Source organism: Macrotis lagotis, chromosome 1 (genome assembly GCF_037893015.1).
Source record: "Macrotis lagotis isolate mMagLag1 chromosome 1, bilby.v1.9.chrom.fasta, whole genome shotgun sequence".
Classification (NCBI taxonomy): domain Eukaryota; kingdom Metazoa; phylum Chordata; class Mammalia; order Peramelemorphia; family Peramelidae; genus Macrotis; species Macrotis lagotis.
In genome coordinates, this window is record NC_133658.1 from 701,615,037 (window position 1) to 701,759,215 (window position 144,179).

The following is a 144,179-nucleotide window of genomic DNA, read 5'->3' on the forward strand; positions in this document are numbered from 1 at the left end:
TCCCTTTTATCAATGGAAAAACTGAGACTCAGAGTGGTTCAACATATTACATATGGTTGTAGAACTATTAAATATCATAGGCATGATTCAGACCCAATTCTCCCTAAACTCTGAGTTCAGTACTTTCTTCATCATCTTAACTTGCTTCTTGAAGAACCTGTGTACTAACTAAGCTGCAAAGATTTTGTCTTTCATAACGTAAGTATAACTAGGACTGAGAGATCAGTGAAAGGTCTTGATGTTTGTGGAAGGTGATTTTGCCACAGTCAACAAACTGGGATCAGTATGCTGGCAATTGTTTAATACCCAGCTCTCAGGGAAGATTGGGGGGGTGCAAAATGAACTCATAATGCACTTTTAAATTTAATCTCAGTTATTAGTATTTTCTCCGTTACTTTCTTAAGTCTAGAGAGTCAACAAAGCTATAAATCAAATACTGATATATATATATTTATATATATATATTCCTTTATATATTATATATATAAATATATGTATGTATATATATGTGTATATATATATATATATATATATATATATATATATATATATATATATAGTGTTTCTTAATTTCCATAGGGAGAATACTCACACTGGAAATTTTTATGTAAATAGTATTTTATTTTTTTCAATTACATGTAAAGACAATTCTCAATATCCATTTTTATAAAATTTTGAGTTTCAATTTTTTCTCCTTCCTGAAGAGAGTAAGCAATTTGATATAGGTTATACATGTGTAATCATGTAAAACATTTTTTCACATGGGTCATAGTGTGAAAGAAGAAACAGAACGAAAGAAAAAATTATGAAAAAAGTAAAGTGAAAATAATATGCTTCAATCTGTATTCAGATTTCATCAATCCTTTCTCTGGATGTGGGTAGCATTTTCCATTATAAGTTTTTTGGAATTGTCTTGGATCACTGTTTTGCTGAGAAGAGTTAAATCATTCTTAGTGTAATTGTACAATATTGATGTTTCTGTGTACAGTGTTCTCCTGGTACTCATTTCACTCAGCATCAGTTCATGTAAATCATTCCAGGTTTTTCTGAAATCCACCTGCTCATCATTTCTTGTAGCACAACAATATTCTATCACATTCATAACCAATGCTACTTGTTCAGCCAGTCCCCAATTGATGGTATCCCCTCAATTTCCAGTTCTTTGCCACCCCAAAAAAAGGGCTTCTATAAATGTTTTTGTACATGTAGTTCCTTTTTGTTTTTTTAAAAAGTGATCTTTTGGGGATACAAGTAGTGGTATTAATAGATTGAAAGGTATGCATACCTTGAATACCCTTTGAGTATATTTCCAAATTGTTCTCCAGAATGCTTGGATCTGTTTATAGCTCCATCAACAATGCATTAATGTCCGAATTTTCCCACATCTTATCCAACATTTATCATTTTCCAATTCTGTCATATTAGCCATGCTGATAGGTGTAAGGTGATACCTTAAAGTTGTTTTAATTTGCATTTCTCTAATCAATAGTCATACTGAAATTTTAATAATCAGTTTGTGTCAGCTGGTTCAAGCTGGTTCAAGCTGGCTCCTGGTTGGGAGATTTGGGATTAATTCTAAGCTTTTTGATCCTCAGTTCTTTAAAACTAGAGAAATATTCTGCGTTAATATTTTATGAAGAAATCTTTCCATTGTTTTCAATATTCATTCATAATGAAAATCCGACCAATAGAAAAAATGTTTTAAAGTTTCAGGAATGATATCAAGGTCTGAATATGACCTGAATGAGAAAGGCAGCCTGCAGTAGAGAATAATAAAGGAAAAATCATAGAACAACCTCAGAGAGTAATTTCAAAATAATGCTCTGGGACTAGGAGAGCTCTAATGCTACCACTGACAATTCCCATAGATTTTCTGTCTTCACCTCCTCCAACATTACTGTCACTGTACACCTGAATTCACTAGGACAAATACTCTGGATTCTCCACCTGCTTACATGAAGAACAAATTTTAATCCTCCAAGGAAAGAAATAGTGGAGCAGAAAGTCATCCAACTCTAGCAGTTATCTCAGGCACTTGAGACTTTAAAAATGATTTCCAAAAATTACCACACCCACATTTTGGGTCTTCAAGTAAAAAAGAAAATACACAAATATAGGCATCTTATGGGTCAGTTAAACTGGGTTTGGAAACAGGAAAACTCATCTTCCTGAGTTCCGATATAGCCTCAGATATTTAGTAGCTGTCTGACCTGGGACAAAACAATTAACCCTATTTACCTCCCTTCCACATTTGCAAAATAGCAAAACATTCCAATATCTCTGACAAGAAAATCCTCCCAATAGCTATTATTAAGTACTTGCTCAGTAGAGGATACCATACCTAATATGGAGTAGACCAGAAACCTGATGTAGGAAACAGCTCTGAGGAGTATGGTGTAGGTAAATGAAAGAAAGAGCTAACTTTAGTCATCAGGAATTGAACTATAGTGAGGTACAGGTCCAGAGAACCCAAGTGAATTATCTACTAAGCAGAGATACGACCCACAGGAGAAAGTATGAAGAAACAGAGAATCAAAACATCCTCAGGGACTTGCACTGCCAGAAGTGTGAGTTTCTTTGGCTGTATGTTTACTATGTGTACACATTTCTACAAGGGAACTCTGTACTCTCTCCTGGTTATGGGGAGAATATTTTCTTATTATTGTTTTACAGTACTATTTCAGTAAAATCTGCTTTGAGATGTGTGTCAGCATGGCGACTTTTAAAGGTTAGTACACCATGAGGGTCTCCTGAGTTAACATTTTGAAGCTTCAGACCCATAGATTGTGCTACACATGAGGATAATTTTCCCTCTGGAAACAACCAATGAGTTGGACATGGTAATCTACCACAGATGACATGCGCATAGTAAGACTAACTCTGCATCTCTGTGAGTTCTACTTATATGAATTGCATTAGCTTTGGGGGCTACCAGATCTTTCTCCTTCAAATTCAATATTTTTCCTACAGCATCATACTAACTCACACAGAACCAGATTAGCCCTATGGGTTTAATGAGAAAAAGTCTAATCATTCTTCCAATCAATAGGTCATCAATTACATAAATACTGCAATCCTATCTATCACTCTATGTCTTCTCTTTTCAAGACTAAACTTCCCTAATTCCTTTATATGATCCTTTACATAGCTTGTAGCCCTTTACCATTCCAGTGACCTTCCTCTCAACACTCCTGTTCAGTCCAGTTTGTCAATGCCCCTTCCTAAAAAGTAGCATTCAGAGGTGAAGACAATATTCCAAAAATGGTCTGCCTAGAATACAATACAAAAAATATTTATTATGTGCCAGACACTGTGCTAAGTAATTGGAGATAAAATTAATTAAAAATAAAACAGTCCCTGGGGACAGACTACAGAAAAAAGGAAGTAAGAAAGCAAGGGAGAGGACCTGGTGCAGGGATATCCTGTTTGGTAGAATTGAAGCTAGACAGAGTAGCAGATACAGTGTAAAGTAGAAATATAACTGCCTTAATTTTGGATATTATTTTTCTCAATTTGTCTTAAGAGTTCATTAACTTTTTGAGGAGCTGATATATTTCATCATCGACTCAGTTATTTTAAAGCATACTGAAATTTCCAGGTCATTTTAAGGCACACCCCTTCCCTTATCTCATACTAGTGAAGTAAATGTTTTTTAAAGGCACATGCAAAATTTTAGTTGTTTTAAATAGGTGGTTAATAAATGTTTAATGATTTACCTGGATCTTAGTAAATTTGTCCCAGTGTTCTAGACTGTTGAAATCTAATTGGAATCCAAGTATGTCTTACAACATATTATCTATTCTTCCTAGTTTTTGAATAATCTGCCAATTTGATAAGCATGCTATTTATGACTTGTCACCAATAAAATGAAGCACATCATCCCAGTACTCATCACTAGAGAATTTTCTCTGTTATCACTGACCTATTAGTGATTACATGTCAACCAGTTCCCAATCCACCTAACTATAATCTAACCATATATATATATATATATATATATATATATATATATATATATATATATATACATGTATAATATTCTTTTGCTGAAATAGAAAGAAACAAAGAAACAAAGAAAGAAATGAAGAAACAAAGAAACAAAGAAAAGGGAGGGAGGAAGGAAGGAAGGAAGGAAGGAAGGAAGGAAGGAAGGAAGGAAGGAAGGAAGGAAGGAAGGAGAAAGAATGAGATTAGTCTGGCATGATTTGTTCTTAATGAAGTTTTATTAACTTTTAGTGATCATTACTTCTTTTTCTGTATCATACACAATCCCTTTGCTAAAAACTTTAAAATTCTACTAGGAAACAATAAGTTCTCTGGCTTATAGAATTAAGAATATATTTACTTTTTTCCATTCCAGTAATAGCACTCCTTTTCTCTACAATACCATTGATAGTTGCTAAACAACTGTGCCCATCACTTCCTTTAAGTATCCCAAATGTAGTTTACCTGGGCTAGCTAAACTAGTTTGTATACCAGACAGAAACTCCTTCAAGGCTCTGCTATGCAAAGGCTTTTTTTTGTGGGGGGGGGAGCTATCAGACATTGAGTTTTGCTGGCATATCTTTTTGAAAATGAAGTGTCCCCTCAACATCATAAAAGGGAGAATTGGAATAGGACTTTAGATAATGGATACACTTTCTACCTTTGTAAAATTTGGGGGAAATATTTTATTTTGCTTTCTCTTTCCTATGTCTCCTTTTGTTGTCCCCATTCATGATATACTATGATTTACATTCCCCTCCAGAAATAAATATTGAGTAGCTGAAAATATGATTTGTTTATGTGTAGTTATTAAAGTGATAGACATCCAAATTAAAATAATACAAGAAAGGAAATGATAACTATGGAGTAATAAAAACAAGCCAATCCAAGTTGTTGAAATATGGAAAAGAACAGGAAAAAAAGCTCATCATCATTCAAGAAAAGAAAACAACAGGTTAAATAAGAATTCTTTATCCCCTAGCTCATAGACAATCCATAATGTGAATAATCAGTATATCAATAGTTTAATTATATAGTCAATTCTATTTTATCCAAATTAACCAAGAAAAAACAAAAGGAATAAAGCAAAAGCATGAATAATTCTCAAACTATTTCATTTATTTAGTATATATATTTTGAATTTTAACATATGTTGCCCTTTAATGGTGGTGGGGTTTTTTTAAATTGCATAGGCTGATAGGATTCAGAATGGGAAGCTTTAATAGAAACAAATTCAATACATTCATTGTTCAGATAAGAAAACTGAAACCTAGAGAGATTACCTGATTTACCATTGACTTTCTCATCATCTTCTTAGTTGATTCTGTTGTCAGGCTTCTTAATTATCTTTTATTATCTCACAGCCAACTTCTTTCCTATGAGACTGCCACCACCATCACGGTGTAAGTCTTCATTGCTTCATGCTTGAACTCATTTCTCCACATCTCAAGTCCTTCCTTGATCCAATTTGTTATCCATTCAGCTGCAAAGTGATTTCCCACAAGTCTGACCATGCCAAACCTTACTCAACAAACTCCTGTAGTTCTTTGTTACTTCCAGGATCAAATATAAAATTCTGTTTGGCATCCAAAACCTTTCATAACCTGTTCCCCTTACCCCTTCATTGCTAGTGTTTTCATACTTTGTACTCTTCTTCTAGTCATATTGACCTTGCTGTTCCAAGAGCAAGACATGCTATTTCCCAGCTTGGGACATTTTCTCTGTTATCCATACCTGGAATGCTCTCCCTCCTTATTTCTATCTCTTATCTGATTTGCCTTTTTACTCTGTGGGATTATGTCCTTATTATCCTACACATAGCTTGTTTGTATGTTCTTACATAGTTGTCTTCCCTATTAGACTGTGAGCTCTCTGAAGGCAGGATTATCTTTGCATTTCTTTGTATATCTAATGTTTAGCATATAAATACTTAATACATATTTATTGATTGACATGTTTAAAACCTGTCTTCATAATAATTTTATTATTCTACAAACTCTATTGCATTACTTTTTTAAGATAGAAGTAGTTAATATAAATTTCCTCAGGAGAGATTATACAAACCAAAATAAGAATGAATATGAATATCCAAATGCAGACCAAATCATAGAAGTAAAATTTGGGAGCTGGAAGTAAGGTTAGAGATAATTTAATATAACCCTAACTTTACAGATGAGAAACCTAAGATCTAAAGAGCTTAGATGATTCCAGGTCACAAAATTAATTTATGGCAGAACCAGTATAAGAACCCAGGTTTTTGATTCTTAGTCCATTCTGATTACCTAATGAACACCTTAACTAATAAAAATCAATAAATTAGAATGTTGCAGGTGTTTCTGCAGTGCTGATCATTTCTATGGAGATCTCAAAGAGTCCTTAAAAGTTTCCACCAAAATAATAGAATTTTGGAGACCCAATACAATAGGCTAGAAGCCCCATGGCAGAGAAAGATTTGTTTGATGATATATGGGACTGACCGCTTTACTGTTTCAACTTCCTGCCCTGTGATTTTGTATTTTCTGATCTCCATACAGGGAACTGTAATGATGAGCAGCTGCTATTAGAGTCAGACTTACAGACTGAAATGGGTGTGGGTGACAGATGAATGGGAAAATCATGTGTCAGAACGTCTTAGCTTGAGACTATTGGAGACCAGAATGTAAAAACTACCCAGATTTGGGTAACAAGTAAGAAATGAAGCACAAGGAGGATGGGGCCCAGAATCTAACGAATGGCTGCAATTTGAGAACTTGTCAGTATGTGACCAAAGAGGAGAAGATTATTTTTTCACACCATTCTTCCTCTGATTTTTCCTCATATTGTGATCTGGAGTTAAAGACAGCCTCATATTTTCCCCTATTTGTTTTCTAGAATTTGTTGACCTAACTTTTTCATGCATTTCCTGCTATCCTCATAGAACTGACAGGATAAATGCAAGGAAGTGTTGGGAGATAGCTGGAGCGCAGTGGCTCAGTGAATAAAACAACTTTCCCCCCTTCTGTTTGAGTTATGCTGGATAAAACATTTATCCAGTCAATTAACATTTGTTAATCACCTAGTACATGTTAGGGATTGTACTGAGCACCAAAGATACAAAGAAAAGGAAAAAAAAAACAAAAACAAATAACACCTGTTTTCAAGGAACTTACAGACTAATAGGTAAAACAAAATGCAACCGTGTTTAAACAATAGAGAGGAGGGCTAAATTGCAAATAGTCTCAGAGGGAAGACATAAAGATCCAGTTTGAGAAAGACTCCTTTTTTTAAAAAATGCATTTATTTATTTATTTATTTAGCTTCATCCATGTGCATATGTATATTTTTAAGTTACAAAGTTTCCTTCCACCCTCCCTTCCCACCCCCTTCCTGTCAGTGGCAAACAGTTGGATTAGCTTTGTACATACATATTTTGCATAAAATATTTACATATTAGTCATTTTTGGTATGAGGAATTAGGATTAAGCGAAAGAGATACAGAAGAGATATTTTTTATAAAGTATTCATCAGATAGATTCTGAGGGGTTGGTTTTTCTTTTTTGTTTTGTTTTGTTTTGTCTTTCTTCTTTTGCATGGGGATAAGCCAGTCTAATACAGTTGTCCTAGCTCTCTGAACTGAGAGTTGCTGCTTCCATCAAGGCTGTTCATCTCACAGTGTTCTTGTTGATGTGAACATTGCTCTCATGGTTCTGCTCCCTTTGCTCAGCATCAGATCCTGTAAGTCATTCTATGCTTCTCTAGAGTCTGACTGTTTATGGTTTCTTATAGAACAATTATATTCCATAGTATTTATATACCATAACTTGTTTATCCATTTTCCAATTGATGGGCATCCCCTCAATTTCCATTCTTTGAGACTACAAAAAAAAGCTACTATGAATATTTTGGAACATGTAGGACTTTCCCCCATTTTTTATAATTTCTAGAATTGGAATTTCTGGGTCAAAGGGTATGAACAGTTTTATTGCTCTTTGGAAAGAGTTCCATATTGCTCTCCAGGATGGTTAGATCTAAGAAAGACTTCTTGTAAAATGTGGGACTTTAGCTGAGACTTGAAGAAAATCAAGGAAACTATGCAATGGTGATGAGAAAGGGTTGAAGAATTCCAGGTTTCAAGGACAGTCAATGAAAGTGTCCAGAGTCGAGAAATGAGCTCCTGTGTGAGGAATCCCAAGGAGGCTAGTGACCTAGTATGACTGAGCTAGATGGAGAGGAGTGGCTTAGGGAAAAGGGGAGAGAAGGTAGAGTTCAGATGTGGGACTTGAAAGCTATTGATTTCATATTTGATATTTTTAGCAACATTGCATATTATCCCCAGCTAAATTCCAAACCCATTTACCATGTGGTGAAACTATTCAATGCCACTCCTTAAAACCACATCAGTATGCCAGTAGGATAGGCTAGATGGTTTCAGATTGATTGCTTTTAGTTGGCCAAAGAGGATATGGAAATATATGATAGACTAACATATATTCAAAGATGACTTGGGTGGATAGTTATTGAACTGGTAGTTCAAAAAGATCCCACAACCCAACTATTGAAGTTTCTCACTGGATAATTAATACAATGACTTACTCTCCCTCTATAGTCTTCAGGAGACACACAGAAGTTGGTTTGTATTGCTTATACTAAGGCTGTGCCCTAGATGTCCTTTATAAGAAGTATGAGGTATCACAATAAGCACATTTCAGCTAATAGAGATTCATTTTTGAATTATATTATTTTCCTCTGAAAGAATGATTCAGAATTGAAATAATCTGTAGTTGAATTTTTAGAATTATGTCCTCTTTTCAATAAAATATTTCAATGGTCTCCCAATTATTCTACATCTACCATATTCATTCTTACCTCTACCTTTGCTCATGTTGCAGTTACTGCTGGAATTGTTCTCCTTTCTCTCCTCTTCATCATTCAGGCTTATGCAAGAGCCAGCCATATGAAGAATTCATCGTATACTTGGAAGAGAGGGGGAATATAGGAAGGGAATAAGTATCTAATGTCAACTATGTTCTTAGCAATTTTTACAAATATTATTTCATTGGTTCCCACTTTACAGTTGAGGAAACTGAGGCAAAGATCAAGTGACTTGCCCAAAGTCACTCTGCTAGCAAGTATCTGAGGCTGAATCTAAACTTAAGATGTTATAATCTGTATACATAATTATATATTTAATTATACATTATTTTTTATCTTTTTTAAATGTTGCATATATCTTAGTTTTTAGGACTTCAATTTGATTACAGGTTCCTTGAGGACAATGGTCATTCTTTATACTTTGTTAATATCCTATATAAGATAGGAGTATTATTCCCCATGCCTGTTAGTCTATTTATTTTTTCCCTAAAAGTTATTAAAACCTTCCTTAAGGTTGGCTTAGGGCTAAGGACTTAGTCCTTAACGTCACTCCTTCCTCTCCTCAATTCAAAGGAGCTCCTGGCACCTGGTCTTGCAAATACTTGACTGGTAAATCATGATGTAAGCTTTACTCATCTGAATCAACTCAAGATGTTATCTCAATTGCCTATCCTTATTGCATATCAAATCTCTGCTATGGTTATATAATTTCCTTTTATTAACTTGAATTACCTATGAATGTCTCATTTTTCCCCCAATATCAAATCTATTCTATCAGAGGTCTGGCCTGAGTGAGGTCCAGACCACAATACCATGGCATAATGCTGGACATATAGAAGGTATTCAATAAATACCTGATTGCTTTTGAAAAGCCCAAATGGAATGGTGAATTAAGATTATCTTAGGTTGAAAAAATACAAACTACTATTATGTATTAAATCTCTTAAATGATGGAAATTAAGTCAGCCAACATGCAAAAATCTTCCTTAAAACTTCAATTATTTTTCCAAAACACTTTTCTCAGAATCATGTTTTGCCATGAAAGCCTTTTGATTGTCATAACCATTACAACTCGTGTAATTCAAAGTCATCTAGGGAGCTAAAAGTAGGAGGTATGTGATAAGTATCTGTTGCATAAAAGAAAGGAATATGTGAATTGTCATAAAGGATGGATGTTTTTATACATTACAATTTTTTAAAGACAAATTTTTAATTGATTTAATTATATATGTTTATGCCCACTGCAGCCTATAAATATGAGAATTACTCCATAAAGGATCAGATAAATAAAATTCAGAACTGGACAAAAGTTCATTATGGACTCCAGTAGATTTGTCCCTAGATTCTTCTCATTTGTTAGAGTAGGTGAATTAAAAAGTCACTCATTGAGTATATAATATTGACCAAAGCATTTCAGTGTACATTATGATGAACATCTTTTATAAATATTAAATCCAAAGTTTTAGACCATGCTGATTAAATTCAATTGGCTTCCAGAAAATTTATAACAGAGTACCAAATCACTAATTGCATTTAAAATATTCAAGAGTGGTCTTTTGAGTGAAAGTGGCTCCAAAAATATCATTCATAAAAATATGAAGTCTTCTGATAAGTGCAAGAATGGTTCTGCATCCTAATCTTGGATTTCCAGGTTCTTCCTGTGACCTGGACAACACAATGCTCTAGTTAATCTTCAATAAGCATACTAAAAACATGACTAATGAGAAGATATGCTTTGTAAGACTTCACATGCATAACTGATATCATATTGCTTGCCTTCTCAAAGGACAGGGAAGGGATGAACAGGAGAAAGAGAACTAGGAATTCATTTTTTTAAAAAAAATAAAGTTAAATTTTATGTGTAATTGGGAAATATAGAACAGAATAAAATTTTAATAAAATAAAAATCAAAAATGCCACAATGATATCAAAATCTGATGTTTTGACCTTGTCACCCATTATTTAACTTTATGGGTGGGTTAAGACAAAGTTCCCTTGACTTCAATTTGCAAAACCTTCACCAGACCTGCCTATACTACCATATTATTTCACACTATTTTAAACTCACTATCTGACCAGTTCTATCCTATCAAACTTTCTTGAGCAGATGTCTTTTTTTAATCTATTCACCCTAAGGTCCTTATGTTCTTCCAGAAGTCTCTCATACCTCTTACTTGCCTGGTCCAATTTACAAAGCTTTTCCCTTGATTTCATGAAGCAGCTACTTATTATCAGAAGTTTTTGTTACTCATATCAGGAGATATACCAGGGGACTTCATTAAAAAAATAGAAAAAGAAACAATTCCTCTTTTTACAAGATTGATGAAATATGCAACTGGCTCTACAATGACACATTTACATTAGCTCTGTCTCTCTCAGATCATTTCCTCTATGTGGGAAGATATTAGGACATATTCTAGCCCTGGAAAATTGCCTAGTGCCCCACCTAATAGTTAGAAACTCTAGTCCAGGGAGTTCTAAAAAGTCCCTGAGTACATATCCCCTCTTTGCTGCACCTACTGTGTAAAGTGTAGATACTGGCACAGAAAAAAAAAAACTAAGACTTAAATAGGATACGTATTTCATGAACAAATTTAAATGACTTTGTTCTTTCTTTGAATGCTAAGGGACAAGTTAGGAAAAATTTTTGAGTGCCAGAGAATTTTATAGTTGGAATTAGAGGTGATAGTGAACCACTGGGATTTATTACATAGGGGACTGTCATGGTCAGATCTGGACTTTAGGATCAATTTGATAAGTGAGTGGAGAATATATTGGAGTAAGGAAAGAAGAAAGTCAAGGAAACTACTGCAAAAAAAAAAAACCCAGATATCAGGTGACGAGGGCCTCCATCAGTGCCATGGCAGTGTCAGAGGAAAAAAGGAGGAATATATGAGAGATGTTATGAAAGTAAAGTCAATAGGACTTGGGAATAGATTGTATATGGTGTGTGTGTGTGTGTGCTGTGTGAGAAAGAGTGATAAATCAAAGATGACACCTAGGTTGTGAGTCTGTATGACTGAGAGGATACTAGCACCCTTGATATGTAATAATAATGAAGTTCAGAAGTAGGGAAGATTTGGAAGGAGGAGGATATTGAGATTAATTTTGGAAATGTTTAAGATGTTTATAAGATATTTAGTTGAAGATGTCCAATAGATACTTGGAAAAGAAAGTCTGAAGTTTAGGAGAGATGTTAGAAGTTGATAAGTAGATTTGAGAACTATTGGAACAGAAATCATTATTGAATCACAACAGCTGATGAAATCACCAAAAGAAACCACATAGAGGAGAAAGGGGAGAGGGACCAGAAAAGAGTCCTGATGTATGGAGATATAACAAAGACCACCCTGTAAAAGTCCGACAGTTTAGAGGTGATCGAAGATAGAAAGATTTCAGAGAAACTTAGAATGAAAGGATCATCATAGAGAAGATGGTGATTAGCAGCGTCAAATTTTTAGATCAGAGTATGAAAACAGAGAAAAAAATTAGATTTGGGAAATATGAAATCATCTGAAACTGGTAGGAATAGTTTTAGTTAAATAATGACCACAGAATCTAGACTGTAAAGAGTTAAGAGAATAAAGGAACTGAGGATTGTGATAAATAGCATTGATGGGTACAAAAGGTACAAATGTAAATCTGGAAATCCATTTTGGGAAACTATATCATAGTCACAATGTGGACTCAGATTTGAGAGATCTTGACATCACTCCTGCCTCCATGATCAATTGGTTGTTTATTGTCCTTGATTCTTGAAGAGTACCAAATGTCATCATTATGCTGGGATCAAGATACAGTGTGTCCCACCATGGCTGATTAGATCAGTATGAGTTTGGAAGATTCTTTCACAGATCAGACACAAATAGTCCTTATAAACATTTGGAGTGGATTTCATTCTAAATTTGCACATCTCATGTTTCTTTAGCTACTGTAAGCTGCTTTACTCATAGAACACACCATCTCCCAATTGATTCCAAAGTTCTTCAAGAGACCTTGAGAGTGTCCTTGTATCACTTCTTCTGACCTCCATGTGAGCACTTTTATTTTGTATGAGTTCTCCATAAAAGTCTTTTAAGCACAAATACTTTTAACATTCCAAAGATGTGGTCAGCCCATTGGAACTATGCTCTTAGCAGTAGAATTTGGAAGCCTATAATTCAGCTTAAGAAATGACCTCAATGTTTAGTACCTTATCTTGCCAGGTGATCTTCAGAATCTACCTAAAACAATTCAAATGCAAATGATTCCGTTTCCTGGCATATACAGTCCAGATTTCATAGGCAGACAATAATGAGGTCAGCACAGTGACTCTGCAGACCTTCAATTTAATACCATTTCTCTCCCACACTTTCCTTAGGAGTCTTTCAAACACTAAGCTAGTTCTATCAATATGTGTACTTCCAAAAGGAGTACATCCCCATGTACATCCCTGGAAAGTGTGATATATATATATATATATATATATATATATATATATATATATATATATATATATATATATATATATATATATATATATAACTACAGTAATTGAACTTATCCTCAGGATTCAATAATTCTCTATTTCTTATAATCAATGGTTCCATGTATGGATGGTGTGGTGCTTCCTGTTGGAGAAACGGTTTTCTTGGGGTTAATTGTCAGACCAAAATTAGTACAAGTGGAAGAAAAGAGATCCTTATTTTGTTGCATCTCAGAGTCAGAGGATATATTGAATAAACACTCATCTTTGAATAAAAAGTCACTCAATAACTCTCCCTCCATTTTAATGTTGGCTTGAACCTTTTCAAGTTAATAAATTTGTCATCAGTGCAGTAGATGACCTTGATGCCATTTTTGTCCTTATTGAAGGCATCCTAAAAATCATGGGAGCTAGCACAGACATGCTTAACTCCACTGGTAAGCAGAATAGTTTTGGGATGCAGTGAAAAATGCAAAGACCAAGGAGTCAGAAAACCTGGATTCTAGTTTTTGTTTTATCACTTGCTATTTTCTTCTATACATAATAAGAATAATATTTATTTTATCTAATTAATATAATTATGAGGGATAACAAATGAGGATGCATTTGAAATTTGCAAAAAAAATCATAATCAATTTAGGGCATTCCTATGTGAACAAACCTTTTGAATTTAGAAAGTTCTTTTGTTTTTGTTAAAATAGGGTAAGTTGTATAGTTGCCCTTGGTAACCAGGAGAGAGGTGGTACAGTTCTTGCTTTGGAATCAGGAAGACTGAAATTCAAATACAATCTCAGTTGCATAATATTTGTGTGACCCTCAGCAAAATTGCTTAATCACTGTTTGCTTCAGTTTCTTTAATTGTAAAATGTGCATAATAATAGTAACTACCTCTCAGGATTTTTGCAAGGATCAAATGATTATCCATAAAATCCTTTACTCAGTGTTAGACAATAATAGTTGCTTTATAAATGCTTTTTCTCTCCCTTCCAGATTCTGTGTGTCTGACCAATTTAAGGAAGTATTTAAGTGCCTACTGTATTAAAGATACTATGGGAAGTCTTTCAAAATGATGTGATTGATGGTGATGGTTTGTCCTTCATTATCAAAGATCATAATGTTGAGTGGGGAGGGGGGGAGGAGTGCTGTGCTAAGTCACCAAACTCACTTTTTCCTCCAGAGTTATCTGGAACCAGTGGTCAGATATGAATCAGGATGACTGGAGATGTCCGTGAATGTGAGGTAAAGTCACCCAACTAGTAACTATTAAGTATCTGAGGCTAGATTTGAAGCTAAAAAACACTTAAAACAAACATACATAGAATCAAAGAATTTTAGAACTCTCGCTTTTCTCTTTTTTGGTGATAGCACATGCACTCATGTCTTCAGCTATTATATTTGGATAATGTCACCCAAATCCAGTCCTGATCTCTCCCCTGAGATTCAGTCTAGCATTCTCAAATATTTGATAAATAGCAAAACCTGGATTTCCCATTGGCTCTTCAAATTAAATATTTGCCAAACTTATCTCATCATCTTCTCAATCTGACCCTCCTTCTAATTGTTTCTATATTGAATGATAGCACTGGCATCCTTTCATTCAAGTAGGATTGAAACCACTTCAATTTTTATATCTCACTTACACTGTACTCTTGCCTTAAATCTAGTGTCAAGTCTCATCAGTCCTACTTTGCAATACCTCTTATATCTTTCCCTTTCTTTTCACTTCCACTTGGCTGCAGGGCCCTTCACAGATAGTGTCTAGATTATCTTTTCCATATTATTTCACATTTAGCTCCTCCAAATATGTATAAATTTTGTCAGGATTGTTTCTACCCTCTCCCTAACCTCACACACAAACATATGCTATCTCCAACATACACAGAGGCACCTGGATGAAGAAAAGTTGCCACTTCTGCATCACTTTCACTTTGGTTTTAATACTGTTTCAATGAAACCTTGTGCAAATTTGTATGACCTTCTATGGTTGCCCCAGAGGAAGATGTGTGCTAAGAGGAAACAAATATAAGCTCTAAGAACTAGACTACCTCAAGTCTCTTCATACTCCATTCCATCTTTCAATCAATCAGTTATTTTTCTAAAGCTCAGATCTGATGTCACCCCACCCACACTAATCCTTTAAACTTGAGTGATTTCCTATTACCTACTAGAGCAAATATAAAATCTGCTCTGTTTGGCATTCAAAACTCTTAACAGCACCCTTCTTTTCAGTATTTCTTACTCATTACTTTTAGACATGTACTCTTTAAGTGACACTGGCCTCTTTGCTATTCTACAAAAAAGACGCTCAATCTCTGGACAGCAGACATTTTTCTCTGCCTGTCTTTTCCTCCTCCAATGAATACTAACCACTTTGGCTTCCTTTAAGTCTCAACAAAAACCCCATCTTCTTCAGGAAATTTTCCTAATACCTCTTCCATAGCCTTCTCTCTAAGAATTATTTCCTTTTTATCCTATATATATAAATTGCTTAGTATATTTGTTTGCAGGGTATCTCTCCCATTAGACTGTAAGCTCCTTGAGGGCTGGCACTGTCTTTTGCCTCTTTTGGTATTTCAGCACTTAAAACAGGGATACATAGTAGGTGCTTAATAAATGTTTATTAATTCCTTGACTCAAAGGAAGATGCTGTTTGAAAAGGAGGTACACTTGCTTAGGACTAGGGAAAAGTGATCTTGCTCTTATTTTGACAGCAATAAAAATTGTAAACTAACTCTTATAACCATGAATGAGGTTGTAGTTCATCTCTTGAGGATAGACCCACTGATTGTTTTTTTTTCCCCTTTTGATCAAACATTGGGTCAAAGCTTTTACTAGGGAAAACTAGGTTTCATAATAAGAAACAAAAACAAAAGTTTGTGCCAAGGAAAAGACTTGTTGAATAAGTTCAAACTAAGTAATGGATACAAGGTTCATTTGAATGAAAACAGAATGGAATATTGCAACAAGAAGTCTCATTTTGTCCTTTGAAAGCTATGTTTCTTCAATATTTCTTTGAAATGATTTCTTTCCAAATAAACAGAGCTGTGATTGTCAAGGTCAGAAGGTGGCTAGAGAATGGAAGGATGCCACGGTTTTCTGAACAAAACATGGTCTAGTAAAGTACTAATGCCACCAGGCCTATTCCAGATTCCCAGAGAAGTGTGAAAATAACCTAGAAATATTTTTCCTCATGATGTGATTCAGTGTATTTAGCTTTTTCCTTTTCCATTCTTCTTTTGAAATAAAATAAAATATCCTACTTTTTGGTATTAAGTATATCATTAAAAAAGAAAAATTGCTGTCAGAATCATTATCCAATTTAAAATATGATAATAAAACCTTCATAAATTTATTTACTTTGTGTTACTTATAAATCAATATTTAAAGACTGTCCAAAATTGATCATAAAAAACCAAAACTTGAAACCAATCCTTTGCTGTTTTCAATATTACCTGGATGAAAACTGAGCATACTTCTCATATACTTATATATTTAAATTAACTATTTTACTTTAATTGATGAGTAAAAATATTGGATAATCATTGCTAATGATATGTTCCCATTGGAAACATATTCATTAACATTTCAGATTTATGAGCATGTCTATGTGCTTGCTATTCCCTCATTCTTGCTACAAGATTGGCCCACTTACTTTCCAGGCCTTCATTTTCATGACATACATTTGACTTTTTAAAAATATTATTGGTGGGGTGTTTCCCCAAATTACATTGTGTTACTTTGTATATAAAGATAATATGGCATGGGGTTGGAACTGTTCTTAGAGACAGGATAACTTGGGTTTAAGTACTATATCCATCATCTATTGACAATATCACTTTGAACAAGTCACTTAACTTCTAATACTCTAGGCCAGTGGTTCTCAAAACGCAGCTTAAGGATTGATGACTTGTTCTGAAGATCCACCAATTAAAAACTATTTTCTCAATAATGCTAAAATATTTCCATTTCTAATGTGGTAAATGGCAATGAATATGACTCACAAAAATGAAAGCTCTTTGTTGGGGAGTTGCTCAGTATTTTTAAGAGCATATAAAGGGGTTCTAAGACTAAAAAATTTGAGAATCAAAATAAGGGTTCATGCCCAGGAACTTTTTAAAAGCAAATCCTGATCAATGTATTTTAATAAAATTTGTTTCTTTTATCATCTTATGTATTTTACTTTATATATATTTAAACACATTATTCTGAGAAAGGGTCAATAACATTATCAGACTTATCACCAACATTTAGCAGAGTGACTAGAATTCAAGTCCTCCATAAATGTTTGTTGGCTTGACCAAACTGTCAAAGGAATCTATGATACAAAAAAAAAAAGTTAAGAATCCCTGCTCTAAGACTCTGAATTGCAGAGAAAGTGCTGACTTTTATTTGTGGAAGAAATTTTCTCATGTGGGAATCCTCTCTTCCAAAGATATCAAAGACGCAGTCAATATTCCCACATTTTATATATATTTACACAGGTATGTTTTTCCCATTATTTATGCTCATTGAAGGTTAGGGTTCTTTACTTTTAATCTTTCCATTCCCAGTGTCTAGTAACCAGTATATACTAAATAAATGCTTAATGAGTAATTAAGTCCTTTCCTTATCAAAAGATGATAGATGTAGAGTTTGAAGGATCATAACTTCATATGGATCTGAAAGGACATTGGAGATGACCTAATCCAACTCCATCATTTTAGTGACTTGCCCAGAGTTGCACAAATAGTAACTAGCTAAGTGAGGAATTAAAATTAAGTCTCTAGATTCAGAATGCAGTGGTTTTTCCACTATACAACACTTAAGATGATCAGAAAGTCATTAAAAAAAGAAGTCATCCTTTGACTTTCATCCATTAAGAAAGTATGGGGGCAACCAGGTGGTGTAGTGGATAGAACACCAGCCCTGGAGTCAAGAGGACCTGAGTTCAAATCCAACCTCAGACACTTAATAATTACCTAGTTGTGTGACCTTGGGCAAGTCATTTAACTCTATTGCCTTGTTAAAAACTAAAAAAAAAAATATATATATATATATATATATATATATATATATATATATATATATATATAATAATGTATGGGATACATTATGTTGGAGAAATATTTAAGATGGTTTTGAGCCCTAGTGAATCAAAGTCAAAATGAAACAGGTTCTAAAACTCACCACATATTCCTCAATAGGGATGTAGAATCAAGAAAACTGGAGTTCAAATCTTTTCTTGGATACTTACTACCTAGGTGACTCTGGGCAAGGTATTCACCTTTCTCAGCCTCCTCATCTGTAAAATCAGTATAATAATTGCACCTATCAATCAGGGTTGCTGTGAGACTGAAATAAGAAGACATATATAAAGTGCTTTGCATATCTTAACATGCTACATAAAAATTATTATTCTCATTGTGATGATAATGATGATGATGATGACTTATTTCTAAGAACATGTAGTCTATTGTAGAATACCATCTGTGAATTCTATCCTGTTCCCTTCTTATATTTTCATGAAGAAAATCATCAGTATACCATTCTCAGAAAGATCTTAGAAACATGAGAAAATAGAAATATGGGTCAGTAGTTACTGCTGTTTTCTCTGTCCCCTTTCTTTAGCAATAATTCTTTGATCCTTCACTCTGTGATCTCAGTGATGAGGGCACTCCCTCCAACAGGGCAGATCATACCTCATTCACACCTTCTCATCTTGTGCAGCTGTTGTCCAGGTCCCCTAGAAATTCAACAGGACATTCACCAAACATGCTGGGGCCTTCCTCTGAATCTCTGGATTTGTGTGGATACCAGTAGAGTGCACAGGCTCTCAGAACATGACCAATCTCCCTTATTTTCTGGTAGTATGTGTCTCAACAAATATCTCTAATACCACTTCTCTTGCAGAGTTCTTTGCTCATAATAGGTTGTAGTATCCATCTTGCAACATCTCCTACCTCCAGTACCCCCATCAGCATTTAGGCTGCCTGGAACGCAAATTCTTCAAAGATGGATGGTGGTCTACAACCCACAATCATACAACATCATTAGGAGAATATTACTGTTTTTAAAATAAGCATTTGTTTTAAGAGAAGACTTGGGGTCATTAGAAACACTAAAAAAAAAAAATAATAATTCTGCTTTCTCTCCTCCTGTTATTATATTTGGGGTTCAATTTTGCCCAGATATGTTTATATTTATTTTAAAAATATACGTATATATATATATATATATATATACACAAAATCATGTACTATGTATTACATGCTAAAATATTACAATATAATATCAATATTATATTATATATATATGCATTTTCTATTGACTTTCATCAGTGTCATATTATAAACTAGATAATAGAACTTATCTGATTTCACTTATTTTCTATATATGCAAATAATAAAGTTAAATTCTTTTTGTGAATCTCATTAGGAAGTTCTGTAATGTATCTCATTTAGGAAGCTGTTCGATGTTTCAGGGCTGGATGAAATCAGTGCAATTTCATTTGCAAACAGGAGTATTTGAAGGACTTTGCTTTCTAAAATACAGTGGATAGAGAATAAATCCTAAAGTCAGGAAGGCAAGCTCAAATTTGGTTTCAGACACTAACTAGCTGTGCAACTGAGAACCTCCCTCAGCCTTGATTTTGCTATCTACTAAGGAAAATAATAGAACCTACCTCACAAGATTGTTATAAGGAATTGAATCAGATCACATTTGTAAAGTATTTAGTTCAGTGCCTGGTCCATAATAGGTATTTGATAAATGCTTGTTCTCCTTCATTTGAAGTATCCTCTGGGCATTCTCTCCAACACTGGTAGTGTATACACTCACTGTTTTATATCTCATATATAAAAGGTAATCAAAGTGCTCTGTTATTACGCCTTTTGAGGAATCTTAATTCCTGTTTGGGAGAAATCATTTTTGGGAGGAAACTTTAAAGTCAGTATTTATTGTACTCAATCAAATTTTTCTAAGTCAGCTGGTAAGCATAATTATGCACTGTCATTTTCAATGTTCAGTCCACTTTGTCACTTTAAAATATATATCTTTCTTTGCTTGGGTATTAATATTTTTAAGCATTTTAAGTTCGGATCTTTTGTGTATGCTATTTTAATCATCATTTATGTTCTTTTCTTGGTTTCGTTTATTTTTCTTTGCTATCAGTTCATACAAATCTTCCCATGTTTATCTGAATTCTGCATGTTCATTATTTTTATTACAAAACAATGCACTATGAGTAATAGAAATCAATGTGGTTAATGCTTGAAACAAGGTTATGCTTGTTGTGTGAGTTGATGGATTGTGAGAGAGATAAACTAGACTAGGTTGTAGGTTGAAGAGCTGATACTTTACTTAAACTTCCATTATTATTTTAGAGAACTAGTATACATTGTATGATGGTGTTTTTTCATCTTTTCTTCTTGCTTTAATTTTGTTATGAGTTTCTTATTTTGTCATGATGACAGACTTAGGGGAATTCTGCTAAGAACCATCTTCATCCTCTGTCTTACAGACCAAGTGTTTCCCTACTCTGTTTCCCTACATAATCAATAATCACTATAGTGAAAGGTGCTGTCTAACTTGATTATGACTGAGAAAACCTGTCCCTTTTGTGTTTTCTTGGATTTATCTTCTGACAGTTGACTAGGTCTTGCTCCTGTTGTCTCTGATACTTGATGCCCTTTATAATGGTCTTGAAATTTCCTTATCTCTGGTTCCTTGTGACTGCCATCTGACAAAATTTTACCCTCTCTGCTACTGGCTGCCACCTCTGAAGCTCCTTGTGATGTTGATTTGCAATGCACCTGCTGTTTTCTGGCTTCTTAATTGCTATCTTCTGTGACCGTTACCCACTGCTTGTCACCCAACTTCATAGTTGCTGTCTACCAAAGCTTTGCCTTGCCAATACCAACCAGTTAAATTCCCACTGCTGCTTTTGGTTAAGTGTCATCTTCAAGTATGGTTATTTGGGTTGCATGCCTTAGGATTAATCAACTCATTATCAATCGCTCATATAATTTCCCTCACAATGCCATAACTAAAGCACAAAAGGGACTCTCAGTCCCCCATGAGCTTTTCCCCCACCCTTTAAATTCCTTTTGACTGACTTTCAAGATTTCTGAATGTATCATTTGTTGTCTAATTATGAAAAACTGTATCCGCTGGTCTCATGTAATTATAACAAACACCTATATTTAAGGCAATAGAGGATGCCAAATGTGTCTCAAAGTTGCATGACCTAAATGACTAATTATGAGTTCAGAAAGATTCTCAAAGAGCTTTGCTATATGTACCTTTCCTAATAAATGTATTTCCAAATTTCAAGGTCAGACTAAAAGTGAAAAATTAATGATAAACTGCATCCAAAGTTACAAAGTGAAATTATATCTATTTCTGTACTCACACACATATTTGCACACATAGAACTAGGAAAAAAGAGACTAGTATTATAGACATTGAATTTAAGATTGGAGTACAATGGAAAAATTTGTAGAAAGTAGGAGAAGAATATTCAACAAGGACATCTCATTCAGTTTCTCTTGGCTTTTAGTGCTCTGTAGACCTAGAAGCCCTATCAAAGAACAGATCCTTTAGTCTTCAATAATTTTTCAGGAAAACAATTCAGCCCACAAGGTAGGGCTACTTTGATGAATGCTCCTACAGCCTCATATCATATTCTGCCAAATTGTTCTGTGGCAAAAATGCATTATTATTTTCTATGTACAAATATGATTGTTGAGGAGAAAAAGATCAGCATATCCTCAAGAGGTATATTAGGGGCAAATTGATCCTGGCACCTTTCTTCATCATTTTTGGGCTCGAGATACTATGTTATATTCCTCAATACATTACACATAATGGATTAGATTATGTATAAAAGAAACAGCAGTAAATGACCATAGTAATCTACCATTTGACAAACCCAAAAACATTAACTTCTAGGATGAGATTTTACTATTTGACAAAAAAAAGTGCTGGGAAAAGTAGAAAACAGTATGGCAAAAACTAGGCATAGACTCACATCTCATACCCTACTCCAAAATAAGATCAAAATAGGTACAGGATTTAGACATAAAGAGTGATACCATGATACCATAAACCAATTAAGAATCAAGAAACACTCTTTCTGTCAGATCTATGGAGAGAGAATAAATTTATAACCAAATAAAGAGATAGAGAACATTATAATTTGTAAAATTCATGATTTTGACTATATTGAAGCAAAAAGTTTTGCGCTGATAACACCAATGCAACCAAGATTAGAAGGAAAACAGAAAACTGGGAAATAATTTTCACAGCTAGTATTTCTGATAAAGGTCTAATTTTAAAATATATAGGGAATTGAATCAAATTTATAAGATTACAAGTCATTCCCCAATTGATAGATAGTCAATGATATGAGCAGGTAGTTTTCAGATGAAGAAGTTAAAACTATATATAGTTATATGAAAAATGCTCCAAATCATTAATGATTAGAGAAATGCAAATTAAAGCAGCTATGAGGTACTACCTCACATCTCTAAGATTGGCTAAAATGGCAAATAAGGAAAATGATCAGTATTGGAAAGGATGGGAAAATTGAGACATGAATGCACTATTGGTAGAGTTGTGAACTGATCTAGCCATTCTGGAACTATACTCAAATAGCAATAGAACTGATCATACCCTTTGACCAGCAATACCAATACTAGGCCTATATCCAAAACAAATCATGAACAATGGGAGAAGTCTCACATGTCAAAAAAATATTTATAGCACTCTTTTTTGTAAAGGCAAAGAATTGTAAATTGAGAAAATTTCCATCAATTGGGGGATGACTGAATAAATTATGGTATTTGAATGCTATAGAGGACTATGAGAAACCATGAGTGATTAGTCTTTACAGAAGCATGGAAGGAATTATATGAACTGATGCTGATGCAAAGGAAGTAGAACCAAGAGAACATTGTTACGCATTACTAGCAACATTGTGAGTTGATCAGCTATGATGGATGTGACTCCTCTCAGAAGTTCAGAGATGAATGACCTTGCTGGGAGACCTTTTATGGACAATGCCATCCACATCCAGAAGTTAAAAAAAACCACCACAGAATCTGAATGTATTATGTTCCTTTTTTGAAAATTTATGTTTTTCTTCCTATTTCATGGTGTTCTTTCTTTCCTCTTAGTCCTAATTCCTCTTACACAAAATGACTACTATAATAATAATGTTTGTCCTTCATTTTCAAAGACCATGACATCAGGGAGGTGATGCCATGACAAGCTCATGAATTGAATGTTTTGAGTGAGGGAAGAGGCTGTGCTAAGTCACTTTCTCCTTCAGAATCTTCTGGGTCCAGTGGACAGATATGAATCAGGATGACTGGAAATGACTGTGGATGTGAGATAATCAGGTTAAGTGACTTGCCTAAAGTCACACAGCTAGTAAGTGGCAAGTGTCTGAGGCTGGATTCAAACTTCCATGCTCCTGATTCCAAGGCCAGGGTTCAATCCACTGCACCACCTAACTGCCAATATGTAAATATGTTAACCACAAAAGTACATGCACAACTTTTACTGTTTGTCTTTGTTTTATGGTTTTCTGTGACCAAAGAATTCATCAGTCATTGGCCAATCCATTGGATAAGAGCTTCTCTTTGCTAATGTATACTGTTCCCTGAATGAAGACACAATCTGGGGTCAGAATAGTACTTGAAGGCTTCAGAAGTTTGGTCTAAAAGAGCAAACAGTTAGGAATAAAAGGAAACTGAATCAAAGATGTTAATTTGTAAAGGTGTCAAATCAAGGAAATCTGGAAATCTTCCCCATTTATTTTACTAATTCATTGTGTTTGTATTTTCTAAAGCATTTCTAAGACTTACTCAGGGTAAGAGATTCAGTAAAGTGTCTGGTCCAGGACATGAGCCAATGTCCTTTGACCAGAAAACTAATGAACTCATGATTATCTACAACATTGTCTTTCTTGGAATGAAATTGTATTTGGGTATTCATCTAAAATCAAGAGCAAGAACTATCTGCAATGAGGATGAAAACTGAAAAAACAATCCAGTAATATCAGGGATGAAGTTAGAATATTATCACCATTATTATTCAGTTTTATATTAGAAATGCTAACTGTAGCAATAAGAAAAAAGAAATGAAAGATAACAAAATTATTACTCTTTGCAGATGATATGATGGTATGCTTAAAGAATCCTAGAAAGGCTACTAAAAACTAAGTGAAAAAAATTAACAACTTTAGCAAATTTACAGTATATAAATAAGTTCCAAAATATTGCCAGCATTTCTATATATTACTAACAAAACCCAAGAAGAAAAAATAGAAAGAGAAATTCCATTTAAAATAACTGTAAATAATATGAATACTTTGGAGTCTATTTGCCAAGACACATACTGGAACTCCATGAACACATTTACAAAACATTCTTCACATAAGTAGAGATATAAATAATTAGAGAAATTAATTGCCCATGATAGGACAAGCCACTATGATAAAAATAACAATACTCCCTAAATTAATTTACTTCTTCAGTGCTAAACCAAACTTCCAAATTATAGAGCTAAAAAAGTAATAAAATTCATCTGGAGAAAGAAAAGGCCAAGACTATCCAAGGAAACAATGAAAAAAATGTTAAAGAAGGGGGCTTAAGAGAACCAGATCATTGGGGTGGCTAGGTGGGGCAGTGGATAAAGGACGGCCCCGGAGTCAGGAGTACCTGGATTCAAATCCAATCTCAGACACTTAATAATTACCTAGCTATGTGTCCTTGGGCAAGGCACTTAATCCCATTTGCCTTGCAAAAACCTAAAAAAAAAAAGAGACAGAGAGAGAACCAGATCACAAACTATATTTCAAAATGGTAATCAACAAAGCAATATAGTACTGGATTAAAAAATAGAGTGATTGATCAATAGAATAGATTAGGTACACCATATGGAAGCAAATGCGCATAGTTAACTAGTGTTTATTAAATTCAAAGACCTCAGCTATTGAGGCAAGAACTCACAATCTCACACAAAATTTTATGAAAACAGGAAAGAAGTCTGGCAGAATCTAGACATAGACTAGAATCTCACTCCATACACCATAATTAGTTCAAGATGAGTACAAGATTTAGACATAAAGGATGATAGCATAAGAAAATTAAAGGAGAAAATACAAAATTACCTATCAGATCTATAGCTAAGGTAAGAAAAGACAAAGGATCACTGGAGATAAATGGATACATTTGATTGTATAAAATTAAAAATGTTTTGCACAGTTAATATAACTAAACTTAGATAAAGAAAAAGCAGGAAACGGTGGCGGGGGGGTAAATGTTTGTAGTAAGTTTCTCTAATAAAGGTCTCATTCCAAAAATATTTAATGAACTAAACCAAATATATATATATATATATATATATATATATATATATATATATATATATATATATGTGTGTGTGTGTGTGTGTGTGTGTGTGTGTGTGTGTGTATGTGTGTGTGTGTGATTCTCCAATTGATAAATGATTAAAAGGATTTTTCTCAAGAAATCAAAGATATAATAGTCATATGAAAAGATACTCTTAATCATTAATAATTGGAGAAATGCAAATTAAAACAACAGAAATTCCACCTCAAATCTATCATATTGGCTAAGATGACTGAAAAAGAAAAATTACAAATGATGGAGGGGATATGGAAAAACAGATATAGTAATGCACTGTTGGTAGAACTCTAAACTAGTCCAACCATTCTAGAGAACCATTTGGAATTTTAAAACTTTGCATACTCTTAGACCCAGTAAAATACCACCAGTAGGTCTATTTCCTAAAGAGGTATTTAAAAAAAAAATGAAGGGTGGCTAGGTGGCGTAGTGGATAAAGCACCAGCCTTGGAGTCAGGAGTACCTGGGTTCAAATCCGGTCTCAGACACTTAATAATTACCTAGCTGTGTGGCCTTGGGCAAGCCACTTAACCCCATTTGCCTTGCAAAAACCTAAAAAAAAAAAGGAAAAGGATCCAGATGTACAAAAGCATTTATAGCAACTCCTCTTGTAGTGACTAAGATTTGGAAACTGAGGGGATGGTTATCAATTAGGGAATGACTGAAAATGGTATATGATTGTGATGGAAAGCTGTTTTAGCTAAGAAATAACAAAGGAGATGATTTCAGAAAAACCTGAGAAAACTACTATGAACTAATTCAAATGAAGTACATCTATCTATCTATCTCTAATATATATATATATATATATATATATATATAAAGTAACAGCAATATTGTAAAGATAACTGTGAAATTTTAGTAACTGATCAAAACAATGATCTGCCACAATTCTAAAGGGCTCATGATGTTAAATACTATGCAACTCTCCCCTCAAATTCTGTCAAAAATTCTTATTCTTTTTTATTTTTATTTTTAATTTTTTTCACTGACAATTTGGTTTATTTATCTTATATTATTACAATAATTTTGTGGTGAGAGTAAACATAAACCTCCCCTTCCCCCAAAAAAGATAGAAAAACCTCAAGATTGGTGAGAAAGAGAAAAAACAGTGTACTTCAGTCTGTGCTCAGATTCCAGTGGCTCTGTCTTTGGGATACGTTGCCTTCTTTATCATAAGTCCACCAGAGAAGTTGCTTCAATATCTTTTCCCACAGATGCTATTACTAGCTGTATTTCTTTTTGCTCTATTCCTCTCCACTCTCATTTTATTCCATTCTCTCTCTCCTTTCACCCTGTCAAATACCCTCTCCTATGATCTTCCCTCTCTTCTCTCACCTACCCCCCCATCCCCCTATTCCCCTTTATCCCATGCCTTTCTTCTCGTTTTTCTCTAGGAAAAGATAGATTTCCTCACCCTATTGTGTATGTTATTTCCTCTCTGAGCCATTTCATTTTTTTTAGGTTTTTGCAAGGCAAATGTGGTTAAGTGGCTTGCCCAAGGCCACACAGCTAGGTAATTATTAAGTGTCTGAGACTGGATTTGAACCCAGGTACTCCTGATTCCAAGACTGGTGCTTTATCCACTACGCCACCTAGCCACCCCTATCTGAGCCATTTCTGATGAGAATGAAGGCTCACTCATTCCCCCTCACCTTCCTCTGTTCCACTCCACTGCAAAAGCTTTATCTTGACTCTTTTATGTGAAATATCTTAGCCCCTTCTTCCTCTCCTTTCTCTTCCTCCCATTCCCTTCCTTTATCACCCATTGACTCCATCTTTAAAGCATCCTATATCATTATATTCAGCTCCCTTCTGTGCCTTGTCTCTATATGCTCCTTCCAAATGCTCTTATAAATGAGAAGGTTCATATGAGTTAACATTATCTTCTTCCCATTTAGGAATACACACAATTCAATATCATTAAGTTCCTCATAATTAGTCCTCATCCACCTCTCTATACTTCACCTGAGTCTTGTACTTGGAGATCAAAATTTCTGTTCAGCTCTGGTTGTTTCAATAGGAAAGTTTGAAAGTCCCCTGTTTCATTGAAAGTCTATCTTTTACCCTGAAAGAGGATGTTCAGTTTTGGTGATTTTAGTTGATTGTCAGTTGTAATCCAAGCTCCTTTGCTTTCCAGAATATCACATTCCAAGCCCTACAAACCCTTAATGTAGACACTGCCAAATCCTGTGTAATCCTGATTAAAGAGCCATAGAATTGTTTGTTTCTGATAGCTGTTAGTATTTTCTCTTTGTCTTGGGAGTTTTGGAATTTGACTATAATATTCCTGGGTGTTTCTTTTGGGACCTCTTTCAGGAGGTGATCAATGAATTCCCTCAATTTCTATTTTACTCTCTGCTTCTAGGATCTCAGGGCAATTTTGTTGTATTGTTTCTGGAAAAATGAAGTCTAGGCTCTTTTCCTGGTCATGACTTTCAAGTATCCCAATAATTTTTTTTAAATTATCTCTTTTGGAACTGTCTTGAGGTCAGTTATTTTTCCAAAGAGATATTTCACATTTTCTTCTAATTTTTGGTTCTTTTGGAATTAGTTTATTATAAGTTTTTTTGAGCTCTTCTATTGCCTGAGTCCATTTTCTATTTCTCTTGGAGGCTTTGGATACAGAAGCTTCAACTCTGTCATCTTCTGAGTGTGTATTTTGGTCCTACATGGGACCAAAGTAATTTTCTGTTGCCAAAATTTTCTTTTTCTGTTGTTTGTTCATTTCCTCCGCTTCTGACTGATTTACCACACTTCCAAGGCTTTTGAGGGGTTTGGGGACACCCCATCAGGGACCTTAATTCCTCCAAGTTCTTATGAGAGACTATGATTGCTCTCTTGCCTGTGCTCTGGTATGTGGATGACCATAGGCCCTCCCCTATGCCCTGGAGCTATGAGGAAGGTTCCCTGCTTAGCTCTGGTAATTTGGGGGCCCAAACTGCAACCTGGATCTGAGTGTAGGCAAACCACAAAGTCCTGCTCCAGGGAGACCAGAGAGACTCTGCAGTCTCCCCCAAACCCCTTACTGCCTGTGGGTATGGAGCTCTGAAAGTTCTGGGTAGCTCTGCCAATCGCTGCAGGTTCTCACCACAGGGTTGCTCTGAGATTGGCACGCTGTGATCACTGTGGTATGGCAGAATTCTCTCACCACCCCTTCAAGCTGTCTCAAGTGATTCCTGGGCCAAGAGGTCTAGAAACCACCCCCTCTGCAATGGACCCAGGTGCTCCACGGGCTGTTCCTAGAAGGCTGGAGCTGGTTTGCCCCTGCCCTCTGTGCTGAGCTGCAGCTGGGCTGTGGCTCTTTCCAACCCCCAGTCCCGGTGAAACAGACCTTTCCTGCAAATCTTCTAAACTGCCTTGGATGGGGAAATTGTATCAATCTTTCTGTGGGTTCTGCCCCTCTAAATTTTGATGGCTTTTGAAGTTTTGGGGGAATGAGTTTCTGGGAATTCCTGCCTTTGCACTGCCATCTTGGCTATCTTTAGGTAATGGAAACCATCTTAGCAAATGATCTTCAAAAGGTCTTGTTCTTAACTTATAATGTTTAGAGATGCATGTCATGGTCCAGAATTGGGGATAATTAGATTTTATTCCTCTGCTGTAAAGCTATGTTGTTCTGTTACTTTTGCAAATTACTTGACCTCTCTGGGCCTTGATTTCTTCATCTATAAAATGAGATGAACAGACAAGACCAGTGGTGTCAAATTCAAATAGAAATGAAGATTACTAAACTGTATATTAGGATCCCTACAGACTGTAAATTGACTTAGAAAACCCACATGTTAACATAATCTATGTTCTATTGTGTTTTATTTATTTTATTAAATATTTCCCAATTACATTTTAATCTGGTTCAATTTGTACTAGGTAGTGTTGTTGGTTACATAATACCTATAATGCCTATACTTGACTCCTCTGGACAAGATTATTGCTAAAATTCCTTATAATCTATATTTAGTATTGTCATTAGTACTTAAATCATATTACATTGAGTAACAATAATGTAAAGAATTGCTTCCATCTAGGTGGACATATATTTTAATATAGAATTTTTGAAGACAAAAATCCTGTTAGACCAGGAGGAAAAGACTCTTTAAAGATAGAATTTTCAGTTACCAAATAGAATGACAGAAATATTTTTGGACAGGTATTCTTAAGGAGACATAGAGACATATCATATAGGCTTATGGCATCTTTTAGAAAGATATTCTTGGAACTAATTTCACAATTATTTATATTCCTTTTATGGCAACTCCCCTCTCCCATAAATTACATCCTCTACCCTAACATTTACAAAGTTTTTACTCTGTGGAAGATGTGTAGCACATTTTTCTTTCCATTCTCCAACTTTCTTAAATCCATTCCCAAAAAATGGCAACAGAAAAGATAGATAAATGTAGTTTTTTCCCACCTACTTTTTCCTCTTCCAAACAATTTATCCCAAGTCACTTCACATAGAGCTGATATAACAATAGGTTATCAATTAAAAGTCACTGGGTAGAGAAATAAATAAAGACAACCAGGGTTATGTCCATAGTACTGAAAGCACTTATTTCCTTCAGCATCATACAACCACAGATTTAAATAGCCAAAATAATTTATCTAAATTTTAAATTATCCAATGACAGAATGGTAGAATGAGGTGAGAATTTCAACTACTTCTCCCTAATTCCATCTCAACTTCCAATATTTTCCTTATATCAGCTTCCTCTATACACCCATACCCACAGATATGAATATGCTTCTTAACCTTGTCCCAGCTGTGATGTGTGATACTCACTCCCAGCAAAAAAAAAAAAAGTTCCTTTTACAACTGTCACCAGGGTATCTTTTATCAAAACCCAAATGGGAGATTATATTTTCCTCAGGTAGAAAAAGAATTGGGGTGGTAGTTTAATCTTTTCCCATTATTATTATTAGAAGTCATGATATTTTACAATTTATAGTACTACTTACCTACTTACTAAGAATAGATTTTTAATTAGAGTCTTTCTTATGGGATGATGAGGTCCCAGGTTTTTATATGAATGATCATCCATTACTTCTGCCTGCTAACCACATGGAAAGAGCTTTTCTGGTTCACTATATTAGTAGAATTGTGGATAAAAATCATGTGCATTAGATATAGGAACAAAAAGACCTACAGGATTTTGCTAATTAGCACATACACACCTATCCTGACACTAAGAAAACAACTGAAAGTAACAGTATTTCTCACTCTATCCAAAGAACATAATACTTCAAGGGCTCACAGTTAGGGAGGAACCAGACTTGTTGACAGCTGGAAATGCTTGTGAACGTCATTCCTATATTCTTTCTCCTACTAAGATAGCTTCTTTTCTTTTCTTTTCTTTTTTTTTTGACACTCAAATGTCAACAAGTTTGATTCTGTGTAAATAGGTTACCTACACATCAGTCAGTGACAGGAAGTCTCAAAATGCTGTGGAAACATCCAAAAGTTAGAATGGTGTTTTTAAATGTTCTTTCTCAAAAAAAAAAAACCAACCTCATTTATTCATTATTTATTCACTTATAAGTCATTTCCCTACCTGACAAAAATGTAGCAAGGATTTGTGAAATGTCTAGCAATTACTTTTATCTTGGTGACAGTTTATAAAAATGCTGAAGACTCCATATAAAACTGCCCTTTGGATTCATGATATGGAACTAACTTATAAGTGAGAACAACATATAACCACACCTTTTTTCTGGTGCTTCAGTATCTAAATCCTTTTGGATAAAGCAACTCAATAGCAACTTGTGCTATAGTAAGTTTCCAGTATATGAAGTAGCAATTATCCTCCTAGAAAGGAATTCTATTCTAGATATATAGAAAAGCACTAAGGTTTAAGTAATTCAGTGGAAATAGTGCTTTCTAGTTGTGGAAACAGAACCTGAGATCAAGTCCTAGTCCTGTTATATAATATCTCTGTACACCACAGGCATGGCATTTAAACTTTTCGAGTCTCAATTTCTTCAGTTATATATTGAAAATATTAGATTAAATGGTCTCTATGGTCCATGCTAGCTTTAAATAATTTTTAAATTCCTTTATTGATCTGTCTTTTCAATAATTTTCTAAAATAGAGTGAAACCAAAGTTTCCTGAGGTCTGTTCCAGAGCTATGGTATTACAATGATATTTTCTTCCCCTTCCATGGTATTATCCATAGAAAAAGTAATGAAGTTGTATATTGTACATAGAACTGGAAAAGTCACCAGGAAGGAAGAGCCATGATATTGGTATGGTTTAGGAGGATTTAGCTTTACAGAAATCTGAAAAATGGCAAACATTCTCACAATATTTTCTAAATGAAGCCTTTCTTTCTGAATTCACCTTGCCATATTTACTTTTCTCCAACTATTGTCTTTCTATATAGCTTATCTATGTATTCAATAGATTTGGGTATCGTGTTAGAGGTTTATTAACATTTCCTGATTACTTATAAAATTTCTTCTTGTCTGTTGAAAGATATTTCAGCTTATAGTACAATGTCCATCTATAACTACCCAGTCTTAAATTTGTAGGGTCTAGCTGGTAGAATGAATATCCAAGGTTAGTTGGAAATATTTTGTTAACTAAAATAGTGAATATTTGATTGTCAGAATTATAATCATAAAGAAATATGTCTTAGTTATAAATGTAAAATCTATATCAGATTGTTTTCTTTTGGGGGCAGGGGGAGGGAAGAGAGGGAGGGAGAAAATTGTAAAACTCAAAGCCTTGCAAAAAAAGATTGCCAAAGCAATTGTTGGAAATATAAATAAAATATTTAATAAATTTATAAATAATTTAATAAATATACAAGAATAATTTTTAAAAAGAAATATATCTATCCACTGCTATTAAGTCATATAAAAATTTTGGATCCAAAATAACATTTCAGATCTGAGAAGTCTGCTCCAACAAGGAGCCCAAATAGTTTTGCTTTACCTTAAAGTCATTTACATTTACAAAAAAGGCAGAAAGGGCACGTCATTGTGAAATGGCTCTCCATTGATAAGGCAACAAAATCTCTGGTTTTCTCAAAAAAAAAACTCCACCAGATACAAATTTATATAGATGTAGATACAGATATAGATAGATAGATAGAGATAGAGTGGAAATAGAGATAGAGATAGAGATAGAGATAGAGATAGAGATAGAGATAGAGATAGAGATAGAGATAGAGATAGATAGAGATAGAGATAGAGATAGAGATAGAGATAGATATATGGATAGATATATATTCATTTCAATCCAGCAAATATTAATCAGTAATACTCAGCTTATTATCTGGCAGGGAGATAAGATAGATAGACAGGCATACAAAGATTAACAGAGAAGAGGGAGAATAGGGAAGGAAATAAGAATTTATTCTATATTTTATATATATACTATATTTTATATATATTTATATATATTTTATATTTTATAGATATATGGAATATATATTTATATTTATTCTATATTTTATATAGTCTATATTTATGTATATATTTATATACATTCTATATTTTATATTCTATATTCTATATTTACTATGTGCTAAGCTCTTTCTGTTTGTTTTTACAAGGCAGTAGGGTTAAGTGACTTGCTCAAGGTCACAAAGTTAGATAATTGTTAAGTATCTGCATTTGAACTCAGGCCCTCCTGATCCCAGGGCCAGTGCTCTCTCCACTGTACCATGTAGCTGCCCCCTAAGCTCTTTTAACAAATACGTCATATCTAATTTTATCCTCTAGTAACTCTGTAAATTTGGTGTTATTTTCCCCATTTTACAGTTGCCAAAACTGAGACAAAGAGGTTATCTTACTTGCCCAAGGTCACACAGATAGTAAGTATCTAAGGCACACATTTGAATTCAGGTCTTCCTGATTCCACACTCAACACTCCATTAACTGAATCATCAGTTGCCTCTAGTTAGAAATATGTTAGGTAGACTATGTATAAATTCATATATAAATATTTATTAATATAATGTATTTATACATATATGTAAATAACATAATATATTTGTGGTGAATCTATACATATATTATTTGTCTTTACTCATATTTATATAATACTTTTAGATTTGTATATTTCCTTAATCAGAACAATTCAGGAAAATAGGAAGACCAAATATTATTACCACCACCATCTCATTCCCCCTTAACAATTGAGGAAAGACTCTGAGAAGTTAGGTGATTTACCCATGATTGCACAACTAGTAAATGTCTAAAATGTGCTTCAAATCCAGGTACCCAGAACCTAAGTACAAAGTTCTACTTATTAAAGTATGCTGCCTTTCAAAAGAGAAAATAAACTAATCACATTTTGTATTTTATAAATCCTTTGCAATAGTTTGCTTTTGGATCAGTTTTGTGCATAGAAAGTTTTTAAAGTTCCTAGAAGGAACTTTATTTATAAACATTCCTGCTTTTCACACACCTTATCCTCCCAGTCTCTGAAATTCCCACCATTAGAGATATATTTCTTTAAAATTGTGTATTCAAGAATCTTTTAAAATGTAACTGTCCCAGGAGATCTCATTAAATATTCAGCTGCCATTCAAGCCCCACTATAATCCAAGAGCTATTAGAAGGGTCGAGGAGATGTGTCAAGGGGCATGAAAAGAAGAAATGGACACAAATTTCTGGCTCCCGAATTTCTCCTACTGGAGTTACTACAAACTTCTGATTCTTTTTTTAAAAAGATTTTCTTTATTTAAGGCAATAGGATTAAGTGTTTTGCCCAAGGTCACACAGCTAGGCAATTAGTATCTGAGGTGACATTTGAACTCAGGTCCTCCTGACTCCAGCCCAAAATAGCAAACTTCTGATTCTGCGGTAAATGGATGATGTGCTCAAATCTGGAAAGAATCCATTCTCCTTTAAAACATGAACAACTTCCCCAGTTCTCTTTTATAGGGGTTTCATACAATCTATCACTTTCATGTGACTGATAAAAAAATACATTTTTCTAAATATTACAACCTTGATAAAATACTGAAATTTCAGAATGCTAAATGTTTTTCCTAAGATAATACACAGAAAGTAAAGCAAGTACTAGAAGAAATCTAGTTTTAAGACTCTCAATACCCAATTCCTTTCATTATCTTTGTCACTACTCTTGGCAAATATTAACCAAGGTTTGGACATTCAATATCATATACAGTATCATTCCAAACCTTCCAAATGCCCTGAAATCTTTGGTTTCTCACCTACTTACTTATCTTTCAGTTGGATCCTTCTATCACAGAGTAAGGGAAGAATTTACAATTACAATAAAAGCCACAGATTTTTAACACATAATAATTAATACAGATTTTTACCAATTTAGAATAAGTGATGATTTGATCTAGACTAAAATTTATTCTTTTATCATCTGTGAGCAAAGAGTTTATTGAGTTTATGAGCAAAGTATTAAAGATTCCAGTGTTCATCATTAGCCTAAACTGTAACAACCTGATCATGTTCTACTCTGACCATCTTCTTGTAATACCTGCAAACATGTCCCCCTTTACCCTTCCTATCCCAGGAATAATAACCACATTGCTACTACCATCATTTCTGGAAAAAGATATGTGTGGTGGGAGCATTATCCTAGTCAAACCCCATTCTCACCCCAGTGTGAGTTAGGCTGGTCTTTCCTTAAAGGATACTGGAAACCATCCCTGGGACTTGATTGGTTCAAGATATTAAAGGTTGAAACCATTGACATCAGATCCTGGTCACCTTAGTATAAACTTTCCATGAGGAGTTCCAACTATCCTTTCTAAGACCTGACTGCTGAATGATCATGACCAGTTTTGCTCAGCTGAATCAATCTGAGATGGTCTTAATACCTACCCTGTGAAATATACTTCTATTATGACTAAAAAAATCTCCTTTGGTTATCTGTTGAATAATCTCCAAAGCATCTCATTTTGATCCATTATCAAACTTTAACTACATGACCTGAATTAGTCCCAGGTCAAGATAGAGAACTCATTTTCCTAATGGTCCATGCTCCATCCCTCTGACTTCACAAAACAAAACATCCTTCTTAGTCACTATTCTGCTATTAGTATGTAAACTTCTTGATGTCAGGTATGTGACATATTGTAAAAACTTGTTTTCCCCTTTATTCAATAATTTTTTAATACAACATTCCTAAAAAAACACTTGTTAAAGCAAGTCCTAGAAGTCTATTTTTACATTAAAACTATTAATTTGAGTACCGTGTTCTTCAAAGAAATGAATTGTCTCTAGAAAAAAGTATGTGTCTGAGTGTGTGTAGAAAGATATATATATAGAATTAAAATATTTTCCCCATGATTAAACAAAATTAATGACTTTTATTTCTGTAATTAGTGCAGATAGTCAAACTAGATAATGTACTTCAATACCCCACCCCACTGAAGATTTAATAGTTACCTATATTTATCTGTATCTAGTTTATTAAATCAAATCTCCTCATACATGCCAAGAATTGTTTCGTAGGCCTAAACCTCATACCTCTAAGGAGGGCAGTTCAGACACCATCCTTTCTTCTTCTTCTGGCCCATTCATTTAGTCCTGTCCCACAACTGTATTGTTGCCTACTTCAGATTTTATTACAACAAAATTTGAAGTCCAAGAGTTCTCTGGTCACCCCGATCTTTCACATGTCATTATGAATGGCATCTATGTCCCCCTCTCATTTGATTCTACTATGAATTATTCTCAAATGTATAATTTTGCTAGCTCAGCTTTCCAAGGGTTGATTGAAAGTGTCTTCTAATGTATATTGTAGGCAGTCGAGTCACACTTCAATTTCAACTCAGGTTTTACAGTTTAATACCTATCTATAATCTAAATAAACAGAGTGCTTCTAGGCATAGGTTCATTTGAGACATGATCTCTCCTAAGGATTTAAAAATTAAAATGCCAATATGGAGGAATAGTAATGTCTTTCAATTTAAAATGCTTTAAAAAAATCCAAGTCATAATCACGTTTCTTTTCTGTGCAGTACAATTTTTGAATAACTGAGAGGATCGTTTTTGAACTATATTTAACAAGTAGCTTGTTTCAGCTCAGATATTAGCTTGATTTACCATCTGCAGAATTACCAATAACATGATGCATTTATTACCCGTAAAAGCTATTAGCAGGTCATTTTGTTCAGTTCATCATATGTGTCTTGAGACACAATCTGGCGTCTAACAGATTTTCATACATTGATGTCGCAGAGAATCAGACTGTTCTTTAATTGATTGTTTCTTGCTAGACTCCTTTTGATTAAAACAGGTTGTGCTATTTGCTTTTAGTCCTACATTTCTCTACTTCAAGTCAGGACCAGAAAAGGCAGAAATTATTCGCTTTTCTCTGTATTTGGCTAACTCAGTGTGACCATATTAATAATTCTGCTCCAATCAGGGATTTTTTAAATGGTTCCAGTTATTCTAAGCCCTATCCTCCCTGTTCAATTAATTCAATCCACACAAAGCCTTAAAAGCTAATCTTTTTCACACCAAGCTGTTGGATGTTATGCCTCAAATGCAGTCTGTAGACAAGGAGTAAAGAGAAAGAAGGCCTCCCCAGGAGCATCCTTCCAACCCCCCTCAAAAGGTGCCCATGTTCTGGAAGACAGGACAGAATCATGGTATTCATTTTAAACATACATATTTAGACCCTCTTAGAAAGGCAACTCCTTCAGATTTTTTTTAAATTCAAGAGCATTATTAGAAATCTTAAATCCAAGAATTTAAGCCAAAAGGTTGAGTAACCTATCTCTAACCAGACATAATAGCATAGATAGATAGATAATGATGATAGATAGATAGATAGATATAGATAGATAGATAGATAGATAGATAGATAGATAGATAGGTAGATAGATAGAAAAAATGGTATGTATTCCTATCACTTAGGACTGTGTGGCATATATACATATGTTTATGTGTGCATGTATGTATATACATAAGTCATTGTTGAGTTGTTTTAGTTGTCTCTGACTCTTCAGGACCCCATTTGGAGTTTTCTTGGCAAAAAATGTTTGCGTGGTTTGCAATTTCCTTTTCCAGATCATTGTACAGCTGAAGAAAATGAGGTAAGTTGAAATGTGTGTATATATATATATATATATATATATATATATATATATATATATATATATGCAAACATATATATTCATATGGACATATGTGTATGTTTGAGAGAGAGGAAAAAAGAGAGAGAGATAGACATACACACACACACACACACACAGAGAGAGAGAGAGAGAGAGAGAGAGAGAGAGAGAGAGAGAAAACCAATGATATTACAGGGTAGTGTCATCTTATGCATAATTGATTGTAAGTGAGGTAGTATTACACAAAGTCCTCAGCCTCACTTTCTCTTCCTGGGTCCAGTGAAGTCCACTGGCAGGACAAGATGCCTGCCCAGGATGTAATGGATGTTCCTGGAATCTTCGATATCTGACTAAGCTCAAAGAGCTTGTTCTAGTCTACTCATTCTGCCAAGGAAAGTCTTCAAATGCTTAGGGTAGACTTCCTTCTAATTCACCGATGAATTTGAGGTCTATTGACTATCCTCAACATGGTTTAGCCCATCTGCCAAGATAGTTTACTGGGGTATAGCCATTATGCCATACTACAGCTTCTTGGAGACACAGATAAGAGAGAGATGGACAAAACAGGTACACAAAGGTGAATAAGCAACCCTAAAAAGGCTTAGGGAAACCCTCACAGCAGAGGGCTAGATCTCCTGAATGCTCTATATAATTCATATATAGATTATAGCTATAGATGAAGACACTTATAAAGATTTACTGTCTACTGTGTATACACAGACACAACTCACAAAGACATACCCTACGTATATACTTTGCACATATTGTTTCATTTTAAGTAGCTGACTTTGGCATCATTAATCCCATTTTATAGAAGAAACTAAGGTTGAAAGAAGTTAAAAAAAAAAGATCTCTTCATGGTCTCCTAACTCTTATGGGTAAGAGGCCAGATTTGAACTTACTTGAAAATAACTATTACCTACATTACTTAGCTTCCTGCTGCCATGCATGACTATGCCACGGAGGGACGAAAGGGTTAGCACTTATGTCTCAGAAGTCTTTTCAACCCTTTCCTCACATATGTCAAATGCAATAAAATAAAAATGACTACAATTAAATCCATTTGATCAGAGTAAGCAATAGTTAGGGAGCACAAAACAAAGGACTGATTCAGCCCTCAAAAGGCTTTTGTTGCCTGATTCTAGAAACATGTAAAACTTTTGATCATATGGCTGACACTGTAAGAGATTATTCACCCTTCCCCTAGGCCTCTGTCCATCAGCAATAAAAAAGATCATCAATAGCTCCCCTGTATTCCATCTCAGTTTTCTTCCTTCACTGTTGAGATACTTAATCACCCCCAATTACTGTGAGTAGTTGTTTCTGCCAGGTGAAGCTTATGGCCACAAACACCTATCTGGTTCAGGAGCAACTGCTTTATATCGAAATAGTCTGATAAAAATCACAACAAATCAAATAACTTTATTAGGAAAGGGAAATTACTTCTGTCCTAGTTTGAAAAACCATGGACATCTCATCTTGTCCATCATTGTATGAAATACATACCATTTAAAATTATTTGGGGATAGCTAGGAATAAATATATAAAACACTTCTTACTTTATCATCTTATCATGAATAAGCTCTTGGAAATTTTAATCATATTTAGATAAATTGTGTGATTACATGTGCATTTCTGAGGAACACATAATGCCTTAAAGCTGAAATGCATTCTTCATGGCCAATGATCAAAAAAAAGATATAAGGGAGGTCTTGAGAAATTATTTTTGTTCTAAAATTTATTTAAAACCAAGTTCTGCAGATCACTTCAAATATTGCTCTAAGTTCTAAAATATAATCTCTGGGTAGATATTTAGTGCAAATTGAAAAAAAGCTTAAATGGCTTAAAAATAGCTTCGAAGCATTAGGTAGACACATGAGGCAGTTATCATGTTTAAATGATGTGAGTTTAATGGTCTTCTCATACATTAACACTACACTCTGATAGTGAAAAACGCCTTCATCTCATTCTAGAAATATATAAAAATAAGCATTTAAATTTAGTAAACCTTGGGATTTATTTAGAGTTTCCTTATATATGTAATATGTTTGAAATTCAATGAGGTGAATTTATGATGTACCAGGGTTCATTAGCCACAGAGGAACCTTTCAAATATATGATAAAAAAAAAAGCAAGCACCCTGGGCAAATAACTTGCCATGTATGAGTTCTTCCATTCATGATATATTCTAATATACGCTGGTATAGAGGAAAAAAAACAATATTTTCTATCTTATGGAATACTCTTAGGAATTAAGGTCAACAAATGCCAGTTTTTAGGTGTATTACTCCAGTAAAATTCTGGAGAACAAATTTAAAGTGACTCCTATCCATACTAACATGTCTATGTCAAAAGCTGTTGGAATCACTAAAAATAATGTACCATTATTTGCTTTGGACCACAGAATAAGTCATAATTTTAAATGATTCCATTATGGGGGAGTAATATTGTGAGCTAGTTTGCTTCTGGCAAGAGTTGCATGAAATGGTTTGTATTTAATACAAATGTGGGCAGCTAACTGAGTGAATTTAAAGAGAAAAAAAGTTGTTTCTCTTGAAAATATGAACTTTTTCTAAGAATCCCTTTGGGAAAGAGAAAAAAAGAAATGCAATGTGCTTTGAGGTTCTTTTCAGTGTTATCTGGTCCAATCTGACCTGCAAAGTTATAAAACCTTGAGTTTTCATTCATGGACTCTGGGTCATTCATTCATATTGAAAAAAAGATGCAAACTATTTTAAAGTAGGAGATGAATGTCCAAATTGTTTTCTGACATTTCCTCATCAAGTTTATCTAAATATTATATGGGAAGTGATTCACCACAATTTGAGATCAATTTAGTGGTTTCATCCCAATGATGAAATAATGTGGTATCCTATGAATTGCTTTCATTTCTAAACAATTCTTTTCTTTAGTATTGATGTTTAGTTTCCCAATGATGCTGGATAAAACATGAGGATTTAATTCAATTAAATTCAATTAAATTCGCATTAATGAACATTTATCAAATAGGTAGGCTACTTCAGAGTCTACTTACTAATTACAGGCAGGCTTCAGAGTAGATTATCATTTTGTCACATAAAAATATTCTTTTAAGGTTACAGAACATCCTCCATACAGCAAACTGTGAGATATATATATATATACATATATATACATATTATATATATTTCTGAAAGATGAAAATTGATATTTAAAGAGGTTAAATTATAGGACACGAGATTTTGAGGGCTGCACATAATTCTTTTTTTCTTTTTTTTTTTTTTTTTGTTTCTGCAGCATCAGAATTAATAAGGCACCGAACACACACTGGGTGTCTAATAATGTATTTGCATTTGCATGGGTGGCTAGGTGGTGCAGTGGACAGAGCACCAGTCCTGGAGTCAGGAGCACCTGAGTTCAAATCCAGCCTCAGACACTTAGTAATTACCTAGCTGTGTGGCCTTGGGCAAGCCACTTAACCCCATTGCCTAGCAAAAACTAAAAAAGAAATGTATTTGCTGAATTTTATTTTATGTCATCTACAACTGAACTTTAGTCCATGTTAGTTGGGTTTCTTGATTATCAAAATTTAAAGATCACAAAGACAACAATGGATTTGTTCATAATATTGAGAAGTTCATGACCAAGAAATTAAAAAAAGAATAAAGGATGACTTCAATTTAAAATTACTTTCTCTTTTTTTTTTGCATTAGCTCCTTCCTAATTTTGACCCCTACACATGACATGATATTATCTGAGGCTCATGTTTAGAATTAGTCTTGGAATGGAAAGGTTTAACTTTAACTCCATTTCCTTTACGATTCTGAATCTTTTTTGTTTCTTTATCTTTTCTATCTATTCTACAATATTTGTCTCAGGTTTGAGCCTATCCCTTTCCCATGTTTTTGCTCTCCTTTGACTGAGTCTTTTGAAAGATTTTTTTAAAAAAGAAAACAGTTCCTATTAGAAACTTATAACTCTCACCCTTGAACTCCTTACTCTATTAGTCCTCATTCTTTCTCTTTTCCATCTCTGACTAAATCAGATCTTCTTTTCTATCTCTCCACTTCCAAAATATTGACTACTTAACCTTTTATTTACTAACATTTTCATATAACTTTCTTTATATAAAGGAGCTTAATTGGATAGAAAACCTTAGACTCTGTGGTCTGATTCCTTTTGGATGTCCTCTTGTTGGGCTACATGGAGTGGCTGGTATTTCTAGTTTAGTAGAGTTCTTTCATGAGAAGATAGTATTAGTAGATAAACAGTGAATTTGGCAGTCTAATTATTTTGCCAAGATGTGATTTTACTCTATTCTCCCTCACTTTTGTCCTTGTTTTTAATTTTATTCTGTTCATCCCTCCTACTTCAATCCTTCTTTGCCTTCAAGGCATGCCCCTCATACCCAATAGAAATCTTACCTTGATCTGTCATCAACTTGTTATACATTTGACAGAACCTAAATTCTAACTATGTCATTTCCTTATGATACAATGTTATCCCAATAACACCCTGCCCATTTGATAGATGGATACAGAACTTTTCCTAATTGATATTAGGAAAACTGAAAACCAGTGGCAGAACTAGAAATTCTAAAATTCTTATTTTCTTCCCATGATCTCTAGACCACTGTGTACTGTACCAGAAATATGAATGTATATATTGCTGAAAAAAATACTTCAAATTACTAACATTTATTTTAGCAAATCTGTTCATCATTGGAAGCTAGTTAGGATAACCTAAGCAATTATGCTAGTTTCCTGTGACTTTGAAGAAAAAAAGTTTTGTTGTGTTAATTAAGTATTGAAGGAGAATGTGGATTGCTGGTGATTTTCCGGTGGAAGTAGCTGTTCTTGTGGTCACCATCAGCGCAGCATTAATTGCTAGATAGCAAAGGAGATTAATATTTTGAACATTTTAAGTGTTTTTGCATAAATGTTAGCAATAAGCAAGCCATTTTATGTCTTATTGGTTTGCATTTTTAATATTATTGGTTTGCTAGCCTTCCCATAAAGGGAAGATTGCAACAAAACTGAAATAGTGTTCCAACCTTGCTGGTTATGTGCAGACTGACCCTGTATACCCCCTTTTGGGAACACTCAAAGACAGTGCTGCTGTGAAAAACATAATAAAGTGTGTGAGAGGGTATAATTTATTTTTAATTTTCTTACATTTTTGAATTTAGTGCTTATGAGAAGCTAACAGTATGATGAAGGCCTCAAAGGAATAAACATCATGAAAGTGCTGTTCATTTTATATTTTAGAATGTTAAGTTTGAGTTCCTTTTAAAGAGCTGATTGTTGAACAGAGAAAATTATAATCAACTTTGATATGGTCATTTTTACCCTAGTTAAATCTAATAAATATAAAAGTGTGATAGAGGCAACATTATCAACAAGAATTGATAAAATAATAGACTCTAGGTCAGAAAGACTTTGTTTCAAATTTCCCCTGTTACTCACAAATCCTGCACAAAATGAATAATTACTATGTCCCCTAGGTAATTCTCAAAGATTTATCTACTAAGTCACTGACAGATTGAACTCTATATTGATAGAAGAGATTTTCATACCTGGAGTTTTCTGTACTGACCTAATCATGGGTCCTTTGAGTATTTCTATATTAAATATGATATTTATTTTTATGATATGGGGGGGATTGGGAAAGAGCTAAATTTGGATCTGGATTCAGATCCTACTTCTAACATTAGTTTTCTGACCAAAGACAAGATCTCTAAGGCTGAAGTTATCTACAAATTATTTTCTACCTCAATAGAGGATATTACTACAAATTAATACAAATATCTTACTACAAAATTTCAAGTCTTTCACTATAGGCATAGCAAATTAATCAAATGTGCTGCTAGTTTGACTCTCAAAGGGCACACACAATTAGAATGTTCAAAGATTTGAAGTGGGTAAAGGCCCACTGAGGGCAGAGGTAGTTTGTTATTATTAAAAAGTAAGAACTCAAGATATATTGACTTACAGATGACAAACCAAAGAAGGGACTTTGGCAACCATTAAGTCTAAGCTCCTATTTAACAGATTTGGAAATGAGGGTAGAAAAGGTTAGGTGACTTGACAGGTTTAGGATGAATAAGTTAATAATTCTGAATATGAACATTTCTATATATTGAATCAAATTTCATAAAACTTCAATGGTTTATCCATCATTATTTAATAATCAACAAGCATTTATTAAGGATATATTATGACCAGCAGTGTTTAATTTTGAGGAGAAAAAATGTTTTTAATAAACATAGGAATAAAAATGTTATCAATTTTCTGCTTTCCTTCTGATCTTGGCTATATTTGTTCAATTTGTTCAATTTTTTTTAATCTCATATAATTGAAATGATCCATTTTGTACCTGACTTTGCTCTGTATCCCTTGTTTGTTCATAAATTGTTCACCTAAAATTCTTTTATAGTTAATCATAAGAATATGAGTTGTTCCCCAGTTGATAAATGGACAAGGATATGAAAAGGCATTGTTTTCAATGAAGAGCTTAAAATAATTTATAAGCATATGAAAAAAATGCTCTAAATCATTATTGGCTAGAGATATACAAATTGAAATAATTTTGAAATACCATTTTTTACCTATCAGATTGGCCAAAATTACAAAAAAGGGAGAGTGACAAGTATTAAGGGAAATGTGGGAAAACTGGTACACTAATCCATTGTTGGTGGAATTGTGAACAGATCCAACCATTCTGGAGAGCAAGCAATCTGGAATTATACCTAAAGTGTTATTAAACTACTTATACCCTTTGACCCAGTAATACCACTACATAGTTTAATTCCAAAGTTGGTTTGGGGAAAAAGAAAAAGAAGCTATATGTTTCAAAATGTTTGTAACAATTCTCTTTATGGTGGCAAAGAACTAGAAATTGAAGGGATTTCTATTAATTAAGGAATGGACGTATAAGTTGTAGTATATGATTGTGATGGAATACTAGTCTGCTATAAGAAATGATGAGATCAATGATTTTAGAAAAACATGAAAAGATTTATCCTAATAATGAAGAGAGAAATGTGTAGAACCAATAGAACATTGTATACAATTGTAAAAGCAAAATTGTTTTAAGAATAACTTTGAGAGAAGAGGTTATTTTGACCATTTTAAATACTAAATTAACTATGAAGGGAAAATGAAGAAAGATATCTGCATCCAGATAAGAAACTGAAAAATATAAATATGTGTAGAATAATTATATATATACACACATATATTTAATTCACATATACATATATGCATACATGTGTGTACATACACACACACACACATATATATAAATATTTGGGTCTAATTGTAGCTATTTCTATGGTGGGAAAAATAAAAACAGGAAAAAAATATTACATAATTTTTCAAGGAATAGCAAGTTGTATACAGTTGATTTGAAGTTTCACGTACTATCATCTTTTTATTGTGCTGTGCTATAGAGTTGCTTGTTTTATTCCATGAATTAAAAATAAAATTTGTGATGTGAAGCAATTTTTATTTTGTGCTTAATGTATGGAAATTAGCCAGTCAACCAAAAATGAAACTTGCTATCCTTGCTGTAGAGGGAGAACAATTGATGAGTTGTTGAGAGATTCTCATGTTGTGGATTCCCACCTTGACTTGCAGGTTAAATCTGAGTGGGAGTACAAAAGATGCTTTTGTGCCCCTTACAGTGAGGGTAATTCCCAGAGAGTAGCAGGCTGTATTATGTGCATTTGCTGGAAATATATATCAAGAACCCTAAAGAGAAAGTCTTCTGCTCTGTTCGCTGACAAATTAATTTCTTGGTGTTCCACTAAATGCTGATCAGGACCAAAGTCCTCTACTCTTTGGGAACCCAGGGAAACCTTTATTTAAAAAAAAGATTTCTTATAGTACCAAGCTAATACAGTTTATGTAGGGTTTTGGATTAAGAGGATCTGATTTTGAATTTTGTCACTGATTTTTACTGTATAATCTGGGACAAGTTATATAAGCTTTGGGTCTTAATTTTTTTCATTGACAAAATCAAATTATTGGATTAAATAACTTCTGAGGTCTCTTCCTTAGAAAGTGGAAATGGGATAGTTGTTTAAATAAACCAAAAATGAATAATTAGGGAATCAAAGCAACAAGCAAAACTTTTACAAAGATGTGTACAAAAGATAGAAACAAGAATAGATAAAAGAGATTAGCTACAAATATGTGGCATATTCCTGGAAAAGTGTCAGAAGTATAATACCAAACCATTACAACTGCTTTGTACAATTTCAGAAAGTTCCCCAGAAAAGGTTGACAATCAATGATGCTAAATGCAAGTGATTCCAAATATTTTTATTTGTATATTTTATCTTTCACAAGGAAAGTCTCCTAAATTAACATAAGAAACTAAAGATCTTGAAGAGAACAGAAAAAGAGAAGGTTAGGATAGTTATAGATCAGAGTTACTAAAAAGACTGTTTATAATCAACATTATTTAACCAGAGTAATGAATCTATGCATGTCTCACCAAGGGGAAAAGTGGTCTAGATCTCAAGTGAGTTTATCATAAATTCATGGAAGGAAGAAGGATATTGGTGACTTAGTAAAATGTGCATTTTTTTCCCAGTTCTCAGATTATACCAGTTCCTTGATAATCTTCTCATCAAAACAACCAAATCAATAAATTGTCAAATACCAGGATTCCTTAGGGATATAGAAGGACAATTGTTTTGTAGAAGTATGGTTTTATGGTCTAAAGCAAGTATGTTTAATTGGATTCCTCCCTCTTATTTAAGAGGCAAAAAGATACAAATGATAAGGTCCAAATGAAACATAAAAATTCAAAGGGAGTACTGTTCAGTAAAGGATGAGGGTTCCAGGCAGATAAAGAGAGGAGAATATTTAAAGGCCATCTGACCAAATGAAATTTTATTTGTAAACTTCTTAACACAGAAACTGACACACTTGGTGCTAAATAAAATTATTACTGTTGTGGTTGCAAAAATGGAGCACCTCTAAAAAAAGATTTATATTACTAAAATTACAAAAGTTAACAATGTGCTGAAGTTATTAAAAGTGAAAGACAAAAAAGCTGTTTTTTTAAAAGTTATATTGGCAAAAAAACAAAAATGAAGCTAAAAGAAGAAATAGAAAGGATAAGAATAATAGATTGCAGTGAAAAAATTTTCTTTAACTTTTTTTTTGCTTGTCGTTTTGCTAAGAAGGATGATCTTACATCTTTCCTTGGAAGGGAACAAAACAAAAGCAAAAGTCTAATAAGTTAATGGCTGAAAGAAGTAGGTAGATAGTAAAAGATCACCTATTGCCCTAGATGAGTGCAATTCGCCTGGGCAAAATCAACTAAATCAGAGATTAAGAAAGAACTGGCTCATAGGAATGGTGAGTCATAATTCTCCAAGACAAGTGAACAAGAATTTATTAACTATTTGCTATGTATTAATCATCATTTTAAATATTGAAAATATAAATACACAGAGAGAGGAGAGAGAGAGAGAGAGAGAGAGAGAGAGAGAGAGAGAAACCTTGGAAATATGGGAGATATCATTTAATCATCTATAGTTTGTTTGGTTTTCATTGTCCTCTTCTGAGAAAGAAACATTTAGGTCTCCTATAATAATTGTTTTATTTTGCCATTTTGCAAGTTAGTTTTTTTTTCCTTTTCTAAATTTGAATACTATGCCTTTGGAAATACCAGGAGCATTCAAAAAGAAAATATGTGGTGAAAGATGGGGTCCCTACTATGGGCTTAGTCTGGAAAAATTGTATGCATTTGTAATATCCTTATTTGAGAAGGATGTGCTAAAATGGTGAGTTTTCTGTCCCCCACCCCCAAAAAAATGAATGAGTTCTTAGGATCACTTAGGACCCAGTATAGTAGGCTCAATTTAAAGGCAGAGAAAGGATCATTTTTCAATTGGAAGATAATTATAAATAGGACAAAACAAAAAGTTAGACTGCCTGATTTGAGGCCAAGGGTAAATTCTATCATGCCCTACTGTTTACGTACATAATTTCTCTCATTAAATGATATTACTAAAATTGAAGCAAGACAGAGAAAAGGGTATTATCACAAGACAATAACTGACCCCATGCAGTTCCTAAAAAAGAATAAAAAAGAAAAAAAATGAAGGATGTAACCACCATTTCAGCAAATAAAATTTAGAGTAGACTGAAAGTGAGTAAGAATCCAGAAAACAATACAAAGGAAATTTTTTTAAAGAAAAGGACACAATAAAGAAAATTACTAAAAATTGTAGTTGGAAGAGGGAATCCAGGGTCAAGAGAATTTCAAATTCTTCCCTTATTTGAATAAGGAGAGAGAATAAAAGGATACTTAAATAAAAGAAAAAGAAATTAATAAAATGATAATTTTAAGAGTAAATATGTTAAATACCTGTGTAAAATGAAGGGTTGAAACAGAATAGATAAGAAAACAACAGTCAGCAATGTGTTTTGTAAAAAAAAAAAATCCAACTGGGATAATACATTATGATCAAGTAGGATTTATCCCAGAAATGCAGGGTTGGTTCCATATTAGGAAAACTGTTAATATAATTAATTATATCAATAACAAACCTATAAGAAATCATATGATTATATCAATAGATGCAGAAAAAGCTTTTGACAAAATACAACACCCATTCCTACTAAAAACACTAGAGAATGTAGGAATAAATGGACTGTTCATTAGAATAACAAGCAGTATCTATCTAAAACCACCAACAAGCATTATATTCAATGGGGAGAGGCTAAAGGCACTCTGAACAAGATCAGGGGTGAAACAAGGATGCCTATCATCACCACTACTATTCAATATTGTATTAGAAATGTTAGCTTCAGCAATAAGAGAAGGAAAAAAAATTGAAGGAATTAGAATTGGTAAGGAAGAGACAAAACTCTCACTCTTTTCAGATGACATGATGGTACACCTAGAGAATCCCCCAAAAAATCATCTTAAAAACTACTGAAAACAATGAGCAACTTTAGCAAAGTTGCGGGATATAAAATAAACCCTCATAAATCCTCAACTTTTCTATATATGACTACCAAGATACAGCAGGAAGAGCTAGAAAGAGAAATCCCATTCAAAGTACCTTCAGACAGTATAAAATACCTGGGAGTCTGTTTGTCAAATCAGAATCAGTAACTTTTTTGAAAACAATTACAAAATACTTCTCACACAAATTAAATCAGATTCAAATAACTGGGCAAACATCAACTGCTCATGGATAGGTAGAGCTAATACAATAAAAAATGACAATTCTACCAAAACTAAACTACCTGTTTAGTGCCCTGCCAATCAAAATTCAAAAAAAATTACTTTAACGAGTTAGAAAAAGTTTTAAGTAAATTCATATGGAGAAATACAGTCAAGAATTTCCAGGGATTCAATGAAAAAAAGTCCAAAAGAAGGTGGCTTAACCCTACCAGATCTAAAATTATATTATAAAGTATAAGTCATCAAAACTGTCTGGTATTGGCTAAAAAAATAGAGTGGTGGACCAGTGGAATAGACTAGGTGCAACAGCAGTAAATGATTATAGTAATCTTTTGTCTGATAAACCCAAAGAGTTCAGCTATTGGGATAAAAACTCTTTCTTTGATAAAAACTGCTGGGAAAATTGGAAGTTAGTATGGAAGAAACTTAGATTAGGCCAACACCTCACACCCTATACCAAGATTCTTATCTTATCCAAATGGATAAAGGATTTAGACATAAAAAAAATATTATAAGCAAACTAGAAGATCAAGGAGTAGTTTACCTATCATATCTATGGAAAGGGAAGCAGTTTATGACCAAGGAAGAGATGGAGAACATCACTAAAAACAAACTAGATGATTCTGATTACATGAAATTAAAAAGCTTTTGCACAAAGTCACTGTAATCAAGATCAAAAGAAATGTAGTACACTGGGAAACAATCTTTACAACTAGTATTTCTGACAAAGGACTCATTTCTAAAATATACAGAGAACTGAGTCAAATTTTTTTTTAAAAACAAGCTATTCCCCAATTGACAGATGGTCAAAGGATATGCAAAGGCAATTTACAGATGAGGAAATCAAAGCAATCCATAGTCATATGAAAAATTGCCCTAATCATTACTTATTAGAGAAATGCAAATTAAAGCATCTCTAAGGTACCAGCTCACACCTCTCAGACTGGCCAATATGAACAGAAAGGACAATGATCAATGTTGGAAGGGATGTGAGAAATCTGGGACACTAATACATTGTTAGTGGAGCTGTCAACTCATCCAACTTTTTGGAGAGAAATTTGGAACGATGCCCAAAGGGCAAAAAAAATTTGCATACCCTTTGATCCAGCATACTACTCTTTGGTCTATACCCTGAAGAGATGATGAAAAAGGATAAAAACATCATTTGTACAAAAAATATTCATAGCAGCCGTGTTTGTGGTGGCAAAGAATTGGAAATCAAGTAAATGTCCTTCAGTTGGGGAATGGCTTAGCAAACTGTGGTATATGTATGTCATGGAACACTATTGTTCAATTAGAAACCAGGAAGGATGCAAAATCAGGGAAGCCTGGAGAGATTTGCATGAACTGATGCTGAGTGAGATGAGCAGAACCAGAAAAACATTGTACACCCTAACAGCAACATGGGGATGATGATCAACCTTGATGGACTTGCTCATTCCACCAGTGCAACAATCAGGGACAATTTGGGGCTATCTGAGATGGAGAATACAATCTGTATCCAGAGAAAGAATTGTGGAATTTGAACAAAGACCAAGGACTATTACCTTTAATTTATGGGAAAAAAATCTGATATCTTATTTTGTAATCTTGCTGCCTCTTATACTTTATTTTTCTTCCTTAAGGATGTGATTTCTCTCTCATCATATTTAGTTTGGATCAATGTATACCATGGAAACAATGTAAAGACTGGCAAATTGCCTTCTGTGGGGGGTAGGGGAGGGAAGCAAGATTAGGGGGAAAAATTTTAAAACTCAAAATAAATAAAATCTTTTAAAGGAAACAAAAGAAATTAAAATCTATGAAAGAAAAAAATCCAAAAAGTTAAAATACATACAAAATGAAAATTAGAGACTGGATTAAAATTTACTATATATCAGATGGATTTTTAAAAGCAGGAGTTTCAATCATTTTATCATGTGAAGTAAAATTAAAAATTTATCATATTAAGAGATGAACAGGGAAACTATATTTTATAGGGTTCATGAGCGATTAAGTCATCATCAATACTAAATTGACACACAAAATGACATCATTGAAATTTTTAAAAGGGGGGGAACCTAACTAAATTATGAAATTACATACTAATCCAATAATAATGGGAGATTTTAATGTTCCTTTTTCAGAGGAGGACAAATCCAACAGAAAGACTGAAAATATTTATATGAGCCTGAACAAAATATTAGTTTAGAGATGAGATTTAAAGCATCTTTTAAATGGGAACATGAAAGAATGTTTTTACAGCATTATATGGTGTCTCTACTAAAATAGTATTTGTTCAAGAATATCCAAATACTCTAACCAAAGCAAAAAAGGAGAAATACTAAGCTTATCTTTTATGAAGAACAATATAATTAAAATACTAAACACCAGGAACACCAATACATGATACAGTTCTAATTGGAGGCTTTAAAATTATGTTCTAAATAATGAATGGAAATCAAGGAAGAATCATATTAACCATTAGTAACTATTTGAAAAAGAATGATAAAGATGAAATTACATATCAAAATTTCTAGGATGGTACTAAGAAAATTCTCAGAGTAAAAACATCTCTGAGAAGGCACATCAACAAATTGTAAAGCACTCTCTCTCTAGAGTACCCCAATCAATTTGCACTTACAGGTTATATCTCCAAAGAATTACTATCCCAGTTTCAAAGTACATTTAGTTACATATTCCTCAAATAGTTTTCAATAGAATTGAAAAATATTAACAAGCATCAAAAATATAGTCAAATCACTAATAACAAGAGAAATGCACATTGAAACAGCTTTGATATTTCATCTCACACAGCAAAATGGTAAGGATGATAAAAGAAGAAAATGAATAGTTGTAAGTTAGAGGGACTATAGGAATAGCAATGCACTATGTGAAATTATTCCACCATTTGGGTAAATAATTTGGAATTGTACTAAGAAGGGTCTTGTTTGCTGTGGTTCATGGGTTCATGAAGAATTGGGTACAACTGAGTGACTGTATAATGATATGAGAGGTAGCATATTATATTAAAGCACTAAACTTACAGTCAGAAGACCTGAGCTCTGACTACCTGTATGATTCTGGTTGTCACAAAGTCTTTTACCTTAGTTGCTTCATCTCCAAAATTAAGGGTTAGACTTCCAATTATGAATTTCTAATACCATGAGCCTACTATAATGTAAATGAATACGAAGAACACAATGGACCATGGGAAGACTGATGAACTGATGCAAACCAGAACCAAGAAACAATGTGCACAATTACTAAATTACTACAACAATGCAAATCATAACAGCTCAAAATGCTGTGTAAATATAATAACCAAATTTGACTTAAAAAGGGATATAAGAATTAATATCCCAGGGGGCGGCTAGGTGGTGTAGTGGGCAAAGCACCGGCCTTGGAGTCAGGAGTACCTGGGTTCAAATCCGGTCTCAGACACTTAATAATTACCTAGCTATGTGGCCTTGGGCAAGCCACTTAACCTCATTTGCGTTGCAAAAACCTAAAAAAAAAGAATTAATATCCCATTCTTTACAAGGAGAAGATTGAGTCGTGCAAAGTCTTTAGAATCAGATACATGTATGAGCACGCATACATGTATGCATATTTTTTCCTTTTTTGATACACGGGGTGGCTTTTTCAGAGGTAGGAAGGATATAGACATATAGGAAAATGAAATAGAAATATAAAGTAGAAAAATGGAGTAATCTAAAAATAAAAAATATTTTTAAATACTTCTATAGATATATAGATACACTTTTAAAAGATAATGGAATAATAGAGATACACTTCAAGATTGGAGATTTTTTTTAAAGGAATAGAGTATCATCTGCAAATTATAAGTCAAAGATTTTTCTTTTACTTTGATTCCTTGAACAATTTCAAAATACAGTATTATGTAGATGATCAGTGAACATCTAGAATACATAGTAAACATTAACAAATGTTGTAATATATATGATATAGCTATCATATCCTCTAATTATTTGCTTTAGGATCAATATTATTTTCTCTCTTAGATCCTTATATAGCAACATAGCAAAAACCATCATTTATTAATTTAAAACTATTGTTTTTTTAATAATTATTTCTCAATATTCTACCCTGTCATGATCATTTGAAATCTTGGTCCTGTCATTCATCCCAAAAAATCAGTTTGCTTCTTCAGCAACAGATGGTGTCATATTGGATATCTTTTGATAGGGTTACTTATTTGGTAGACCAAGGAAATCTTGTAGATGAATTTTTCATTGATTTTAGTATAGTATCTGATGTAGCTTCATGCAGTCCTTGAGGAAAACATGGAGGGACATGACCATACGATAATAGATGGTTTCAGATATGGTTGAATACCCAGGCCCAAAACAAATTCATTAATGTTTAAATGTCATTTTGTAAAAAAGGACTTCAGTGAAGTGGTTGCCAGAAATATGACTGACTCTGATGGTTAAAAATTTTTATTTGATAAAAACATAAATTACATGCTCTATAAATTAATAGATTGCACAAAAGTGGGACTTATAGGTATCATTCTGAATGATAGGATCAAGATTTCAAAGATCATGACAGGGTAGAGCATTGAGAAATAACTAATAAAGAAAGCAATAGTATTAAATTAATAGATGACTGCTGGGTTCAAAAAATAAACTTCACAAGTACAAGATAAAGGGGGAATCCATGAAAACAAATAAGATTGAGGAAAAGGGGGGGGGCAGCTAGGTGGCGCAGTGGATAGAGCACCCACCCTGGAGTCAGGAGTACCTGAGTTCAAATACAGCCTCAGAGACTTAATAATTACCTAGCTGTGTGGCCTTAGGCAAGCCACTTAGCCCCATTTGCCTTGCAAAAACCTAAAAAAGAAAAAAATTTAAAAAAAAAGATTGAGAGGAAGGCTTTTCCATATTGCCATATAGGGATCTAAGAGAGGAAATGGTGGTATTTATCCTAAAGAAAAGAATTAGAGGGGATATGATAGCTGTCTCATACATGTTAATAATAATAGTACTAATATTTATTTAGTACTTTCTAGGTGCCATCAATATTAAATGATTCACAATTATCATTTTATTTGATCCTCACACAAACCCTGTGAAGAAGGTGCTGTTTTTAATCTCTATTTTGCACATGAGGAAACTGAGACAAACAGAGGTTAAGTGACTTGACCAGGTCACACTGTGGAAGTATCTGAGACCAGACCTGAACTCAGAGAGCTTCCTGACTCCAGGTTTGTTCTTCTATTTACTATAGCATCTAGCTATTTATTTGAAAGACTATCATGCAAAAGGGGTATAGAACTTGTTCTAACTCCAAAGTGTGGTGTTATCCTTTTTGCTTGAAGAGAGCCAAAATGACAGAGACAGAAAGACAGAGACAGAGACAGAGACAAAGACAGAGACAGAGACAGAGCACACATATGAGTTTCAAAAAAATGTAATTAATTACCTCAGAAGGTACTGGTTTCTTCCTTACTGATGACCTTCAGGCAAAAGTAACTACTTGATGCATATTCAGGTGTGGACCAGACTAGATGGCTGCTGAGATTCCTTACGACTGCAAGATTTTAGGATGCTGTGTCTTATACAGAATATAAAAGGGATATCCTGTCAAAAAACAAATACCCTGAAATTATCCTACTTGTACATGGCATTGCACTAATTGCAATAAGCCCTGGAGTACTCCATGAAATCCTTGTCAATAAAGTCACATCAATGAAATCCATAGTCATTCAAAAGAGATTAGTTTAACTGTCCACAGTATGAAAAGGTGAATGAAAAGTGCATACTGCCCCAAGTTATGCTTATGTAGTGGAGAAGGCAACTGTTTAGTCCATTGGCATACAGATCTGGTAGGGGCAACAATGACATGGCATAGTGGATCTACTGTGGGATCTGGAGTCAGGAAGACTCATCTTCCAAAATTCAAATCTGACCTCAGGTACTTATTAGTTGTGTGATTCTAGGCAAGTCCCTTAACCTAGTTTGCCTTAGTTTCCTTCTCTGTAAAATGAGTTTCTCTGCCAAGAAAATCCCACATGAGATTATGAAAAAACAGACACAACTGAAAATTACTAATCTTGAATGGATACTGCAGATTGACAATGAGACTTGCTTAGAATTGAATAAGATTAGGGAACCAGACTGGCTTTCATTTGAGAAACCATGTTATCCTTTCAATGATTCAAGTTGCTCACTATCTTGAAAATCTTTTTAATGCTCAGTTTCCTATGAATCATGGAACACCATGATATCAAAATTATCTAAATTATCAAGTGAAAGGCAATAGAATGTCCCATAATGGTATACTTAGACTATAGTTATTTAATATTGGATTCTATATGGAAAAATGACAAAAGACATCAAGGGAATGTATTAACAGAAAAGGAGTTAAATAGGTTGCAGAGTCAAAAAGACAGAACTGCAAAAGATTATAGAGGTCATCTTTCCTGAACAAAGATCTTCTTTACAATATACTCCAAACTTGGTCATACCACTTTGCGGAAAGACCTCTAGAGAGAGAAATCACTTTCTTCCAAGGCATTCCATTCTAGTTTGGGACAGTTTAAATTGTTAGGATGGTTTTACCTTGTATCAAGCCTAAAGCTGTCTCTTGTTAATTCCTCCTCTTCTTCATTGATCCTAGTTGCGCCCCCTAGGGTCAAGTAGAATTCAATTCAATTTAACAAATATATATTATTCTGAGACACAAAGAGAAAGTTACCCAGGAACAACAGCTCTCAGAGCTCTACTCATCCATGGGCAAACCTCATTTGGCTCATTCTTTTTTACCTTTTTCCAAGAAAATCATATTGATAATAAGTTAACGGCCAAGTCAGAATACCAATTCTGGCTCTGATATTCTCTATTCTTATATACTACTTGCAAGGCAAGCCTGGTTCAGAATAGGAAAGAAATGAGAGTAGTCCTCCAGAGTACATGGCCTATAACTCCTCTTTGCTTGTACAATAGGTCAGATGCATTATACTCATTTATTAACGCAACAACAGTTAAGAACCACTTCCATTTTCCTTCAAATTCCCTATCTCCAGAGATCTCCAGAGTGAAACAGATGCCTCCTAGAGGGGCAGAGGCACCCTGACAGAGAATATACTTTCAACTGTAAAGGTCTCTTCTTGATAGCTACAGTGGAGTTTTGCTGTTCAGTTTTCTTCTCTAGGGCCAACAATTTCCTATAAATAAGTCTGTATGATCTGTCTCAGAGTTTCCCTATCCAGTAGTATGGGGATCTTATCACTAAATTTTCCTTCCTCCCCTTTTCTCTCAGGGCAGAGTGGTGTTAAGAGCTACTTTGATAATTCCATCTATTCTTTGTACTTTCTGATATCTGCCAAGAGGGATAAACTCACGACTCCTATACCTTCTTCTCTTTCTATGGTCTATTGACCTAGAGTAAAGGAATAGATTTAAAGGTCTTATCTTTAGGGACTTTTCCTTAACCCCAACCTTTCACAGCCAGGGAGAGAAGTCAGTCTTCTTTCACCTCAGACTCTTCTGGGTGTTTAATGCCTTTTAAAATTTTTTTCCTCAGGTGATCTTAAAATTAAATTCCTGCTTCTATAGTGCACTTGAGGGAGAAGACAGGTGACATACCCACCCTGTGAACAAACCCCAGGAAAATATATTGTTCCATTCTCCAGGCATGGTTCCTGGCTCGTTTCTTTAAGCCTTATCCTAATTCTTTCCTGTTTCCTATAAGGTTCCCTTCTGCTTAATATTCACCAGTAGTATTAGACCAGATAATAATAATCCCTTGTACTTAAATCAAGGTCTTCCACTCTCTCCAGACCATCACCAAAAATCCCACTTCTTATTAGATCAGTCCACGAGGTGAAGACAATTCTGAAAGAGGCAGTGAGAAGAATATCTTTGCACATTTCCCTCATTATAATCAACATAAATGCAAATCATGTCTTCATTCATTTAATGTCATGGTCTTCTTCGATTATGAAAGACAACAATCAATCACAGGTAACATTGATAGGTGACAATTGGTAACAGTACAGAAAATCCATTCATTTGCCAGCTGACATTAAGCTTTGTGGGTTTGTCTTTAGGCAATCTGCATTCCTTTGTTCCTTGGCTCAATCTCTCTCCTGATCTTCAAGTCAGTTTTCAACTGGACAATGATATCTATCAGGTCATCTGGAAAAAGTGCCCTTCCTAGCAGTCCTAGACTACTACAATTAATCCCCTCTTAAAGATTCATATTGCCCATGACATAAACTTTTCTGTTTTTCTTTTCTTTATACAGTTCAAAAGTCATTAAAGTTTCTAAAATTGATAGACACTAATCTTACAGTAGTACTTAAGCATCTTCAGGCTAAGAAATCATTTCTGTGATGGAACTACACTGGATGTATGAACACGTACAAAGCATTAGTTAAAACATGACTGCATAAGTAATAAAAGAAACCATAAGTAAATATTGTGATTGACTTAATTGGTTAATGAAGAAACAAATACAATGAAAATCCTAGAGAATAAAATCTCCTTTAGTTGAAGGGATTTATGAAAATCAATCTTCATTTTTAAAATCACTTCACACTTTTAGAACTTTTCTAAACACAATGCTGACAAACTCCATTAATTTTGGATAATTTTGATACTATCAAATTTTAGAAATTAAATCTTAAGATGGAAAATGTATTGTGTGACAAGTATTACTCAATCCGTGGTAATTTTTATCTGAAGCAATCTGTGTAAATGAATTTCTTTTCTACTGTGAAACAATACAATTATTTTGCAAAACAATACAAAAACAAAAAACAATACAAATATTTTGCAAAATCAAGAAAATCCTGATCAAAAAAAGATTAACACTACCTTAAAACTGTTTTCTTCTAGTAAAGTCATATATGTATGTATCCATGTATAAACATGAGCTAAATAATCTCCTTCTCTGACACATATCTAATATTAATAAAACATCATCAAATTTTCTGCATGAGTGACCACATATTGCAAAGAACTTTGCTTTTGAACAATGGTAGGTCTTCTTCTGAGGAACTGTCTAATGCAAAGTCCCCCCCCCCCCACCTTTGATGATTCAGAGATAATCTTTGTATAGAAATCTGAGGTTAGCAAAGCACCTTACATATTATCTCATTTGATCATTTGTTAGGTAAGTGCTATTATTATGTTCATTTTACACATGAGGAAACAGAGACTCAGAGAGCTTAAATGACTTGAAGAAGACCACACAAGTTGAAATCTGGGTCAGAATTCATATTCAGGTTTCTCTTACTCCAAGTATAGCACTCTACCCACCAGGCTATATTGCATTAACATTAATCTGAGAAAAACCAATGTGGGTGGAAAAAGAAGGCAGGCTTACATGACAAATACTAGTGGAAGTATCATGGCTTTCTATATGGAGCAGTTATGTTGTATGACATGCCAAACAATAACTATCTTCCCAAACAGTTCCTGCAACTGTTCACTTGGCTCATGTTTTGTCTTCAGGAGAGACCCTCAAACTGCCAGGATCCTCTGATCTCTCATAGATACAATTCCAAGAGCAAAGGACGAACATTTAAGGCATTGCTACTAAGGAAGCAACTATCACTGATCTCATGAATGAATGGATGGATGAGCAAATGAATGAAAGCATTTATTAAATAATTTCTATAGATCAAGCAGTGTTTTCATCTTACAGATTCAGCATTGCCAAAACCCTTTATTGTTCTCTGTGTGCAAGACTTCATTCAGCTCAGCTCTAATCAGAGATCACCTAAGACTTCTCAAGGTTCAGACACAGCAAGAGGAAACACAGTGAAAGCTACCCAAGAACAACAACCCTGAATAACTGTAACATTCTACTATAAAGAGGCCTCTTTATCTCCCTCTCTCATCTCATTTCTCTCTTCTCTTTGTAGCTCCTCGACCTCCTACAGAGAAGTGTCTTAGATATGCACATTGTCAACAAGAAAACCAGTCTAGCATCATCCTAGAGATTCTATTTCTCCTTGCTTTTTTCTAATGATAACAAGCCTAAAAATTAAAGAGAAAAGTGATTGCCCATAGCTGCTGCTTGCCCACCCCATTGCTCAGTTGCACTTGATTCCTTAATGTGATAATATTCAGTTTATTGATATATAGACATCTGAGTCCATTCACATTGTGAAACAACTTTCCAGCAGTTTCTACTGTGAATTACAATGGGCTTTGTTCATTGTTATTCTTTCTGTCATAATTGTTAATCTCCATAGTATCTGGTTCAACCATTTCATCAGGGCATTTCTCTTCTTCCCCTCCTATTTTTAGTTTAAATCTTTTTTAATCAGATCAAGAAGTCTCCAGTGAAATATATTCTTTGTCGTGTATGTGAAATGCATACTATCTTTAGTCAGAAACACTTCTTAAAACACTACCCTGAAAACTAATGTATGTTCTCTGATATCTATTATGTTATCAAAATTTTCACTTTACACAGAATTAATTTTCCTTCCAAAACTTAACACTTCAATTAGATGAAGAAATTAAAATAATACCATGACCCTCCCCACCCCCAAGCCCTTCCATTTCTACCCAGGATTTCAAAATTGATAGAGGTGCTCTCCAGGTATCTTCCAGAGCATCATTTGTCTAAATTAGTGGAAATTATTAATAGTGGTCTTGATAGCATAAAATTTTACAAACATCCATCTCTATACCCCTTAGAAGGAAATCAATAACCCTGCTAAAGAGCCTTTATTTTAGGCAGCAGTACTCCTTTGGAGCATCCAGTCCTATTTTTTGGTCATGTTCTTTCACTAACGAATCTCTTTGTACTTATTTTGATTTCACCCTGTCATATCAGACTGTTTTTCTTGCTTTATAAAATCATTGATTTAGAACCTGAAGAGATCTTAGACTATCCAATCTAATTCATCATATTACACTTGAGGAAAATGAGTCTGAAAGAAGTTATGCGATTTTCCAGAGGCCCATTTGAACTCATATATTACTTAATCTGAGTCCAGTGATTTATTTATTTATTCATTGTACTAGTTACATCCATGGTTCATACGTGAATTATTCTTTTTCTCTATACAAAGAACTCTTGAGACAGTTCCTTCAGTTAACTCTCCCCTCTATTTGGAGGGCTAGAGAGAGGAAAAAGAAATTCCTTCAAAGGGTTCTAAACTTCATGTAAGTTAATTTTCCATCAGTGATTCTGTTTGATGTTCATCCCAATGAACATCAAGTCTTTCCCAGGATAAAGTGGTCTCATTAGAAATATCATCACCATGCAGATTGACTCAACTTTTGAAACTCAATATCTTATCAAATTTACCACTTCATTCTTCCACCTTATAACCAATTTCCTCAGGTAAGAAGACCTCAACTATTAGTGTCTTGAACCTTCCATCTCCTGCTAGGTACAAATTATCTCTTGAGGAAAGACTATTAGGGTTCAGGTTGGGCATCTTCCAAGAGTCCCAAACTATTTCTATCTGCACCAACACAAGGAATCTTCTTCCTTCTACTATTAGTCCAATATTGGATATGAAGAACCTCCAGGAGAAAGAAAAGAAAAACTCTTCTTCAGTTCTAGACCTCTCATTTGCTTCTGCACTGTCCTTTGAGACCATTCTCACACATGGTCATCCCCTTTACATCCCAGTGACTACGAATTCATATAGATCATCATTCAAACACTCTCTTTCACCTTCTTCCTCATTCCCATCCCCTTCAATCTGCCCACTCCAAAATTTCATGATAACTCTACCCAACCCTTCTACTATATGATCTAGAGTTCCAGTTCCTCAGACAATAAATTTCTTTTCATCTTGAAATTCTTCCTCTTTCATTCCTCTTATCTACTAACTCTTCCTGAAATCTGGTTCCCTTCTCTCCCCTACCGTCATAGCCATCTTGGACATGCTTTCTAGTACTGACTGAACCTTCACTCCTTCTTTGCTCACTAGAAAAGGCAAGGGAGTTGGAAAATCCCTTTCTTCCCATTGCAACTTTTATCTCTCTTCCCCGATCACTCAATAAAATTTCTTCATTTGAGGTTCAGTCACTCATATCTACCACCCAATCAAAATCCTGGTAACTGTTGTCCATGGATCCCCTAAGCACTTCCCTTCCTTTCTCAGTGAGTTCAATTCTTGACTCACAATTTTTCTCTCCTACCCAGTCTTTGCCCTCACACTAGGATACTTCAATATACATACTAATTCTACTTCAAATATTCTAACCACTCAGTTCCTCAATCTACTCACTTCCCCTGAGATATCCCTCCACACCATCTCAGTCACATCCTTTATCTTACCAAAACCCACAAATGTACTACCTTGATGTTCAAGAATTCTAAAATTCCTTTATCTATTATTTATTGACTTCTCACTATCCCTCTCCTTTCTTTTACATAACCTTATTCTTCATATTTGCTGTAATCGTCAGTCCCTTGACTCCTTAATCTCTTTCAAATGATCTCCCCTACACTAGCCACTTTCTCCTTTTCTCCTAATCTTAATTTCTTAGGAACCAATTCAAATCTACATTGTCCTTCCCTTTATTATATCATCAATTATAACAATCAAAACCTCAGTCTTAGATCATTCCACCATTTGTCATTTTCAAGCCTATACATATGCTGCTGAACAAAAATGAAGAAAATCATACAACCATCCTACCTGGGACCTCTACAAATTTATGATTTATAACATCAATTGATCCCTCACTGTTGCTGTACCTACCCTATCAAGTCATTATGATACTCACTGCTGTGACTCTTTCAAACATTTTCATTCCTTCTCAAACCTCCCATTCACCTCAAACTCTCAGTTGAAAACTCTGCCTCATCTTTTATAAAAAAAAATTGAGGTTACTAATCATGAACTCCCTTTTCTCCCCTCTTCTTCATCTCCTATTATATAGATTCTGCTATTTTCTCCTCCTTTATTCTTGTTTCACATGGGCCTTAATCTTACATGGTGGGCTCCTCTACATGTTCAAGTGATTCCATTCAGTCCCTTATTTTCCAATATATTATCTCTTTTTTCATCCCTTCTTTCACTTATTTTTCACTCTCCCTAACTCCTGGTTCATTTCTTCTTGCTTACAAATATACTCATCTCTCCCCTATTTGAAAAAAAAAATACAAAAACAAAAAACTTCAATCCTTCTTCTTTGCTATCATCCCATGTCTTCTTCACTCTTTAGTTAAATTCCTTTAAAAGGTAATCTATAGTGTTTGTACTTTCTTTCCTCTCATTCTCTTCTTAACTACTCACCATCTGACTTCTAATCTTACCATTCAACCAAACAACTCTCTCCAAAGTTACTAATGATGTCTTAGTTGCTAAATCCAATGACCCTTTTTCAATCTCTATTCTCCTTGACCTCTCTGGACCCCTTGACACTGTTGATCACTCTTTCCTCCTTGATACTGTCTTCTCTCTAGGTTTTAAGGACATTGTTCATTACATTGTTCCAAGAGCACAAAAAGTGATCAATGGGTAGAAGTTATAGCAAAACAAATTTGAGGTCACTGACTTTTTAATAGTCTGGTTGCAGATCTGAAGAATTTCTGTTCTGAATTATCAAAACAAATTATCAAAACGAATCAAATTAAATCAACAAACATGCATTAAGCACCTACTATGTGCCGGACGAGGTGCTAGGTAGATGCAAAGACAAAAATGGAACCTGCCCTCAAGGAACTCATAACCTAATTGAGGAGACAACATGCAAACAACTATGTTCATACAAGAAAAATATAGGATAAATTGGACATAATTTCAGAAGAAATGAATTAATATAAAAAGAGGAATAAGAAAGAACTTCTTCCAGGAGTCAGACTAAAACTAAGGGAAGACAAACAAGTCAGGAGACAGAAATGATTAAGGTATATCATTGGATCATAAAATCATGGAGTACATGAAGGGCAGCAAAGTGTGAAGACTGGAAAGAAAGCAGTGTCAATGTCAGATTATAAAAAAAACTCTTAAAAGTCAAAAATGGAATTGTATATCCTATCCTGGAGGTAATAGGGAGCTACTAGAGTTTACTGAATTAAGGATAAGGAGGGTAGTGTGACATGATCAGACCTGAGCTGAAGAAAGGTTACTTTTAAAATTGAATTGAACCCTGATTAGAGTGGGATGAGAATTGAGGCAGGAAAATCAATCAGAAAGGCACTGCAAAGTTCAAAGCTGATGAGAACCTGCATCAAGGGAGTGGCAGAGTCAGAGGAGAGAATAGAAATGCTATGAAGGTAGAATAAAAATATGGGGAGTAAGAGAAAAAAAAGAGGGAGAGTCAAAGATATTTCAATTTTGAATCTGGATGACAGAGGATTGGTGTCATTCATGATAGAAATAGGAAAATAAGGAAGGCTGGGGGAGAGTTTTGGAAAAATAGCATAACATGTTGATTTAAAATGTCTGAAGGACTGTCAATGGACAGTCAGAAATATGATATTAAAGAAAGGAGAGATGTTAGGACTGTTGAAATAGATCTGAGAATCATATGCATAGATATAATAATTGACTATTTGATCTGATGGAATCATCTAGAGAAATAATATAGAAGGAGAAGAAAAGAGGATTCAGGACAGAGTCAGGGAAATTCATAGTTAATAATAATCTGAATGAAGGTTCAGTAAAGAGGATTGAGAAGAAATAGTCAGACAGGTAAAATAAGAACCAGAGGGTGTTAGGAAAAACCTAGACCAAAACAAGTATGAAGAAGACATGACCAATGTTGTCAAAGGTTCCAGAAACATCATTTAAGATGAGGCCTAAGAAAAGGTCATTAGACTTGGCAATTAAGCAATAACTAGAGAGCAGTTTCAATAATGTAATCTAAAGTCATACTGCAGAGAACTGGGAAGAGAGAATAAAGAAAATGGAGGCAGTGATGTAAAGAACCTTCTTTAAAAGTTTAGTCATGAAATGGAGGAAAAGTTATAAGATGATGGTTAACAAGGATGGATGAAGTGAATAATTTTTGATGAGGGGAGAGATATGGGCATGTTTGTAGGCAATCAGAAAGCAGTTAGAAGACTGATGATCAATGAAAGAGAAGGGATGAGAAAGAGGAAAAATCTTCTGGAAAAAAATGGGATGGATTGTTTTCATTTTTACATGTAGAAGTGTTTGCCATAGCAAAAAAGAGTCATTTCTTCATGGTGGTGATTAATAAGGAATATCAATGATGATATATTAGAAATGCACCATAATGGAAAAAATAGGGGGCCCAGAAGAACCAGTTCTCAAATTATATTTCAAAATGGTAAGTATCAAAACAATTTAATACTGGATAAGAAATAAAATGGTTGATTAATGGCAAAGATTATAGAACATAATATACAGAAGCAACTGAACACAGTAGCTTAATTTTTGATAAGTTAAAAGATCCCAGATACTGGGTTTAGAATACACTATTTGACAAAAACTACTAGGGAAAAAATAGAAAATTGTCTAGCACAAACTAGACAAAGAATATACTTTATACCACAATAAACTCAAAATGAGTACTGAACTTAGACATAAAGAATGATATTGTAAACAAATTATGAGAGCCTGGAAGAAACTACTTCCAGATTCATAGATAACAGAAGAATTTGTGAACAAACAAGAACTAGAGAGGTTCAAAGAAAGCAAAATGAATAATTTGATTACATAAAATTTTTAAAGGTTTTGCATAAATTATTAATAATTAGAAAAATGCAAATTAAAATAAATTTAAATACCATCTCAAACCTGTCAGATTGGTTAAGATGACAGAAAAAGAAAATGACAAATGCTAAAGGTAATGTGGGAAAATAAGTACATGAATAATTGGTGGAACTGTGATCTAGTACAACTACTCTGGAGAACAAGTTCTAGCTTGGCCCAAAGGGTAATGAAACTGCATTTCCTTTGATCTAGCAATACCCTTACTAGGTCTATTATCCCAAATTTATCAAAGAAAAAGTAAAAAGGACCTGCATGTACAAAAATATTTATAGTCACTCTTTTTATGATAGAAAAATAAAGGAAACTGAGGGGATTTCCCCATTAAATGGAGCATAACTGAACAAGTGATATAAGATTTTGATGGAATACTATTGTACTATAAAAAAATAATGAAGGGGATAGTTTCAGAAAAAAAAACATGAGAAGACTAATAGGAACTGAAGAGAAATGATGTAAGCAGCAGAAGAGCACCAGTCTAAAGAGTAATAGCAATATTGTAAATGAACAGCTGTGAAATCAATACCACAACTCCCAAGGATTCATGATGTTAAATGCTATTTTGAAGCAAATGTGTTTCTTTAATTTTTATCTGAATATATGTGTGTGTTATATGTGTGTATGCAAAATTTAAAAATCAAAAGAAGCAAAACAATCATCTCATTTTTCACAACTCAAAAAACTACTTTATAATTTAGTCAATAGAAAGACATGGGTTCAAATACTATCCCTGACAAATACTAATTGTGAACTCTCTTCTTTGAGGATATTTACAGTTTGTTCATCTGTAAATTGCTACCCTCACAGAATTGTTGAAAAGTTAATTTAGAGGTTAGCTAGGTGGTGCAGTGGATAGAGTACAGGCCTTGGAGTCAGGAGAACCTGAGCTCAAATCTGGCCTCAGACACTTAATAATTACCTAGCTGTGTGACCCTGGGTAAGCCACTTAACCCCATTGTCTTGCAAAAAAACCCAAAAAACCTGAAAACAAACTCATATAAGATAAGGCATCTAAAGATAAAATGCTACCTATATATATTCAACTAAGTTGAATAAAAGATATTATACAAGAGATATTATACCACAAAAGGAAATGAGGAACTCTTAAACTAAGAGTAAGAAAGAACAAATAGAGAGTCAGTGTTCCACACTGGTACTCAAATAGTATGATGACTATAGGAAAGATTCTAGCAAATTGAGTGGCAGCCCATGGAAGATTCATGAGAAAACAAAAATATAGCAGCTAAGTGGTTCAGTGGATAAGAGTACTGGGTCTGAAGACAAGAAGACTCATCTTCCCTGAGTTAAAATCTGGTCTTAGACACTTACTAGCTGTGTGAACCTAGGCATGTTACTTTAATCTTGCTTGCCTCAGCTCCTTATTTGTAAAAATGAGCAAACCACTCCAGTATCCTTGCCCCCCCCCAAAAAAAGAGTTGGACGTGTTTGAAACAACTAAACATCTATAATAGACCTATAAAAAAGCTATATGATCATAGATTTGAAATTGGAAAGGACCTTAGGAGGGCATTAAATACAGCGCCCTCATTTTACAGATGAAGAAATTGAGACCTAAATTATCTATGTCCCTAAATAGGGACATAAAAATGGCTGAGGAGTGATTAAACTCCATTTATTCCCAAATACAAGAATAGAATCCCATTTATTATGCCAATGCATCAGATGGATACTAGTACATTGAGTTTACATTTCACATAGATGAGGTCATAGATTCTTTGAAGTATATAGGAAATAATTTTCCAATAATTAGTGCCACCCAACAATGAAAATACACAGTGACAGAGTGATTTTTCAACATTCATACTGTTCAAACAAAGAATGGAGCACCTTTCTTTAAAATATTGCAAAATACCTGACAGGAGAATTTGAACTAAATGATTGCAGAAATACTTTCCAATTCTTAAGATTCTATGAATCTCTGAATTTACAAAACTGCACAAACAGGCATCAAACACCCCCAATTCTGAGCTGCAAATTTCCTTTAATTCCTCTACTTTGGTACATTAAAATTTTCTGAAAATGATTTAAATGAAACTTTTCAGGAACCTGCATATTTTTCTTTTTTTTACAATGTTTATTGGTATTTTTTTCATAACAACAATTCCTGTAAAATACCACCTCCAAAAACAAACTATCTCTTATAAGAAAAAAAATAGTCAAGTGAAAAGTAACTGGAACAGCTAGATGGTACAGGAGACCTAGAGTCAACTCTGCTAGATTCAGAGACAGGAAGACACCCCTTTCTGAAGTTGCAAACACTTACTGTGTGATTCCCGAAAATGTCACTTAACTCTATTTGCCTCAGTTTCTTCATCTATAACATGAACCAAACAAGGAAATGGTAAACCTCTCCAATATCTTTGCCAAGAAAACTGCAAATGAGGTCACAAAAATGTCAGATACAAGGGAAAACAACTAGCAAGTATATACAATGTATGCAACTTTCTATCAAGTAGAGAGGGGAGAAATATATTTCATTTTCTGCATTTCTATGTGTTCAACAAGTAAGTTTTACTGATCTTTTCATATATGTTGCTCCAGTCATTATTTACATTCTCTTAATTCAACATATTTCATTTATTATTATTATTATTATTTTATTTTATTTTTCCAATTACACACACCACTGGTTTTCACCAGTCATCCTTTTGTAAGCTTTTGAGTTCCACATTTTTCTACCATACTCACTTTCCTCCCTAAGAGAGGGAGCAATCTGATACAGGTTGTACATTCATAATTGTGGCTAACATATTTACATATTAGTCATCTTCTGAAAGAAGAATTAGAACTAAAGGGGGGAAAATGAGAAAGAGAGAAAAAGCATAAAAGAAGTTTTTAAAAGTGAACATAGTATGTTTTGTAATGCATTCAAACTTCATGGATGTGGGGGTTGGTTTCATTTCTTACAAATCTTTCCATTTTTCCTGAATTATTCATATTTATTTTTAATTACTATATAATAATATTTGACTATATTTACACATGTAACAATGGGCATCCATGAATTGAAAAATTTCTCTAAGATTATTTTCTTTTAGGAATTCTCTTACTTGCCTTTGACTTCTTTCTGATTTCTATTACTTCATAGGGTTATTAATTAAAAGTTGGAAGAAATCTTAAAAGCCATTCCATTTAATTTCTCATTTTATAGATGAAGAAAATTCTACCATGTTTTTTTTTCTCAGGTTTTAAACTTTTGGCTACTAGGCTTTTTTTGGTTTGGCAGATGCAAAAGATTAACATTAAAAATGGTCATATGTTTTATTATAAAGACCATTTTTAGTATTTCATATTTTACTTTCTTACCATGAATGATCATTGCTTTATTTGTTTAGACAACATAGACCCTAAAGGAAGATGGGAATACTTGTGTTAGAATTAATGGCTTTAAGGTTTGTTCAAAATGTCAGATAGGAGGGAAGTAACAGAAACCAAGAACCCAGGTGAAAAGAGTATTAAAGGTGAGGAAGAAAATTGATGAGCTTTGATATTTTCATTCTTATGTTTCACAAGTCATTAAGAGTCAGATTTAAATTTTGACAGCAACTGTTTTCACTCATCACTATGTGACATCAAGCAAGTGGCTTAATCACTCAAACCTATATTTTTCTAACGTGGAAATTCAGTAAAGGGGAAAGAGTGAGAACAATATTATCAAGCATTATCTGGGTGATTATTTATTGTTATGCATTCCAAACCTAGGTGGCACACTAGACATAGTGTTAGACTAGGAGTCAGGAGACCCAAGTTCAAATCCTGTCTCAGACACTTAATATTCTAGATAATACTAGGTAATTCTAGATTTTATTCTAAGTAGCTTGATCATTCAACCTTTCTCTTCTCTTGTAAAATGAGTAAGAATGCACAGCCTTTAAAGGTCATTTCCAGTTTTAAAATTATAAGCTTATGAAATTTTTATAAATCCTATCTCATAATAATTTCACATCAAAGAAATGACTGGGAGGAAAATCTGGGTGTTTCTAAAAGTACTTCATTTCACATTGTCAGGTTGCTTGGCTATTTGTCAGAGGATATGTTGAAACATTATATCTTATATCAGAACTGTCTTTGAGAATGATTGTTTGCTTTGAGGTCTTGTGGCAGTAATTCTAAAATCTCCAGAGGTGAGATTATTTACAGAATTCTGGGCCTTGTTAAAACCAACAGTCATTCAGAGTAAATTTTTGTGTACACTGCTAGAATCGGCTATTGAATTTAAAGTAAATCAACATGTCAGGTAATATAATTTGTGATGAAGAATTAAGTTATAATGAGAGCTTTTACCATTGAAAATTTATATCTGAAAACCACAGGCAAGAAAAAATTCCTTATCATCCTACAAAGGTTCAACTCATCTCCTATTTCAATGCATCTGTGATCACCATCATTTTCATCATCTTTACCTTCCTAGCAGGTTTAATGAAGAAGAACATTTATGGAATTTTTTTTTACAACTTTGTGTATAAATTGGAAGTTTTATTTATCTCATTGGTACCAGCAAAAAGGTTAATATTATATAGGAAAAAACAATTTTACTATTCTAATCAAGGACCCAGCAAATAAAATTTGTTAAAGTGGAGAGAAGAGGTACTAGACTAATTACCAAACTGAAGGTCTATAGAGCTATTATGCTGACTTCTTTGCTGTATACCTATGAAACCTCGACAGTCTACCAGAGTGATGTTTGAAAACTGAATCACTTCCATTTAAATTGTCTTAGGAAGATTCTGAAGATCTCCTGGAAGGAGAAGATGCTAGACACTGAAGTCCTTTTCAAGCTAAACTGCCAAACTCTCACACATTATTACAGAGAGTGCAACTACAGTGATCCAGGCATGTTGTTAGAATGCCAGATGTAAGCTTGCAATAAAAGACTATTTGAAGGAGAACTCACATAGGACAAGTCCTCACAAGGAGGTTGGAAGAAGTGATACAGGGACATCCTAAAGGACATCCTAAGACCTGGCACAGGACCTCCCAGTGTGACATACATAAGTTTAGAGTAAACACCTCAGGTGTCCACATGGACTATTTGTGCCCAACATATGGCAGAGCAGTCCAAGTTCCTGTTGGTCTGATCAATCACAGTTGGACACTGTAATTCATTTCAAATTTAATGTCATTTTGGTCTTCTTCGATAACTAAAGGGCAAGAACCAATCAACAAATCAACAACTATATGTTTTTAATTGGGGATCATTTTCATGCCAGATACTCATCACTATGACCACAGTAATAAGTGGAAGTCTATGAATGTGTAAGATAGATAATTCTCATAGGTTCATATAACATTCAAAATGAGGAAAAATGACCACCTGTCAGAAAATGTTTTACAAGTAATCTCAATTGAATGACCTCCTTGGTTCTTTCCATTCCAAGATTAGAGCCTTTCTAGTAAAACTAGGTCAGGACAACAAAGTCTTTGTTCTAGGGTAACAAAATTTAAAAGAATCAAAATTTTAAAGTAACAATGCTAAAAAAGTTATGTGATTTGAAATCATTATTTACATTCTTTACGATTAGATCAGATCAAATTATATAAAAATTATTTAGTTTTTACAATTTTCCAGATCTTAAGCTAAGTGTTGGGAATAGAAAAAAACAAAAAGAATGACTTTGCCATCTTTCAATGAGGATAGATTCTAATGAAGGAAGACTATGCAAAAAAAAAAGGAATGTAATATGAAAGTGGAAAAGTAGTCTGAAGTAGAGTGAGCTGTTTTCATTGTTATTGCTGTTTAGACATTCCAGACTTGTTTGTTTAATTTTGGCAAAGATACTGGAGAGGTTTGTCATTTATTTGTGCAGCTCATTTAAGAGGTGAGAAATTGAGGGAAGCAAGGTTAAGTGATTGGCCCAGGGTCACACAACTAGTAAGTCTCTGAGGCAAGATTTGAATACATGAAAATAAGTTTTCCTAATTCTAGTCCTGGAACTCTATCCATTGGGCCACCTAACAGCCCTATAGCATGGATAGTTCCTCAGATATTCTGGGGAGAAACTCACTCATCAGAGAAGGAGATTTCAGGTTGAAGATATATTTAGAATATCAGGAGCTAAGTGATACTAGGTAGAAAAGTAGCAAAAGCACTCAGTTAAGCTCTCCAAACATCTCCTCTGAGAATGTTTATTTAAATGTAAAATAATGCCTCAAATTATATTCTGGAGTGGCAAAATAAAAATAAAAACTCAGAGTGAAGCATTCTTTCATCCAAGAAAGGTCATTTAGGTCATAAAGAAAGATCTGTGACATAGCTTCTGAATTTGCATGAATGAAACCAGTAATGGGACTTGGTAATGGTGATAGAGGCAACAGTAGTTTCAATATCTTTCAAGTCAAAGACAATAAGGGGACTTGGCAACTAGTCTTTGCAGAATGATTTAGAATTCAACAATATGTTGTTAATAAGAGACATACTTGAAACAGAAACAAGTATACAGAGATAAAATAAGAGCTGGAGCAGAATTTTTTTGTGCAAAAGTTGAAATAAAAAGTCAGAAGTACCAATTATCCTCTCAAACCACAGGAAAAACAGGAAAAATAGACCTCATTAAAAGAATAAACAGGAAACTTCATCTTGTTAAAAAAAAAAAGAACCATAGGGGGCAGCTAGGTGGCGCAGTGGATAGAGCACCAACCCTGGAGTCAGGAGGACCTGAGTTCAAGTCCAACCTCAGACACTGATTAATTACTTAGCTCTGTGACCTTGGGCAAGTCACTTAACTCCATTGCCATAAATAGATAAATAAAGTTTTTAAAAAGGAATCATAGACTATGAAAAAAACTTGTTAACTATATAATCAAATGGCTTAGCAGTTAAATTCTTAAAGAAAATACAAAATAAATTAGTCAAGGAAATTGATAGTAAAACTATAATAATGGAGAACCTCAAACTTCCTCTATCAGAACTAGATAAATCTAAACATAAAATAAATAAGAAGTCAAGAAAATAAATAGAATCTTAGAAAAGCTAGATTTAGTAGACTTCTAGAAAAAAATTAAATGCAAATAGAAAGGAATATACATTTATTCTTAGTTTTAAATGAACTGGGTACGTGAATAGTAAAAATAAAACTAAGAATTCCAAATTACCAAAACGGAAATCCTGAAAATCCAACAGGAAATTAATAAAATTGAAAATTAAAAAAAGCAAAGTATATATATATATTTTTTTTAAATAAAACTAGGAACTACATTTATAAAAATAAACATGGCTTAATTTGATTTTAAAAAGGAGCAAAACATAGAACAATGAGTCAAAAATGAAAAGAGTACATCTACAACCAAAAAAGATGAAATTAAAGAAATGATTAGCAATTATTTTACCCAATCATATGCCAGTAAAATTAATAATCTATGCTAAATGAGTGGATATTTATGAAAATATAAACTGCTCAAAATAGCAGAAAAGAAAGTAAAATACTTAACTCTTTTTTAGGAAAAGAATTTTATCATTGAGACATCTGAGATAAATTCTACTATACACTTACAATTAATATATAAATATATAAATAATACATAAACTATTTGAAAAAATAGGCAAAGAAAGAATTCTACCAAATTTGCTTTATGACACAAATGTTGTTTTTATACCTAAACAGGCAGAAAAAATAAAGAAAGAAAACTATAGATTAATTTCCATATTGAATATTGACATAAAAACAAAATAAAATGCTATCAAAGAGATTACAGCAATATATCACAAAGAACATACACTATGACCAGGTGGAATTTAGACCAGAAATGTTCAGTATTAGGAAAACTATCAGTATCATTAATCCTATGAATAACAGATGCAACAAAAATCCTATGAGTATCTCAATAGATGCAGAAAAAACTTCTGGCAAAATATAATACTTTTTTTCTATTAAAAACTCTTGAAGGAGTGGCTAGGTGGTGCAATGGATAGAGCACCGGCCCTGGAATCAGAAGTACCTGAGTTCAAATCCAACCTCAGATGCTTAATAATTGCCTAGCTGTGTGCCCTTAGGCAAGCCACTTAACCCCATTGCCTTATAAAAAATGAAAAATAAATAAAATAAAAATAAAAACACTTGAAAGCAGAGTAATTAAAAATAATAAGTAGCATCTACTTAAAACCAAAATCAAGCATAATCTGTAGAGAAGATAAACTTGAAGTCTTCCTAATAAAATCAGAAGTGAAGCAGTTTTAATTGCTTATCATGCCATTATTATTTAATATTGAACTAGAAATGCTAGCTATAGCAATGAGAGAAGAAAAAGAAATTGAAGGAATAAAATTAGGCAATGAAGAAAAATAACTCGTTCCTTACAGAAAGTATGATGTTAGAGAACTTAAGAGAATCAACTAAAAATGTTGAAAAAAACCAACAACTTCAATAAAGTTGAGGGATATAAAAAAATTCACATAATTCATCAAAATTCTATGATACTACCAGCAAAACTCAGGAGCAAGAGCTAGAAAGAGAAATTCAGTTTAATATAATGATAAATGATTTGAGGTACTTACAAGTCTATCTGCCAAAACAAACTAAGGAATTATATGAACACAATTACAAAACACTTTTCATAGAAATAGACAATTTGAAGTTATATGTGCAATCATTTTTTGTACTATGCTTTGGAACTGCTTGTTTTATTCCATAAACTAAAAATAAAAAAAAAATTTTAAAGAGAAATAAAGACAGATATAAATAATTGGGAAAAATATTAAGTTATCATGGGTAGACCAACCCAATATGACAAAAATGATGATTTTATCTATTAATTTACTCAGTACAGTATTAATCCAACTGTCAAAGAATTACTTTATAGGGTTTGAAAAAAAATTCATCTGGAAGAACAAAAGGTCAAGAGTATCAAGGATATTCAATTGAATAATCAATGGAAAAATATAAAGAAGAGTAGCCTATCAGTACCAAATTTCAAACTATATTATAAAGCAATAATCATCAAAACAATCTGCTACTTGATAAGAAATATAATGGTAGATCAGTAGAATTATTTATGCACATAATATACAGTTGTAAGTGATCATAGTAACCTAACATTTGGTAAACTCAAAGATCCATGCTTTGGGGGTAAGAAATCAACATTTGAAAAATATTGCTAGAGAAAAAATAGTCAATAGTTTGGTAGAATCTAGGCACAGATCAATATCTCACACATCATATCAAGATAAAGTCAAAATGGAAAAATGATTTAGACATAAAAAGTGAAATCAAAAGTAAGTTAAGAGAGCTTGGAAAAAGGTACTCTGATCTATGGATTAGGAAAAAGTTTATGACCAAATGAGATAGAGATCAGCCCAAGCTATAAAATGGATTTTGCTTTTTGATTACATGAAATTTAAAAGCTCTTGCACAAATAAAACCAATGCAGCCTAAATAAGAAGAGAACAGGAAATTGAGAAACAAAATTATAGCAAATTTCTCTGAGTCTTTTTTCTCAAATCTATAGGAAACAGATAAATATTTAAAAATAAGAGCCATTTGTCAGTTGATAAATGATCAAATGATGTGAACAGTCAGTTTTCAGAAAAAATCTAAGCTATCAATAGTCACATAACAATGCTGTAAATTCCTACTAATTAGCAATATGCAAATTAAAACAATGCATAGAATGTGTCTCATATTTATCAAGTTAAATGTTTTCTTCCCTAAAGTTAGCCAACCATAGTTGGGTTTTTCAGTTTGTTTGTTTTTTCAAACCAGAAAAGGATAATGACAAATGCTAGAGGGGATATAGAAAAATTGGGACACTAAGGCATTGTTGAAAGAATTGTTAGCTAGCCAAACCATTTTGGTGAGTAATTTAGAACTATGCCCAAACTGAGCATACCCTTGATCCAGCAATACAATGATTACATTTGCATCTCAAAGATATCAAAGATAAGGGGAAAAGACCTATTTATGTGAAAATATTTTAGCAGCTCTTTTTTGTAGTACCAATGGATTGAAAATTGAGAGGATGCCCATCAATTGGTAATGTCTATACAAGTTGTATTATAAGCATATGATGAAATAATGTTATGCTATAAAAAATATGATAAGCAAGATGGTTCCAGAAAACCTAGGAAGACTAATATGAACTAATGCAAAATGAGGAAAACATTGTATATAGTTACAGAAATATTCTAAGGATAATCATAAAAGATTTAGCTACTCTCTTCAAGACAATGACCCAAGAAAAGACCCATGATGAAAAATGCTTTCTACCACCAGAAACAGTACTTTGAAAGCAGATTGAATCATATATTTTTAAAACTATATTTTTAGGAGTCAGCTAGATGGCACAGTGGATAGAACACTATCCCTAGAGTCAGGAAGAACTGAGCTCAAATCCAGTCTGATGCTTGATATTAACTAACTGTGTGATCTTGGGAAGTCACCCTCATTGCCTTGCAAAAAAAAAGCTACTATTTTTATTATTTTATATTTATTTTTTCTTTTATACCATGGCTGATATGAAAATGTTTTGAATGTTATAAATGATAGCAAATTGTTTGCCTTCTCTAGTTGGGGGGAGAATTGGACAAGAGAGAATTTTGAAATCAAAATTTTTTTAAAGATCTCTGTTAATTTTTTACATGTGATTGGAAATATTTAATGGAAAAGAGTAATTAGAAAGAAAAAAATTTAAAATAGGAAGCTATCTACTCTGGTGATTTCTTCCTAGATAAGCTTAGTCTCATCTTTTTTTCCCCATCTATGTGACAGTTTTTCCTGAAGCAGCTTAATGTATTCTGAAATCATCCTCTGAAACAAATGGTATCCAAGAAACTCTCATTTCCTTCCACAGAACCTGTCTCAGAATCTTCACCCTGGTAGGAAGATGTCTGAGATACTGCCCTCCTGCTCAACTGAATTTGTCTTATTATATTTACATCAGGAATTGCAGTTTATTTGAAATAGCATTTTGACCTAGATTGCTAGTTAGATTCCTGAGATGATTGAAACTAACTACTAAAGGACAACTGAAGATAATGAAAAACCTTCAAAGATACCTGATAAGTAATGAATCTGGAGTAATAATTGGGTTAGACTCTTACTTCTGTCACTCCATGTGACTTCAAATAGTTCACTTCAACTCTAAGGACTTCAGTTTCCTCATATGCAAATAAGAAGGTTAGATTAGTTGACCCTCTAGGATCCTTCTAAATCTAAAATGATGCTACCATACTAATATGATTCATGTCACCTGAAGACTAATGAAAAAACAAACAAACTGAAAAACCCAACTATGGTTGGCTAACTTTAGGGAAGAAAACATTTAAGGGAGGCATTGTAACCACCATCAAATAATTGACAAGATATCATGTGGCAGAAATTCAGATGAACTAGGAAAAAGGACTTGAAATATAAGGATGAACACTGCAGATAGAGAAATACAGAGTGCTCCCAAAGTCATGCTGTTTTATGCTTTATTAGCTCAATATAAAAGAAACTTTAGAAATAAACTGAACTTTTTCAATAGGTAGTGCTTGCCCTAAGTCTGATTTTATAATTTTCTATGACTATTATTGCCATATAAAATCATCTTTACATTGCTTTGTTTTGTTTTTAAATCACCTACATGCAGAAGTTGAATCTTGGCTATCAGCAATGCTTTAACTTAGTGACTGATATGTGATCATATGTAGATCATATGTGAAAATAAGCATAGGAAGGAAGTTTCTTGATATGTTATAGCTTGTTTGCCCAAAGGACACAAAGGTTATTTATAAGTAGATTCATAATTTGGGGGGAAATAAAACAAAAGGATTCACTGGGCTTGCAGTTTTTCCTTCCATGAACAAATCTTTGGAGGTTACTGAATGAAAGCTGTTTGTAGCTCTTGAGGGCAAAAATGCATCCTAAAGCACCATCCTGTAATAAAGCTTCTGTACTTACAAATACAGGTGCAGCCACCTTTTTAAAATGATTTTTATTAATGAATTTAGAAGAGGAGAAAGCTGTAAGAGTTTAATTTATTTTTGGAGTAATGGTTTGTATAGTAATTATGGAAAGGGAACCACATGTCACATGGAATTAGCAAATGCAGTTGGAAGAATTTATCTGAGGTTTCAGTATGTCCGCAATCTTTTAATTTTCAAAGTAAATGGAGCATCAGTAAAATATGTAAAGGAATTCTCATTTGAATAATCAATAATTGTCATTTTAAGAAACCATAAAATACATATTTTTTTAGATTTTTTTATTTTGAAGAGAATAATATTCTAATTTATAAATCAATTCATTTTTCAGTTTGTGAATAATGATTCACTTGTTCAGAGTGTGGTAATACAGAAGCTTTTTAAAAATTATAAAACCTAAACTTATACTGAAATTGCTGCGTGAGACAAGTCTTCCTATTTGGTGTTAGAGGACTCACATAATTGAGGAAAAGTATAACTGTAGATCAAAACTATAAAGATCAAGTTTCTACACTAATCCCATCCTATGATCCCCCCCCCCACCTTGACATTGGGTTGAGTAGACTTGCCTTGAAATAACTAAAGGTTGTCTATAAGTAACCCAGCAATTGAATGTTGTCATCATCAGGTCATCCAGTTTGGTTAGTCCACATCTTGATCAGTTTGCCTTTGGGAACATCTGGATTCAATTCAATTGAATTCAGTAAGTCTAAAGGGACAGACTCTACAAAACCAAAATAATGTAAAGCTATGCTCTAGTACCCTTATGCCACCTCATCATTGACTCAGATGCCTAAGTCATGTGATTAAGCTTCTAATTCTAGCCACTAGATGGCCGGAATGCTCTTGGAAAAGTTAGACATCTCAGGAAGAGGCGTTTCAAATATTTTCTAATCAACATTAAGAAGCAGCAGTTGGCAAACTAACTCTTTTCCTTTTACTCTTTGGAAAATCTTATATCTGGTTGCCTATCTCTAGTCATAGTCTACTGACCACTGCCTGATTTCATCATTAGTACTTGTCAAAATTTAACTTGCATTGCCTTTGGTCTTTGCTCTTATCATGCCCAATCTATGTTTCTCTATGCCAGGAAAATTGTCAGTGCCAGGAAAATTGTCACAAGCTGGTCCTTCCAGCCATAACTCCCCTTCAGGCAATTTAGTTGTTAATACCTTTCTCTTATTACCTTCTTATTGGATGAAGACAGGTAATATCACCCTCTCTCATTCAGCACTACAAGTCTCTCACGTTATATATCAGATTCAATTCATGTTAAGTAAAGCATACATATTTTCAGGTACAATAGAGAAAACATATAGAAAACAAAAGTTTAATAATGCCCTCAATACATTAGGGTCCTAGAAAGGTCTGCCACAAGTGCACTGTAACTTGGTTATAGGATATTGAATATTACTTGTCTCAGAGTATCGTTGGAACCAATCTCTTCAGACTGAATTTATCTATGTTATTCTAGCAGTCCTGGTTCCAAAACATTCCCAGTGGATTGATAGTATTTTGTTTCTTGGTCTCAGTTTATAAAGAGAGATTTCTATTCATCTTGCCAAGATGCCAAGGGGAAAGAGTACTCCCTTAACTCTCATCATATCTTTCTTCTATTTAAAAAACCTTTACTTCAAACATAAATAGCAACATCAAATACCACAAAATACCACAAATACCACAAAATACCTGCTTCCTGTGACAACTTACACAAAACTGAGATCAATTATTTTTTAAAATTAATTATCTCAGAGATGTTTTGGAGGCATAATTTTTAGAATCAAGAGTTTTTTTTAAATAACTTTAGTGTTATTTAGTTATTGTTCAGTCATATCCAACTCTTCATAATTCCTATTAATACTGGAGAGATTTCCCATTTCCTTTTCCAGCTCATTTTACAGATGAGGAAATTGAAGCAAACAGTGTTAAGTGACTTTCCCAAAGTAACACAACAAATAAGTATCTGAGGTCAGATTTGTACTTAGGTCTTCCTGAGTTCAAGTCTGTTGTACTATCTACTAGCTGCCCCATTAATTACTAAAATGGTAGCTTATAGTTTTGCTATTTTGTTTTATATAGACCCTACTTCCTTATATTTTTATGTTAGATTTCAGATGAATTGAGTTTATGTAAGTAACAGATACTTTTAAGACTAGAGAGCACTTGCAGAATTTATTTGCCCTTTCAGTCCCTCCCTACTCCAGAGAATACTAGAGTTGGAAAGAACTATAGAGGTTATGTATTCCAACCTTTTATTTGAAATAATAATTTGTTCTATGGAATGCTAGACAAGTGGTTATCTAACCTCTGTTTGAAATCTTAAATGATGAGAAGCTCACTAACTTATATTTCATTTCATTTGGGGGCATCTTTAATTATTAAAACATTCTTCCATTTACCAAGCTAAAATGTTTCCTTGTAATATCTACCTATCAGTCCTAGCTCTGCCCTCTAGAACTACAAGTATTAACCTACCTTCAACATAAAAGTCTTCCAAATATTTTAAATAGTTATCATACCTACCCAATATTATATATTTTCTAGGATAAATATCCATAGCTCTTTCAGCTATTCTTCCTGTATTATTTCTAGTACCCATGATATACAAGATTCAGGATGTTGATGTCCTTTAAAGGAGCCTCCCGGAACAGAACACAACCTTCCAGATGGCTGATGAGCACAAAGTGCATCAAGACAATTATCTCCCTTGATCTGGGCACTTGTATTAATGCAACCTGAGATTGCATCAGCACTTTTTGGCAGCTACATCACACTGCTTGCAATCAAATAAAACCAATGAACTACTTAAAGCTGGTCTCTCCTATTCTACATCTCTAAAACTGACTTTTCTTAACCTGGGTTCAGTTTTACATATTCCTTTGAAATTTCATCTTGTTAGTTGTAACCTGTTAGTACACTTTTTAGTCTTAATTCTGAAATCCAGAAGATCCACTGCCCCTTCCAACTTAGGTCAATTCCAGTAATATCCTTTATGCATTCATTCAAATCTTTTTATAAAAATGTCAAAGAGGACAGTTAAATAAAGAGCTTTACAATGCTTGATACCTCTCTCCCACTTGATATTGCCCCATATTTTTTCTGACTTGACACAAAAAATTTCATAAGAAACTTTTGTCAGATACCTTACTGAATTCAAGATAAATTGCATATATGGAAACCTCCTGATTTAATAATCTAATAACCCTGTCAAAGGAGGGAAATTATATTATTTTTACGTTCAGTATAGACTTTTAAAATAGAAAATGGTGATCTGTAAAAGTCAACATGAGTTCATCAATAACAAATCATTCATTTAATAATTTTTACCAGACAAAGAAGTCATATTGGTATACAAGAAACCTTTTCCAGATTGATAAGTAATAGTTTTAAGTTCATAAGAAAAGGAGATTTGACAGGATTAAAAAAAACTATTCTAGTTCAAAACAAACCCCACTGCTAAGACATGTTTCTCAAGGTTATAAGAATGATAATCAGGTTGCAATTATCTTTTATGTATATAGCATCTTTCAAGAAACTCAAAGTCCTTTTCCCACATAATTATGATTTCTGACTGATAGGCAGATCAGAGTTATTCAAATCCATATATAAATGGTTCACTCCATTGTTTTCATGGTAGAATTCTACTTAACCCTATTCTCTGATGTCATGAAAGTAATGACACTTTCTCCCTTCACAGATACCTCAATTATTCTATGGTATGGAGCAAAATGGCAAAATTAACTATAAAAATTTTAAGTATCAATCTTTCCTGGAACAGAGTAATTCAGCTTTCTATAGCTGTATTTGGAAAAAAAAAATGGAAAGAAGGTAAATTTGGTCTCCACTCACTGCCCTCCTGTTTCGCTGTCTTCTCCATTCAGTTTTTGGTCATCTATATCAAAGGATCCAGTGCCTACATGGGACTGGGCCCTTTCCTATAATTTCAGAAAGTAATCTCATAATTAATTTGAATTAAGCTGTCACTAAATATTCCTAGGTAGTTTTATTTTTACAAGATAGGGTCCAATAATAACAAATGAATAACTCTCTAATTGTAAAATTTTTAAGTACTATGTACCCTAAAGGAAAATACATTTGAACTAAGAGGGTGTTATAAGACCATCTCTGCTATGATCCCTAAACTACTACTCCCAATATATTTCTCCATGAATTTAAAATCATGTATTACAACCCTTTATACATAGGTAAAATGATTCTTTCCTTAAACTAAATGTGACTCTGTGATGTTTCCTCTTTCCTTTAGGCTCAGAGAATAATCATTCTCAGATATGGAAGACAAAACTGAGCTGATTTGCTAGTTTATTAATAACAACATTCCTAGGAGATAGGAAGAAAGAGATATTTTTATGTCTTTTATGTGTAGAAGAAATCTTTTAACTGAGGCTAAATTAATTGTTTGAATACAGTTATACAAAAATCTCTCCTAGCATTCCAATTGGGCTTGATTCCCAGTTTAGTCCTGTGTATCATTGTTGCAACTGACTAGTCAAATAGGATAAGGAAGCTTATTTCTGTGGGTAATAAAGGAAAGATTTCATAATTCAGATTATAAAGAATTATGCTTATTAAAATAAGCAGAATATAATTAGTACATTTTATGTTCTCATTTTGCTAAGGAATGAAGGGAGAAATCATTACTTACAAAATTCCTATTATAGAACTCAGCCCTGAAATGTTGTATTTCCTTGAACAACTTAGCAGAAGCTGGGTAAAACTCAATTATTTTCTGCCTTCAGAAGAATGGACAGATAAAGATTTTTTTTTTACTTTTTACTGTCATCCTCGGGGAAATAAACATATACTGTAGGCGAGGTTATATTAGGAAGGCAGTAGTTTTAATAGTAACTTATCCTTGTGATTGTACCTATCTCCACAAATAAGTTATGGATTTAACTTAAGTTGAAACTAAGTCAAAGGTTTTCCTTGTTTACCTGGAGCTAGAGATGACCTCATCTCTCTATTATCATGACTCTCCACTTGGACTCTAACCCTAAACCTTAACTTGTTGTTCTTTCCTTAAACAAACATAAGAGCTCAAACTAATTCCATTCTTCTATGCAACTGATAGCATAGGAGTACTAATTAATCAATAGTGCATATCATAGAATATTATAGTTAATACACACCAAAAAAATTATCTTGGGTTTTTTAATTCAGAGCATTAGTAGAGGTTAGGATACTTTCAAATTGTTATGCCTGCATTAGTTGGCCTATAATAAAGCAATAATAGGATACTAAGTAAAAGTCCCTATCAAGAAATATGTAAAACACATAATGTGGTGTTGACCATGACTGCTCCTCTCAAAATTATAAGTTCTCTCTCTTTTAGAAGACTAGTATCTGAAACTGTTCTCAAGTACCTTGAAGGAATATATGTATATATCTACATAAATACATTCCTACATGCACATATGTATATGTTTATGTAGATATATGCATATGATATATGGGATATCTATCTATTTCTAATATAGATATATATCACATATTTTTTCTTAAACTTTCATAATGAAGTCAAACCTTGCCTAACATAGAACAGTGACTAATATGAAATGAGAAATTCAATAAAGGCTGGTGGAATTTCCTTTAGTAAGATTCACCAGAGTTATGTGCTTATAAATAGTTCAAGCAAAGTTTGAATCAGAAACTATATAGATATGTAAGTTCTGGGTATATGTGTGTGTACATACCCACTCATGTACACACATCCAGGTAAAATGAGCAGACTTGGCAGACAAAATGTGAACTTTCTAAAAATTTCATTTTTCATTCATCTCTTCTGCAAACATTTATTGAATGGCCAGTATTAGTTCTTCCATGTAAGAGCTATGGGACCAGAGGGAAGTCTCCTAACCTCTCAGTTACAGGAGTTCCTCTTTCTATGAACTCAGAATAAAAATATTTTCAATAACCTACCTATCTGAGATGGTTATAAGTAAACCTTGCAAAGAATTCTGTAATCCACAAACCACTATGTAAATCTTAGTTCATTTTGTTTGTTTGTTTTTAATATCATTGGAGAGGCAGCTTACTGTACTGAACAAAGTCAGGAAGATTTGGGATTCAAATCCTGTCTCTGATACATATTGGCTGTAACTGTAGGCAGTCACTTGATCTCTTATTGTCCCTAAGCAAATCTAAGACTACAAATATCAGAAAATATATTGATCTCTATTGATCAAGGAAGCTTCTTCACTGGAAGTTCTCTATAACAAAGAAATCATGGGTCTGGATTCCATCCTTTCTTTATTTCTAACTTTCCTTTCTCACTCTGAAACTTCTTTCAGTTTCCCAAAGCTTTTTCACTCCAGAACATCCCTCTACCATGCCAGCCCCTTCTCCCACTGGTGAGTTACTTTTGTCAGAAGTGTTCTGGATCCAGCTTCTACCAATTCCCTAGAGCAGAACATTATATTTTGAGTGTGAACATTTATATCTAGCAGATTGACAAATGCTACAAAACAGACTTGATTTATTTATTTTTTTGACTGTTAGAACTCAAGGAAGTTGGGGAAGCTAAGTGGTATAGTGGATAGAGCACTGGAGTCAGGAAAATCTGAGTTCAAATCCACTTACACATTTAATACACTTTATGCACAAATATACTTAATAATTGCCCAGCTATGACCTTGGACAAGTCACTTAATCCCATTGCCTTAAATAAATAAAACAAAAATAAAACCCAAGAAAATAAAAAAGAAAATGTTTTTAGGGTGCTGTGACACACACACATATGTGCATATGTATGTATGTGTTCTCACGCATATATATTATATACACACACACACACACACACACACACACACACACACACACACACAGAAACTCACAGAACTGATTGCTAAATAGTTAACAGCACATCTTTGTCCCAGGGTCTCCATTTTGAGGATGGAAACAGGCCAGTCATGTTTTATTCTTCTTCTTCTGGCAATGTTTCTGATTCTCTAGACTTGACACCATGTCCCAAAGTGGGCACCTTGACTTTAAGTCCCTTATATTCTCTTCCCCCATTAGAATCTAAGTTCCTTGGATGAGACTGCCTTTCCTTTGACTCCTTTTTTACATTCCAACATATAACACAGGGTCTAACACAGACAGATTAAGTATCTAATAAATGTCTGTTTCCTTGCTGGGTTTTTTTTTTGCCATTTCCATAATTAAAAAAACAAAATACTATCCATTAAGAACAAATAGATTGAAGGCACAGAATATTTCTTATTCACCCCTTTATAAGCCTTACCAATATTAGTATGGTAGTGGTAGTGACAGTGGCAATAATAGTGTTAGTAGTGGTTTTTGATACAATAATGAGCACTTTTAAGAATGGAGTGAAATTCACATATGGTAGGTATATGGTTAGATTGATCAGTGAGTATTATTATTATCCCCAAAGTGACAGATGGAAAAACTTGGGGTATGGAAGGCAGTGACATTTGCTGAAAGATGTTGTTAAAGTAACCTTACGGAGAGTGGTCTCAAATTCTACCTGATAATCTTTCAACCTTACTCTCTTTGTGGTTAAGTTTGGTGAGGCAAATAAATGATCCTCAGAGGGTAGTAAGTATTACACAAATGAAGTGCTTTACAATTTGCAAAGTGCTGTTTTACAACAGTCCTTTATATCTAGTATGCATACATTCTGATTAGTTTCAACAAAAGGGTATTTGTAACTTTTCCCAAGTAGAGTACAAAGACAGAGATAGTTCTCAAGAAAGACCAATGTTCCCAAAAGTTGTAACAGTCGATGGTATCTAGCAAGTTGAAGTATCTTTGAGTATAAAATAATTTGTTTATGCTCATGAGGAGTACAACCAAAGATAACCAAATTTCCATAAAATAAAATTCCTTGTCTTTGAAGGATGAAGGCAACTTTGCCAATTACTTTATTTGCCTCTAGGGGGAGAACATTCCCTACCTCCCTTCTTTCTCAAAGCAACCTCAGCCTTCACTCTCCCTAGTCCCCATTCTCTACCTCACCTTTTCAGATCCTGTTTCCTGGAACATTCTTTTATCATTATCCCCCCCCCCCCTTCATCCTAGATCCCTTCTTCTCATTTTCTTTCCATCTTCTAATCCTCACTAAAACCAAGCTTTCTCCCGAAAGCTTACACTTTTGTGTTTTTGAAGCTTTTACAAGGTTGTCTTCTTGTTTTCCTCATATCACCTAGCATACAGGATCAGGAGAACTTGACAAATTTCTTGCCATCCTTTGTCATTTTCAGATAATTCCTCTGTCATCATCATCATCAAATAACTATCTCTCTTCTTTTATAGTTCAGCTCATTCAAAGGTCAGTTCCAGGCATTCATAGACAATCCCAGTCCCCTTCAACTATCTAGAACCCCTAGCTCCTCAAACTCTTTAAATGTCATGATCATAGAATGCTATCACAAATCACAGATTTAGAGCTAGAGGGATACTATCAAATGCAACCTCTGATTTTTTAGATAAGAAAACTGAGGCACACAAAAAAGTAAAGTAGTTGGCCTATGAAAACACAGTATCTGAGATAAGATTTGAACCTAAGTCTTTCTGACTCCAAGGTCACTAGACATACATTATTGACATGTTAACCTCAAACATGCACAGGAAAAGTAAGCATACTTATACCCAAGTTCACCTGAATTTGCCCCATATACTGTTTCCACAATTCTCATGATTAATGTAATATCTAATACAACCTGCTGAAAATAACTGCAATCTATGATCAACCTGTAGAAAGTAGAAATAGCAGAGAAATTCCCTGAAGAACTTAACCAATAGATACTTACTACACAATAATTTCAATGTGAAAGTAAGCATGGAAAAATGGTTAAAAAACAGAATTGAATAATGTTATTTGTAATCAAGAAACTAAAGGAAAAAGTCCTAAAAGATTATTTAAAAGTCCCAGGCCTATATATCTTTTAAAAAATTTCAGGCAAAAAAAAAAAGCCACAATATTTGTAACAAACTCCAGATGACATTTTTCAAAAATTGAAATCAACACTCTTTTAACAAAATACAACTGGTTAAAATGAGGCAGTGCAGAATCATTGGTTTCTACCCAGGCAGATCATTGACAGGCAAAAGAAAGTAAATACCAAATTAGATAAAGATAATGAATAATAATTCCAGTCACAGAAGATGAGATTTGAATTTAGATATCCAAATCCAGTGAGCTCTCTTAATGGGAACAAATATATTTAGCCTTTCATAGGGTAACAAAATCTAGAAAAATAAAAGTGAAATATATGTAACAAAATAGAAAAGGCATACCATCAGATGGTCCATTGAAAGCTCAGAAGAGTTCAGAAGTAACAGAAGAACAAAATAAGGAAAAATGTCTCCATTTCATACTGTTTATGCAGTGTTTATAGTAACAAGATTATGTGATTACTTTTTTAACCAATAAAGGGAGGTTAACAGCTAAATGAACTAGATACAGTTGTCTATGTTAACTACATTCTATTCTGAAAAGAAAAGTTAATCATAACTCACAACTGAATCTTTAAAATGCTTCTCAGACACATTAGGGTTTTACTCATCAGCTTGTCTCAGCAACATAGAATGATTCAGTATTAGGAAAAGGTTCTGTTAAGGTCTTGTTTTTTTAAGCACTCAAGTGTTTATTAAGCCAAACTACTCTTGGTAAAGAAGGTATAATGATTACCCATAGTTGGGAGTTTCCTAAATGTTTAAAAGAAAGAAAGAAAGTTTTTACCTATAGTCTGGATTGTCTTAATTTTAAACTAGTCCCTTCTTGGCATTTCTAGTTATTTGAAGAGTTAAGAGATTTGAAAAAGTCTGAACAATTTGCTTATTTCTAAATTTCTTAAAGAAGGATTTTTGTTTAAATTCTGGAAAAAAAGGAAGACACAGTCATCATTTCAGAAAAGAACTTGCTGTTCAATATTTTAATGGCTTGTAAGGATATCATTGCAAGTTGCTGGTGAAATAACACAGAATTATAGACATTTAGAGAGCTGGAGAAACATTAGAGGTACTCACTTCCAACCTTCCTATTTTATATCTTTTATATAATACTTTATGTGCTACTTTAATTCATATTTATTGGCTAGATATTTTGTAAAAGGGCTGATTAGAAATTGTTCATGGAATTTATATAATTCTAAACTTTACATTCAACATTAAAAAATATTGTTATTGGTCCTCCCCACATTTTTATCGTCCAAGGAAAATTATATAGTCATGAATGAATGTGAGTCAATGGATATACTTACCTTTTCATTACAAAAAAATTGAAAAATTGCAAAATGGATTAGAAAGATTTCTAGATTTATTATCAGACAAAGTAGATTCAAATTCCAGCTGTCCATTTATTACCAGTGTGACACTGAGCAAGAAACTGTATACCTTTGAGTCTCAATTTCCTCATGTGCATATGAGAATCTGTCTAGGTAATCTATAAGGTCCTTTCTAATGCTTAAACCTGTCAGCCTATATTTAAATATGGTACTGAAGAAATATAGTGATTCATATATTATAGGCAAATCATGTCCTTGAAAAATGAAAAATCATCTTAGTTTGATTCTCATAAAAATATCTAATTCTGAACTGTGTTGAAGTAGTTTAAATGAGTTATTTTGAGATCTGTTTCATTAATATCAGTTTTCCTTGTAGAAGTCAACAAGTCTACAAGTAATTATTAGACATTTACCAAGTGGCAGGCACTGTGCTAAACACTTGAAATAAAAATAGAAAGGAAGAGAGTCTCTATCTTCAAGTTGCTTATATTCTAGAGAGAGAGAGAGAAGTGGGGAGAAGGATGAGAAAGGTACCTGACAAAAGACATAGAAGAAAATGTTCCAAAGATTCAGGAGTGCAGCCTAGGGAAGAATGGAGATATGAGTAGAGTGGATATTTTTCTTAAGGAAAAAAGAAAAGGATGTTCTGGGAAGAACTAACCAATAAGAGAGAAGCAGGGGGGGGCTGCTGCAGTAGAAACTACTTCCAAGGTCTTCTTACTTCCAGGATTGATGTGAGCTTCTAGAGTAAAGAAGATTTGGGGGCATTATAGAAAAAGTCTGGAAGAGTTAGGTATAAGGGGATTGTCTAACAATGGAGAAAAACTTTCTCAATTACTCAAGCATTCTTTAAACATATGAATGCAAGGAGCTGTGGAATTTCAACATGAAGGCAAAAGTACAAAGTAGACCTTGCCCTGAAGAAACTTAAAGTCTATTGAAGCATATATTTATACCATAGGTAAATACAAATTATTTTGAGGATAGTGAGAGCACTAAAAATGACAGAGGCAGAAAAACTTCATGGTGAAGTAAAAAAAAAAAGAGATATATTTTGAAGATAATCTTAATAAATTCGTGATTACTAGAACATGTAGCTCTAGAGTACACAAAGTAAAAAGTACAGTAAACTTGGTCCTGGGTAATGAGCAGGAACTGAGGCTGGAAGGAGCTGAAGTTGAATCAGTATTACATAATGATTAGCTTTGATCTTCTGGTAGAAGAAAAATTAAACTTGTACATATATTAAATTTATATAAGTTGTATGTATGGTTATTCCATGTTAGAAAACTATAACAATATTTTAATATTAATAAGAGATGGAGGGAGGGTAATAATTGTTCAAGTAAGTAACTTGCCTAGGGAGAGTTTAAAAATATCTGGCGGGGGGTTGTGGCTAGGCAGCATTGTGGATAGAGCACTGGCCCTGGGGTCAGAAGGACCTGAGTTCAAATTTGGCATAAGACACTTGGCAATTGCTTAGCTGTGTCACCTTAGGCAAGTCACTTAACCCCATTGCCTTAAATAAATAAAAAAAATTTTTAAATATCCTATTGGAAATTCAGGAAAACATGTGTGCCATGTACCAAAAAGTTTTAGTAATTAATCTCCCTTCTACACACACACACACACACACACACACACACACTCCAAATACTCTAAGTAATTAGCAAAAATAAAAGTGGCTATTATAGAGAAAACATTGGCCATGTGAGAGAGAGAGAGAGAGAGAGAGAGAGAGAGAGAGAAATATCAAAAAAATTTTCAAGTAAAGGCAACAGGGATGCTCAAAGAGTGTGAAAAGTCAATTACAATCTAGAAATTAGGAGGATGAGAAGGTCCTTTTAAGAGATACCATTCCAATAATGAAAGTTCTGTAATTATAAAAAAAGTGGAAATTAAGGAGAGAATAGTAATCAATCAATCAATAAACATTTCTTAAATACCTAACAAGTATCACTTGATCTTGGGGCACAAGATGTATTTATTTAGGGATTAAAAGGACCTAACAGATAACTTGGATGAATTCTTTAGCTCCATCCAAGGTATAGGTGAAAAGATTCCCCACTCCTAAATTATAATTTGAAGTATATAGACTTCATACACAAGTTTATTTGTGTTTATTATATAAATATATTTATTTATATATATAAATATACATATACATGTTTATTTATGTTGCCCTAAAAAGTGTTAGTTCAGTTTTGAGCAGCTTAAGAGTTTTGGGATGCTTCACATTAATTCCATTAAATTTCCAACAAACATTTATTGAGCAATTATTCTGTGACAGGATAAAATCCTGAAATAAGGGTAAGCTTTGTGAGTAAAAAGAAGAATAAGACTCAAAAGATATTATGGAGTTAGGCAGGGCAAGATGTGGGAACTGATTGAATATGTGGGGTGTGAGAGAATGAGGAGTATAATACCAAGGTTACTTACAAACCTGAAATATATGAAGAATTGTTTTGGCTTCAACAGAAACAGGAAATGTTGGGAAAGGAATGAGTTAGGAATGGGAAAGATAACAATTTCAGTTCTAGACATGGTAAATTTGAGATGTGTCTTAGATTTTCAATTATAAATATCCAAATGGGCAAATTATGATGTGGGTCCCAAACTCAGGGAAAAAATAGAGATTGAATTTATAAATTTATAGGTTGTCTATATAGAAATTATACTAAAACTCATGGGAGATGATGAAATCATTAGAGAGGGAATGCAGAGAGACAAGAGAGGAGAATCCAAAATAGTCTTGAGGAATATTCATATTTAGGGACTATGACATGAATAATGAGAGAGCAAAGAATATTAAAGAGCAGTTGGATAGGTAAGAATAGAACCAAGAGATAGTGAGATCATAAAAACTCAGGGATGAGAGAGAATCCAGGTAAGGGAATTTGGTCAACACTGAAAAATACTTCGATTGGTTTGGGAAGGATTGAGACTAAGAAAAGACTATTAGATGTGGCAATTAAAGATGGTTCATAACTTTGGGTAGAGTGATGAGACCAGAAGCCTGGTTATTAAATAATGATAAATTCACTAGACATCCTAGACTTGAGTCAGTTAATTATAGTATGTATGCTGAGAAAGACCTGTGCAATTGTTCCTGTGGAAGGGCACAAGGGTTTCAAGGCTCATCATTGACAAAATTATGAAATTTGGCTTTGGCTTGATCAAAATTTCCTATTGTGGTCAAGACCCCTTTTCCTCCTCCCTTAATTTACATAAGATTTGAACCATTTCTGCTAATCTTTAATAATGTTTTAATTGATAATTATTAAAGGCATGAATGATGAATTTCCAAGGATATTTCCATTTGAAAGGTTGAGAGATATCAGAAAGAAAGAATACTTCTAACCTGTCTCCTAAGTACTCAAGTCCTGGACTGGGATGTTTCTGAGTTTCCTCTAATGAACACCATTATTTACAATCTTTTTTTTAGATTTTTCAAGGCAATGGGAGTTAAGTGGCTTGCCCAAGGCCACACGGCTAGGTAATTATTAAGTGTCTGAGGCCAGATTTGAACTCAGGTACTCCTGACTCCAAGGCCGGTGCCGGTGCTCTATCCACTGTGCCACCTAGCCTCCCCTATAATTTACAATCTTAATATTTTTGAAGACCTAAGTAAATAAAGACTTGGCAGGCCACTCAGAAAGATACCAAGTCTTATTCTTTATCCAACTGACATACTAAATGCACAGGGATAATTGAATCAAAATGGCATCCAAGAAGATTCAATGAATTCAAAGGTAAAACCAGGGATATGTTGTCCCAGGTATCTCAATTTACCAATGTGCCAGAGAACTGGTGAAATTCCAATGTGATTCCCATACTTAAAGATTTCACTACCAGGTTAGCTGATTAAATCTATAACATAATATAAAGGATAGGCCTATGGCCAGTATTCAGTTCAAATTCTATATAGGGTTGAAATGAAACAATTGTAAATCACTTAGAAATTAGGAAAACAAGATTTTCTTAACCTAAAGTTTCTACAGGCATGCAATGACATTGTGGCACTTCCTTTTGGAATTTTGGCACCCTCACCCTTCTTTTGGGAAGTGTGCTAATTCAACAGGATAAGAAAGGTATAGGGATCCTAGAGGCCTTCAGATATCCACCAGATTTGAGGGATCCTGACTAGGAAGTTTCATCAATGCAGCAAAAAGCTACCAGGCTGCTACGTCAAAGAAAGCCTAGCTTAAGCCTTGATGTAGCCCAGGGGTAATCAAGCGCTTGATTTCTTTTCCTAACCTATATTGAGAAAGGAAAATCCTGGCAGATATTGATCCTATTACCTATAATCTAGATCAAATCATTGAACAATTAAGAAGTAATAATGACCTGTTGGGAAATGACAGCATTTTCTTCAAAGAAAAATCTTATATTAATTAATCTTATATTAATTCAGGCAACAAATATCAAGGGCCTGTTTTATATTAGATATTAGAGGAAATAAAACTTAGACAAGACAAAGGTCTCTAACCTCAGAGAATAGTCTGAAAAGAAAACTAAGCACAAAATATAGCTAACTATAAGAATAAAATTTTCTATGGTAAATATATTTGGGAGGAATAAAAAACAAAATGTCATACAGGGTTCAAAAAAGAAGTCTGGTCAGAGGGGAAAGTTTCACGGTAAAATTTTTCATATTGCAATATTTGTAATCTCAGGACAGTTGAGCCCAGCAATCATATCATAGGATCTTAGCTTTAGATCTAGAAGAGATCTCAGAGGTTCATTGAGTCCAACTCCTTCCTTTAACAGATTAGACAATTGAGGGAGCTGACTGACTTGCCCAGGTCACAAAGCTGGTAAGGGTCTGAGGAAGAATTTGAACTAGGTCTTCCTAATGCCGATTCTCATACTCTATTTACTGTACTACCTTAACTTCTATGGCAACTCCCTGATCATCCTTATGCAATGTACTAGATTCTTTGAGGTAAGAAAAGTATGTCAAAAAGGCCAAATAGTCGTTATAACTTATTTAAAATTTCAAATTACCAAAGGTTATTTTAAAACAAATAAATGGAAATAATGACTCAGAATAAATGGGATTTTTGTTTTGTTTTTCTGGGTGGAGAATGATTAACAATTGAAAATCGGGGGATTATTTATCATGGAATTAATTATTTGGAAATATACAGTAGAAACCTTTCAATTATGCTAGGACACAATGTAGTACATTGGAAATTTCAGTCTATAATGCTTCTATAGTCAGAGAACCTATGCCCAAATTCTGTCTTTAGTTCTTATACTTGTGGAAACTTGGGCAAGTTATTTATCTTTTCTGGGTTTCAGTTGCCTTCTATAAAATGACTAGGTTTGATTTTTGTTGTTCAGTCATTTCAGAGTCTTCATGACCTCATTTGGGGTTTTCTTGGCAAAGACACTGGAGTCATTTGCCATTTCCTTTTCTAGTTCATTTTAAAGATAAGGAAACTGAGTCAAACAGGGCTTGTTACACAACTAGTAAATGTCTGAGGTCAGATTTGAGCTCAGAAAGAAGAGTCTTCCCAACTCCAGGACTGCCCTCTACACTGCACCACCTAGCTGCCCTGGGGTTTGATTAAATGGTTTCAGTTTTCCTCAGTGCTATGCCTATGGTCTGATAATATTTGATACTGAGGTCTCATATCTTCCTGGTAAGGACATATCAAGGCAACAGTGGCAAACTGGGTATATAAATAACATAGGTTTATGGACCTACTCACACCATATACTTTCTCTAACCCACTTTTCCATCACCCAGAATTTGACTCCTGACCCTCTGGTCTCTTAGTACCCCCTCTCTTCTCCAACCTATCAAACTGTCTAGCTTTTCCTGGGAGAGAAGATAGAGGTATTTCTCTACTTTTGCTCTCTGCAAATAACATGACCATTCTTTTAGATATTTTAAAAATTATTTTATTGTTATTCTTTCTTTTTCTTTCTCCTTAGTATTGGTTATTTTCACCCTAGATTGCCCAAAATACAAATACTATACTACTTTCCATCTGTTTACAAACCATTTCATATCTCTTTCCCCTTTCTTACCAAATCTATTCTCTTATATGCCTTGACTTCCCCAATTAGAATATAAGCTGCTTAATAAGTCCTATTTTTCTTTCTTTTGTTTTTATCTCTAGTACATATGGAATCTGGAACACAGTGAACATTTTAAAATGTATTCATTTGGTCCTAGTGCTGCCTCTGGAATTTTTGGGGTTACCAGATAAGCATAGGAATTTGGGGGCCACTGAAAAGCAAAATAATTTATCATTGCAAATTATTACAAATATATGGGTTAAAACTCATAGAAAAGCATAACCACTTTAAGAATAAGCTAGGTGAAGTATGAATGAGAGAGAGAGAGAGAGAGACAGAGAGACTGATAGGGAGAGAGAAGCACAGGGTGAGCCATAGATAGAAAGTATGCCCTCCAGGAAGGGAGGCAGAGAGAATCTGTAATCATCCACTTCCCTTCTCAAAAGGTCAATCAAACTTTTCAGTGAAAAAAATCCTTGGAGTGCACTCCTGGATTACCCCAAGGACAATTTGCACTAAGGGCTCACAGGCCACTTTAAAACTTCAGCATTGCCTCCACAGGCCTGTCACATAAAACACAGGGCAGTCCCACCTAAGGACTGCAAAACACAAGGACCCACAGCAGGGTCACAACGGGGCAGGAGTCCCAAAAAACCCTGTCTCCAGTCGACTCAAACACAACTCACTCAGGGTCTCACTTCTGTACCTCACAAGCCATTCTGCCCAGCAAATTGCCAGGAGCAAAAAAGAGGCCTACAAGGGGGAGGGATTTTCTTGAGAGTTCAGTTTAGCCGGATCCAGAAAGATAGCCCACCCACTTCAGAGTTTTTCTCACCTCATAGATATCAGAGCAGATCCAGAGAGATTTAGTGTGGTCCCTTCCTGAGGTCGCCAAAATGTTGCCTTTGGGATTTTGGGTGTCACCAGATAAGCATAGGAATTTGGAGGGACACTGGAAAAAGCAAAAAAAATTGCACACTCTCTGGGCTGTTAAAACTGCTCAGAATTTTATTATAGCAAATTATTACAAATTATTAAAACTCCTAGAAAAGTAGTAACCACTTTAAGAATAGGCTAGGTAAAGCTTGAATGAGAGTGAGAGTGAGAAGAGCAAGGGAGGGAGGGAGGGAGAGAGAGAGAGAGAGAGAGAGAGAGAGAGAGAGAGAGAGAGAGAGAGAGAGACAGCTCCAGCCATATGGCGTGGCATGGGGGGCCCATGGTGAACCACCAGGTCCTAGAAAAGGAGCACATGGCCTAGGAAGGAAAGAGAGATATAGACATCCTACAGGATCAGAAGACAGAATCAAGAAGAGACCAGAAGGAAATGGTACTTCCTTTGGGCAAGGGGTAGCATTTGAGGAATGGTCCTATACCTTGGCCCAGGTATCTTCCATTGGCAGGCTATGTACAGGTCTCTCAAGTTCAACATGTCATTTCCAATCATGCCAGAGTCACACAGGTCCTTCCTGTCCCAAGATTAAGTGGAGGGGAAAATGGGGGACAAGATTCAAAACAGTGTCAAGGGCAGACAGGATACAATCAATAATCAAGGTCAGTTTACATCTCAGGAGCAAATAGCTTTTTTCCACAATTAGCAAGATTTTAATAGTATTAAAGCTACATTCATTATTCTCTACATCACTAGGATCATGTGATCAAAAGCAACAGGATCTTCTCCTTTGTGGCTCAAGTCTTCTCAGCATAGATCTTCTTCCATATTTCTAATTTTTGAGTCTACTCAATTTTTCCACCATTTCTTCTTTCTTCTTTTTTTGTTTTTTGCAAAACTCTGGGGTTAAGTGACTTGCCCAAGATCACACAGTTAAGAAATTATTAAGTGTCTGAGGTTACATTTGAACTCAGGACCTCCTGACTCCAGGGTCGATGCTCTAGTCTCTGTGCCACCTAGCTGTCCCTCCACTATTTCTAAAATATTTTTGCTTACTCATTTGGAGTGTGTCCATACCCTAGAGTCAGCTTTTCTTGCCCCTTCTACCAATTCTCTCACTCCTTTCCTAAGAATAGTTATTTTCTAAACATACTTCCCACTTCCTCAAAAAATAGTTCATATTATCTTCTAATACCTATCCCCTTGCACCTACCCTTGAAGACCAGTCCTGACAATCACCATAGCAAGACCAGGGGAAGGAGCTTGAAAGGCTGTATGAGCAGAGAGAATAGTGGTAGATGGGTTCCAAAGTGTCCAAGTCTATTTAGGGAGAAAAAAATCCAAACTATTCATTCAGGATGATGGGCTTGGATCTATTTATTGGTTATAACTGAGAAAAATAACCTTAAATTCATTGTAGACTTTTTTCCTGCAGAGAGGTAGTCATGGAAAGAGGAATGGACCAGCAGTCCATCTACTAGTTGTATACTTTAAGCAAGGTATATAGCATCACTGACCCACAATCACCTCAGTGATTTCACATAGCGGGTTTCCTAAAGTGGATTGAAATGAATCTCTAAATGGAGGAAAGAACTATCTATCCTTCCTTTCTCATACATGAGGCTATTGTGAAGAATAAAAAAAAATTGTACATCAGAAAGCACTTTATATACTATAAAGCATTATCTTTAAGTATTATTTATACTAATGATGTCCTCTGTAGGTTAAAAATAACACTGAAAAACTGGGCACTATCAAGATGGGTGTTAGAAATGTGACAGAAAGTACTATCCTGCCCTTTATAGACAACCATGAAGATCTACATGTAGAGTATAGGGTCACTGACTCTCAGGGAAAATACAACCAGCGTACTCCAAATGGAGAAGTGAAAGTTAATTGGGTTTAGTTGGATGTATATGAAGTACTGAAAGGAGAAAAATAGTCTTATTAAATTTATGAATATTAAAATAAGAAGTTAAAGTTTGGAAAGATAATAGAAAAGCAAAATTATGTAGTCATAGCCATCAATAAACTAATGAAATTAATTACAAAAAATAAAAATAACCAAAGAACCCCATCATAAAAGGCTTCAAAGAAGGTTTAAATATATCCATCCACAGATGATAATTCAAAATAAAGGGTCCCAAGTGCTTGCTAAATGAGAATACAATATAGGAACAAGGATGTTTAGTTTGAAGAAGAGAAGACTGGTTGGGGATGGAGGGAGTCATGATTTGTATTTAAAAGCTATTATATGAAAAAGAGATTAAACCTGTGCTGCTCAGCCCCAAAGGGCAAAACTAGGAACACTGAATGTAAGGTACAAAGAGGCTAAGCAAACCTGACTTAAACAGAAGGGAAAGCTTCTTAACAATTAGTGCTGTCCAGAATGTGAATGAGTTACCTAAGGAGGTAGTGAGTTCCTCCATACTGGAGGTCTTCAAACAAAGGTCAAATGATCACTTGGATCACTTGGAGGCCGAATTGAAGGGGGAATTATTTCTGAAGGAATAGGTTGGACAAAATGGTCACCAAGTCACTTCTAAATCTGAAATTCTATGATTTTGTGAAATGGAACGGAAACTAAATTTTTTTTTCTAACTTTTAAGATAATTGGCAAGAACACTTATTAGCTATAAAATGTAAGTGATATAATAGTGGATTTTCGGTTTCACATGTAATCATCTTTCAAAAAATTATGCTGTTATAGAAATACTTAAGTAAAATTTTTTTTTAAAGTTGAAGGACCTTTAGAAGTCATGCAGATCACCAACTCCATTGTACAGCCTAGAGAAGTTATGAAAGCATTATGTGAATTGCTTAAGGTCACAACAATAAATAGTAAAGTTTGGAAAGCAGATCTCCAATTCTAAATCCAGAGTTCTTTCTACTTCACCATGAATTCTTAGATTCTTGAATTAGATTAGGAGGGAAGGGGAAATAATTGTCTTAATATTTATTATTTAGCTACTATTTGCCAGTCATTATTCTAAGTGCCATACAAGTATTATTGCATTTTCTTTCACATCTAGGGAAAATAGGTGCCACCCTTATTTTATAGTAAAGGAAATTGAGACAGGCAGTGGGTTAAATCACCTGCCCAATGAATCAATACTTGAATCAAATTTGAACTCATGTCTTCCTGACATCAGACTCCCTATCCATTGTACCTCATAGCTGTCTCTAGATAACTTACACATGGTCTAAAAATTAAATTTAAAAAAATCTCAACTATCATTTGCTACAATTTAAATTCATTTCCTTTTGTTCTGGTCTGTGTCAAAATGAAAAATAATTCAGAGACATTCTTTTGGTTTATAAAATCAGAATGTACCCCATTGCCAAAACAGCATAGTGTCACCTCATCTCATAACTCATGGCTTTCATGTACCTTTAGATAACAACGATAATGTCAACAGTATCATCAAAAATAGCATAACAACAATAGTTTAAGCTCCCACTTAATACACTATAAATTCTAGCTCTTTTTATGATGCATTTATATAATTTTTCATTTTATATTATATATATAAAGATATATACATATTTATATATACATATATATGTGTATGTGCTTAGTGGATTTTTTTTTTGAGTCTTTTGCTTGCTGCACTTTTCAGACCCATATTGTTGACAGATCATTTATCATTTATCAAAATCATTTTGAATTCCCTTTCTATTTCCTTATTTGTATTCCTCAGAAGTTTAATAAGATTTCTCTCTCTTTTCTAGCATTCAGAGAAATGATAAATATAACTGAAACCCACCCTGATACCAATGAAATAATCTATAGAGTTATAGCTTTTACCTTTTGAGAAACTGACTTAGTTGAGAAAATTTTCCTAGCTCTACTATGGGTCAGTTCATGGGAATGGAGATTCAGATTGAATTCATATGACCACTGCAGGGATTTACACCTGGAAATTCCATAGAGGGTAAAAAAAGTGGGTTAACCAATTTGTTTGTTCTCTTGAGATCAATGTGAGAGGAATTTACAGTTTCTGTTTTTTTCCTTTTTGATCACATAAAATTTCCAAGAGAACTATTATAACACCTGTTTTGATAACCAACCCTATTCCTACCAAATTAGAAGCTTCTTAAAGGCAGAGATCGTGTTTTATCTTTATATCTCTACATCTCAAGACAGTGTTTTTGTATTAACAAGTGAAGCTTTTGATCAATGTTTGTTGGATTGAATTGATTATTCATCCTGGGGTTCATCTAGGTCAGGAATTATATAGCAAAGAAAATAATATTTAAGAAATCTAATTATCTTAGGTGATTTGATGAAAAACAAATCCAAATTTTCATATTTTAGAACACTTGTAGAGGAAGGTTTAATGTCCCTTCTAACACTAAAAATCACAATACCATCATCCTGTTGTCATTAAGAGCTAAATCTGATACTTTAGCTCTTCACAACTAATATTTAGTTCAATGCATTGAGTACCTACTATGGGTACCTAACCCTTCCAATGCTGAGGCTCTAATATCTCATGATCCAGTATTCAACATGCACTTGAGACTCATTAAAGTAACTTGCTGAATAAAAGATTTCCTTCACCACTGCTAAAGGACACCTGACATTTTTCCCAAGCAGAAATCCATGTTTTGTAGATGCACATTTCACTCTTGTGTTGACATAGCTTTGGAGTTAATGAACATTAAGTAAACTTTGCTGATTTTCCTAAATACTTCTTCTATATGTGTTTTTCAGTTGGACATTTAGAGACCTATGCTCTAGTGCTTTTAAATTAAAAGTATCTAGAATTCGCTCTGTTTTTCTATAAACAAATGATGAAGGTGCAGCTTCTCCCCTTGAATGACATTCATCTTTAAGAATGATATGAAAGTAACTTTTAAAAGGTCAGCTAAAACATTTCAGGACTAGCTTTAATGAGAGCCAGATGGCTGCCACATGACACTAGAATTTTGACTACTCTGTTAAAACAACAACAACAAAACCTCGAATTCATTAAGTTGAACATTTCATTTCCAAATATTTTCAAACATTCTTTTTTTGCTCAGAGACCTCACTGCTATAGAATGTAACATCATAGAAATTTGTTAAGTAATAGTGGACCTAGAGGATCCTGAACTACATGGGACCTCAAAAGCATGTTATATGAGGGGAAAAAAGGAGGATGTTTAGCATAAAAAATAGAAGACTTGAAGGAAATATGAGAACCACCTTAAAATATCTGAGGGTCTGTCATGTGAAAAGGAAGGAGACTGTTCTGCATAGTTCCAGTAAGATGAATGAATAGAAACCAAAGGGCTTAATTTTGGCTTAATATAAGGAAGAACTCCAAAATTAAAACTGTATGGAAAGATTACTCTTTCTTCCAAAAGTGAATTCCCTATGACTGAAAGCATCATTAACCTTCTGGGGTAGTGAGGTGGTTCATTGGATAGAGAGCTGGGTCTGAAGTCAGGAAGACTCATCTTCATGAATTCAAATCTTGCTTCAGATCATTACTATTTGTGTGACCCTGGACAAGTCATTTAGCCCTATTTGCCTCAGTTCCTCATTTATAAATGAACTAGAGAAGAAAATGATAAATCACTCCAATATCTTTGCCAAGAAAACCCCAAATGGAGTCATAAAGAACTGACACAAGTAAAAATGTCTTAACAATTCTAAGAATGCTTCCAACTTTGAAACACTAATATTCTATGAAATTAAAGGAGGAAAATATACACATATATAAACTCATTGAGATACATTTCAAAAGTCTATTTTTCCTTTATTATTTAAATAGAATTGTTTGTCCAGTCATACTAATAACTGATTCTGTCATTATCAAAAAATGAACCTGAAGTAATAGAATTTATATTTTATAAGAGTGAATTTGCAAAAATGATGAAAAAGTCTAAATTCAAAGAAAATCATTCCAAATTAGGAAAAGGAGATTTTTAATATAGTCTTAAAGATCAGTGAGGATGAGAATTATTGAGGATCAGTTGAAAAGTTGAACTCAAACTTTTTCTCCTGACATAATAAACAGTATTATCATGATCTCACAAAAATATATATATATAAAATATTGTAAAAGACTTAAAGATGATCTAGGCTCCTTCAATTGGAATGAAGAGTCTGAGGTCCAAAGAGATTTAAAGACTTGCACAAAGTCATACATTTGGCTTATTGCAGAGCTCAGGCTAAAAGTCACTTTACTCTCATTACATTATCTTTCATTCAACAAGTTAAATTTTGCTTACCAGCATAGTGACCAAATGGTAACATAAACACTGATATTGCTTAATACATTTTGGGTCTTTTATTTCTCAAAGGTGTATCTACATGACCATCAGGGGCAAATATGCAGTCAAATAGCTTTTCCTGATCAGGTATTTATATACAGTAATGAACCTCAATATCATTGTCATTGGTAGGTACAGCTGAGAAGAAATCAGTCAGCCTTAGACAAAATTCTTAACAAGGGCATTTGGCCTTGGTTACTCCTAGGCTTTCTATTTAGAGAAACCATGTAGTCTTACACTGTCTCTATCAAAGCTTGCTCTCAGGAAAGAAAATGATAGATTGGTTTATGCTAATGTGGAAATGGTTGATAATGCTAAATGTGTTATCCTTTCAGGAATATGTTACTTGGGTTGTTGTGGTATTGTGACAAGTGAGGAGTTTTCTCAGGCTTTCCAAAATCACTGCTAATAAGATGGTTCAGGAAGTTATTTATATATTCTACTACAACTATTATATAGTGTACTCCACAGAAGCTTCCTCTCCTGTTTTTACAACTGAATATAAACTACTTGAAAGCAGAATTTGTTGTTTTTCTTTCTTTTTCCTCTTCCATTCTTCTTTTTCTTCTTTCTTCTCCTTGTCCTTCTCTTTCTCCTCCTTCCTCTTCTCCTCCTCCTACTCCTTCTTCTTCTTATCTTTGTATTCTAGAATATAATAGGTGCTTAATGAATATTTGTAGGTTGATTGACTGGTATAGAATAGAGTAAACCATCTAATTGATAGGAGGTAGCCTCAAAAGTCACATCACTCCCAGCATACTATTACTCATTACTCTGAATGTGGTTGACAATGAAATTTAAAGTTCTGATTCTTATTAAGGCTGACTATTGAAACTTGATTAGGCCTATAATTACACACTGCTTAAATCAAGAATGTCAAATAATGGGGCAAGACCTGTATGGCTAGGGAATCAACTTACAACCTACATCCCTCCATGAACACTCTGTTCAGACAGTATTCGGTCATTAACTGTCCTACATTTAACCTAATGAGAACAGTGAGAGAATATTTTCTGTTGAGTCTAAAGCTTGAGTTCTCCATCCCTAGAATTCCAACTAAACTTAGACACTCAGAACATATATAGATAATTATATAACACTATAGGTATGCCTGTATTACATGTATAATAAGTATAAGATTTCTATAAAATTCCCTAAAATCAAATTTATACTCTAGATTGCCAGAAATAAGGGTATCTGGAATTTCTAAGACTTATTTTCCTCCCTCAACTATTCTGACTGATTTCATTTAAGCAAATAAGTTACCACAACTCCCCTTCCCCCAACCTATGCTCTCTTCCACTGTCCTTTCCTTCCCTTCTCCCTTTCTTCCTTTCTTCATTCAGTCTTTTCTTTAGGGTGACAGAGCAGACAAAGAGCCGGATTTGAAGTCAGGTACATGGTTTGGATTTGAATCTTTCCTCAGATATTAACTATGTTATCAAACCACTTCTCTGAAACTCAATCTTTTCAAGTGCTGAGAATGAAAAGTAATTATCACAGAGTTGTTCTGAAGTTCAAATAATATAATCTACTGAAAGCACTTACCAATCCCTAAAGTATTACATAAAGGAAGCTATTCTTTCTTTTTCTCCCCTTTAATCTATATTAATGGCACCAATTAAGGAGTTTGTAAAAAATTTTTTCTAATTTTTTAACTGATAGTTTGGGTGTCATTGACCAAGTACAAGAATTTTTTTTCCTATTTCCTTTGTTTCCTGATGAAATATCTTTTGTGCATTGAATGTTGCCATTTATATTTAAATATCAGATCAGAAAAATTTAGGGGCAGGTAGATGGCACAGTGGATATAAAGCACGGTGCCTGAAGTCAAGAGGATCTTCCTGAGTTCAAAGTTGGTCTCAGATACTTACTAGTTGTGTGACCCTGGGCAAATCACTTAATACTGTTTGCCAGTAAAATGAGCTGGAGAAGAAAATGGCAAATCACTCCAGTATCTTTGCCAAGAAAATTCTATATAGGATCTTAGAGAGTAGGACACTACTGAAAAATAGCTGTACAACAATATATTTTACTCCACTTGATTATCTAAATAGAATTATAGATTATTACAAAAAATAAGTACTTATAATGTGTGACATGTATTTCTACTTCTTGGATTGGAGAATTTCATGGTGTTCACCAGTTACACATACTCTAGAACAAAATAAGACTTCATTGGCTGAAAGCTAAAAGACTTGGCCTATGCTCCCCACTTTGCCACCTGATCAATTGTGTGACCTTGAATAAGCTACTCAGTAAACTTCTCTAGTCCTCAACTTGTCCTCATTTATAAAATATAAAAGATCCCTTTTAGCTCTATTGTTATAACTTTTCATAGTTTGGGGTAAGTATGCTACTTATCATTTTATGTTTTTTTCAAAAAACTTTTGCTTGACCACGATGATCATGCTACAAGGAAGATCTTACTGAAACTATGATATCCGTTTTGATAAAACTAAAAAAAGAATTCTTCACGTTCCTCCACACCCTGTTAGGATATGCTTGACATAATAGATACCTAAATACATTTCTCATAGAGGAGTTCTGCAGGAATTTTATAGTACTATTACCACAGTCTAGCTTGCTATTCAAGGAGCTTTAAAGTAACACAGCAAGAGATCAGTTTGATTCACAGAAATGTTAATATTATGATATCTTCATTCTCTGCTTTATATTCTCAAACTTTTGAAGAGGAATATTATTGTTTTTGACATTATTTGACTTTCTTGATGCAAGAATGATGTAATTATAGTCCTGATCAAGTTACTGTAGACAGCCTGAGTCCAAAGAGAATAGTCACATATGGAAACTTTATGGTTAATCATGAACAGATACAACTTTTTCTTAATACACATTCCTTTCTAAGAATTATTCTGATTTTTCAAACATGTACAACAATAACAAAATGTATCTGAGTGTGTGCATCCATGATAGGTCAATAGAATATACAAATATTCTAGCAATTTATCATAAATTTTCAAATATAATTTCCATATTTTCAATACTTTTTATCATAAATCCATTTTATTCAAATAAGTTCTTTAAGAGTTTGTCATATTTTTAGACATTAAAGGATTTTGCACATTGTCAAAGTGATATGTACAATATATATTCATTATGAATATAGATATTTTATTCATAGGAGAAATATATGTGCAAATATATATGTCTATCTATCTATTTATCAAACCACTATGCTTGTACAGAAAGTAGCATAATCTTCAGGAATAGAATTACTATTTCCTGGATAAGTGCCTGCCTACAAGTACACATACAGATAAAAGCTTATCCAAAGAAATAGAAAAGAAAGAAAAGGAATAGTTTACTCTGTGTCAACAAGTATGGGGAAAAGAAATTAGATCTATGCTCTTAATACTATTACAAAGCAGAAAAATAAAATATTTTATTTTTAAACCACTAAAAAATTAACAAAACCCCCTTTTGGGTGGGATTATGCTAGCTATAAGAATTCAAGTTTTGTCCATCATTGGGGAATGGCTAAACAAGCTATGGTCTGTCAATACTATGGAATATTATTGTTCTATAAGAAACCATAAATGATCGGACTCCAGAGAAGCATGGAATGATTTACAGGATCTGATTCTGAGCAAAGAGGGCAGAACCAAGAGAGCAATCTACACATTAACAACATTGTGAGAGAATCAGACCTTGATGGAAGCAGTTCCTCTCAGCAGTTCAGAGAACAAGGACGATGGTATTAGACCAATGGTATTGGACAATGTTATCCCATCCAGAGGAAGAAAAACAAAACAAAACAAGAAAAAAAACAACCCTTCAGAATCAGATGAACAATTTATAAAATTATCTCATGAATCTCTTTCCCTTAATCCTAATTCCTCATACCAAATATGACCAATCTGTAAACATGTTTATCAAAAATATGTATGTTCAATGCTAACCTGACTGACACTGAGGGGAGGGGAGTGGGAAAGGAGGGTGGAAGGAAATTTTGTAACTTAAAAATATATATGTGCATATGGATGAAAAAATAAATACATAATTTTTTAAAAAAATAATTCAATTTTATTTTTAGAAAGGTTTTATTTATTTTGAGTTGTACAATTTCCCCCCCAATCTTGCTTCCCTTCCCCCACCCTCCACAGAAGGTAGTTTGTGAGTCTTTATATCATTCCCATAGTATGCATTGATCTAAGTTGAATGTGATGAAAGAGAAATCATATCCTTAAGGAAGAAACATAAAGTATGAGATATAACAGAATTATATAATTAGACAATTGTTTTAAAAATTAAATTAAAGGTACATAGAAAGTCTTTGGTCTGTTAAAACTCCACAATTCTTTCTCAAGATACAGATGGCATTCTCCATCTCAGATATCACAAAATTGTGCCTGACTGTTACCCTGTTGCTTTGAGCAAGTCCATTATGTCCATGTTGCTGTTAGGGTGTATGATGTTCTTTTGGCTCTGCTCATCTTGCTCAGCATCAGTTCATGCAAATCCTTCCAGACTTCCCTGAATTCCCATGCCCCACTGTTGACAATTAATCACAATTTACTGCTTTTAAAAGGTTTTCTCAAAATGGGAAAATGAGACTGTTTTTAATATAGAAACACAGTTTGTGTTTTTCACTTATCCCTGATTATCATGCATCTGGGGTCCTCTCCAGTTGTATTGATTCATATCTGGCCACTGGACCCAGATGGTTCTAGAGGAGAAAGTGAGGCTAGTGACTTAGCAAAGCACCCTCTCGCTCAAAAACTCCAATTAATGTGCTTGTCGTGGCCTCACCTCCTTGATGCCATGGTCTTCTTCAAGAATGAAGGACAAATATTATTATTATTATCATCATCATCATCATCATCATTGTTTTAATTTATAAAATAGCAAAGTCTTATGAACCAATATATATTAAGTACCTAGTGTGGGCTCAGCTTCATGTAGGATATTACAAGAAAAACAAAAAAAGAAAAACTTTAATCCCAGAATATTTTAATTAGAAAGGCAAGATTTTCCCTACATAAAATAACTAAACAATAACATGTAATTTGAGTCTTACAAAAGGGGAAGGAATAAGCATTTATGAAGTCCCTACTATGTGCTAAGCAATATACTGAAAGCTTTAGCAAATGTCTTGAGTCTACAATGTAGTTTATAAACCCAAAGTACTATAGAATTTCACATTATGAAGAGGCTATTTATCCTAGAATAGTGTATGGAGGATGGGGTGAGGTGAGATGTATGTATAGAGAATGGAGATGGTCCACTTGGCATAGAAGGAATGATTATATAGAAAAAAATGAATGGAGATAGGTGCTCTAGATTGATGTGAGGAGTTGGGGTAGAGAGTAGCAGCATGTTCAGAACAGGGAGTTAATTCTGAGCATGGCATGAGAAAAATTTCATAGGATAAGGAATTCCAATCTCTTTATTTTACATACTAAAAAAAAAAGCTGAAGTTCAAAAAGGTTGGTTAGATGACTTAGCCAAGAACATACAACTAGTAAGGAAGTCCTGCAGATATAGGAAAGAATGTAGCTCAATCAAGAATAGAGAGGGATGATGCTAGTTTTAAACAAAACCTGCTTTTTCTTTGTTATCAGAATATAGTGAGTGACACAGTTCAATGTAAAAGCCATTTTGAAAAGTGTATTTTATTGTCATTATTTGTCTTAAGTCATAAACTGCATGAGGCCAGAGATAATACCATAATGTCATACTTAAACCCTGTGTCTTTCCTGTGTTCAGTGCAGTACTCTGCACCTAGGAATTCTTTAATAAATGCTTGAATTGGACTCCTAAAAATTTGTTAAAAGTCATTTTTTTCTGAATGTTCTCCATGCAATTCAATTTTTAAAAATGGAGCTTCAACAAAGAAAAAAAAAAGATAGTCAGGTGAATAATAAGTTTGCTCCTTAACACAGATTTTAAAAGGGGGGGTAGGTGGAGAGGAAGGTTTCTTTCATTGGATCCACAATAGCTGCAAATTAGGGAAAATTAGATGACAATGATTTGTCTTTTTCTAAATTCACCATGTCAGAAAGAGTAGGATTCTATAATAGAATGTTCTTCTTACAGCACAGCTTATCACACCAATTCAGACATTTTATCTCCATTTCGAAGCACAGGGACTGAAGTGAATTCCTCAGAATGTGTTAGCAGGTGTTCCGCATTGCTTGTCGCCACCCCAACTCCCTCTCTCCCATACACTCCTTGCCTGCAATCCTAGTCACAAGCCTATCTTTAACACCAACTGCCAGTCAAACCAAATTGTTTAGTGGGTTTCATGAAGTAGACAGATGGGATTCTAGGAGAGGAGACCACCAAAACTGTGACCTAATCTGGAAATTAAACTCATATTTTAGAAATAAAGTATCATTTCCCTTAGCCTGTTCATAGAAAGAAAGAAATATTTCCCCAGATCATTTTCCCCCTAAGGGTAAACCATTCTTTTCCCCCTCTGCTAGAAATGTAAACCTGCTTCAGAATTCTTGTTTATATATTACTTTAATTGTTACCTCTTCATAAGTAATTGAGTCATTGGAAAGTGAGATAGACACAAAGCTGTTAAATAGCTAAGTCTGCTCAGATTTATTGTATATTTGATTGACTGGGGAAATGACTTTCAGTTGACATCTGAGCCAACAAGTTAGCTGAAATAAAATTTTGCTTAATACCTTTGCATCAATAATCCAGGCACAGCACCATTGATTGAGAAAGTCTGATCAATAGAGTATTACCGCCTGCCTAACTGTAACTTTGCCAGACTTTTTTGCTAATTCGGCTGATGACCTTCGTACCACTGCTTTTCAGGTTCACTGTCCACCCCACCCCCCACTTTGAAATTCAATTTGCTCCATTTGCTGTTATTTAAGGAATTTACACATCTAATTGATTTCAGCCTAACTGATAAAGTAAGAGTATAAGATGAGGATGGCATGAGATTGTGAGGAATCTTTTGCACTCCTAAAATTCTTATTTAGGAAGCCTTTTTATATAGATCAACCTGGTGGAGGAGGAAAGAAACCCAGGAAAAACAGTCTACTTGTAATACTGATAAGTAAAAGAAGAAAGTAATACTGTAGTATTTAAATGATTCTAAAAGAGAGGTCTACTGGGCAAGAGAATGCATTGATGAATCTAAGAACAATGCCAATAAAAATAGAAAAGTTATGAAGGTAACAGCAGTACCACCATGAAAGCATTTAGAACCAGAAATGATTTTAGAGATCTTCTAGTTCATCACCCCTACCCCTTCTTTAACAGATGAAGAAACTGAAACCCAAAAAGAAGTAATTTTTCTTAAGGCCCCATGACTGATTAGTGGTAAAACTGGATTAAATTTATATTTACCCTTTCTAAGTAGGCCACGATATTGAGAGAAGAGGGGGATATCTGACCCAGAATCAAATAATCTGATTTTAAGTGCAAGCTTTGCAACTTAATTTTTGTTGTTGGTCAGTTGAAACAGTTATTTCTTACTCTTTGTGAACCCATTTGTGGTTTTGTTAACAAAGATATTGAAGTGGTTTGCTGTTTCCCCCCTCCAGCTTTTTTTTAAGGTTTTTGCAAGGTAAATGGAGTTAAGCGGCTTGCTCAAGGCCACACAGCTAGGTAATTTTTAATTGTCTGAGGTCGGATTTTGAACTCAGGTACTCCTGACTCCAAGGTGGGTGCTTGATCCACTGCGCCACCTAGCTACCCCTCTCCAGCTCGTTTACAAACTAAGACAAATAAAGTAAAATGACTTGCCCAGGTCACACAGCTAGCATGTGACTGAAGCCAAATTTGAACTCAATGCTTCCTGACTCCAGACCTGGAATTCTATCCATTATGCCACCTGACTGTCCTGTAACTTAGCCACGAACAAATATTTTAGTTCTCTAACATTCTATTTCTTCATTTGTAAAATGGAGATTAAAAAGTCTTGGGGTTTGTTTTGAAGAAAGGTTTTTGGAAAGCAACATACAAATGTAATTATTTATTAACATAGTTGGAAGATGAAGGAATATTAAGATTGGTTTCTCATCTCTCCATTAGACTATTTGACTTTTTTGTGCATGAGTGAAAGTAATCTATGTTCTTAGAGGGTTCCCTTTCCTAATGAAATCTCTGTTAAATTTTGCATCTCCCTACAGGGTCCTTTGGCAATATTTTGTAAGAAGTTTTTTTTCCTATTCTTACTCTGGCAAAGTGACAATATGATTTTAATATTTAAGAGGTGACTTGAACTGCTTTTGAGGAAGAAACTTTAACAACTAGTAGGTTTCAGAGCTTAGAACTGCTAGCCCCAATTGAAAGTGAGGATTGACAGCATTATGGCTAATTCACATTCCTTACATAACTGAAAGTTTACTTGTAAGGAACTGATACACTGGAATATTCTCATGGGATCTGGTAAAGTCCCCTTTGCCCTTCTCTCCTCAAAACTTTAAAGATCTATTAACCAATTATTATGAAGTAAAGTGAGATAATTTTTATTAAAGAATAAGCTAATATTTATACAGTTTAAGATTTTTATTTCTGAAAGTTTTTTAGCCTTTTTAATACACTGATGTGGACTATTGCTTAACATTCGTTGAGTCACAACAAGTTGCTACTTTTTTGTTCAAAACATTTGTAAGAGTCCTTTCTTTCCTTAGGGCTATAGTCCACTTTAAGTAGCCTAGACCATTTAATTAACCATTGCAGCACTCTTTTAAGATCATCAGTAACATTACAAATGTGAGAATTCTTTCTAGCAAAAAAAAAAATTCAACCAAATTCTCATTTTTTTTATCTTTGAACCACTGACAATGGTCTCCTTGTCACTATCTCTCCACTCCAGGTATTTTCTATAGTTTCTTCCCCCCACCCCCACCCCCATGCATGGAATTCTTTACTCCTCTCCTCATCCCTGCCTTCTGGCTTCCCTGTCTTCCTTCATGATTATATTAAAAATTCACCTTTTTTAGGTGAATTTTTTCTTAACCTTCTTAATTTTATTGTCTTCCTCCTTTTATTCAAATTCTTTTTATTCTGCATATAGGTTGTTGTTTGTATTTATTTGCTTGTTTTATTACCACTATCTCCCATTAAATTGTGAATGCCTTGTGGGAGGGAACTATTTTTTTTTTTTGCAAGGCAAATGGAGTTAAGTGGTTTGCCCAAGGCCACACAGCTAGGTAATTATTAAGTGTCTGAGACCAGATTTGAACCCAGGTACTCCTGACTCCAGGGCCGGTGCTTTATCCACTGGGCCACCTGGAGGGGACTATTTTTTGCCTCTTTTTTGTATTCCCAGTGATCAGCTTAAATAAATGTTCATTGACCTGACTGACTACCAACTAATTTATATCAAAACCCACCTATTGATTTAGTAGATTAAGTTTTAAGGAGTTGACTGAAGTACTTAGCAAATAAGTGACTTATCCAGGATCATATGTAACAAAGTATCAAAGATGGGATTTGAACTCAGGTCTTTAGGGCTCCAAGTCCAATATCTCTTACATAACTGTGCTTCTGACTCCTTCAGAAAGCCACACAAAGAAGTTAGTTGAAGAGACCTTTGAACTTTTTCTAGTCTAGCATTTTTAATCTAGGATGCATAGATCCATATTTCATGGAGTCCATGAACTTTGATGGAGAAAAAATTACATCTTTATTTCCATTTATCTCTGTCTGAAATTTAACTATATTCAGTTATATATTTAAGTAACCAAAAGAATGACAAATATTTTCATCATGTTACAGTTATTGATATCTTGAAATATCAATTATAAGCATTTCTACTTTGAAATTACTATGACTATTAGGTCTGCTACTACTTTACAAGTCATTATAGTTTTCCTCCTACAGAAGCTATTTCAATATACCTGGTTTCCTTTGCAATCCTAAATAATTTTAATGCATTTTTTCTGAGAAGAGATGCATAAGCTTTTCTTGCCTTCCAAAGGCATTCCTTACACACACACAGAAAAGTTTAAGAATCCCAGATCTAAACAACTTTGAAAGACTTCAGATCCCTTATCAACACAATTTCTCTCTAGCATTCTAGAGTACTCATAATGAAGTATTCTACTCAATGGAGGTGAAGGACTCAAGAGTCAATTGAGATACATACATCTATATTTGTAGACCATAGATCTCTATCTATTTTTGTCTGTAGATGTGGATATGAATATACAGATTGTGGCCAATGCAGATATTTATTTTGTTTGCTATATATATTTGTTAGAAGAATTTTGTTTTTTTTATCTTAGAAAAGAAAAGGGGGGGGAAAGAAAGTTTTTGATTAATTAAAAAGAATAAAAAATAAACTTTTTTTTGAAGAACACATATCTAGTCCAACCCACTTTGCTTGAAGTAAACCCCCAGAGAAGTCAAATGACTTGCCCAAAGTCACAGTGGTAGTAAATAATGAGGTCTACAAGCTTAATCCAAGTCCACTGACTTCAAACCCAATTATCTTTCAACTCTTCCAAACTGAGATGTCAAATGAATAGACCATGGATAAGAGAGCACTCAATGATTCCATTTTGCCTGGACTTGATTGCTCTGCCTGCAGTAACGTAACAAACATTGCTAGGTAATCCATGCCTATCTGCATAGACAAAACAGAGAGAAGACTTGAGATAACACTAGTACCTTCCAATTTGTACAGCCAATTCTATATTTAAAAAAAATCTTAAGTATGAGAATCTGAATTCACCAAGATTGACTGAGATTAGCTCATTCATTTCACAAGATAAATGTTCACAAATCCTCTTTACTCTCCATAAAATCTAATAAAAATTAACTGTGAAATATTTGTAAGACAAATAAAAATTTCAATCAGTTGACTACTATGCAATAAATGAATCTCTTTACTTTATTTTCATGCTTTTATCACATAGACCAAGTTCTAGGATGTTACATTAAAACAATTGCACACATTTTAGTAATATTTCAAATAATGTTTCACAGGTTAAAATTAGTTGTTCTGTGAAGAGCATTTGGAGATTTAAAACTTATCAGCTATGCAGTTTCATTGCTAATATATCTGAACTATATCTATATTGGCACAAACATATAATGAGAGCAACAATGTTTCAAAGTTGACATTTTTAATGTAAGAGAGAAAAGTGTGACCTAATGCTAATTACAGATGTCAATTATATTTGTGTTGTTTAGGGCACATTATGTCACTGGCACTGTATTAAAAGTGAAGAAACTGTAATTTGAAATTATTCTAGAGCTACAGTGGCTAATATCTACCAGCCTTTCAGCAGTGGCAGAAAGCTTAAATAAACTAAAGTTAAAATCAGGTCACCATAGCTAAGAAGCATCTATGAAGAAAGTTAAGAAATTGATATGATTTAGTCTAAAAACAAGAGCTGTCAGATGACTCTTGTGGTCTTCACATTTATCAAAAGTGGTCATTAATAGGATGAGATCCATCTGTTCTCAAGTGTCAGAGGATATAACAGGAAATGATTCAAATTGCAGGGAGACAAATTTAAGTTGACATACCACAGGCTCTGGGCTCATTCTCCCAACCCTATTTGAACTGGAAGATCAGCTCTCCAAAGGGTTGCTAATCCTCTCAGTGTTCTAGAGGTGGGCCTGGTGGATGATATAGAGGGGTGCATTCTAATTTTGTCACTCATGTCACTCATGACCCCCCCCATCTTATGTATTTCTCTCCAGTATAATTTAATCAGTTAACATCTTCCCAATATCAATTTAACAACATCCATTGACTTTTACAAAGGGCTATTTATTGAGAAGACATAGCAAAAAGGTAAGTACAACAATTTTCCCCTCCTTCCCTCTCCTAAACCTGGGGCATGCCAACTTAGCTCCTGATAAAAAATGGATTCGAGCTTACTTTGGAAATATATACCTGTGGTTGAAAGGGATGTAGGGGGAGATTACTCCTTAGCTTTGTGAACCATTTTGGTTACTGAGGGGGCATTTCATCTCAGTAGCCAGTTAACAGACTTTTTATCACCGTGCAATAAATTAACAGAAAACAGATTCCTGAACCTTTTTGAAGTGGGGAGACAAAGGAATTCTACATTACACATTTCCAGAAGCAGCATCACCAAGCCTCCCTGTGGATAACCCACTTTCTCTTAATACTAGTACCTCACTGACCAGTCTTCTTTCTCCTATATAATCCACATAAAAGCAGTGACTTCAAATTCTTGAAACATGAAGGTCAACTGGGAATATCTCTATCCTATGAAATCTTTAGAGTTAAAGATAGGATAAACATGGTCACTGATGAGAATGGCTTAGAGAAACTCTTCCTGAAAATTATGTTTATTCAGCTACCTCTTTGCAGAATGATTCAGAAAACTCTCTTGATTCCGACTCTCAGTAACACATTTGTTAGTTTCTAAATTCCCTATGAGGCGGCACAGTGGATAGAGTGTCTGGCCTAAAGTCAGGAAGACCTGAGTTCAATCCAGCCTCAGATACTTACTAGCTAGGTGATCCTGGGCAAGTCACTTAACCTCATTTGCTTCAGTAAATGTAAAATGAGCTGGAGAATAAAATTCCAAATGGAGTCACAAAGAGTCGTACATGACTGAAACGACTGAACAACAAAACTCCTTAGGAGTAGAGAGAAAACAAATTATGTTTACTTTCTGATCATTAGCATAGTGTCTGGAGCATACCAGACATTTAATAAATAAATGCTGGATGATTGACTGTTACTGCCTCTTGAAATGTTTCTAGCCTTTTTAACTACTGATGCTTTCTCCACCAAAAAAAAATGCATTATATTTATTTTGTATATAATTTTATAAGCATGGATGGTCTCTCTAAAAGTACTATAAATTCCTCATGGGCTTGCTTTTTTAATTTCTGTATTTGTATTTCTCAGTGCCTAACACAAAACCTGACATAAAATAGACAAATGTTTATTGGCTGATTAAAATTACTTTCTTTTTATTTTGCATATAATTAATGTTTCTATATCTATATACATTTTGATTTTTCCACTCCAAAGCTCAGTAGAATTTCCTCACTTCAACCCTCCAACCCTGAGGGCAGGACTGTTTTGGATCCACAGCTCTTAAATCAATGCCTTGTACATATTGTTGTTCCTTCTTTATACCCAAAGAGGACTGATGAAATCATGACTTTGGAGTGAAGGTAGTCCAATACAGACTCAGAAGTCTCACCACAGGTTGTGCACATGAAATCCAATCTGGACATTTGGGATGAAATTATCTCTGGATTTTTGCTTCTCACATTTTCTTTGTGCTGCTGTGATTCTGCTTTGCTCAAAGAATTCATAAGTGCTTAATAAATAAATGTTCATCGAATCAAAACAACAGCCCACCTACAATCAGAATGACTTTTTTTTCCTGGGACAGCATCAACAGCTGGAATACTTTGATTGATTTGGCCAACAGCTATAGATAGGAAAAATTCATGGAAATGTTTTGGAGAGCTATCCCTGCCCTCTTGAGCTCCTTTGTATCTTTTAGATTGTGTGATATTCTTTTTCTGACCATGAAAGAAATACATATTATTTAGTGTGCACTGAAAAAAATGCCTAAGAGGCAGAGGGTTGGTGTTTACAATAGAGAATACAATTTTTTACTGATATAATGAAAAAGAGTTAGTAATTTGATAAAGAGGATCTATGATTACTCATACACAAAATAGACAAATCATTCTGGTAAATTTAAGTCCTCTTGATTTGGCTTTGGAAACTTAAGCTTGTTCTTGGATAGATTTAAAGACAACCTCCAACAGTAACTTAAAAGGGATTCTAATCACTAAATCTAATTACAAAGAAGAGAAAAATCACTATTAAAAAACCTTAAAGTGCTGTTGAATTCAGCAGGAGGTGTGTGTGAGCATCTTGGAAAGGAATCTAGCCACTTGGACTTAAGTATAATGATAAAGAGAATAATTAACAGTAAGTCTAGAAGCCATTGCTATCTTGACAGTCTACAGAAATAATATTGAAAACATTCACTTCATCACTGAGAAATGAAGGGAACTGGAGAACTGGTAGCAAACAGCTCTTTAAAACAAAAAGAAATTAAAGTAATTGTATTCAATTAAATTTGAAAAAAAAAATCTATATCACCCTTTATGTCAAAATTCCTTCCAACAGTAGTGAAGCTTTCTGATTTCCAGATTTTTCATAGAATGAAGCCAATTCTTTCAGACTTATTCAGTCTCATCAAACTGAGTTTCCCACTGGGAAATATCATTAAGATGGCAGCTCCCCCAGTCCTCCACCTGAGAAATGGTAGCTGAATTCTCAGATTTTCATTCCCCACTGTACTCCCTCATATCCCACTGATTTCAAAGAGAACTATACATAAAGATAGGGAATGTAAGGATGTGGAAAAGAATAAGCTTCAGGTTCTCTTTTCCTATAACTAACTAGAGAAATCCTTTTGAAAGACTACACATTAAATCTCAACACTATGCAAAGAAGATCATTCTTTTTCTACATAACTCAACCAGGCTATGTCTGTGTGGTCCAAGTAAATAAACTTTTTCTTTTGAAAAGAGCAATAACAATTTTTTTTTAAATATCAAAGACATTGTGGAAAATAATTCCAGGAGTTAGTCAAGAAGTCAACAAGGCTTTGTTAAGAACATAGTATGTGCTACACACTGTGCTGAGCCAAAAAACCTATTTTCAAATATTTCCTTAACCATACTAGCTGTTTGACCTTGACAAGTCATTTAAATACCAAGAATCCCAGACAATTCCTTATGACTCTGTTTCCAAGAAATATATATATATATATATATATATATATATATATATATATATATATAAATAATGTGGTAATTCCCTACATTGTTGAAATTAAAGGATCAGGCCTCAAACCAACCAACAAAATAGCTGCTCAATTCCTTCATTGACTCTTTGTGGTAGAATAATACAATTTTCTGTCAGTTTTGCTAAATGAAGTTGATGTGGCAGAAAGAAACTCAAAGTTACATATAAGCATGACAAAATTAAATTTCATTGAACTAATTATACTAGATACATAGACTGTACAATCTAAGTACTTATACAAGTTTTCCTGACTATATATAGTATAGATGTCCTTAAACAATTCTGCATTGATGAATTATTTTGAGGGAAGGAAGAGGACAAATGAGAGCTCTGAGGTTAGGAAATTAGTAGGGTATTTCATCCACATGGCATAACATCTCCAGCTGAGAGTGATTTCTCCTCAAATATCTCAAAACATTTTATCAAGACCTTTTCTTTGCACTTATCACCTTGGATGATACCGGTTTATGTGCATAGTGAATGGGAAACTGAACTTGGTCGCAAACCTTGCCTCAAAACCCTACTAGATATGTGACCCCAGGCAAATTACTTGACCTCTTTGTGCCTCAGTCTCCTCATGTTTAAAATTAGTGCTTTGAAATCTATGACTTCTAAGGCACCTTTCTTGCTCTAAATCTACTAACCCAAGATCTTCTGGTCTAGTTAGAATATAAGCTCTTTAAGAGCAAAGACTATGTCAATCATTTGTCATCTTTGTTCTCTCTATATATTCCTGGCATACATACACACACACACACACACACACACACACACACATTTTGGATTCCAAAGTGTGTGTCTGTGTGTGTGTGTGTGTGTGTGTGTGTGTGTGTGTATGTGTGTGTCTATGAGTATGATGTGTAATCACAAAGACAGAATAGTATTAAGGATGTTAATAAGTACTAAGATATGGTGTTCAGTTAAGATCTATATCTGAATTATATTAATTTAAGCAAACCACTGAAAAAACTTAAATGGGAAATGAGTAACAGATATGACATCAATACTGACTGTAAAGTTGTCCAGAAGTTAAACGATTATAAATTAATTGCTACAATGAGAAAACTAAAAGAGCCCAGAAAATGCCTTAGTCAGGAAATATTTGACTTATTTGCCAAACAGAGAGAAGTAGCTTCCAAAGGTAATGTCAGATTATTATATAACCTCATTTATAAGATCTTTCAAAGAAAGATGATTAATAGACAGTTATGAGCAATATCATCTCATAAAACAGGGATAAGCAATGAAGGATAAAAACAGTCTGAGAGAGGCTTGGCAAAATATCCAACTAAGCAAAATCATCCCAAGGGCATTCAAAAATGAAAGTTTAAAAAAAAGGATTATAAACAGAGCAAAAATGGGAAGAAATTCCAAAAAAAATTACAATATACCAATTTCTTTATAAAGGATAGTGGAATTACCACACTTAGACACTATTATTACATATATGAGATGCTTTGAGGGGAAGTAAAATTGTCACAAAAAAGAACAAAGACAAAGAAAATAGACTGAATGTATCTAATGTGAGTGTGCATATGTATAAATATATACTTGTATTTATTATTTTACTAATAATTAGCATTTATTACATTCTAAGAACTTTAAAGTTTGAAAAAAGTTTTACAAAAATGCTACAAACATTATCTCATATGATCATCACAACAACCCTGGGAGATAGATACTATTATCATCTCTCTTTTACAGTTGAGGAGACTGGGATAGGCAAAGGCAAAGTGACTTGCCCAGGGTAATACAACTACTAAGGGTTTAAAGCCATATTTGAACTCTGTTTTGTTTTTTTGACTATAGACCCAGCAGCTCTGGGCACTTCTTGGCATGCTATCTTTCCTCTTCAGTCAAAATATTTCTGGTGTTTTTACATTTATATCTATGGGTGTATGGATGTCCTTAGATACAGATATGTCAATGTCTACATAAAAGCAAAAATATATGTGTATATCTGTGTCCATCAATCACTAGAGATGTCTATATCAGTCTATATAGATTGACATAAATATTGATAGATACAAAAATATATCAATAGATATAGATTAATGTAGATATAGATATAGAAATAGAAAGATAAATAGATGGATATAAAATAAACATAATAAGAATAATAATCTGGCAGGGTTGTTGTATTTATAAAACATTTAGCACAGTACCTCATAGACAGTGGGCACTAAATAATGTTTTTCCTTCCTTTCCCTCATATATGTATGCAATGCAAACTATGAATTTGTTGCATAAAATACATAAGTACTAAGATGGTCTTTATTTGGACAGGTCACTGACATTCTCATTTTTTCTTTTTTGAAAAAAGTAAATATTTAATATTCTCTTACTAGAGCTGGAATCAGGTTTGTAACCTGAAAGTTATCTGGTAAAGCTCTTTGCTAATGATTCATAACCCACTATGATGTTTTTGATCAAATAATTAGGTACCATCAAAACTGGCCACAATCCAATTTTTCAGGAAAGTCAGACTTTTAGTCATTTCCATAACTAATCTTACATCCATTATCATATTAGAAAACAAACTTTCCACTTGGCATTTGATCCAACTTTTGATTTTGTTGTATTTTGGTATATTTGACTTTAAAATGTCTATTAGTAGGATTCCTGTCATCAAAGTTGAAAAAAGCTTTTCCAGATTATATTCTTATATAATTTAAAACATATAATATGTATAAGATTATATATAATATATGTATTGCAAAAATAAATATATTCTTATATTAAATAAGCTCATCTCCCATTCAAAATCATTCTGGCACAGGCATTGTTGTTGCCATCTGTTTCATTATTATGTTGTTTTCTTAGAGTTTGTATGAAGTATAGATTTTTCAATACCTTTAGATTCTTTTGCTTTTCTCTTTTCAAATCTAAGTGATTGCTTGGTTTTTAGGGTCTTATTTCACCCAGTGTGTTCTTAGGAATGAAGTGATTTCTCATAATTACCCTATTTATCTTTAACAAGGAGCTTAGGTTACCATTGACAAAAAAGTTGTATCTTGAATTTAATCCCTTTTATTTGTTTTCAATTTTGTTATGATATAATACTGGTATAGAATAAAAAGCATACATATCTTAAATATTTCTTGAGCATTTTTGTCAGTTTTGTCAGTTTTCTTTGATTCAGTGTTGTCAGTTTTCATGATCAGCATTATCTATAAAATAGTTTTTCTATCTTGCTGGGTAATAGTGTTTCTCACCTGTTAAGCAGTGAGGTCGTGCAGTGTATAGACTTGGAAACAGGAAGAACTGAGTTCAAATCTGCCCAATTACGTTAGCTTTGTAATCCTGAGAAAGTCATTTGATGTCTGTTTGTCTCAGTTTCCTAATAAGTAAAATAGGGATAATACCACCTTCTTATCAGAGTTGTCCTGAGGATCAATTGAAATAAAAATTGTCAAGTGTGAAATACAGTGCCTGGCTGACTCATAGTAAGCATTATATTAAAGTAAGTTAGCTATTATTATTGGTCTTTTTTATCTTGCCCTCTTGTGGTAACAGAAAAGGAAGGATTACAATTTTTCAGATTTCTTCGATGTCAAACCAATTATCATTAAAGTTCTAAGTAGGGGGGTGGCTAGGTGGAGCAGTAGATATAGCACTGGCCCTGGAGTCAGGAGTACCTGGGTTCAAATCTGGTCTCAGACACTTAATAATTACCTAGCTGTGTGGCCTTGGGCAAGCCACTTAACCCCATTTGCCTTGCAAAAACCTAAAAGAAAAATTCTAAGTAAAACTAATCTGCAATCCTATGGCTCCCTCTCTTTTATTATTGAATATATCCATAGAAGCAATGTCACACTGGCTGAGAAGCTAACCCAATCAATAGTGTCACCAAAGCCCAATTGGCTAATGCTTCATTGTTCTTATCAACTCTTCATAGCTACCATTGCAATCTAAGGGCATAAAACATCACTGAACATTTTCCTGGCTAGTATTCTCTTATTTGTTGTTGCCTCCTATAGTTGGGCTTTGATGAGATTATCATCATCATCACCATGACTGTCATCTCTTCTAAGAAACAAAATAATAGAACTTTAGACCTGAAAGGACCTAACAATTATCTAATTCAACCTCCCAAATTTAAAGAATAAAGAAACTAAAAGCAAACCATATGACCTGTCCATTATCAGCAGAGATAGGTCTAGAGTCTAGGACTCCTGAATATCATTCCACTAAATGCATAAGGTTAAAATTCCCTAAGGAAAAAAATTAAAATTTGAACATTAATTCAGATACCTAAATTATTTTCATCTTTTAAAATATCTTCAAAACTTCTAAATTGAACATATGGGATAATATATCTTTTACTATTACAGTAGCTTTTATTTACAATTTGTAAGATGTCTTTTTTTACAAAATATTTCTATAAAATGAATAATTCAATTTTTTTATGAATTTCAACATGATCATAACAAATATATGCAGACAATTTCCAATGCCAGGAATTAGAATAAGATTCAAAAGTTATATAGAAATGTGATCATTTACATACCAAAACATAGTTTGTATTAATGCTATGCCTTGGTTTTAGAAGCTCTAGTTCAAGCCTCAGCTCCTTTAAAATTTGTTAGTCACTTAACCCCCATACATTTCATTTAACATTTCTGAGCCTCAGTTTCTTCATCTACCAAAAAAAGGGGAAAATAGTACTTATACTACTTATCTCATTAGAGTTTTCTAAGGAGAGAGTTTTGCAAAATGTAAAGGACTATATGTTAGTTATTATATAACCATACTCGTAAATTAGATTTTTTTTAAAGTAGAAAATGAAATTGTAGAATCAGTCTATCTAGATATACAGACATATAGATTCATAAAAACATGCAAATTTATTGACTTAGGAAAGAAAACAGGTCAAAAAATGCCAAGAGGTACAGTCAGGAAGACCTGAGTTCAAATATGGTCTTATACAGTTACTGGCTGTGGCACCTTGCTCTGTCAATTAACTTGATGACATTGGGCATCCATTTTACTGAATCTCAGTCACCTCAGTTGTAAAATTAGAGATGGACAAATTAATCTCTAAAGTTCTTTTCAATTCTCATTTTAATTATATCATTGTCAATCAACTGTCCAGATCAAAGAAATATAATTTACCCTAGATAAATGTTCAATGTAATATATAGTTCCTACATTCCCTCCAAATCTTCTCTTCCAACCCCCCCCCAAAAATAAACTTCACAAATACTATTCAGGGGAGACTTAGTGAAATAGCAATTCATGTAAAATTACTAGGGTTCTTGGTTCATTGTAAGCCAACACTAATGAATTTTTTTATAAAACCAGACATTGATTTCATTGGTATACAGAACTCCCTGAGCAAAGAAATCAGCAAATTCTTTTAACCCTAGAATTTTAGAAAGAGGCAGCATGATACAGTGGATAGAGAACTGACTCTAGTTAGGAAGATGAGTTCAAGTCTGGCCTCTGATGTATATTTTTGGTTTTGGACCAGCCATTTAGACACATCATTGCCCCTAGGAAACTTTAAAACAATGCAATCTTAAGCTGCACTAATAGAAATGTAATGTTTATACCAAGGGAGATAGTTACCATATTGTAGTTTGTACTAATTAGACAACTTCTGGAATATTACGTTTATTATTCATAGCCCCATTTCAAGATGAACATCAACAAATTGCTGTACAATCCGAGTAGGATGGCTAGGATACTAGAAGATTTGGAAAGTTTCTAAAATGAAAGATGGTAAAGGGAACTGGAGTTATTTTAGCTCAGAGAAGAATAGACAGTGGAGAAATTATAATTGTTTTCAAATATTTGAAGTGTTATGTCAGAGGAATAGAATTATGCTATATTATCTCCATAGAGCAAATTTAAGACTAATAGGTGCTTGTTTTCTAATGATAGGTATATTTCAGTTTCATATAAACAAGAAATGTCTAATAATAGAATTGTCCAAAAGTAGAATGAGTGTCTTTGTGAGTGTACCTCTACCCTTATGGTTGTAGGGGAATCAGAGAGTGGGGGGGGCTCTCTAAGATAACTTATGAGCCCCTATCAATGTTCACCCTCTGACTGTAAGTAGATATCATTTATTCAGCCATACCTAATTAGATTTTAGAAAGGGGCATTTACAGTTGCTCTAAAGTATGCCCCTAAAATTTTGTGACACACTCTTTCATCAAAACACATAGGGTTAGGGGGCGGCTAGGTGGCGTAGTGGATAAAGCACTGGCCCTGGAGCCAGGAGTACCTGGATTCAAATCCGGTCTCAGACACTTAATAATTACCTAGCTGTGTGGCCTTGGACAAGCCACTTAACCCCGTTTGCCTTGCAAAAAAAAAAAAAAAAACAACCCAAAACCATATAGGGTTGAATGGAATATGACCTCAGGTTCAGGGAGCACATATGACAAAAGGTAAATCACAGTGCCTAGTTTCTGGAAGTCCTTTTTTCCCCTCTTTGTAGGATACTCCTAAAGTGTCTATTTAACATGGTAAAGTTTTTATGCTGAGGTTCTTATAAAATCTTGAAGTTTCCATTCTTGAGGCTATCCAATCTCCTTGTTTCACCTTGCAGCTGTTTGGAGTCTCTAGGACTATGATGCCAACAGGAACTCCAGAATCTTCTGCTTGTCTGAAATTCTTTTGGTCCTTTTTTGATCAGGGGGAATGATCATATTTTCCTACTATTCCCCAGCAAATCTTACTTAGGTCTTGGCTGGAGGATTTTCATCCTTAGTTCTAGATGCTCAGATCCCTAATTTCAAACTAACTTGCTGACATTAAATAATCCCTACAGATCATGACCAAGCCCTTCAAGCAGTCCAAATAGACTTCCAATGTGACATGATTTCACTTAATTTAATGATTTTCAAGAACTTCAAATTGACCTGGAACATTTTCACTTGTCCTTAACCCCATGATTATTTGATTGCCTCAATAAATTCTGTTCACATCTCTGATTGTTCTCACCTGACAAAGGTATGAAGGCATAGTTTAGTGGATTAAGTTGATTTATTAACTCAACTGAACTCCACTCTTACACTCTCCCCACCAAAATTTTGATATCTGTTGTTCTCAGAGAATCTTCTTGAGTACATTTGGAAAAGTGTATAGTCCCAAACCCTATATGGGTTCAGGAAAATAATTATATAGTACATTTCATAAGCAAATACAGAAATTTTCAGTTATCTATTTTTTTTCAAATACACAGTAAAACAAATTAACAAACCAATGCCACTTTGTAAAAGTGGGAATAGGTTATTTCCTATTACTTACAAAATATTTTTTTCAACCCAAAATAATAAAGAACTTTTAGAAAAGAGGAAGAGTCTGCTCCCTTAAAGAGTTCTTTCTCTCCACAGGGAGTAAGAGTTTGAGATTGATTTGGATGCCACCTACTAATTCTTTAGGTGACAAGGCAAATCAATTTCATTTGGTGTTTATGTGTGGCAACATGAGTCCTCAGGATCCAGTGAGGGGATTGGAGTCCTTGCCCTCTCCCTCTCCCACAGAGGAGCGTCTCAATTCTGGGCTTAATCAAGTAAAGAATGTTTTTGTTGTTCAGTTATTCAATCATGTCCAATTCCACGAGCTTTTCTTAGCAATGATACTGGAGTGGCTTGCCATTTCTTTGTTTAGTGACTAAATGTCCTCCTCTTTTCCCTGAAAATGACACTGGATTGAAGAGAGACCATGCTACTCACCATCTTTTACCAATAAAAAGGCTCTTCAACTCTGTATTCCCTTCTTTTCCCTATCTCCCCCTCTCCCCTCCCCATACAACTACATTTATTCATTGATTTAATTAAAACAATCAAAACAAAAAACCATGTGGAACGTCTTCTTCCCGTGGATAAGGGACCTAGGATCAACTGGAAGTTACCTTCTTCCCCTTTAGGCAAATTGCAAAATTTTTCTGGATGAAACTTCTTTTATTATTCTATCAGTGCATAAGGTCACCCAACTAAAGTCCAGAAAAAATTTCTGAGTGTCCCTTTCTACACCGAACATACTAGAATTTCTCTAGAGATCTTTGTACTACAGACATCCCCTTTGAAGTTCTAAGCAAATTTCCTCTTAGTTATTCTCTGGTATTTCTGAAATTTCTCCCAATGAATCCTTGTCACTGGAAAGGTAATCCAAAATGAATTTCCAACTAGCCCTTCGCTAGGATAAATAACAGTGTCTGAAAGAAAACATATTCAGAAAAGCCTTCAATAGGTGTAGGACTCCTCCAAAAGGACTAAATATTTAGGGTTGATTACTCAGGGTTATTGGCCCAGCAAGCAAACCTTATCCTTATCCTAAACGTTATCCTGTAGTCTATAAAGATCTCTCAATAGGTTCTTGTCCTTACTTATTGAAGAAGACCAAAGTGACATCACTACATTAGAGATGAGTTACAGTGTATCTGACTGTGACTGATCAGTTCAATACGAGCTCAGAATGCACAGGCCCGTCACAAATAGTCCATGTGAACATCTTGGCTGGTTCCTCTAAACTTATTTATCTCACGTTTCCTTTGAACTGCTTCCATTCTGTCTTGCAGAAGGCTCACCGTGATGGGCCATCTTGGAGGCATGTCAAAATAAGTTTTCTCATTCTGATTAAAAGTTAAGAAAAGCAACAAATAATTCTGAAGTAGGCACTAATATTTTAGTTGTACAAAATTATATAATGCAAAATTCATAGGACTACAAAAATGCAACAAATAGAAGTATTTAAGCACTCCTGGGTCTTTAAAGGGCAGTTGCTATTTATTCCCTCACAATTCTATGATATCCTGGGAGTTTAAGAGTAGTTTCCTCATACCATTGTTTATCTAGTGTATTCTCCCATTGGCTTATCAGTTGATATGTGCCAGTCAGAGCTAATAAACTTTTAGTTATTGTTTTCACTAATGTAATATAAGAACAGTTGGTACAAAACTATCTGATTCACATTCTTCTAAAAGTATGCATAGTCCAAAAGAAAAGTGGGATTGAACTTAAAACAAATGAAGCGAAGAAAAAGGAACAGATTACAATTTCCATAATCCTTTTGCTAGTCTTTCACTAATTGTCTGGAGACATGATTTGTCTCTGGGCTATTTGTAAAGTTATCTTTCCTCATTTTATACAATTAAACCTTGGTTTATAATGTTAACACTACCACCACTCACTGTTTTTTTTTTTTCTGGGTAGCCAATAGGATAACAATGAGAAGTCCTACAGTCTGAAGATTATAAGGGCATCTTTTGATGGAGGAATTGGGGAGAGAGGGAAGAATGGAGAAGGATGAGACAGAAACTCTACTCCTCCTTTACTCTACTTCCCAAGTAGTTCTCACAGGAACTTGACTGGAAATACCCTCTCCTGAAAGCTTTGACATTCAAATGTCAAAATTGCAAGTTGGCTTGGTATTTTATACAAAACACACAAGGTATAACTGCATAGATATTAGTATAAATTTTTTTATTTGGTGATTCACTCAGTAGAGTTGTTCATACTTGGTGAAAGTAAAAAGGTTAGAACTACTTTTAAATGGGGGCTGGGATGATTAATTCAATCAATCTCAATCATTACAAAAGGAAAATAACAGTCCTGGAAGAGATTTCAATAGTCATTTAATCAATCCAGTTCCCACATTTTGCAGATGAAGAAACTGAACACAAGGAGGGTATGACTTATCCAGAGTTAAAAAAGTAGGAAGTAGCAGATGCCAGATTCCTAATCAGACCTATGATTTTTCTTTCCAGTCTTCCTTTCAATATGCCATGCTGTTTCACCAAGGAAGATTGTCAGCTCCACAATTGTAATTCATTACTTTCATTATTTTGAAATCCAGTCATTAAAATTATAATTACTTATTGCAACATATTTCAATTGTAGACTATTTCAGATGATACATATGTGTTTGTAGCTCATGCCTGAAACATTGATGGTGAACATTTGCTTCCTTAAATTATGGGTTTTATTATTCCAAATAAAAATCATAATGACAAATAAATTACTAACTAAAGTATTTGTGTATTTCAATGAAATATCCTGAATACAGTAAGCAGAAAGGTAATGTCGGGTAAATCTCAAATCAAAATTTCACATTAAATACATAGGCTAATTAAAATCAAAATTTCAATCAAAATTTTTCATTAAACACCTAAGCTAAATAAAATCTCTAATAAATATAGTGATTGAAAATAGAAAGTATTATTTTAATGTCAATCTATTAATTAAAAAAGACAATTCAAATAATATTCTAAAGAACTATGCCATGAGAAGCCAACTGCAATAATATTCAGGAGACAGTTTAAAGTATTTCTATCTTACAAGCTCCTTTACATTGTTTTAATCTTGAGAAAATAAACAGCAAGACATTAATTTATTTGCTGGAAGACAGATACTGTAGAGTTTGGGGAATGGCTGCTAAGTGACAAATGTTCATTTTGAAATAGAGGGCAATGTATCCAGAAAGTATAATCATGTCATCATTACCTTGTTAAAATATGTATAGTGGTAATAATGAATACAATGATGGTAATTAATAATAATAATAATAATAATAATAATAATAATAATGAATAAATAAAAAACAGAGCTAAATAACTTAAAAGGCAAAAAATCATTTATCACTATTAATAGAATATGCAAATAATCATAAGTGTATTATAATCTTAATCCCTTCTCATAATCTTTGATTCTTCTTTATTTAAGATAATATTTACATTTGTGGTCATATCATCTCCCAGCTCCAATAATGTAGCACTTAGCAATTTCGCAAGTTTTAATACACTTGGCACTTAGCTTAAATAATAATGATCCACCTCCAAATCACCAAACTCCATTTAACATTTCCAAATAAGCAGTAAGTGGTTTGGCAACATGCTGTATTTTTTCCCTTTAATAAAGTGGTCAACAAAATGCTATTAGTGCAATTTACAGTCATTGAGTCAGTGTGAACGATTAGAAATTAGGTTAAAGGTATTTTAAAAATATTGTTTCTCCTTCACCCCAACCAAAGAAGGAAGTGAAAGCCTTAATTGAAATAGTTATTTATGTACAATATTAGTGCTTTTATGGGTAAGGTTTTGTCAGCATTTCTGCTCAACACTCTTGTTCTAGGGGGTAAAGAACTCTTCCCCCCAAAAAAACTGAAGACGAAGAGTGTAAGTTTTTTAAAGGCCATTAGATTTTGTTTTCATTTAAGGACATTATGCTATAGATATCTCAATTAAGAATTTTTAAAATTTTGCTGCAAAATGCTAATTAAATAAATGCAAATTAAAACAGTTCTGGGTTTAATTTCCAACCTTTCAAAATGACAAAGAAATTGTTGATTTATAGGAATTCCAAATGTTGGAAGAATGATGGGAAAAATGCAGTCATGAATAGAATTCTGATCGAACCGTGAAGTGATCTAACTATTCTGAAAAACAATTTAGGATTTTTCAAGTAAAGTTGCTAAATTGTTCATACAATTTGGTTCAGAAATCCCACCATTCAATTTATACTCCCCAAAAGGTCAAATAGAAAGAAATATCTCATATCTTGAAAAATATATGTAGCAACATTTCTTGTGAAAATAAAAATCTGAAAACAAAATGAATGACCATCAATGGGGGAGGATCTGAAGAAAGTGAGCTATGTGAATATTAAAGGACGATTATTACCATAAGGACGGACAGATAAAAGGAAATGGAGAAATAAGAAAAGACTTAGACAAACCTGATAAAAAACAATGAAAGCAGAACTAGGAATTCACAATATATAATTGCTACAAAAACTGAAATATAGCAATGACTTATCTGGATCCCAAACAAGAGTATAATGTAAGATGAAATATGCTTCCATTTTCTAGGGATCAAGGGAGTGAATTAATGTGAATATTGTTATCTGCAATCAGAAATGGTCACTGTGTTGATCTCGCACTATCCTCCTTTCTCTTTCTTTCAACTAAGGATCTTACTTCTTACTTTATTGAGAAAATAGGAGCCATTTAACTTGAACATACTAATTTATTTCTCATCTCAGAACTTTTTTTTAGGTTTTTGCAAGTCAATAGGGTTAAGTAGCTTGCCCAAGGTCACACAGTTAAGTAATTATTAAGTGTCTGAGGCTGGATTTGAACTCAGGTATTCTTGACTCCTGGGTTGCCAGTGCTCTATCCATTGCAACACCTAGCTTCCCCTCACCTAGCTGCCCCTCAGAACTTCTTGACATAATTGCCCATTTCTTTTTTTTTTAATCCCAGTCTTTGACAAAGAGGTGACCCTTCTTCTTACCAAATCCAATTCCTCTACATATGTGTTTGATCACATCCCCTTGTCTTTTCCAGTAGATGGCAAGCTCAATCAATTTTCAATTCTTTCCTATGTAATAACTCCTCCTCTACTACTTTTAAATATTTCCTGATCTTCCCTATCCTAAAAGAGTCTTTACTAGATATTACCAGACTTTCAAATTATTAATCCATATCTCACTTTCCTTTCTTAGGGGCAGGTAGATGGTGCAGTGGATAAAGTTTTGGATGTGGAATTAGGAAGTTGAGTTGAAATCCATAGTTAGATTTTTGCTAGTTGTGTGACCTTGGGAAACTCATTTAGTTTCTGATTGCCTCAGTTTCCCATATTCTAAGATAGGAATCTTCCCCTTATAAATTACTTCAGTTATGAAACCTTCATTTACCTCCCCTCTGATTGGAGGGTTGGAGGGTAGAAAAATTAAGTCCTCCTAAGGCTTCCCTTATAGAACACCCAGGCTTTCCTGGCTAACTTCATTTACTATCCATCTCCTATTCCACTTGGATTGAACTTCATGAACATCCTACCCCGGAGCTGGGCTCCTCTGTTCCCCCATTTTTAGCTTTCTTTTATGTTTTGTCTCTCCCTCCCTTACTAAATTATGTTATTTGAGGGCAGAGACTATCTTTTGTTTTCTGATTTTGCATTACCACCCTTAGCTCATTGTCTGGAACCTAATAGGCACTTTAAAAATTGTTTATTGTGTATTGATTATCATGTATTTATGTGAAAATCAAATGAGATAATATTGAAAAAGTGTTTAATGCATTGCCTAACACATAGTAGGTATCATATAAATTGTTATTGTTGTAGCCAAATTCCTAGAAAAATGTCAACTCTCACTGCTTCCATTTCCTCTCCTCTCATTCCTCAGAGTTTTGCAATCTGGCTTCTGACCCCATCACTCAACTGAAATTTTTGTTAGCAAAGATTTAATTGTCAACAAGATATTCTTTTCTCAGTCCTCATTTTTAACGTCTGGGCTGAATTTGATTTTGCTGTTACCCCAATAGAATGTGAGCTCCTTGAGGACAGGATTTTTTGTAAGTTTTTCCTTTGTATTTCCAGTACCTCCTGAAGTACTTGGCACATTAGTAGTCAATTAAAAATATTTTCTTGATGAATTCAGGGGCATATTGCAAAATGATTGTGTAATTATAAAAAAAGATTGATTTTAAAACTGTGATTTTTTTAAAGACAGCATTTTGAAAACAAGATTTTAGCTCAGTTTATTAGCAATTTGAGTTTAAAACTCTCATTAAGGGTTTGCCCACTCAGATTGTCTTACATGAAGAAAGGAACTAATAGTTTATAAAGTGAGGCTAATATAGTCAATACTCTAACATTTTTTCATTTGTCCAGTATACCCTTCCCCTTTCTATGTGAGTTTACTCTGCAAACCTATAATAAAATTGAGTTAGGAGAAAACATATGGTGAAATTGGCAAATCTGCCTCACTTGTCCAAATGGTTTAAGGCAGCAATTTCTTGACAGTAGCAAAATAGCTTTATCTACGATCACATACAAAGAAATTCTTAAATTCTTTCCCAGGTCGCTGCAGATATTCTCAGGTGAATCAAAAGGGAAAGTAAAAGATGGAAAGAACCTTTGGTTAAGCACAGGGAATGAATCTGAAATGACCTGAGATACTGAAAGCTAGCCTTATCCATGGTGGTGGTCCCTTTCAAGTATCATGCAGTGCCAGACATTTCCTATCTTATGCTTCTCTATCTCCTTTTGGGGGGGGGGGGGGGAGAGATTCTCATACAATACAGAATTCCTAGATTCTTAACTGATATCAGTCCTCAATTCTGGCTCTGCAAAGGCCTCGACTCCATATTAAAAGTGATTCTTCCTGTTTATATGTGAGCAATCAGCAACTGAATTAGAAATCTCCCTTTTTTTCCTTTGCTGCAACTGAGATTATTCCCACAGTAAAACTCTCTCTAAAAACTTGTTGGGCCAGATTAATTCTACTTCAAGGAAGGCAATGTCCAGGACCCAGTGAACTTTCCCTGACAGAGAACATTGGTTCACAGAGACATTACCAGAGGAGGGATAGTGATAAGATGTGGAACTAAGGTTATACAATGCAAAATTAAAGTTAAAAATGGAAATACTATTTTTCTAGCATAATCTGCTGAGTGAATGACAAACATTGCTAAGGTTCTAAATATTTAGCTGATAGGAATAAGGAGTTATGGAAAGATAAAGGAAGAAAAAGAGTAAAGAAAGCCAGAATTTTCATTGAACACTTACAACACATCTCAGTCTATGGATTCTATTTCTTACCCAGTAGATTCAAGACTCAAAGTACTCAGTTTAGATGAATAGATTTAATTAAATAATATTTTTGCATATTGAAAAGATTAATTCAAAAATTTCTAAATTTTTTTTGTTAGTTTGTTTTTTTAGGTTTTTGCAAGGCAAACAGGGTTAAGTGGCTTGCCCAAGGCCACACAGCTAGGTAATTATTAAGTGTCTGAGACCAGATTTGAACCCAGGTACTCCTGACTCCAGGGCCAGTGCTTTATCCATTATGCCACCTAGCCGCCCCAATTCCTAAATATTTTGCAAATATTTTCTTTTTCTTTATTTTTTTGAAATTTATATGTGTATGGTATTTTTCCTCCTCCTCACTCCCAAATCTTTGTGGATTGTAAATCTTTCAAGACAAAGACTATAGTTTTTCAACATAAAACAATTATTTTTATTATTTTAGCAAAATACAGATTGGAGTGTCACCCATATACATGACAGCAAAGAAAAGAAATTCATAGGCAAGAAGGGTTTTTTGCAGAAAGATAAATCTATTCCCTGAGTACGTTGTGATAAGTAGTCACTTCTCAAGAGTATGTATGAGGTTAAGTGCTGATAGATATCTAGCATCATAATATTGCATATGGTAGGAGCAAAACAGAATGGAGACAGAAGACCTAGACTTGAATCTTATCCCTGATATTTCATATCTATACAAGTCATTTAAATTCTCTTTGACTGGATTTCTTCAACTGTAAAATGAGGAATCTAGCTTGGGTGTACCTAATGTGAGACACGCACTATGCTCAGTGCTAGAACAAAAGCCCTCTCAAAGAGTTCATAATCTAATGGAAGACACAACATGCCAAAAATTACATAGAAAATAAATTACATACAGAATCAGTTGGAAATAATCACAGTGGGAAGGCACTAGCATCAAGGGAACCAGGGTTTTCAGGGATGGAGATGTCAGTGAATATGCACAAAGTTGGAAGATAGAGTGTTTTGGGAATGGAGGTCAGTATTATTAGAAGTGTAAAGTATGTGGAGGGAAGCAAGGTTGTAAAAAAGGTTGAAAAGGTAGGAAGGGAAAAGGGAGGCAGGTTATGAAGGCCTTAAAAGCCAGAGAGAGGATTTTATTTATTTAGAACAGTTTTAAGTTTTAATAATTTAACACTACATGATTTTCTGGATTTAATCCTGGAGATTAAAGATGAGCCATTGGAATTTATTGAAGTTAGGGGGTGGGAATAATCAGATCTGAACCTTAGAAAGATCACTTAGTAATCTAATAGAAGATGGACTAGAGTAGGGAGAGAGAATGTTGGGTGACAAAGAAGAAGGCTAGGGTGAAAATCCAAATGTGAGGTGATAAGTAACTGGTTAATAGTAGTGTTAGAGGAGAGTGAGAGGCATAAATGAGAATGAAGAATTTAGAATCAACAGGACTTGTCAAGGGATTGGTTGGCCTTGGGGAAGGGGAATAAAAGAAAATGAAGAATCACTATTGACACAATCTGAGAATCAGGGTGACTAAAAGGATGGGTGGGGTCCCCAATAGTAAAAAAAAAGAAAATTAGAAAGAGTAAAAGTAGTTTGGAGAAAGATGAATTCTGTTTTGGACATATTGAGTTTAGGATGTCTAAAGGACTATAATTCATAAGGACCAATATGTAGTTGTAAATGAGAGACTGGAGATAAGGGGGGAAAGGGGATAAATAATCTGAGAATCATCTGTATATCATCATATTAAAGAATGAAATAAATAGAAACATGTTAACAATAACTATAATACCAATACTATAAAAACAAAGAACTTTGAAGACTATAAAAACTCTGATCAACATGATGATCTTTCATTCCAGAAAAGAAAGACAAAGTAGGTTAATCCACCTGCTGACAGAGAAATGATGCATTTGAGCTACAGAATAAAACAAATAGATACTGTATAAAATCAATGAGAGAATTTGTTTTGATCCACTATGCATATTTGTTATCAGGAAACTGTTTTTCTTTTTCTTTTTTTTCCAATGAAGTATTTGGGAGGAAAAAAAAAGAAAAGATTCCTGTTCATTTTTTTAAAATTTGTTTAAACAAATGAAACACTATGAGAGTGAGAGAGAGACAGACAGAGAGAGAGAGAGAGAGAGAGAGAGAGAGAGAGAGAGACTCATTTACATAGAAACATTTATTGAATCCATGGGAACTGATAAGATCACCAAATGAAAATGGAGAAGACAAGAGAGTCTTGAGGGATATCCAGTTAGTCAGCACAAACTAGATGAAGAACCAGTCAGAGATGCTGAGAAGGAGCAGTCACATAGGTTAGAAAAGAATCAGGAGAGGAAAAGGGTCATGAAAATCTCAAGAGAAGAGGGTATCAAGAAGAGGATGACCAACAATGTCAAAGGCTGCAGAGAGGTCAAGAAGGATGAGGATTAAGAATAGGCCATTAGATCTGGCAGTTAAGAGATCAATGGTGACTTTGGAGAGAGTTGTTTCAGTTTTATGATGAGGTAGAAAACCAAAATGCTGAGAGTTAAGAAGAGAGGGAGAAGAAAGGAAGCAGAGGCACTGACTGTATAGATTATAGAATGTTAGGTAGTGTGGATGGATGAATCAATTGAGGCTTTTTTAAAATAGGGGAGACATGGGTATGTTTGTAGGCAGTGGGAAAACAGCCTGTAGATAGAGACTGAATATTAGTGAGAAAGCTGAGAAGATCATCTAATCCTCATTTCCTTTTCCAAAGATTGGTTTGTCACAACTGCCAACCAGTTTCTATCCAAAGAGAATAGGAGAGGAAGGACTGGCAGTGATCAGCAGAACCTGGACAAACAAATATTATTTTAGTTGTTTTTGGCTTTTTGTAAGGCAATGGGGTTAAGTGGCTTGCCCAAGGCCACACAGCTAGGTAATTATTAAGTGTCTGAGTCCGGATTTGAACTCAGGTACTCCTGACTGCAGGGCTGGTGCTCTACCCACTGTGCCACCTAGCCATCCACAAACAAATTTTTATCCTATAATGAGTAATTTCTTCACTTTTCAGTATAAATGTGAATGTCTTTTTTTAATTGCTGTCAGTGTTTCAGATCTGCAATTTCATTCATGTTGGGAACATTTTATGTGGAAATCTCCCTCACAAATGAAGGAATTGGCAGAGGAATAAACATTCATTAAGCACCTGCTATATGTCAGACACTTTTCAAATATCTCATTTGATCCTCACAACAACCCTGTGCTGAAAGTACTCTTATTATTCCTATTTTACTGAAGGGAAACTGAGGCAAACAAAGGTTAAAGTCTCCTCTGTGTGTGTATGTGTGTGTGTGTGTCCCCTGCCCCCACCCTTTGTGTGTTTCCCATCGAGTTTTATTAATTATTAATTATCCCCCCCCCCCTTTCTAATTATTTCATTGAAAAAAAGAAAAACGGTTTTCTGGTAACAACACATGGCTAGTAAGTGTAATTTCTTTCAGATTCCAGACCTAATACTCTATCCACTTCCTCATCTAGCTGCCTCATTATAATCATATCTAATTTATAGTTGTAGAGAATTTACTGGGAGCACCCTTTCCCAAGCCCATGATCACCTGTCAAGCATATGTCAGAGGCAAGACATGAATCCAAAACTTCCTAACCACAAGGCCTCTCTCCCTACTGTCTGGTACCTATCTTGGATGGTTCAATGACTAAATTGTATATCTCAAAAGTTTTCACACTACAACCACAATATTTTTATAAAATGTCTAAGTTGAAATTTGATTAGTTTAAAAGCCCAGCTCAACTCCATGTGGGTATTTTGAAAATTCAATTTAAAATAGGTATCTAGTTTATCTCTACTGATAGCCAAACTCCTTTTCAGATTCTCTATTGTCATGTGTTCCTTGGAGTTGTTTTCGATGTGATCATAAATTATTAAGATCAGTTTCACAAGCCATACATACAAATCTTTCTCATTACATTATAGTCACACCTCATTTTTCCCCTGTCAGCATAGAGCCTACTTTCTATATTTCAAAATTATAACTGTAGAAGTGCATTTTGGGAGAAAACAAACATTTAACCCATTTATTCTTTATAGCCCTTCTTGGTAAAGTGCCTATTTTAGAGCAACTGGTTTAAATAATCTTTCTTTTCTTAAGTTTTACCAATGAATGAACCACAAGTCACTGTGGGAAGCTCACCAATGTTAAGAAATGTATAAGTAGTGTTTGTTTCTCTGAGTAAAGAGATTTGATTTCCCAGAGGGCAGGTGGTGAGAGCTGTGAGGAAGTGAGGCAAGGCTTTGTGGGAATTATCCCAGGCTTAAAGAAATTTAGGATGTTTGGAAGTTAAATAAGGTTCAAGTTGGTTCTTATTGTGGGTGTCTAAACTGTTTTGCCCTTCCCTAGTGAAGTGCCATAAAGTCAGGTGTGAATAGACTGTGAAATGGTGTTTTCTTGTGCAGAAAGCCTTCACCAAATGGTGATCACTCTTATTTAAGTGCTCATGGCAGCGGCCCATTTTGCTGTGATTTTATGTACAACCTTTACTTGTTGATAAAAAAGAAAAAAAATTAGCTATCCATTGTTATTTAAATCATTCAAAAAGGGCTAATTGTCTTTTATCTCAATGCAAGACTGCTGATAAATGTCAAATCTTACAGTGAGACATTTCTTTATAGTTTTTTTTAATCTGAGTTAATATTTTGTTAGGAAAATATTGAAACCAGTTACATTTGAAATAATAAGATCTAATTATAATGGGGAGAGAACTGGACTTGTAATTTCTATCAATACCCTAATGAGAGAACTTCCTTTACTAAGACAGATGGGCATTTCATCATCATCATCATCTATACTGCCTACTGTGTGCCTTATGAATATTATCCCATTTGAATCTAATAAACACCCTAGGAGGTAGGTACTATTATGATCCCCGTTAAGTAAAGAAACTAAGACAAACAGAGGTTAAGTGACTTGACCAGGGTCACACAGCTAGTAGGTATCTAAGCTGAGATTTGAACTCAAGTCTTTCTGATACCAGGTTCTGTGCTACTTAGCTACCTAAGTGTAATTTATACTCTTAGAAGGTGATTTTAAGTAGTTTACCCAGGAACACAATCATTTTATGAATAAGAGGTCATACTTGAACTTAGATCTTCCTGAAGTCATTTGTGTCAGTAACTATCAAGGGAAAAGTCCTTCCATTGAATCATGTGGTCAAATTCTCTGTGTATGGCAACATAACACATTCCCCTTACATACAGTCTAAAAGAGTTGCTTTGGGGTCCCTGAAAAATTAAACCATGCCATTACAATATGTCAGAACTATGAACTTAACTATAGCCTTCTATAACCAGCCTTCTAGCCACTGTACCATGACACCTCTTGTGTATAACATATTTTGGGGATCAATACCCAAGTTTTTTTGTTATAAGAAACCTCTTTTACTAATGCAGGTCTGCAAATGTCCTATTCATTATAATATTGAGAGTTACCTATAAACACTGAGAGGTAAAATTGCTCAGGATCATACAATTAAGTATGTGGTGGGTTAATGAACTCCACATCCTCCATTTAAGGAGTGAGTTCAGCTCAATCATCTCATTTCTCACCTGACTGCCCTATTTGGGGATTTCTCTGACTTACACTCTGCCTCTCAACTGTCAAGGTTCCTTCCCCTTGTCACAATTTCAGGGTTTTTTTTTTTTGTATACTATCATCCTCTATTAGATTGTAAATTCCTTGTCTCTTTTTGCACTTGCAATAGTAGGTGTTTAATTAACATTTATTTATTGCCTGATTGACTGCACTGAACCCTGGTCTTACTGACCCCACACTTGTCTTCCAATCTATAATGATTTTTATAGTAAATTTTATAATAAATGCTAAATAATAAAACATTCTCAATAATTCAGAGCAATAAGTTGTGTGTATGTGAAGGATAATTATGACAGTTGACAAAAGATGGCAACATATAAAAGTAATTTTGAAATGTTCAAGTCAGAAAGCAAATATTCAGTTTCCCTTGACCTTTTGGAGTGAAAATTTTTTCCACATTAATAATGGTGCCTAAGACTATATATGGTGACTCAAAAAGTGTTACAAGTATATGCTCTCAAAATTATTGCATACCAAGGTAACAAGGCTCAAAATTCAATTTAATTTGAGAGTGCTACAGAATTATTTTAGCTTACTACTCTGGATGCTTAAAGAGCTGTCCTAGCAGTTTAGCAATGAGCAGAAAATCAAGAAAACACATTATATAGTTAGGCAGCACCCAAAACTAAAAATACTTCTGATATTCCTTTTCTTTTCATTGCAGGAAGTTTTCTTTATTCGAATTCAATGTCATTAAAGCATTTCTGACAGGAGTTATTCCTAAAATAGAATCGAGTCCACATGGGTAAAGCCTTGATATTCTTTAGCATGTTATTTCTCCTCTAAGGTGACACAGAATAAGAGAGAGAACATGGAAGGGTGGAGAGAATCCTGGCTACAAAAGCAGGAAGACTGTGATTCAAGACTCACTTCTCACTGCATTGACTGTATGTATGATCCAGGGCAAGTCATTTAACCACTCAGTGCCCCAAAGAATTCATAGAAATGCAGTTTTCCTTGATCAGCATTAGTAGAACAAATTCCCTAACCAGCAGATACCTATACCAATGAAATCATGTGTCTAGTTCAAAACAAAGGTACCATAAAATAATTAAACATTTTTAATAAATAGTGAGAATTTTATATTTATAATTTCTTACTACTAAACCATATTCCATGACAGTCATATGACAGAGGTGTTGATTTTTTTTTCAGTCAGTTCCTAAACAATGAGTGTCAGTTGCCCTCAAGAGTTTTCATTTCAAAAGTTTAAAAAAAAAATTAAAAGACTTCTGATTTCCCTTTTCTTGAGACAGGATGAGTAGTTTCTCTAAGCACCAAATCCCTAAAGATATATTGTAAAGTCTTCATCTCCATTTACAAATATGTGTCCTATTATCCATAGGATCATTTATCAGTGATACTCATTCCCAACAGTATAACAAGGTTTTCCTTTTCTTTGCCCCCTTTTCAGTGTCTGTCCCTTTATTTTCTTGCACATTCTCTTGTCTTTTTTCTTCCTAAAAGACCATAAGAATGTTATCCTTCATTAATCTTTGATTTGATTAAGGTACATAATATTCTCCATTCTATTTTCTTCCTCCCCTTTCCCATTTTCATACACCCTCCCATTTTGTAACTTAATTCCACACCAAAAAACAAACAAGCAAATACAGATTCACCTGTAATCTGAGTATTATAAGGATTAGTTTTGTGATATTTCAGACTTACCATCACTTCTATTTGACTTCTGCTTTCAAGCTTGTTTCCTTGTGTACCTTCAGAGAAATGTGTCTTGATGATCTCTCTGGTTTTATTTTGTTGTTTTTGTCTTTGTTATCTTTGCCCTTCTTTTTTATCTGGGGTGCTTGAGAAGCAAGTCTCATCATATCTAGTTCTCTTTCTAAAAATGTTTCAAACAACTTATTATTGAATATGCATCTTTTTCCCCATTTATGGTTAGACTCAGATTTACAAGGTAGGTCACCTTGGGCTGAATTTTTAGTTGTTTTTCTTTGAAATTTTATTCCATTCTGTCTTATATTTTAGTGCTGCAAGGTGGCACAGTGAATAGAGCACTGGCCTTGCAGTCAGAAGGACAGGAGTTTGTATCCAGTCTCAGACACTTGATGCTCACTAGCTGTATGACCTTGGGCAAGTCACTTAATCCTCATTGTCTTGAATCCAGGACCATTTTCAGTGGTTCGGTTTTACACCTGACTACTGAATCCAGATGGCTACAGAAAAGAAAGTGAGACATGTGACTTAGCACAGCTTCCCCCCACCCTAATCTAATTCATGTGCTTGACATGGCATTGCCTCCCTAGTATCATAATCTTCTTCCAGAATGATGGACAAGCATCATCATCATTTTTTCTGGTGAGTACAGAATAATCTTATGTTATTCAAATTTCCCTTCTCTTGTACTTGAAGGTCTTTCAGTCACTTGCAAAATTTGTTGTTTTGAAATGGAACATTCTGCTAAATATAGCCTCTATGGGTCTTAAATTTTGAAACCTCTTTTTCTTAAGTAATTCATAAATTCTTTCAATTGATGCTTTGTTTTAGAAGTCCCAGACAGTTTTATTATTTCTTGCAACTTAGTGTTCAAGTTTTTAGACTTGTATTCCTCTGGAGACAAAAAAAAAATCTTTAAATTGTCTCTATGCATCCTATCTTTGAGATGATTGTTTTTGCTTATATGGAGAACATTTTTTTCTTAATCTTACTGCTTTTTGTTTTTCTTCCTTCGAATTGTTCTACAGTTGTGTATATATTTGCATTACCATTCATCTATTTACTCTTCATTTCCTTTTTTGCCATTGCACATTCAAGTTTTTCCATTCTGCTAATTATTTCTGCTGTGCAAGTCATAAATTCTGCTTTCAAAATTTTCATTTATTTTTTGAACCATTCAAGAACAGTGTAGTATGATTCCACTCTCTTCTAAGTCAAAAGAGCACCTTGTTACATCAAGTATTGAATCAAGCTCCTTTATTTGACAGTATTTATTATCAATTTATTATCAATCTATTTATTATCAATCTATTTTTAAATACATTATAGAGGTTATATTTCTTTTTTGTTCTGAATGTCTTCCCTTTTGGTTTATCTTCTTGTACTCAGGATCTTAGAGTTGTTGTTCTCCTGATATCTTTCGTATTTTTACCCCTCCCCATCCCTTTTCTTTTATTATTCACTTTCCAACTCTCTCTCCTCTGACTGCAGTTTTTTGTCCCATACTGGGCAATTCATGGTTCACTAGCCTAGATTTTTGTATCAAGGGACTTCTGGTTAGACAGAACTATATTAATATCTTAAAGGAAAAGTACAGTCAAATACTGGGAAAGGTGAAATAACTTAAGATCACACAATTAGGGGCAAAGCTGGAATAAATATGTTCTGTCTACCCACAATCAAACTTTTGTGTATATAGAAATGTGTTATTAACAATATTTCAGATTTTGTCACCTGTCTTCATTTTTTGCCTTTGTCTTCTGATCCACATCCATATATTCAATTGTAAGTTCTTTGTACATACTTCTTAAATGTTGCCCTTATCTTTTCCTTGATCTGCAGGCTCTATGTCTCCCTTTGCCAACTGTACATCTCTCAATGGATGACTTATTAACATATTAAGCTTAATGTATACAAAAGATATTTGACCCCAAACTTCTACCCCTTCTATATCAGTAAAATCATTCCCTCCTCCCACATTCCTTATTTCTATGAAAGTCACCTGTATCTTCCCTTTCAAAACTATGGAATCCTCTTTGATCCTTCCCTCTCCTCCTGTATTCCCCTATATCCAATCAGTTCAATCCCTGAAAAAATGCTACCTGAACCATATTTCACACCTCCTCTACTTTCTGAATTGTTTAGAGTCTTCTCAATTTTTATCTGGACTATTATAATAACCTCTTAACTGATATCCTTGACCCTAGTCTCTTCCCTCTAATCCATCTTTCACAGAGCTGCCAAAATAATCTTCCTAAAGCATAGGTTTGACCTTTGTCACTCCTGTGTTCACAAGAGCTTGAACACCTTGTGTCTCCCTATTGATAAAATACAAACATATTGTGTAACGTAGTTAAGCTGCATAATTTGGGGTCATCCTATCTTTTTATTCTTATTTTACAATTCTCTTTACACATTCTATATTTAGATATTTTCAGAATTTCGTGGATCATTTCCCAATTTCATTGCATGCATATAGCCTATTCTCACTCCCTCCCAAGCCTGAAGTGAACTTTGTCCTCATCTTTGCCTTTTGAGGTTCATGTTATGTGACGATAAATCTAATTTCTCCACTTAAAATGCTCTTTCCCTTCCCAAATTTTCCTATAACATTTTCTTTCTATTTTTCCTTTGTCATTATGCTTATCTACCTTGTATTATTTCTCCTGCCCAAGAGAAAGTAGACCGCTTGAGGGCAAGAACAAGCTAACCTTTGCATATCCAATACCTAACACAGATTATCTTGCATGAGCATGGTAAATGCATACTGAATTTTCCTTCAATAATGTTATTTTTCATTTTAGTCAAACATCAACAGACCATACAGTAGAAAATGCCTCCACTATGTTCCTGGAAGAATATCTAGTGATGTATGTGCCTGCTCCTCCCTGCTTCCCCCTGAATATGTTCTCATTTGGAATCATCATGAAGATGAAACAACTGTATTGGGAAATATTCTACTCCAGCAGAAACATTCTCCCATATAGGAAAATCACGGTGGAGAGTGGGAGTTAAGTAGAGAAGGAGAAAGGAGATTTAGATCTTCCCTCTGCAGGTCTGTATGAACCTACTTTATGATCTATGGGTAAAAAGAAACAATAGTGCCTCATTCAATAAATCTTGTCATTTTCTCTAGCCTTTTCTAGATTTCCTTAAATCTAGACTTTGCCCTCTGTACTCTAACAACAACAACAATAAAAAAAAATCCAGCATTACTAGTCACCAAAATATCTTGACCTTTGCAAGACAGCTAGTCAATAATTCTATGCTTGGTATTAGTAGTTTTAGAGTGGATCTATAGACAAAGCTGCAGAACAAGTTTAATGAAGAGATTTTGGGGATGTAATTTTCACAGTATGGAAAGAACATGGCTCAAAAATAAGAGACATATACTGTCTTTTTTCCCTCATTCTCAATATCATGCATAGCAATTGTTAAATTGTGTGTGCCCCTTCACATCTATGTGACAATGAGGAGTTTTATTGGAAACTAGTGTTTTAATCCAATCCCTTTCATTGCAGAAAGATGACACATCCTAATGTGTCCTTTAAAACAGATATTCAAATCAAACAGTTGGAAAAAAATCCATCATTGTCATTTTCTGTTGTTCTTAAGCAACCATCTTCATCCCCAGCTAAATAGGATCCTGTTTTATTAGTTGATATCAATAATAGGGTTACCTTCAAGTGATTGTGGGTAGAACACAATATGTGTCACTGCCCTGAAAACAGAGGGAATTATTAGAGAAAATGAACTGAGGAACTGACTGCCAATTTGATCACTGGATATCACAATAGTCACATATTTTACCAAATATTCTTATATTCAACCAGCTTCATTAAGAGATTGGTAAATAGAGCTTGTTAGGCCTTCAGTCAGTGAGGGGGGAGTATCAACCGATAAGTGACAGAAAACCATATAGTTCACCCATTATAGACCATTGGTCTGATTTTTATCTCCCCCAAAAAGTGTTAGTTGCACAGTGGTTAGAGCACTGGACCTGAAGTCAGGAAGGCCTGATTTCAAATTTTGCTTCGTACATTTACTAACTGTGTAGCCCCAGGAAAAAAAAACAACTTAATCTTTATCTGTCTCAGTTTCTTTATCTGTAAAATTGGGCAAATAATAACTCTTATCTCCCAAAGTTGCTATTAAGAATAAAATATTTTGGGGCGGCTAGGTGACCCAGTGGATAGAGCACCGGCCCTGGATTCAGGAGTACCTGAGTTCAAATCTGGCCTCAGACACTTAATAATTACCTAGCTGTGTGGCCTTGGGCAAGCCACTTAACCCCATTGCCTTGCAAAAAACTATATAAAAAAAAGAATAAAACATTTAAAAAATATTTTGCAATCCCTAAAGTAATATATAAATGTAATAGTATTCACTGTATATGATACACAGTCACTACCTCATTCATTCCCTCAGCCCCTCTTGTCTAGGCAATTAAAATAATCCTCTAATTCAGAGGTTCTTGAGGTCTGTAAACTTTTTTCAAATATCAGTTGATAATTGTATTTCATTAAAATTGACTTCATTTACATGCAATTTACTTCCTATATATATTTTATTCACTGAAAATTATTATTTTGAGAAGGGGTCCATAGATTTCAGCAGACTATCAGGGGGATCCATGGAATAATAAAAAAAAGATTAAAGAACCCTGGTTTTAATTGTTGTTCTTCTTAGCACATCTCCCTCTTTTCTCACCCATTCTCTCACCTACCAAAGAAATATTACTAAAGCAAACATCTAATCAACTTAATCTCCCCATTAAATTGTCATGTCTCCCCAGCATTTCTATAAACTCTTCTATTTAACATTTGCAGACTTTTCACAAACTACCTTGAACCTACCTTTCAAACCTTATTATATTATCCACCTTCTCATATTCTACATCGAGTCAAACTGCCATTATTCCTATTCCTTTCAGTTCTAGTCTCCATGTCTTTGCCTGAAATTCACTCACTCCCTTTTCACTTTTATCCCTTAGAATCTACATAATGAATTCTCTTCTTTTATCAAAACTAAGCTCAGGAGCCCTCTCTTACACACCCTGTTTTCTGATTTTACCCCACTGTTAGTTTTCCCTCATCATATTATTTTGAATTTACTTATATTTTGCATAGATACCTTGTGCACTGTGCCCCTCTCAACCCCCCAACCAAATGTAAGCTATTTGAAGTCACTGTTTCATTTCTCTTTTTTTGTATGCTAGAATGAGTGCCTTACAATGGAGTAGGCACTTGATAAATAATTTTTGAACTGAATAGGCAGCATTGTCTTGGATCTTAGGTAGCCCTTCTCCACACTTTCCTTTCTCTGTAACATTTACCACATGACAAGGAGGAAGGGGCAAACAAGGAAACTATAGCCTACTGGGAATCCTCTCTCACTACAAAGAGAATTTCTGAAGTTTAGAATCTTCCTTAAAACAGAAAACTGAAAACAGGCAGGAGTACTTCCACTAAATTGTTCATGAAACCCATATGTGCTGCTCCAAATCCTTTGCTGCCCTACCTTTGCTGCAGATTGAAGCCTCTCATCTTTTCTATTACTTTCCATATTCTTTCTCTAGTCTTTGCCTTCAAATTGTCATCGCTACTTGATGCCCCTGATCTACTCTATTTTGCCATATAAATATTTATCTCTTTTGATCCTCATAATCCTGGGAAGTAGGTACTATTATTATTCTCATTTTATAGATGAGGAAAATAAATAAACAGAGGTTAAGTCACTTGTCCAGGTCACATCAGGGATGTATAGTAAGGGGGAAGCAGGAGGTAGCATAGGTGAGTCACATCTTTGCCTCCTTTTCCTCCGCTCTCTGCATGTCCCTGGGTCAAACAGCTAGTAAATGCTTGAGGTTCAATTTGAACTAAGATCTTCTTGACTCCAAATCCTGTGCTCTGTCCTCTGGGTGACCTAGCTAACATTATACAATTAGATATGAAATCTCATTTTGTTCTGCATTAAACTTCTCAAAGAAATTTCATCACAGACTATTGGTCAGCCAGTGGTTTCCTTAACCACCAAAAAATCACCAAAGTTTTACAAAATCATCAAGGTTTTGCAGAACACATGGATCAATAGAGCCCCGAAATAGGGCTTTGTTCTCCTTCGGGACAAAGATGACAGGACAATCCTATCCTAAGTCAATGACAAGACTCAAGGGACTCACAAGAGAATGGAGAAGAAAGGGTTCCTTTTAGGTGCAGGATCAGAGATTCTTCAGACCCTATCAACCTAGCAAACAAGCTCATACCCATTAGATATGGTGTGATGAAGGAGGCAGAGAAATACCTCACCTGTGCTTCATCTCTGATTGTGAAGGGTTGAGTTCATACACCTGTGTTTGTACCAGGTGTATGTGTTCAACCCTTTGTAATCAGAGGTGAGGCCTCACTGCAGGTCACTGGTCCCAATGCCTACACCCTGGATAACCTCAGCAAGCTGAATGGTGGAACTCACCAGTAGGTTGTTTCCCTAAAGTGACTGAGCCAATCTTTACCCATCAGAAACACTGCTCTTTGTATATAAATTATCTCAGCAGCTATAGTCAAGTGAATGGTCTTTATTCACCAAATTGTGGGGCAGAACAGTGAGAACAGGAATAAATACACTAAACCAAGTATGTGTTCTATCATCAATCAATCAACAAATATTTATTAAATGACTACTGTGCACCAATGAATTTGCTATGGTATATGAAAATAAAAATGAAACAGTGGCCTTCCTTCAAGGAATTTACCTTTCATACACAGGCATAAAAATTAAATATACACAAAATAAACACAAAAAGATTTTAATGATGAAGTGGAATTAGGAATGGTCTCATGTGAGAGACCATCGTACATTGAAGAAAATTCAGGATTCTAAAAAGTGGAGGTAAGAAAGGAGAACATAGACAAATATAGGAAGTAAAATGTAAGGAACAGCAACAAAGTCATTCCTATTGAATGGTAGGTGTGAACACAGTATTAATGTCTACTAAGTCTGGAACCTACTTAAATGTCAAACAGAGATATTTATATTTGATACTAGAATTAAAGGAGAGTTTAATGATCAGGTGAGTAATATATTCTGACCTACACTTTAAAAATATTATACAGCTACTCAAGGTAGGAGAATTTGCCAGTAATTCAGAAAATTCCTAAAAGGGATTAAAGATAGGAAAGTATTAGCCCTTGTTTATGGCCAGGGATATAGAACTGAGATGGGAGAACAGAAATAATCTGAAGATCAAACTGTCCCCTTATCAGTGGAACTATATGGCATTAATACCCAAGTTCCTTGATTTTTCTGAAAGGTATATTCACTCCTAGGCTGGATTATGTCTCACATGGTCCTAGATGGATCTGTACAAATTGGCACCAATGGCATATTGTATTTCTACTCTTGATTTCCTCATGCTACTTCTGAAGGAAATGAAGAAGGTTGATTCTTATGTAACAATTTCTAATGAAATCATGTAACTTAGATGGGACCTTAGAGTCATCATTTTTTTTTTCCATCTAAGTGGCTCAGTGGCAAGATCCCTTAATTTGTAGCATGGAAAGCCTGAGTATGAATT